Raw genomic sequence first — 138,198 nt, 5'->3', positions numbered from 1 at the left:
CAGGGCCCCACCTGTTAGAGGCGCTGAGGAGGATGCAGAGATTTTTCTGTCCCAGCCATCAGCTGAGCTTTTACTGAGAGCAGCTCTGCACTGGGGAACATCTGAATTCATGGCAACACCATCATGACTAAAATATCTCTTTCCCCCTCCTCCCCATCTCTGAATACGATGTGCCACCAGCCTTTCAAATTATCCCAGAATTTGCTTCCAAGTTCACTTTTCGACAACCAGGCCACTTACAGTTTTGTATTTAGTCAGAATGGAACCACAGCATTAAATGATTTTTATTTAACGCTACATTCTAATTCTGGTTTAATGTCCAGTTCTGTAGGAGAGATCTTACACTCTAATCAACATGTTTAATAGGATTTTATTTTGAATTCACTAATCTTATTTGCTTTTATAAATGATGTCCACTTTTTTCTGCCTACAGCGTCTATATTCTGAGAGTTAAGTATTTGATTTTAATCCCATTAAAACAAACAAATCTATAACCATTAAAAAAAACTGGTTAAAAAAAGAAAGCACTTCACAGTTCTGGACTGTTAAAACTGCTGTACAGCTATACATCTTCTCTCTATCTCTCAAAAAATTGATTTTTAGAGCTTTGCCATGAGCCTTTGCAGTGCTTAAGACAAATGGATTGTATTACTGAATCCAGCCCTCAGGAATCTTACTTCAAAATAAATCAAAACCAGAACCATTCTTTCCTGCAGGCCCACTAAAAACTTGTGTAGAAAAATAATTAACAGCTTCACAAAAACAAAACAAGTTTTATGTGACTAGAGCAATATATAGAACACTAACAACATGTTTATAATGACTAAATAGAAAATGCAGATAACAGAAAAATACTAATAACCCTCATGGACAAGGACAGTCACCTCCAAGCAGGAAAAATTAACTAATAAATTATTGTGCAAAGCTGTCATTTTTATGTAGCTGTCAACTGCTTCAATTTCATTTTTTCCAAGGTCTGGAAAATGAGGTCAAGATCAGTTTCTGCCAATTAATTCAGAGAAAACTGTTGTAAAAATCACAGACTTTTTGAAAAGCAAGCATTTCTTATGGGCTCATTAATATCCTAGTTAGGAAAAAAATTCCATTTCAAAGTTAAAATAAAGGGTCACATCATTCAGCTATAGCAAACCATCAGTATTTATATACTTACGGAGAGCTCACTCTATAGGTACATAGACATACAAGGATGTTATGCAAGAATTACCTATAGGGTTGGTGATTTAAATTTTCCCACTCAAATCTGTATGGCTAATTAACATAGGAATTTTTCACTGTTTTATAGTTGTACAACCCACAAGCTGGTATCAGTGTAGCCAGTTCTTCCCTCCCTTGCATTTCTAATCTACCCTGGTTCTCTGCCCCACCTCCTGAACCCAGGAAAGCTGTTTGCACTAATTTGTTCCAGGTGGCTGTGATCCTCCCACGAGCTCATCAGTGGAGGCTGTAACTCATCATACATAACCACCCTGCTCACCTGCCACAGCCCCATCACCAATACTAGATGTTTATGACCATCTGCAAGAGGCAGCTGCATCAATTTCTGCATGCCAGGAGAATCCTACTAGAGGCTTGAACCTGAACACTTGTGGAGAAAGATATAAACATTAGCATGGGAAGGAGAGATACAAAAGGCTTCAATATTTGGTATTTAAGTAACTGATTTGAGATTTTTGCTTTTATTATCAACAGTACTCCAGGTTGCTCTTAGTGCCTAAATATATTGTTCAGTTTCCTCTGCAAAATGCAGCTGAAAGAATGCAACAGCACTCCCTGAAAACAGTAACTTGAAACCATGATTTCCTCAATTTCCATTGTATAGGAAACTGTACAAATTCCATTGTATATAGTTTACGCTATTCACATTTATCTCCAAATTTAGTTTTAACTTGAATCTCGGAGGCTCCTGATTTTTTTTTTAGCTGTGTTAGATGAGATTTCCTATCTCTGCTGTAAATGACATTCCATTTTCATCCAAGCAGGGGTCCCTGAGGATCTCTTGACCCAATCAATTAGATAACTTATTTTTCTTGTGGCCAAACTACAAGAAAATGCTGTGTTTTTCTTTCATCCATTTAACCAGCTACATTTAGTGTCTGTGAGGTGGAAAGTAGAGCCATAGCTTGGGGCATTTATTTGCTCTATGAATTTTCAAAAGGAACTAAGTTGCTCATATAAAACTATAGTTCCCTAGCATGCATTCAGAAAGCTCCACACAGCTTCTGGGAGTGCAGGAGAAAGCAACTGGACCCAAAGAGTGCCATGTTCCATTGTGCACATGCAAAACCAGGTCAGTGCTACACACCCACCCAACTGGGAGGTCCTGCACCATGGCATTAATGGTGGTAACTTATGTAGAGGTGAGTCAGTGCAGCTGATCTGTCCATTTTGTTCTATGCACAAGATTCACTACTGCAGAAAAATTACACTGATATTTAGAACTAGATTGTTTTTCTACATAAAGCTAAACACATAAAGGAGATAATCATGTCTTTCTATTGAAAATCAACATTAATCCCTGTAACTTTTGACGCACAACCAATTCATTTTGGTATTTCAGTTGAGCTTACAGTAAGTTGTACCTTAAACTAAACTCCCCAGATTCCTGAGATCTACACAAAATCCTCGTTGCCCCACTTCCTTTACTTGCTATCCCTCACACATGTCCCAGAGCATCACCTGTCCCATCATACCAAACACTGCTTCTCAGAGGCTGTCTGAGCCTTCCTCGCTTTATGATCAGGACATTGACTTCACTGTCCCCATAGAGGATGCAGCATCTGTCCCACTACTCTGAAAGTTCAGCAGTGGTCCAAGAGCCAGCTCTGGCCTGGGAAAGACAAGTGTTGTAGTGTGTTTAAGAAACTAGCGTCTTCTTTGCAGAGCCTGATAAATCACAAATGCTGCTACTGCTCTGCATTTCTAGATAAAAAAAGCTAGTAGATATCCTACAATCTGGTCTTTAAAATTTATATGTAGGTGATTTTTCACACTTAAACTGGGTGTTAGAATCTAAGGATATAATCTTCCATTTTATTCAATGATGTCACAGCAGAAAATACCATAGTATGAGCAGAAAAAGCTGAGATAGGAAAAAGCCAAGTCTTGGTTGCACATCTGATGCAGATAAGCATGTACTGACTTGTGCAAATCACAGCTCTTCTTCATTCAGATTTTAAATAATGATGATTGATGATGATAATGACGATAAAGTAAGTCACTGTTCTGGTACTTTATTACAAGATGTTGTTAGTTTCAGCCCATATTTGTGTTCAAAATGAAACAATCTTACATAAATAATTTTATTCCCCCTCAATTATTTTTTTAAAAAATATTTCTGGTAGAGAATGAGTCCAACACTTTAAATTTTGTCACTAGACAAAATCCGCTTTTCTCTTTTGTAAGAAGCAATACCAGATCTCAATTTCTGTAATGAGCTGTAATGAGGTGGTGAAAATACAATAAAGAAACAGGACCAAAATTCAACACTATTCAACACTCCAATTTTCTGTAACATTCCTGAGCACTCAAAGTTTCCTATTTCAGATCAATGCATAAATTATATTTAAATTTTATTGTGACTTTCACTATGTTCCCAGAAGCACTCACAGCTCTAATTTGCCATTTTAGTCTAAATGAAAGGAGAACATTTTGCTCTCATTGAACCACGTAACCTCATTGACTTCAGTGAAACGAGGAGCATGAGAATGTGTCAAGCCTAAGTGCAATTACAGTATGTATATAGAACACTGCATGTGCTATTTACAATGTGATGACATTCTGGAGTTAAATGTAAAGCTGATCCTGCTACATTAGAACAACAAGATAATTTCATCAAAGGAGAAGCAGTAACACATGATGTGTTACTGAGTTCTGCTTTAGTGGTTTTCATTAGTTAGCATTTTAATTTGGTACTGAACAAAACTATCAAGTTCACAAAAAATACTAACACTACCATAGTGCTGTGCTGCAAGGTTAAAAGATGGCTAGAGCACATTAAGAGTCTCCTGTTTAATTTAAATCAGGGAATGAAAAAGGAAATCTTCTTAGATTTTTTGGAAATATTTTCTATATAGAGAGAACAATTAAAGGCATGCTATATAATTAACCTATAAAACAGTATTTCAAGGCAAATGTTAGAATACTAAATAATGAGTACAATTGCTTGTTGCAACTCCAGTGTCTGGAAATAACTGCTCCAAGCTTTTCAGGCAATTTTTAGAGGTTGAATTTTCACATGCCCAAGCCCACGTTCTGAAGAGCAGCCGCTTTACCTCCTCCTCACCCAGCCCTCTGCCCTGTTCTGCCTCAACAGCTTATCAGGGGTCACATGCATATCAAAGCATTCATGATACAATGGCTTCATAAAATCACCCAGAATTCACAAGTTACATCTTTACAAAGTCCCCAACTGCCAGACAATAGTGTAGATGTATAAAAATACCCACACTGGCATTTTACGTTATAGCTCAGCAACAGAAAATAACAGTAATTATAAATAATGAAGTCTGTGTCAGGCTTCAGTGATGAGAAAACTGAAAGACACTTAAAGGGAACATCCCTCTGCCTTCCCCACACAGACATCTTTTTACTGGTGCTTTCCAACATTTCCACAGCCTGAGAGCGAGGAGAAGCAAGGAAGTAGCTGCTCCACCCACGTCTCAGACACTGCAGGGTAAAGATCCCTTTGGGAATCAAACTTTAGGAGGGCCTTAAAGCAAACACAACTGTGAGCCAACAGTAAGTGGTGTAGAGGGTAGCTGCAGACTTGACAGCTCCTGCCCCTCCAGCATGCACAAAGCAAGTTCTGTAACTGGGGATCTACAGCTTTGGGGAATGTGTCTTTTGCCTATCCTACATCACTGATGCAAATCCTCATGGAGATTGGATTACTCTGTTCTCTTCTCTATGCTTTCTATTAAACCACGTTTGCAAAGGATTAAAAACAGCTCCAGTAAGGCTCCAATGATAATATGAAACAAACATTCAAAATGCTTTAACTAGCATATGCAGAATTTAGACCCATTTTCTGTACACAGAATTGAGAGGTATAAAGCAGGTCATGGTAAGGACAAGTCAGCTCACAGACACAACCTCAACCGGCTAAAGCAAAACAATATTTTGCTGGCAAACATTAAGCCTTCCCCTGTCCATCAGCTGTGCTGGAACCACACAGTTCTGGCTGGCCACACAGTAGAAACAGAAGTCTAGATCTGTCTGAGAAACACTAAACAGATGCCACAGATTCCACAAGTCTCCAATTTTGCAGCACAGTTTTAAATCCTGAAAAGCAATGACACTTTTTTGCTGGCAAGTTAGAAAGTAAAAACAAGCAACTCTATAGCCGTATCCTCCATTCTGCAAAATTACCTGGCCATGAAGAAGATGAAGATTTTAAAAATATGAAAACTTTAAAAAACATGAGAAGTTACATCTCAAGCCTGGATTTAAATAATGTTGTATGCTGAAATGTCATAATTTCTTTATCAAATTTTAAAAAGCCAAGTACCCAGTCACTTTGTGACCGGTGATGTTTGGTGAGGACTGCTCCCTGAATTTTGCTCCAGCATAGATCTGATTGGTTTGAGGTGCAAAAACAGGTGGTAATTTGTTAAAGTAGGTCTCAAATTTTGGGAAAATAAATATTGTTCTATCCCCCTTTGACAAAGATAGTAAACATCACCAGCACAATTGTGGGAAGAGTGTAGAATGGCTTAGCATTGCTCTTCCCAAATTCATGACCGAATTTGAAAATTGACCTAAAAAACTGTAGGAAGAGAAAATGTGTGTGAATTCAATCACTACAGCTGACTGCAAATGCATGGTAAGTTACGCTTTCTGATGTTTTCCCAGACTAGCTTTAAAATCCTGAAGTGATTGGACATAATCTATGATTGGAATACCAACATGAGCATCAGCAGAGAAGTGTATGTCACAAAACTGAAAGGTTTAAATAGCACAGCTACTCACAGAATTTGTACTACTTCATTTGGCAATCTATGTGCAGATTTGTCACTAGTTCAGCTGTCCCTAATATGGTCATATTTGTAGCAGGCCTATGGTAGCTTATGCTTCAGGATGATATGAAGTTTGCAGTAGCACTCCAAAAACATTCACATTATCAAATCACTGCGCAGACTGATTCACTTGCTATGTGAGATGATTGGATTGTCTGTTCCGAAAACCTCAATTTCACTTCTGCTGATATGCCTTGGCTTTCTAAGTGCTTAACCTCATTTCTAGGATGGAAAATGTTATCTGGTCAGTCATTTATGTTCTGGAGAGGATAGAACTACTTTTCTCTTAATCACATCAAAGTTTTTATCACCATAAAAACCATTTGTTTCAAGCTAGCTTAAGTTTGAGATTCTAACCCAAAACTTGATGACAGAAATATCAGCGCTCTTAGACATGACAAGGATACCTGAAAGCTAGGGAACATTGAATAAACATCCTATTACATCTGTCCTGTGTGGCAGTTCACCAAATTAATAGCACATAGCAATTAAAACCACTCAGACAGACTTTTAGATGGGGACATCTCCCCTTGACCTCTGGCAGCAGCAGAACTTTCTGTGCTTAACTTCACAGGGCTGGATGAGCAACAGTCTAACACAAAAGGAACTTACAGATCAAAATAGAAAATTTGAAATAAAATGCTCAACAGTAAGTACTGGAGATATATTTGCATTAAAAGCATTTATGAACAATTATTTCAAGTATTTATGTCCTGTACTACCTGCCAGCATCTTATTAAATCAGATCCTATTAAGTTATATCCCCAAACTTAAAAGCTCACAGCATAATGAAAAAAACCGAAGCCCAGCAAAGGAAATTACATAAAACTAGATGCAGAGTGGAAAATATGCAAAGTAGAAGGATAATGGAAACTAATTAGTGTATTTTCTAAGTAAGCCCAAGTTTGTAGAGAGAGGTAGCACTGTTTGTGAGACGATATTATGCAGCAGACAAAAGAACAGAAATGATTTCAGGTAAGCAACACCAGAGAGGCCTGAAAAAGAAGTCACAGACTTCAGCCTAAGGGCAACTTGCAAACAAATTTCTATGTTTAAATTAATTATGGTAATCATTTATGAAATTTGAAAGAAAAAGCACCTTTGGACAAGAAAGTAGTATTAGCAAAAACGAAGATGATTAGGTCCTGTGGGATAAGCTTGACAGATAACCAATTAATTATTATCCTTGGAACATTGAGGGTGTCCTACACAGAAAACTGCAATGTATCATTTAAAAAGTATCTACTTGATATATGATTTGTATCCAGACTACTGAGAAATTTTTTTTCCAAACTCTTCTTACATACAATGATGATATTAGATGAAGCTTTATTCTCACATTCTCTTCTGTAAGAACTTTCTGATTCCAACAGTAGCAAGAACCAGAATGTTGTTAGAAGGCATGGAGAGGGATCTCTGGAAAAATTATTGTACCATATGACCTACTGGAAGGAGAAATTACAGTTTAAATATGCTCATAATCTAGTTAATTTGATTGCTGTTTTATACCAGTGTAAAAGTCAAATACATTACGTCCTTGCTAATGGACCACCACAGTCCAATGAGACTGTATCTCAGGTTTTGTTCTATTTAAGTTTTTCAAGGAACTTTTAAAATTAAGTATTCCCTGAGACACAAATAGTCATTTCCTTTGATACTGAAATTTTCTTTCTCTCTCTATTTTGGGGAATATTGGGGAATCCATTTATATCAAAATTCTGATCATTAATTCTCTCTCTACTTTAAGCAATATCCTCATTAAGGAAAATATTTAGCTAAAAATTTAAAGAAAATATTACAGTTGCACTGATCAACAATTATTGCAACTATCTAATGAGCTGTTATGTTGAACTTTGTATGTTTATTTTACATACATCTCAGAAGCTCCACTACTGACACCATCCATCATAAAGAACCATTTTATCAGAAACAGATCATTTTCTTTCCACTGCAGACTAGATCTACCAGTTGACACACAGGAGCTGCAGACGCAGTGTCTGCTGCATCTCAGATTCTTACAGGAGAATCTGAGACTCACATTATCTTGACTACATAAAGTTTATTATTGTGCTGCTTGTCAAGCATAACAAAGAACACAAACCAGTTGACTTGTATGTGAAAACATCAGAAGTCCACTGGCATTTGAGAATTTTTGTTTGCCTTGTAGTCTGCTTAGTTTTTATCTTGTTTTTCTAATGCAGAGTAAAGACTCTAAAAACTTTATTTAATTTGAAAAGAATTGTGTTTATATTAAAATGCTTGAGAGCATTAGAAACTTGATATGGGCATGGGCCAGTTCCTATCTGCCCTTTTCTCTTAAGTTGTCTTTCTGTGACAACAGAAGAAGGCAGCATCCTGCCCCTAAAAATCGTTTTATAGAAGCAATAAGCAGACATGCTGGACATGGACAAGGCTTAGGCTGGTGAAGGAACAGAGGTGATAATGAGAATTCTAAAAGTAGCAACAGAAATAAATGCTCAGTCATTTGGGAGTTGAAAAGCACAGGTCTTCTTTTTGAGACAGTCACCCCATCTTTCAGTATTTACTAGATAAAATAAAGCATACAGGGAATACAAAACTCCCATCTGGTATTTAAAATTCCAGAAGCCTGACCAGCTCTTTAAATGTTATCACATTACAAAATAAGAAAAGCCAGATGCTACATTTATAAAGTCAATGTGCTGCATCTTCTCAAAATCCAAGAGCTGCCTCTGCTAAATCTAGTCTGTTGGCTTTGGATAATTAATCAGTTAAACAGTTAACCTTTACCAGAGAAATAAAGCAGTGCATGGTGTGAGATACAAATAGCCATGCATTGCTCAGGCCAATTACAGACACCAGAGACAGAAAACTGGGCATCAGCAGGACTTCAAAATGATCCTTGGTAAATTAGCCTTTCCTCAGAACCCATTCTGGATTTCTCATTTTTAGAGTCTACAGCTGTAGCTGCTGATCAGTAGTTAACCAGGCTGCCATGGGGCAAGACCGGGTTCACAGTAAACAACTCTATTTCTTCCAACTGTATCTATCAAACAAATCTAGGCTATATTCAAAATACCTAAAAAAACCCAAAACAACAACAACAAAAAACCCAAACAAAACCACACTAACACACCAGAGGCCTAAAAACATACAAGAAACACGTGGAGCCATTTCAGAAGTATTTAATACTATCTTGGGTGTCCTTCAAGAAGGAGACTAAGCAACAAAAACCTTGCAAAAGTGCAAAAGTCACAAGACCCATCTCATTAGAGATGAAAGAGAGCAACAACAGTAGCACAAGAAGCTTGACACTCATTTATAAATTTAGAAGTCAAAACTGTAACTGGAAGCTGTATCTGTATGTGCGTGTAATCTCAGAGCACAGAGAATGAATGAGCAGCAAAAAGGAAGAATCTCTCCGCAAGTGACAGCTGACAAGAGGGTTTGTGTAAATGCCATTAACACCGGGAGGCCCAGTCAGACTGCAATAACCTCACAAAAGTAAGAGGAAAGACAACCACAGTCTTGGCCAAAGCCCTTCTCTTTAGCCACCAAGAAAGCACTGCAGTCCAAGCTGCATGCAAGTTGTTAGTCCTATGTGACTTCAGCAACAGATGCTGAACCTGGGCTGGGTTTTCTCCCTGCAGGTCTTTTCTTATGCACTGGGTGGGATACAAAACACAACATTGTTCAGGAAAACCCTCAGGCAAAGTCTTTGCTGTAACAGAAAACTCCAGATGACATTTTCAGGTATCTGTTGCAAACCAAACAGTTTTTCTGAAATGCAATGCCTATAATTAAATGCACCGTTTAAAAAGAAAGCAGAGCAGTAAAAAGAGATGCTTGCTCACTTTTAGCTGGCTGAGACTACTTCTGCAATCATCTTGTTCTTACTCAGCAAGTCATTAAATTTCTTATTATCCAGTGGACATCAAGGAAAAGCTTCCATCAAGCACGAGAGCAGAAAGTGTATTAGGCTGCATACAATCACAAATATATAAAAACCTTATGAGACCTCTTCTACCACACATTGCCCTTGAAAGTTCTGGATCCTTTCACAGCATGAAAAAATACTGAAAAATGTGTTTAACTTACACATGTGTGTCCTACACCTGCATGTCCATTTCCATGGACTCTCCTGGGTATTCTGTAGAAAGATACAGAACTAGATTCCCAGGCCTTAACACAGATGTGCTGGGATGCTGCTCCAGAACCACCACAGAGGTAAAACCACGAGACACTGGCTCCAGACCTCTTTTTGAACCCACCCCCACTCAGCTGTGGGGAGGGCAGTCCAGGTGGGCACTCTTGGACCAGCCTCTAAAGCACCCCAGGTCTCCAGCCTCCATCTCTTACAGACTGAATGACAACTGGGGAGGTGAGAACACCACGTGTAAAGCATTGTTTTGGGACTGAAAAATCTTCTACTGTGGCGTTGTAGCACCAAGACTCACCATTGCTCTGATAAAGGAGTCATCCTGGTTTGTAGCTTATCAGATAAGAGGAGATAAGCGAGCAGTGCCAACAGGAAAAAGCCAGGGCCAAGCATGCACAGCTCCTATTAAGTTCAATTGCAGTAACACTGCTGAATTTTGTATAAACCTTGTAACAAAGAGAGAGTAACTACATTAATCAGAAATATTTTCCCTAGGCAAGAAGAAATGATTGAAATAACACACCACAGCAGGCTGTTTCAGTCCTGTGGTCCTGACAATGCTGTATTAAAACAAAAAATCATAGTCCTTAAAAAAAATTCTTTCATACCCAGGCATTTAATCTCAAATGTCAATAGTAAAGCTACAGCAAAATGAGTTTAATGGGCTCTGCGGGCACTCAAGATCAACTGCCAAAGAAAGAAAAAAGGCAGAATTGAAATGGCCCACAACATTTCTTTTCTGCATCTATCACTTGAAGTTATAGCTAAACAAATTCTAAAAAATACTGCAAAAGGAACTTCACACAGCAGGTCTTTTAAAACTTAAAGGAGATCCACCAACAGAGGTGATTTAATTGGTTCAGTACCTATTTTTCATACTGGTTTCTTATGAGCACTGTAAAATGCTTAATCCATCCTGCAGAAGATTGCTCAGTCCCTCTGAAGGGCAGGTTTTAAGCAGCAGATACCTAGGAGCACTGTTATTTGATAGGAGTCTAATTTATGAATGGCATTCAAAGATACAGATGTCAGCTGTGCAAAGACAGCTCCCTGCAATCTCTCTCTCCCTCCAGAACCTGAGATGCTGGAGCATGCTGGAATTTGAGATCTTCTTCAGTGTCTCTAGCGGTATACAGAAAAAGAGGTAGATGCCTCAGAATATGTAATCCTATATACTGACATGGAATACTGTGCTGCAGCCTCTGACTTTGTGATACTGAGCAAATGTTTTTGTCTTCCATTTCATTTTATCTACAGGGGTGGCTGACAAATGACCTACCTCTCAATCTAATATAGCTACTTTTGGAAACTAGTAATGTTATTCTTGCCACTGCTGGTTTCATCATTTCTCAAATTAAAAGATGTTATGCCAAACTTTTTGTTACTAGAGCAAGGCAACCAATTTTTCATGTGATACTATCTGATGGCTTTTCTTCCATATGTGCTAGATATAGATATAATTTACAGGTTATTTCTTGCCAGCCAGGATAATAATCTGTTATTGCTTGAGGAAGAAAATACTTCTGGTGGTCCAAATAGTGTACTGGGCACCTAAAGAGTGATTGTAGATTTTGTCTGTTGTCATATCACTAAGACACTAAAAATTTCATCCATGCTTCTTCTGAACAGCCTAAATTGGAGAGCAAGCTTCCTCGTACTTAGTTTGTCAAGTCACTTTTAAAAACTGATCTTGGTTTTTGGATAACTTTTTTTCCTATGTTTTATAACTCATAGCAAAGCAATCTTCTTACATGTGTTTTTCATACACACTGTCATTCTGAAGTCTTTAAAAAAATTATATTCAACACCAACCCTGCCCTCTACTGCTACAAGGGAGAGACTACTTGTAGTAGTTTATTAAAATGGCAGCATATTAAATTTGCTTTTATTATCATAAGTGTCAGAGCATTTATTTTAAGTCACCATCACTTTGGGTATCTTGGATTGCTGCAAGGTCAAGCAAACACCTAGAACAAGAACGGTTTATGTAAAATAAAATTACACCTGAAAGATGATGAGGTGGATTGACTTCCTCCACTCTTTTGGTCACTAACCCTATCTGTTGGAAGTTTTCTCAAGTGACTAAATAGTGTGTATGTGCTACTCTCAGGGGGTAACTTTGTTCCTAGATATGTTTAATCCCCTCCAAAGACCTGACAGCCAGAAGGTAGATCATTTTGCCACTGTGTTACCCAGTGAAGGTGCAATTATTACCAGGTATCTTTCCAAAATGCATGTCAACAGGAGGAAGACTTATGTATCAATCTGGCAAAAACCTGCACACCCTATAGTAAAAATCCTCACCTTTAGCTCTATTTATTATTATAACTTCATTTAAGTGTAAGAAATTTTTTAAAACTTCAAAAACTCAATCTGTGTTAAACTACAACCATAAAGGTAAATAATTTGTGACACCAAGTAACCTCTTGCTTTTATTTTAGATGTATATAGAGAAAAATCACAGGCAAACCCAAAGCATTAGTATTTTTAGCTGACCTGAGGGATTTAGCAATTTAGGTTTGAGACACAGATTTTTAAAAAGGATTAACTGCATATTGGCATATTACCTTCCTAGCAGTGGACACTTTAATCAACATTTGGAGAGAAAACATACCAAATTTTGTCACTCTCAAAACATTTGGACTAAATGTGTTAATAGCCCTGGCCCAATGACAAAGGTTTCACCCCACATGCAAGAAGAATAGGAACACGATGAGTAAGAGATTGATGGGCTACCTTCAAAACTGCAGCTTGGGATTGCATTTTGCCACAATATTGTATGACCCTTGGCAAGCAACCAGCAGTCTATCCCTCATTACACCATCTGGAGGAAAACAACAACAGCAAAAAAGCCTCGGCACACACTCTGTTTTGGCAAAGCCACGTGTGGGAGAATTGCCTACCGGAGCCAAGCTGTCTTTGGCTTCTAAGAAGAAGCTGGCTGATTCAGAGGCTTGTGACAGCCTCTCACTATGTTTTCATTTTCTGTCAAAATCAGAAAATCATATCAATCTTCAAAATAGCTGCACATTCTCAAATGCTATTCTATTCATGCCCCTTAAAGCTTCTAGATGCACGATCAGATTTCCTGTTAAAATTCAGTTAGCTTTCCAGTTAAAGTCATCTCAGGAGACTTAAAGGATCCAAGGGATCATTTGATATTGTGAAAACAAACAAAAAAAAAATTAAAGGGAGAGTATTTTTCTTAATTATCGACAAGTCCTTGAATTGTTTGCTAAAACTTTCCAGTAATGGCTGAAATTTAAACCTAAATATTTAATAGAAAAGCAAAAGCTTTTTGTTTTTTCACTTTTTTGCAATTGATGCAAGAGGAGGGAAGGAGCTGTGTGCTTGGTCTTACTCTTGTATAAGGAAATCTTGGGACTACTGCTACAGTTCCCAAGGGAATAAGGGGAGCCCTCAGCTCTCTAATACTCATTTAAGACAGGAGTGTGGTCATGAAAACAGGTCTGCCCCAATTTGCCTCATCCTCTTGTTTCAAGCTGACAATGCCCCTTGTCTGTGCTGATCCAGGCTTTTGTGTGACCATGAGGCACATCAGACCATGGAACTGATCAGACTGAAAATCATCATGAAGTATTAATGAATGCATGGATATTTTTGTGGCAGTGCCAGCTTACAGACACACAAGCTCTAGTTTCCCGGATTAATGTTTTCCGTCTTGATCTCGTGTAGTATTTTTCTGAGCTCCTGAAGCACTCATCTCCAAAGACAAGGCATAAGCAGTTGATAAGGAGCAAGATGAGCTCCTTTCTCCTGCTCTCACTCTCCCTGTTAAGGAGGGGACCATTAATCCCCCTTGCCTACTGAGGGGTTCCCAAGTTCTGGGAGGGCCATGTCCCAGCTGGAGGCGAGAGGCTGCCTTGTGACAGCCTGGGGTGACCCAAGGACAGGCAGCCTTGGCCCTGCCACGTGTCCAGCAGCATCCACCACTGCTCCCCTGTCTGCTGCAAGAGGTGTGTGTAGCAAGGGGCCGAGAGGAAAATTATCTGGAATAAGGGTTAGAAAAAGTACAAAATTGACTTAGTCTCAAAAACTTGCTATATGGAGCTTCAATGATCCAGCCTAATGAAGTTTTTCACCCATCATATTTTTCACAGAATAAATTAATGCCTCGCTGAAAAGGTGATCTGCAGTTGGCGTTTCAGTTAGCCTCACTGCCTGGCTCTGGAATTATCTGCATTGTTGTTCACACAAAAGGAAAATAAACTCAACCACTTGACTTCCTCTTCCCTGAAATATATGTCTAAGATCACAGCTCAGAAAGGAAAGTAAATGGCAGATGGCAGCATCTTTGCAAAGTACACACACTCTGAGCTATACAGAAGGGAAATTTGTTTTTTTCAAAGAAAAACACAAAGGAAGAGTGAGAAAGAATAACAAAGCAGTGAAGTTCTCATTAAAAGTACTGAGGTAGCTTTTGGTTACAGTGTTACCACAGACAAGAGACAAACAAGAAATTATTTACACACCTTTGTTTTGTGGCATTACTCTTCATTACATCTAGCAAGAAAGATTTTTAAAGAATAAATTAAATTTTGCACACTTAGATCATTTGTCTTCCTCTCACCTTGAACCATTCCCTATGGGAAGGCTTCACTTTGCAATCCAGGCAGGATTGCCTGTCTTCCTCTGTGTACCCAGGAGGCTTTAGCCAGACACCACCTGCCTCTCCTGCAGGTCTTGCCCCACTTTCCAGGGAGTGCCGGGAAGTCAATCCTTTTCTCCCAAACAGCAGGATGAAGCATTACTGATGTTTGCATCAATTTTCATGTTTCCTGCCTTTTTCCTCATGGGGAGAAAGAATCTGATACACCTTCCTCCTTGATGGACAGAGTGCCAGTGGAGACAGACCCTGGCCGTGCCACAGAATGTTGTCCCACATCAAGCACTTGGTCACACAGCAAAGCAGAGCTCCTTCTGTGGCCTGTGTGATCCCACAACAGTTGGCCCAACAGCTGCTTTACTGCATTTCTTTTCACTTCTGCTTTATGCTGCCTTTGGTATCAGAGCAGCCAGGAAATAAAAGGAAGCAAAGACTGCAGACTGCTTTAAAATCTCTTTTGTTCAAGAGATCTTTTAGATTAAAATAATACTGAAAGGAGACTGCTAAAAGAGAGGAAAGTGTATAGGATATTTAGGGAGCCCTACACAAGAGTTAAAACAAGCTCAGGAGAATCCCTGTTGTTTCCAGCCACCCTATGAGCCAAACACCTTCCTCCAGAGGTCTAGGTTCATGATATTTATATAGCAATCTTTTCTGATCCTGCTCAAAGACTAAGCATCCCCAAAGTCTAGAAAATTATCAAAAGGGGAGTTTGATCTTATGCTGCTTCTATAAGAAAAAGTCTCCCAGAAGAATGTCTCTCTGCTAAAACTACTCTATTTAATTCTTACAACCCTGAGGTATGTATCGAGATTTGGACCTTTAAATTCCTTGGCATATTTTATTACAGTATTAACTGCCTCCTTCAGGTATACAGCTGCTCAGTGAGCTTGTGTTTATAGAGTTCTTGAAGGTCCACAGATGGAGAGTGAAGAGAAGCAATCTATATTTTTACACTGTATATTCATGTACCCTCTTTTTCCTTAAGGCTTGGCCTCAAACACATGGATAACTAAGGTTTGATATTATTCCCCTGGGCATAGTGACAGAACTATTTACTGTTTATTGCTTCACGAAGTTGATTTCTATCAGTAGTGCACTACATTCCTATCCTGGCAAAAGCCAACACATCCCAAAGAAAAGTGGGTGATAAAAAGAGAATTTTGTCTGTTGAGCTGCAGAATCAAGGTACAAGAGACCAAAGCAGAGCAACCTCACTGTGATCTTCAACACCCTCACAAGGGGAACTGGAGGGGCAAACATCAGTCTCTTCACTCTTGGGACCAGTGACAGGACCCAAGGGAATGGCATGAAGCTGACTCAAGGGTGGTTTAGGTATCAGGAAAAGGTTTTTTACCCAGAGGTTGGTTGAGCACTGGAACAGACTCCCCAGGGAAGTGTCCACAGCACTAAGCCCAACCAAGCTGAAGAAACATTTGGACAATGCTGTCAGGGACGTGGTGTGACTCCTGGGGTGTCCTCTGCAGGGCCAGGAGTCAGAACAGAAAACACTGAGCAACATGGCATACAAGTTGCTGTATAATCCTCTCTGGAGCAGTCCTGTAATCACACATTTTACCTGTGTCACAGCAGAGTTTCAGGAAGAGACAATACAGAGGGGCAAGACTGTTTTCTCTGCTTTTCAATCCTGAGTATACCTGAGGTCATCTTTTATATAATAGTTCTTTGTCTTTTTTTTGAGAAATCCCTCAGTGTGGACAAATGAGTCTACATTTATACCTACACCAGCCCACTACAGACAATGCAATTACAGGTGGAGAAGCCAACTGAAGAGTTTCCAATTATTCTGGGAAGTTCTGGTTATGCTTCCTTAGCCACAATAGGATAAAGAGAAAGCACAATGTGCTATCAGCATAATGAGCCCACAGAAATGGCCCGTTGCATTTAGTGACAGACAGACAAACACAAATGCACAACATTAGCTCTTTTCCTAGTTACCAGTCGCTGCAAATACCCCTAACAATGCCCACAAACAAAAGATGTAAGAAATCAGTTAGTATTCCTGCCTGCTCACAGAGATATCTGGGATCTGAAATTTATGTTCCCTAGTGAAAGCTTTTAAAGTACATATGAAGGACATCTTTAATGACGTAAGCGATTAAAGCAAGTTGAAACAGGAATTCAAATTTACTCTTTACCAAAACGCAATTCTTCCTGCTGCTTTATCAGATACCTAAGATTATCAGTCATATTCTGCCCAGCTGGGAAATAGAGTTATTAACAAAAAAAATCTTACAAAATATTCATCAATAATACTTTGCAAGAAAACTTCCTCAATTTTTGATTTTAATTTTAATTTTTTGATTTTTAATTCTTATAGGAGTCAGGTTAAAATCTGATCTGACCACAAACAGATAAGCTGTTAACTTGCTGCTTTCTACAGAGACAACCAAGTTTCTTTCACTGATATTAATACACAGTTTTCATAATTTTTGTAAAGGAAATACAGTGGAAAAATAAAGAAATGGTTTTTCAAGCAAGAGGGTGGACTAGATAGGCATAGCTGATAACCCAGAATAGATTTTCACCTTATCTAAGGAGGCAGCAACCCATTTATGAACCCAAACAGTATTTTTCAAACTTGGTCTCAGCTGAGAACACAATTTGCTGCACTTTTGAAATATCACAGAAGAATGAGGACAGTTTTACTCCTGTGGTTTCATCAGGATATATATTTACCAAATAACTACAGCATGCACTCCTTTATTTGATTCATCCAAAAAGCTCCAGTTATTATGAGCCCATTTTAAAATCATGCTACAAGAGAAATGGCCTCTTGTGTTGAGTGAACGTTTAAATGTACCATTGCCCAACCATATATTCAACTGCAAGCTTCAGAAAACTAAATGCTGACAAATAGTCTGGGGTCATGTCTGTGAAATGCCCCATATGTGCCAGCTGAAAGAGTCTGATGCTAGCTTGCTCTCAAATGTTAACAGCTTGGCAAAAACAATGCCCTCTCTTCCGCAGCAGAAATTTTTCTTGTTCAATCCCAAATAAAAGTAGGTTTTGATTTAGGTCTGAGAAAAACCTCATCTATCATTTAGTTATGACAAAGTGAAAAGAAACCTGTTTCTTTGTTCTAAGGCCATTATACACAGCTAAGAGCTGGAAGTGCTGGCCCTGAGCTGTGCTGAGGTCAGTGGTCCTGTGAGCACCTCCGCTGCCTGGTGGCCACACCAACAGCCCCGCAGAAAAGCGCCGCTCTGGGTACTTAAGGCAAACATCCAAGGCAGTAATTCCACTTCTTTTCAGTCAAAGAGCAAGCCACCTTCCCAACAGGCCTACCCCTTCTTTGCAAGATAACTCTCTTGGGAAGCTGCAGGAGCTCGGTGTGGCAGCTGGAGCAGTGCACAGGGAGCCCCAGGAACACGGAGCAGCGGAGGGCAGGGGGCACAGGCAGCTCCTGTTCAGCTGAAACTGCTCCTCTTTGCCAGACTTGGGGCAATGCTTTCAGAAAGCCCTGACCAGGAGAGCCCCAATAAACCCGAGCATCTCAGTTGAGACTAACCAATGCCCAAAAAGAAAAAAAAAAAGTGTGTGTCTAGGAAATGTTTTTCGCATACCTGAGAATAAGTAATTTGTTTGCTGAAGATAAAAGTCATTTGTTTGGTTGTGAGGTTTTTAAAGTTACGGCTCTGTAAGAGACATGCAATTTTAAAAGCAACAGCCTGTGTTAAATTTATCACAATTTCACAATGGGAATTAGAAACCTGAAGCTTGACTTATAAATAGCTCATGGGGACAAATGCTTCACAACATAGCTTCACATTAATTACTGTAATGTAAACATAAAAAAACCTGTACTGCAATCTGCTAATGTGTGGATAGGTCAAGGCTCTAGGACCTCCTCAACATGAAGGATATTTCCAGGGAAAAGAAAGAAAAAAGCCCATATAAACAGTGTCACAGTATCCAACAATTTTCTTGGACATCTGACAATACCTAGCCTTTTCCTTAAACAGAAAAGTTGAATTTATGCTACTATATATTCAGCTAAATTCACTAATTACAAAAATTTCTAGCCTCACTGCTGTGGAAAAAATGGGAAAATAACGTGTATTCCAGCTACTTTTCAGCCTTAAAAAGAAGTATCTCTCCAACAATCACATGTAAAAATACATAACAATTACAATAAATCATACAGATATGCCTGAGATACTGTGGAATCCTTCCAGTTACTGACTATCAGTAAGAGTTTATAACAAAGTATTTATATACAGCTGTTTCCAGCCTGAAGCATCCCCAGTTTTGATGAAGTTAAAAGCCAAGTTCTTCAAGCATCATGACTGATACCTTAATGGGCAGGCTCAAAACTATTTTAGGACTTTTCCCAGGAAATCCAGAAGCTTTAATTGTATTTTTCTTTTGATGCCCCCAGAGCATGTGAATTATGGAAAGTAAATTCATTATCCAGTTTGATGAGTTATCACCACAGACACTGTGATTTCAGGGGTTCTGGTCTTCATGTAATTGTTATTCCTCCTTTACTGACAAAGATTAATCAAGAAAAGCAATGACACTAGGGTAGGCATTTATATAATCAAGGCCACTGTCATCTATTCTTGGTGTCATAACTCAGACCACAGTTTCATAGGGATCACTGTGAATGCAAAGGAAATCTAATAGTGGCATTTAAGAAGGTTAAGACAAAACCAGCAGTACACTTGATTTCAAATGCCATTACTTAAAGGTAACTTAATATGTGGACTATTCAATTGTGTACAATTGTTTCATGAGTAAGAAAAATTTTATATTAAAGCAGTTCTAAAGTTTTCCTTGTTGTAATTTTTTAAAAACTGAAAGCTTGTTTTCTTTTATTCTTGTCCTAAATTTTCACTAAATGTAAACAATTTGGTGGTTACACGAGCTAAGGAACCTTGCTGTGAGATTTCACACTAGAACAGAGCACAATAGCTAAAAAAAAATTATAACAGTTGTGGCTATGGTAACCCAAAGTGAAATATGTTATTTGCATCAGTTTATAACCATAATGAGATGCAACTGGCACATTACTGATGTAACAGGACATGATTGATTCAATCACAAATCACTTATCACGTGAAGTCACAAAATGTTTTTTAAATTTGTTTCTGAAAAGCATACATGGGGAAAAATGCACAGATCTGGCCCTTGACATCTCAAGGGTGATTTAAAAGAAAATATAAAGAAAATAATGAAATTTCTGCTTTAAAATATTCTGTTCTTTCAATTTTTGTTTCTAATTTCTTTTCTCTCCCTTTTAGTTAGTGCAAACGATATACGCCTAAAACACCTTCTACTAAAGACAGCAGCAAAACTCCCACGCACTGGCTACAGGTAAATCACTTGCAATCAGCATTACAGCAAACAGAACATCTGACGGGCATGTGGAGTTCTAGGATTATTTTGACTTGAGTAAAATCTAGCTCATAACCATTCTAGATTAGTGTCTGACAAAGCACAGCAGATTTGCCAAATCTTTAGGAGCCCATTGTAGAGACGGTCCTCAGGTCAGTCTGGTCTGTCCTTTCATCTCTCTCCACATGGAATCAGCTGTGTGACACCACCAGTGACTAAGTGGTCACAGCCATTGTATGTTTTTGACAGAGAAACTTGGTTTTGAAACATGACTAAAACAGAAAGAGGGCTACTGAAAATGTAATGTTGAGATGTGCCACATGGGATAAAACCCCATTTCAATGTCAAGTGAATATGAGATATTACAAAATCATACTTTCTTTTTTTCCCCCGGTTATCTCAGAGAAAGCAGGGGGAAAAAAATCAGCATAGAAAATACTCCCTGAGCTGCAAAACTTGAAGGGGGAAATATAGTTATAATGCTCCTGATGCACAAACCAAGCCAGAGAGAAAAGCTGCTCAACCAACACTGAGATCCCACCTCTATACAATGTCAGCCAAGGAATGGCCCTTCATGCCATGCTCGTATTTCCTAACAAGTAATGTATCCCATTCCCTTCAGTCATGGTAAATCTGGTGGTTTTGTTAATCCAAATGTTCCTAAATATTTTTCAACAGTTTCATTGGCTGTAATTGAAAATTTTACTTCACAGCTTAGTCATGGTGGACACTGTTTACTTTTTAACTTGCAAATTATTTTGATGAGAAAAAATAGTTGCATGATTTGTTCTTAAACATGAGAAAGAAAGCAATGAAATTGCTGTTTGATTGTTTTATGTGGGCTGTTTCAGTGCTTCTTCAAAATGAAGAGAAAATCCTGTTTTTACAGAAATATATTCATTGAAAAAATCTCAAGTGGAAAATACAGAAAAGTCACTCAGGCAGATTTACCTTGACATAGACAACATTTAACTCGTAAAAGACCACAGTGGCTCTTTAAAGATTAGAGAAGTGTCAGTAGCACAGGCACATTTGCTGAAAATTCTTTACTTTCATTTTCCCTATAGAAGCTTTTGCTAAGATTCCCTAATGGACAGTACATTCTTCCCTTTTGTTCACATTAGGAGCAGGTAGTAAATATTGAAACAAAATTTATAAATACCATATTTATTTCCAGGGATCAATTATTCAATTTAATGATGAACTGCAATAAAAACTATCTGCAAATCAGCATACATTAAAAGAAAACTGTTAGTATGAAGTTTGCATTTGCTTTCACATTCAGGTGCTGTCTAGGGTAAAGCCTATCATCAATATATTTGTGAACAAGGAATGATTCAGAAAATATTTTCCTCATTGTCTTTGAGGAAGAGAAGAGAAGCCAACCTCTTTTAACAAATGACAGCTATGAACCTTCTAAATAGAAGAATTTATTTTTCTAAAAACCATGGACCTAAAATGAATGCTTGTACTTTCCTCCCTTCAGCCCCAGACTGTCTTCTGCATCTGTTACAGCCCCTTTCCACAATGTTATAGAGAAGGTCTTTCTTTGCAGCACTGATTTGGTTTCATATCCATTACACTCAGGCAAAATAAGCATTTAAAATATTTAAGAAACTTAAAATTAAGTTCCCAGAAAGGAGGTTGCAATCTTCTGCTAAATCACCTGTGCCATCTGTCCAAAATTTCCTCCAGAAACTAATATGAAAACATACAGCCTAGAACATAACAGATCCCCAGATTTCCATGTAGATGTGTTCTTAATGTTCAGTATCATTATCTTCTCAACAAGATTGGGTAATATTCACAGACTTTTCCTTAGGTAATTTAAGGATTTCATAAATGGTGAAGACATTTCAGCATCTTGGTCTATATACAGATGAGAGCCATGATCATAGAAAACTTACAAAAATGACTCTTCAGGGAAAATGAGAAGAGTTTGCTACACTTGCTAACTAATTTAGCAACTGCATTCCCTCTTTTTTTCCAGGGAAAGGAAAAGGTACATTTTGGCAGAGGTGCACAGTGTTAATTTGACTCGGTTGTGCTCTGCCTAACAGACTCCTGGGTGTCAGGATGAACAGCTGTGGTCCCCTTTGGCTTCTCATCCAGGGTTCATACCCAGGACTCAGCATCCTGACTGCACTCAGCACCTCCCTCAGCAGTAGTGACACGATATGGATTACAACTGTGACAACCAGCCAGGCTTCAAGAGCTGTGGCTTCTATCACTGGCATCCACTGTGATCTAGACACATTAATGCAACTGCACTTACACAGGACAGGCTTTCTTGAAAGAAAGATCAACAGCCTCTCAGCAGAGACAGCAGCATTCCAAAATATTGGCAAAATATTGCCACTGATGAGTAAGGTTTGCTGAATTCATCTGGCATCTGCCTGAAAATTGCCCGTGAACGGTTAACAAGATTCTCAAAAGTGCTCATTATCTGGAGGATTATTCTTGTTGTGCAGTCAGCTCATAAAAGGTTTGCTGCAAATACAGTCCTCATCAAGACAATTACTTACAGAAGTTACACAGTACAGCTTTCTGTGCTCTGACTGGCTGCCTTCTCTGCCTTACACAGCATGAGCTGTGAACAGTGCAATTAAATGCACAACTTTGTGTCACAGTATAGAAACACGATGCAAAACATTTGCTTTTTGCAGTTGTCTATCCTCAACACTTGAGCCTTTTATTACTTAGAGTGCGACTACCAGGTTAGAAAAAGGGACAGAATAAAACAATTTTAAAAACAAGGATCCAAGAGCTTAAACATTGTCACTGCCCATATCCTCCTGGTTAGAAGGTCATCAAATTTTAACACCAAATCAAATTAGATCATGGCACAACTAAAAAAAGAAGTCATCCTTATAGTGATGATATACTGAATCCATCATTAGGACTAAAATACAATATATAAGTGAATTTGCTACACACTTAAATATTGAAGGCAACTTTTGAAATATTTACTATTGATGAGGTTAAAAATATTCTGAACAATTTCTGGGCAAAGTGCTAAAGGAAGCACAGTAATGTGGGTATTGAATGCCTTTAATCATTATTCTGATCACAGTGAGCTTAGTTCCCATACTTCATTCCTCCACTTTTCCAAACGAGTAATTAACACAAAATTTTTAAATAGCTATAATTTGAATACATTAATTTTACCCTCTGATTTCATTTCTTATAATTCACATCCTTGATATATGAGTCCCACAAGGCTGTAAACTTGTTTCAGGTTCACAAACACATGACAACAAAAAGATTTCCTGTCACGGATTTTGATACTGTGAATAATTTTACAAAATTCCTAGAATTATTCCTGTGTTGCAGCTGAGCCCGAGTTAGGTGCTTGTTTAGGATCTTGATTAATTAGCATCACCTTTAATAACAGAATTTGGCAACCTCTGAAATTCTTGACTGCTAAAACATCACAAAGTAAGTATCCCACTGCTTAGTGCATCCTTCCCTGCCTAATCAAGCTATGTATTTTTTGCTCATGCAAGCTACATGTTGAAATTGAAATTACTGGGCAGGACCAATGTCACCAGAAATAATCTGTAGGGGCATTTGCCCTGTGGCCAAAAAATACACAACATAGCTACTTATCAAACCTCTCTGTGATACTACAAAGAGGCAGCGAGATCAGTCCTGGAGGCAAAAATAATCTCACCTAAATTACAGACCAAGACTTCTCAGCTAATTTGGTATCATATTTACACTATTTGCCAGTTTTGCTTATGATCTTTTCTTTCAAATTTCTTCCCCTTGTATAGCACAAAGCTCAAGTAAAGAAGGAATATGAACTTTAATTTTCACATCTTCACCTCACAAAAGCTGGAATAGGAAGGAACACTCATTTTGGTCTTTCCCTCAATCTTCCTAAAAATAAGTAAATTTAAAATTCACTCCTCAGGAAAACTACAGCCTGCTCACTCTTAAGCACTTCACCTGCACTTTGTTCAAGAATTCTACAGGGTTGGTGTAAAACACTCCAAACCAAAGCACACCATCTCAACTCCTATTTTTCTTTTTAAAAGGCAAAGTAAACAAAATAAAAATCCCACCAAAAACACAACAGAAAAAGATAAATTTGTTTCAAGAGACAGCAGTCCAAGGGCCAATATAAGAAGCATTCATCCCACACAAGTACATACAGATTTTATAACTGAGAAAAAAAAGAATCTTTCTTCAAAATGGAGTAAGGCTTTTATTGCTTCTAATCCTTTCAGAGTACACAAGATTGGATATCACAGCCATGACATTGCTGGACTGTAAAGCTATTTTATGTAATTTTGCAGTTTGTAAGAGCCATTGGTTACAATTTTCCTTTCCCTCAGGTATCTGCACAGTGCTCATGGTAACTAATGCACCTACCCTTATGAAAGAAAAGAAGTAAAACACCATACACTTCTAGATAATGCAATATATAGTTTCCTAAAATAATACATCATATGCAGAATATTACCCTTATTTGTGAGACCTTAATGCTAGAGTCCATTAAACACACTGACCTACGTCTCTCTCGCTCTACAGCTCAAATCCACGACTTCTGTACTTATTTCTTTATTAATGCAATTTTCTAGACTTTACACTCTTGTGTCTTCATTACATTATGGCTTTTTGCACTTGGTGGTTTTCCTCACTGGCATTTTCAGTGGGAGCATTAGCAGAGCTTCACAGTGAAGCCACAAACAAAGCCAACCTACCAGATCCGGGATGGGTTTTGCCCTTCTCAGAAACTGTATCACAGCAGGTTGTTAAAGCAGGATACATTCCCTCTCTGGACATTACAGTAGCATCTGTGTATATATTTATCACAACCATATTCATTTACAAGGATGTACATGAGTCTGCCCTGCCAAGATCGTTGTATTCTGCAGCCCTGTGGAGCAATTAAAGGTCTCACTTAAAGGCACTGCTCCTAAACATTTGCTGGTACTGCTTGGTGGGAAAAGATTGCAAACCCTGAGTCCTGTGACAAGTAATGAAGGAGATCACAGCCCACCTCCACCTCATTAAATTGCCCCAGTTATAGGGCAAAAGGAATTGAAAGTAATAAAGCTCTGAAACAGGTAAAAAATTCTCATTACCCTGTTTTGTGAAAGGGAACAACAGCATGTGAGTTCCGGTCATTAAATAATTAAAAGTGCATGTAATAAGGAGAGTACTAGCTATAAGAATTTATAAGGAGATTACAGTTTGTATAGATTTAGTAAATGTTCAGGTTGTTTCTCTGTTGTTCTTAAATTTCAGTGTGAAATAATCACACAGGGTACCTAACAGTCCTTTCATTCCAATGGCCTGCCTAGAGGGTGGTCTGACTGCAATGTGTCAGTGCTGCGGTATCAGAGGAGACATTTATAAGACAAGGCTTCTATCTTTTTATATGAATATGTATTCATATAATGTTCTATCCAAAATAAATGTCAAATATTTTAGAGCCTTGCAAAAAGCTCCTCTGTTGCAAGCTTCTACTATCCTTTAGCTCTGAAGTAACACAATAGTAAAACTCAGGAAGGTGGAACCTACAGGCACTCTCCAGCTACTGATGTGCCTTGGAGGAGCCAGCACTGAGCTGGCAGGCTCGAGGCAGCTTGTCTCATTTCAACAAAATGATGATAAACAGAACCAGTTCCCAGCAAAATTGCCAAGAGCAATGGAAGGTTCAGGGCTGGCACATTTCCTTGATCCAACAAAGTCTCAAAACTACCTGATGCTGGAGGCAAGACTCCAACAGCCCAGGATAGGACTGCCAGTGCCAGGACCCTGTCCAGGCAGGCAACTCTGCACATCAGCCAGTGAAGTATCACCATCACTAAGCTGCCATCGTGATTTATCTTACATGGTCCACAAATTATGTTTGCTCATGGAAAGTCTGGTTTGGGGGGAGAGGAAAAGGAAGCCAACAAGAATAACTGAACTGTGTTAATTTATTTTTAGACTTTTATGGAGTCTACTCGAGCGCTGATCTTTATATGGGTAAGACAGCATACATATCTCTCTCTCTCTCTCTTCTGTACCTTTCCCAATCAGTTCCATTCTGCCTGATTTCCACCAAAGTGTTCTTGTTAGCAGGACACATATTAACATTTAGACTAAATTAGATTTGATAGTATTTGTGTGCATAGCTGCCATAGATGCTGTCAATCCTAGAATAAAGTACACTATTTCTCATTTTTTAAATAATTTTGAAAGCAAATTTTGAAAGATTGGCCAGAAGAAATGCTAAGAAGCAAGAAAATGCTAGAAACCATAAAACTATTTTCATATACCTTCAAAAATATCTAAATGTTCAACATGCTATGCCTGCTTATCTTCTTTTATAGAAAACCATCCGTGAGAAATTACCAATCACACAGGCATTACTTCAGTTACACTGCTCTATTCCAGGACACTATCTTGCATTTTGGAACCTCATGAGAAAAAAAGGAGTAACTGAGAAATGCATTAAGACACTTAGGTTATTAATGGCCAACCATATATAGGCTCATTTTTCATGCCCTAGGCTTTTATGGTCTTGCAATGGAAAAACTTTCTTCATATTTTTCAGAAATAACAGAAAATTCCAAGAAATGGAAGCTCCTGCTGCTAGTAAAAGAAGAAAAGCTGAGTATCATCAGGGTTAATAGCTCCTATTTGAGATCCATGAATGATTACAGAGTTACATTTCTATATCGAACTTTCAAGTTTCATTAGTAATATGCTGCCTCTCCAGGACACAGGTGCACTCACGGTACAAAGGCTATTGGTTCATCACCTGGAATAGAAGAGCTAGAGGAACAATGGCTTCAAAGGTCTCATGTTTATATATTTTGACAGTAGTTTGTTGGGCAAGCGCTCTTTGGTACTTAAGCATAACTCGTCCTACTTCTTCCTACACAGGCCACAGACAGGTCAGTAGCATATCTATAGCCAGAAAAAATGTTTCCTTTGGCAACATAAGAACTCGACCTATAAATCCACATTCCTTTGAGTTCCTTATCAATGAACCCAACAAATGCGAGAAGAGCGCCCCGTTCTTGGTCATTCTTATCAGTACGACTCACAAAGAGTTTGATGCAAGGCAAGCCATTCGAGAGACGTGGGGAGATGAAAACAACTTTAAAGGAATTAAAATTGCCACACTATTTCTTCTTGGGAAAAATGCAGATCCTGTGTTAAATCAAATGGTAGAGCAAGAAAGCCAAATTTTTCACGACATTATTGTGGAAGATTTTATCGACTCTTACCATAACCTCACTCTGAAAACGCTGATGGGGATGAGGTGGGTAGCAACATTTTGTTCAAAAGCAAAGTACGTTATGAAGACAGACAGTGATATTTTTGTAAATATGGACAATCTTATTTATAAGCTGCTCAAACCTAACACCAAGCCAAGGAGAAGGTATTTCACAGGTTATGTTATAAATGGAGGACCAATAAGAGATGTTCGCAGTAAATGGTACATGCCCAGAGATTTGTATCCCGACAGCAATTACCCACCCTTCTGTTCAGGCACTGGCTACATTTTTTCAGCTGATGTAGCAGAAATGATTTACAAAACCTCCCTTCATACCAGACTTCTTCATCTTGAAGACGTGTACGTTGGACTCTGCCTTCGGAAGCTGGGCATTCACCCCTTCCAAAACAGTGGCTTCAATCACTGGAAAATGGCCTACAGCTTGTGCAGGTACCGCAGGGTGATCACGGTGCACCAGATAACACCAGAAGAAATGCACAGAATTTGGAATGACATGTCCAGCAAGAAACATCTTAGATGCTAAGATTTTTACAGATGTAAATACCTTTTTTAAAATTTTGGTTGAGTTTGGTTATTTTTGACAAAGTGATCTGCTGATTTACAGGTTAAACTGTGGGATATTAACTGTGAGAGGATTTTTAATGACTGATTTTTCATTCTTGCTTTGACTACTGGTTTACAAACTTCAGGCTCTTTTTCATAAGGACATTATGCCAATTGAAAGGATATAAAGTAAAATCTCAGATTTTGTATATTACCATCTATTGCACATATCCATTCCTGCATCTGTGTGTAAAAGGACAGTAATAAACTATTATGAGCTGCTTAACAATCCACACCTCAGCCTCTGAGATAAGATCAGACTCTAAGAAATGAAGAATACAAACATACTTTTATTCTTCTTTTGACACCCTGCAACCATCTCTATTTAGAGCCTTGTTAATAAATTAAGCAGCATACATTTGCACTGAACTTATAAACCTACTTTGACATGTGTATTTTATAGTACGTCTGCAATTCCCAAATAGCTTATTAATGGCATAATAGCAGATTTTAGACAGGTAAGAACATCAAAGTTTCATTGGCCTTAGAAACAAACCCACACACTGAAATGTATTTTCATCCACCAAATGGTATTTCTTTAAATTATTTCAGAATAACCCATTTCTTTACACTTCCTAAAATGCCCATAAAATATGTAACACAATTTAAAAATTAAGTAGAATCTGTAGGTGAAATAAGAGGGGAGATGTATGAAATCTTAAAAATATATATGAAAAGCATGAATATCTTAATTTCAAAGCAAGGCAATGTCTCTCATTAGTATCAATGGATTCACCATTCAACATCTTGAATAGGAATATGTAATTATACTGAATGCTAAAAGTGTCAATAAGCAGCATATTTCTTCCACATCAGTCAGTGCACTATTTACCTAAAAACAACTAACACAAAAACAGCTTTTGAAGGGGAAGCTTTACTTTTTGCTGCAGTACCTATAGGAACAAGATTCTAACAAAATTTTAGTGGTGTAGAAAAAGAGAATATTGACCAATAAAAGAATGCAATCAATTTTCTGTTGACTGGACAACAGCGTACATTTAATTAAGTAAAAATTTCACAGCAAAATAGAGGGCTCTTAAAGAAAAACCTATTAAAACTACCCAAATTCTAGCGTTTTTAAAAACCCTTTAAAGCTCTCAGTTTACTCATCACAGTCAATGTGCACTGAGGTGCCACTCAGGAGATCCCCTGGACACGAAACAGAAATCAAGTACAAAAGATTTATTCAAGTTTCATAATATGCTTACATGTATTTTGAATATGAGTATTTATGAAATGTTGTGAAAACTCTTTGATAAATTCAGGCCATCTCTTATAACAAGGCGGTGAAATATGATATTGTTCAGCAAATAACTTGGAATGAAGAACACACAAGTTACAAAAACCCAAAACCCACCAGATACATTATCAGCTGTAGATTACTCACACCCATCCTCAGCACACACAAAGTCTCATTCATTGCAGCTGGCATTATGTGTAATATTTGCAAACTGCTAACTCTGTATGTTATTCAGAATGTCTATAAAGTTGTCAGAAATCTAATGAAGAAGAATTCAGAGGGAAACTTTGACCTGATTTTGCCATAGACGTACACAGCATTTCACAACAGTACCAGAGGAATGAAGATGCTACCCTAAAAGGTTTGTGGTTTCATGGCAAATTGTTAGTCCTGTTCACAGATGCAGAACTATCATTTCAAAAGAAACTACTTGTAAATAAGGTAGAGTGTACCTGGCTTTTAAGTCACTAGCAGGAGCTATCTCAAGCAAATCCATGTCAGATCTAAAGATGAAAATACACAACAGGCAGCCTAGGGGTTACTGTTAACAGGAGCTTGTGTACCCTTCATAAATAAAAATAACCCAAACCAAAACCCCAGCAATTTTTATAAAAATGCTACACCTCTTGCAGCACAATTAAGATTTATCCTTCCCTTGCTGATCTAGTCCTTGTTAAGGCTGCTATGCCCTATCAAATCCAGAACTTCCAAGGTACAACTAATTGCATAAGTCAATATATAACACGTTGATTTGGGTGAAGTTCAGATTTCCTTACACAAGTCCCATTATATTCTTGTTTATGAATGGAAATGAGGGTGAAATTCATCCCCAGCCCTTGGGTAAATCAGATAGCACAGATGCCATCCTGCCCAGAACATATTTTTGTAATAATTTGAACCCGCTGGCTGCAATCACTTCTGCTATCCCTCTGCACTGTGCAGTAATTTGGGGGTTCTGAATCACAAACAAACGGATTTGGTTGCCTTATTTCTGCTGATGCTTCTGTGGCCTTTGGTTAGTAACCAGGAGGACAGCAGGGCTCCCAATCCAGATACCTCAGGGCTCAAGTAGCATGGTAGCCTTGAACTTCTCCTAGTACAAGTAGACCGCATTAATAATCGCAAGGTACACCTTGAAAATAGTATCTGAAAAAGTGTATTTCCTGCCCTTTATAAATAGATAGACCTTCAACAGAAATGTAAATGTTCATCTTGAGATTGATGTACATATTTCTAAGGCGTTTTCTTCTGTATTCAGCTGTATATATGTGTCAGTCTGCTTGCTATGTAGCATTCTGTTATGCATGGAGCTGAGTGAGGCATTATATTTGTCCAGTGTTTCAAGAGCCTTAAGCATGTGTGCCCTAACTTTTGAATGTACAAGATACTTTTTCTTTTGCTGTCAAGTGAATTTGAAACAACATAACAAAATCCTAATTTTCTACTTCTATTAATTTTCTGGTATTATATTTCATTAGCTCGTTACACTTAGATTTATTGTTTTCACTTTGCTCAGAAATTTCACTATGGGAACCTGGATATGGAAAGGTAGCAATACATCTGCTCATAGGGACAGTTTTTCCTTCCACTTAGTAGTATTTATGCCATGTGGGATACTGTTAAGAAACAAACATTTCCAATAGACTTCCTTTAATCAAAAAAATATTTATATTACTTAAAAGTCATTTTGTTTCATTGGGCATGGGACAAATGACAACTTGGTTAAACATGTTGGCTTTTAGTCACTTCAAACGTGTGACTGTAATCACATTTTGATTCCAAAATGCTCATGAAAAAAGCATATTGAGCAAAGCAGCTGCAGGAGGGAAGTGCATCTCTTTAGGAGGAATTTTTTTCACAAAAGCATTTTTTCTTTTTTATTTTGCTAAAACCATGAGAATATTTAAACAGAAGCCTCAAGGTTCATTTTCCACATTCCCTAATAATAATGTTAAGTATCAATTTGGATTCTTTGAGGGTTTTTTGTCATTTTTAATGTAGATGGCAATGGCAATTTGTAAATGAAGAGTGTAATTAACTAGAAAAGCTTGTCAACAGTAACCGAAATTTAGGTGTATCATTATATATGACTGGCTGTACTCATGTATTTATTTGTCTAAATTGTATATATTGTTTTATCTATAGTGTCTGTAGGAGTGCATTCTTTTAGATTAATGTATTATTTACAGTTTTGTGGGATTGCCAGCAAAGCTGCTAATCAAGATACTATTTTTTTGTATCAATGTCAAATAATAAAAAAAAGTGAAAAGTTGAGGTGTCCTGTAAGTTTTCTTCCTCACTTTTTTCTAGAAATGTAAATTGTATTACCTGAAAACACAGTGTCAGTGAATTGGCTCATTTGTCATGAGGAAGAATATTGTGTTTTAAACGCAGGGGTTTTTAAAAAATTGAAAAAATAAACAAAACACTATTTTTATTCATTACATGTGCAACAATTGCATCAAGGTGTCACCCACCCAGGTCAGATGTACTACTTCATCTGAAGCTTCTGAACTTCAGTGCAGCCATGGCAATATCTGGCAAAGTAGCAGATGGGTTCATCCTCTGCTCCACCCTATTCAGCTGCTTTGGCAGCCCCAGCTAATAAGACCCAAGTTTGGCCATTCTAAGGTGGCAAAGCTTCTTGACACCCTCAGCATGGCTCTTCTGCTACTTGCATGGTGTCTTAACATGTGGGCTTGCAGCCACCAAAAGCTACACACAGGAGAAAAGGAGAAATGTCCCCAAACTCACCTCTCATAAAACCACAATGAAGTTGTTTGAAGCTGCTGTGTGACCACCCAGGTCACCCATACAGAGGGAAGGGGTTCTCCCTGGTCTCTCACAGACATAGTGACCATGACAGAGCTTTTTCCTTCTCCCCTACCCTGCAAAGCACCAGAAAATAAATGAAGAATGACAGTCTGAGCACACTCAGATTACCCAGTAAGTCTCATGCAGCCTTTGGCCCCCAGCACAAGTATCTTAAGATACTGTTTTGTCTCTCAGGGAGGTCTGGGCAACTCCAGGGTCCTCATATCAAAATAAAAGTGAAAAACCAAAATAACACATAAGTAGGAAGAAATCCTTGTCTTGTAAGAACATCAGAAAAATCCACCTCTCCCCATTCTGCCCTTTGCAGTTTCCTATTTAGAACTAAGTATCAAACCTTTTTCCACTGGCTTTAGAGCGCAATATCCAAAACTCATTCATGAAATGGAGGGGAAAATTACCCCACTCCTGAGAAGAAGGGTAGTTTTTGCAAACCAAATTGTATTTCCCTGGGTCACTTGTTCCAGAAGTAGTTGAAGCCTGCAAAAGAGTCCTCAGGCATCCCAGGAGTATCTGTAGCAACACAGCAACCTTACAAACATAATGAGATGCTTTAAACCAACCAAGAGTTTCATATACAGTAAAACCCCTCCAATCGTTTTCATCTCTCTTATTTCCACCAAAGCAGCCTGCCTGAGTCTAATTGCAACACTTACATGGTGTTTAATTAATAGACAGCTTGGAGATATAGAGATATTAGCACTAGTAGGGTAGATCTCATGTAGCTTGATTACCTTAATTACAAGCATTCTATTTTCTCATTTACTTAATTGATTCTCATAGATTTACCAGAGAAATCTGCAGTGCCCTAAGTGAAAACAGAATGTAGAAAACATTCTGAAAAGTGCTGACACTGGCCTATTACAGCAGTAACGCATCAAAAAAAAAGGAGATCTATATGACATGGAACATTGTTAAAAATACGGATTTTGAAGTGGAAGAAGAGGAGTCATCTGAGGAGAAAAAAGAGAAAGAATGCACCTTATTTACTCACCCACACCTGCAATTAAGTTGTGTCAAGTATCTCCTCTGATGGCTTGCCTAACACAGGAAAAGAATCCATTTTTCTGCTAGGTCTGCACATAAGCTGAATCTACATTATATCTCTGCCTCACCTGAAAGAGCCATGAGCAAGAGGCATTTATTTGTCATGCAAGATTTATCCTTGAGCACTTACTCTGCAAAGGCAGCATTACATAACAAGCTGGACAGAATTAAGTGCAGTGGTTTTGTAACGCAGACAACTTACTTGGGTGAAGCAAATAACCCAAACTTGAGGTGTGCTGGCTAACACCTACCATATCCGCATCTATCAAGCATCCCTTTTTTCTTTAAGAATTCCTTTCTCTGGCCTATTTTCTAACATGACATCTTTCTTCAAAGAGAAATGAGACCTCTCTAGGTACCTCAGGATAGCAGTAAAAGCAAGGGGGAAGCAGAGAACACCCTACAGCATCATTTCAAGCTTTTCCTTGATTTAGAAATGTCTCTTAGCCTTGCTCTGTTCTTCTGTACTTTTACTCTGCTTCAATCTGGTATATTTCCCTGGTATTTCCCTCACTCTTTCCATTTTCCTTATGTGCTTTGGCATAGCTCAGCATTCTCCCATCTAAAGGTATCCATTCAAACCAGCCACAAAAACAAGAACATAGCGTTTTTATGAAGAGAGGGCCCATATCTGTAGGACAGTTTTACAGTCCTACACTAATGCCTGGAAAACTGATTTCAGCAAGTTTCAGGGGACAAGCAGCACCTGACGTTGTTCCTTCAAATTTTTTTTCTTTGATATTACCTAGTTCAGGCATATGGTAAAAAAAAGATCTATCATCTTTCATCTTCCCTCTGCCTGCAGAGATCACTATCACAAGTCTAAGGTTGTTTGGGTTTTTTTCCTTATTCTTTTTACCTTTCCTCACAACCTTGGATAGTTCATTGGAATTCAAAACAGCATTTTTTTCATGCTTCATTTTAACTCCCACTTAATCAAGTATACTTTATTCCACAGTTTCAATGTTTTAACCTTTTTATCTCGTTCTGCTCTCTGCATTGCCTCCACTCTCCTCATATCTTCCTAATAGTCAGACATCTGGTATTGAATCTGTTACAAGAGTATTTGCACAAAGGCTGAAGACAGCAGTACTTTTCTCTGTCACTGTCTTGGAGGTATCAAAAACTGCATTATTTAATTCATTTCACCAGACAGGACAGCTTATCTTACTATTATCACATTTAAAGCAGAAAATGAACCTCTCACAGCATCTGGAACAGCCACGAAGGCTACAAGGTCATTGTAACTATGGACATAGTAGGTGTTGGAAAGGAAACTTCCCAGTGTGCCCATTCCCAAGGCTCCAGCAGTGGAACTCCCAAGGCCACAGTTGCACAGCTGGGACTGGGATAACACAGTGCCACGTTCCTCAGCAAAGGAACCCCTGGGCTTTGATCCCCTCACGGCCCCAGAGCGGGGAAGCCTCGGCTCCTGCTGTGTCCCTGTGTCCATTCCCCCACCGCCCTCCTGCCTCAGTCATGCGGAGCCGGCAGCTCCCGGCTCATCTCCCACCGCAGCTCAACCCGCAGCTCCAGCCCCAGCCACCAGGCCAGGGCACCCCGCAACAGCTGCCTACACATCCATACTCTAAAGTATACAGTCAATGAATTTTACAGAGAACACCAGTTCCCCTCTCAAGGGCCACAAAAAGGCCCAGATCATTCGGGACAAATTTCACAAGGTGCACTCAGGCTTTGTATTACGTTTACCCTCATTTTGGCAGGATGGGTGATGGAATGAAGAATTGCTGCCTCTGGAGAGTGGCACCCTGTAAGGATGAGGCTGACTCTACTTCCCAAGTAGAAGTAGAGTCTGCTATTGTATTCTAAGCATAGCTGTACTTTGAATTTGTAACACAGCTGATGTCAAGGTTGATGATAGGATGCTTTAATTGGTCATTAAAAGGCAGTATTATTTATCGCCTTGTTTCTTGGATTCAGCATTTCCACACATGGGGATAAAACTAATGGGCTAAGAATCAAGAATATATACAGCATGTAATTAAAATTACATTGTTTAATATGGGAATAGACATGCACACAGTGCAGGTGCTGTCACAGAAGTACAAGTTATGGAAGTATACTTTTAAAATTGTATTATACTGCAATTTAGCTGTCACTTCAAGCAGATGGGTGAGTTGTGCAACATTTTTAAACTGATTTAATTACTTGCAAAGGTATTGGCTTGTGTTAATTGGTGCAATAAATTACACAATGGTTCACAGATTCCATTAAAAAGGACTTTGAACAGGTAGTGTCTATAGGAAAATAAACCGAGCCTTGCATGCCAGTATTTGACAAAACAATTATTGCCTGTTTGCTTTATCAATTGACATACAAGATCAAAAAAGCCCACCATTCACACAGGACAATGTGCCTAACATGATGGATATTGATGTATAATTGTATCTCAGAGGCAGCTGAATGTTTGAGACAATGTATCCAGCCATATGCCTAGAAGAATGATCAGACTATGTAAATGTGAATGGGTTACCCCTATTTTCTCAAAAAAACCCCACTGCTTGTGTGTGATGTACCTAGTGTGAGATGATTACTGTTGTCCTTTAGGACAAAGCCATTTACTGAAATGTGAGACATGGGGAAGAAGGTTCACAAGCACATGTAACAGCTTCTGAAATACCTAGGCCCCTACTCTAGTCAATTTAAGGTTTAAATTGTTGTTTCTTTTCTTGAAGCCCAGGAATACCCAAAATTCCCTAAAGTCAACAAATAGAAAAATGTCTAGCCTGTTAACTACCACAGCAAAGTACACCTGTATTAGACAGCCAAAAAAAAAAAAAATCTATAGGGCAATAATGGTCATCAAACTTTGTAGCAGTAATATTAGAAAAGCTTTCTAGCATAAGCAGGCAAAAACCTTGCAAGATCTTTGGTCGCACTTTAGCACAAAGTTTACACTGGGGAAGAGCATATTTTAACTCAGAGAAAAGATCATGGTCACCCGAAATGTCACATTTCTATGAACTAAGGAAAGTAAGCAGAGTGAACCCTTAGCAGACAAATTTACCTCATTTGTGACAAATCATCTATTTCCTGAATTTAAATGATTCCTGACTTAAAATTAAATGCTTTAATTTTTTTTTCATGGTTTTGAAATTGCTGTGCATGAAATGTCACTGAAAACAAGCTTGCACTTTTATCTTCTGCTAAAACCAGAGATATACCACTTCAAAGAAATACATTATTTGAATGCTGGGACAGACATATCAGTAAGAAAACTAAAAATCACACAAATTGTCATTGTTAATACTACCACCTGGCCATGTTTCCCCTTTCCAGCAATAATTTCATTATTTTCTTTCCTATGCCTTTCATTTCAATAGCACCTAACAATTTACTATTTTTTTTTCATGCATCACAATTTCTATAAAGCTGCATTTTGTTTAAATGAAAAAATAATGCCTAATATAATATAAAACCAGAAAAAATGCATCTGGAAAATAGTACTTGCATGTACATGGCTGACTGGCAACATGGACATAAAATACAGAAATAAAAAGAGAAACATTTGTTTTTGCCTCAGCAAGTACTGTGAGGATGGATGACAGCTCATGAGGAGAGATTAGGGCAAACAGCACTGCCCTTTCCCAGGTATTACTTTTACTAGTTGTGCAATTGCTGGAGAGCAAGAAAACCTGGTCTAATCGAAGACTGAGTGTTGGACTAGATGACCTTTCAATGGCTCCTTGCAACCCAAACCATTCTGTGACAGCAAGCAAAGAGAACATCACATCATCACTGCCCATAAGCGAAGAACCTCCGGACAGAAGAAGGAACAGAGGGGCCTTAAGCAAAAGGAGCAGATGAAAAACTTGGGAACTGCAGAAATTTTAGTGGAAGTGATACACTACAGATGACAAAAATACTCATTTCTTTGAAGCCTATGTCAGACAACGTAACTTTAGAAAAATAAACATGTTCTGAAATTTCATGTACACCACTGCTTCTAATTTGCATGTTTATTCTCAGTTTGCTGAAATGCCAGGACGTGTATTTGCTTAAAGCAATAATTCACAATGGATGAGACATCATCATCATCTGAGGGATTTTCAGCTGCCTGGAACACATCAGATAATTGGCAACTGATTTATCTTAACAGTTCTGAAAGTACATATTTGTGAAACTGCAGTTTTAATCATATCAGGACCCACACCACCATGAAAAGCAGCATTTTCAAAAGGAGTAGCAGACATTCGGTCTTCTTCCCACAGCTCTAACGTCTTTTCCAACAAATTTAGATCATTGCATTTAGGCCAAAATTACATGTTTGATATACCAAATTTAAATTATAACACAGATCTAATTTAACCATAAACCACATTACATTTCCTCAAAATAGTATGTCACCAATAGGTAAAATTACTAAAGCTTACTTCATTTTTTTTCTTGAAAAATTTCTTCCATGCTAGCTTGAAAAAACATCCACAACAGAAAGAAGTAATAAAAATGTAAATGGCATAAACCAATAACTTACACTCACCTGCCTGTTACAATGGGAATGAATATAGGTACCATTTTGTATCTTGTGAAGCGCATTTATATCCTTGTTCCTAGATTTGCCAGTATCTCCACATTATACACAAATAATCTTAATGTTAACTTACCAAAAATTCAGATAGTAATATGAGTCTGAGTGAGTTCTACAAGAACAAATCAGGTCTGAAATCCTCTCCAGAAGGCAGTAAGTTGACATTTAAATATATACATAAAAAAAATATTTTCAGAGTTAGGAGATTTCTTTTGACTAAGACAAGGATTGTGATCATTGTTAGATAAGCAGTAGAAGCCCTAATTTTCACAGTTTGTTACCTATTTATATTAGCTACTGTTAACATGCAAGCAAACTTGTCTCCAACAGAAGCTTCTGAAAGGATCTCATTGAGATCTGAGCACACACAGGATTAAAATGGTTTTGGTTTGTTTTTTTCAAATGCTTTTAAAAGTAGTAACAAATTGTACATTCTACAGATTTATTTTCTCAAGCATTAACAATGCTCCATTAGCTTAATTCATGTGGACAGACAAACAGAAATCAGGTCTAGTAAGAAAAACACAAATTGAGAGATGACAAAAGAAAAACACAGCACAGAGATACCAAAACCTTAACATTGTAAGAAAGAACCAGTCAGGTTTACAGCTATAGGAATGGGTTTAGGTTTTTCCACCAGGTAACTCTTCAGATATCAAAGCCCTGCTAGATTTTTGTTAACAGTTACAGTGGTAGGTTTAAAACCCACAAATGACTGCTGGGGTAAGTCAGACCTGGGGGAGTTTGTTGTACAGAACATTTAGGAATTGCTCAACAGTTAATGTAGGGTAACTACATGTAAAACTACATGTAAAGCTGTGAGCAAGCTCTGAAATGGTTTTCTAGAAGGGGCAGCTTCCAAGCAGCAGCAGCTACAAGTTCTGAAAAGAGTCTACACATACACCTCTGCATGAACCACAACACAGCATCCGTGGGTCCCGGAGATTTCCTCATTAGACGGTAAGTTGTCCATGGAAAAGCAAAGGCAAGGGAGGACTTGGGAAACAGAGCAAGGGGCCCAATGCCTCACATTTCTCTCATCTCAAGGGCTAGGATGCCTAAACCCAGACAAAATGATAAATCCACTTGTAAAAAAAAATAACATCTCAGAACAGAGGAAAAAGTATTTTGTGAATTGCAAGGTTCGTAACAGTTTTATCTATCTATAAATTGGGACAGAAAAAGAAATACTGAGGAGAGCTGAACAACTACTGCTGCAGTTTTTGGAAAAATCAAAGGCCACTAATTAAATCGGTAGAAGTAGAGTTTTGTTTGGTTAGGAAATTGCTGCCATGTACTTTCTAGATAGGTAGCAAGGAGAGCATATTAACAAGTAAGAGCATCACAAAAAGATGCACACACCTCGAGGATGTAGTAAATACTTTATCAGGATCTTTGTCATCACCCTGAGGTTTTTACAGGCACATACCTCCCTACGAAGCGAGGGCTGAAACCACTGAGTGAAAATAAGAGACTGTACAAGAGAAATGTGCTGGTGCAGGGCGAGAGAATCAAAGCGCAGGTATTTGTTCTCAGGCACTTACAGTCTAAATATAAGCTAGGAGGAATCAACATTCCCCGTATCTACTGGCAACGCTGCACTTGCCACTCTGCTCCACAGAATTTCCTCCTCTCGTCTCTGAATAAATGATGAGCACAGGCTAAGCAGCGAGGCTGGATCCAGGCGATGTCCTGGAGGCCCATCCCCAGCCCCGACACCGCGCTCTGCACACACGAGGCTCCGCGGTGCGCAGCCACCGACACGGCACGGCGAGAGCCCGGCCCTGCCCGCAGCGCAAGAGCTCAGCCACCTCCAGAGAGCAGAGCACAGCCCCAGCTGGAGCAGCTCTGGAGAAGGCTTACACAAGCCACAGAAATACAAAATAAAAGTTACGGTTTCAAAATGTTATGGTATAAATAATTTCTTCTACGCATTGCCTTGGCAGTGACTAACTAAAGAAAGATGTAAGAAAGTATACTTGATAAGTGGTAGCCCCACCAAAGCCTCACAAATGCAATAAAACAAGTTTTTTACAGTTATGAACCAGCCCAAATTTAAATTTACGTTAAAGAACACACTTTGCCTCAAACCATTTTGAGGACATATTATCTGCCTGTCTCAGTATCTCAAACTATATTCCTCACTAAACCAAAATGGTACCAAGCATTTTCAAAATGCCAATTTCATCAAAAGTAAAACACTGTCGCTTTTCTGCAACACTAAAGACACACATCTAACACACCTTAAACTGGAAGGCAAACCCACTTACTCTCCTGAACTGAAACAGAATGTTTGATTCACTTGGCTGTAATTGCTTGTATCCAACAGCTGTCTTCAGTTTAAACTGACACCAATTTGGGATGTCACAAGTACTCTTCCAAAGCGTTTTTTTAGGCCCTCAGCTTATACCAGAAAAGAGAAGGAATATTAAATTTATTTCAGTACCGTTACTTTTAGCATAAACTCTTTAGGTAGCCTAAACATTTTATAGGGCATATATGAATATAACAGCCCCCTCAACAACCCCTATCTGGATTTAAATACATATAGCCTTACTGTTAAGACTTCATCGGCAATTACTTTATTAAGAATTAAAATCTTTGGCTATGAAAAAGCTCAACTAAGCTGACAACAGAATATGAAGATGATAGAAAAGGGGAAAGGGTAACACATATTTGCTTAAACACAGCCCTACTTTGACTTCCACAGATCAATCTAAGCTACATTACCTTCAAACAGGACAGACCTCAGAGATTTGGACCTTTGTTGGCCTTATAAATCCGTACACATAAATACACAGAAATCCATGAAAACAAAGCACTTTTACATAGTAATTAATGTAACATTAAATTGTAGCTCAGTGGCTTTCATCCAAGAGTCTAGATTCATCCTTGCAAAAATCCTTTTGGAGGAAAAAAAAAGTATCAGGCAATACAAAAGTGCAGGAGTTTCCTCATCCTTTTCGTCTTTTGTAAAACATCAGGCTTATGGGTGATTTGGCAGTGCCCCATCTGACAGGCAAATTTACAAGGTTAGCACTGAACCTAATCAGAGATAATCAGAAAACTCTTTCTCTCTGGCGTAATTTTCTGCTTGGATAGCTCTGCTACGCCATTATAAATAGGAAAAGCTTGCAGCACCAGCAGGGGAGAAGATTTCAGAAGATTTTAGTAATCACCTTCCATTCAAATCACACCTACTCTTTAATCACGACTGGATCCTTTTCCATTTTATAGCCCCAGGAGTAAACTGAGGAGCTCATAATCACACAGATTGGGAGTGAAATTTTAGTCCCACTGAAGCTGTTGTGAAGTATTATTAATTCATTGGGCCGAGATTTCAATAATGGTCCTTCCCTCTGGATCCTCTGTTCTAATTCAAGGCGGATTTCTCCACCCTCTTCCTATTTCTCATAATACAGAGTAAATGCTCCAGTTTTAATAAGATTAAATGTTTTGTTTTAATCAGAGGTGATGCAACAAGGAGAGAGAAGAAAGAGAGTCAGTGAGAAACGGATCCTGAATGCAACAGGATTCTTAGCCGATTCTATGAGATGATGGGAATAGTTCCAGGTTTAACAACCTCAACCAGATAACCATTGCACTTTTCCTCAGTGTGAACACTTACTTCAAAAACCTTTCCACAGAGCTGAAAAAAATGGTGTGGAACTTTATTTAATTTCACAAATTGCAGCTTTCAGCTTATGGTGATAAGATCTCTGCAGCAGAAGCAACCTGGGAAACTGTAAAATCAATGTCTTTGTCTAAGTACCAAGTCCTGCAAAAAAGGCATAGCAAATCTACCTCTAGGAGGGTACTTTTTACTTCAGAATGGAGCACTGGTAGCTTCTAGCTCGGGCACATTCAGAGCCGAAGAGCTCAGCTCAGTTCTCCCTGGGGGAGCACTGGCGGCTGCACCAGGGCACAAGAGCCTCCTCCCACCAGCCAGCACAGGAGGGGAGCAGCGGGCAGCAGGACTGCTGAACCCCAGGGAGGCCTGCGAGAAGAGGAAGCACTGACACCCACGCCTCCCTTGTTGTGAAAAACTTGTGATTGCTGACCATTTGATTTGATATTTTGTTCTTTCTTGGTCAATAACAGAGCAGTAGCACAATGCAGGCCATTGGCAAAAGATACTAATTTGACAGAAGGAAACAAAACTTTCAGCAACCTTAATCCAAATACCAGAAGATTAAGGTAACAGTCTTCAAAAGCTTTCCTTGCCCTCTATATTATAAACCATCACAGGTACAGTACTACAGGTGTGGGTTGGGGAATGCGGGAACAGTTTGGTTGGCGACCCCCCACACCAGAATGCTTCTCAAAACCATTTCCAAGATTTCAAAAACAGAGATGCAGGCAGAAATGCAAGCCTCTCCGTTAAAGCAGCCATTTAGTACTACACAGCCTGTCTTCCAGAACAGAGCAGTCTTACTATCATGAGGTTAAAATTTTTTGCCTGTTGATTTTTTTTTATAGGACATAAGTAGGACAACGCCCACCTACTCAAACCCTCTTGACACTCTTTGGTTCTTCTGCTTCATTATTTCTAATTGCCTATTGATGACAGCTACACACAGTGCTCTTTATGTGAAAAGACAATTGTATTACCAAATAACCACATATTCCTAGACATTTTGAGATGTCATAACTCAATTGTCCTCAATGGAAAGAAAGCTACATCGATGGGGTCTACAGAGTGAACATGATACAACTCAAAAAGCCTTTTTGCTCAAAGTAAATGTAAAGAACCCCAGCACTCCTCATGAGCAGCATCTTTCCTTAATGAGTCTGAATGATTACATGGATGAAAAAGAACCAGGTAACAATTCGGTTTCTTTCCATATAAATAAATAAATAAATAAATCTCCCTATTTGAAACATAGCTGTTTTTTTATTAATATTTAGAGGTGTACCTATGGGGAAAAAAATGAATAAAGGCATGTATCTTCCACCTACTCCAATTCTATTTCGTATAGCCATTTCTCTACATAAACACATCCACTTGCGGAAGTGATTTTCTACACCCTACTGAGACAATAAACAAGCACAGCCTTTCAAACTCATGCTTGAAAATTAGATGGCAAAAAATGCACGTGCCAAAAAGGATAAGATTGCCTCCCTGTTGGTTTATGCAGGGAAAATTATATTTCTCCTTCTTACCCCATACTCTTCCTTGTCTCTGTAATTGTTCACTGAGCCACCATTGCCCATATTCTCAATGTTATTAGCACCAGACAAATTCACAACTACTGAGTTTGATTCAACAGCTGAGATCAACACAACTATGAGAGCAGCTCGATGAGCATAAATCTAACAATCATAAAGCAGCTATAAAAACACATTTTTATGTGCATTGCAATGTTACTCTTAGTCATTGAGGGAATATGAGTAACTAAAATGTCGCAATGCTCAACTAATATGCCTGGATTATTTCATCAGCTGGGCCACTGTGCAATAAAATGCAAGGAAACCAGACTTTGTTGAGAATTTTTGTGGCTTTAGTAAACCTAGCTGCTCATTAACAGAGCTCATGCACAGAGAACTCAAAGATTTAGGCTCCTGATGCTTTTCCAGCTTCTCACTTTAATATTAGCATTCTTTGTGCATACACATGCATGAATACATTGCAAAAGAGTGGAAATGCTGCCCACTTGATGCTGCAGAAAAACCCACAACAATTGACTGAATAAAGTTCTATCACAATTGATTCAGAGAAAAAATAGACCAACTGCTATTTGTTATCAACAAGGTCTCCTGGTTTTTTTGCTGCTTTGGTAAAATGTGGGAGGGTAAGGTGGGAACGGGCGGCAACATCCTCTGCTCCCTGCTAAACAGAAATCAGCATTTTCAATGCACTCAATTAGCAATGTTTTAGGTCTGTGTCAGATTCCTCATCAGAGCTAATTGATTTCAGGCACAGGCCAATCTCACCATTCAACATCATTATGCAGAGGTAGGTGGTGAAAAGGAAAACAGATCTCTGATTAAAGAAAAGCATGAGGGGGAGGCACACCATTTACAAGCTGCACACAGTATTCCCTCTCAGAGAAATAACAGTGTTTAAAAACATTCTGAAGAGATGCCTCACAATCAAATTTCATAGGACTGCTCTGGAAGCCCCAAAATTGGAGATGTGACATTGGAGCAAGCTATGTGAAAAGGCACACATCTTTATCTTAGGAGCAAACATGGACGAGAGAAAATTCAGTTACATTTCCTGACTTGTTTCCCTGCTCCTCCTTCCACTCCCACTCACAAAGGGTGTTCTAGGGCAACAGAGGAAATTGTGATAAGTACATAGGATAATATTTTAGAAAACAGGACTACTTTTCACAACTAGCTAGCTGAATTGCAGTTTGAATGCACAACTCCATACATGCTGGTGGGAAGATCTGAGGTCAGCACTTGTCAGAAGGAAGAGATGTGCTCCTGTTCTCTTGGCACAAAAAGCATATGCTGCCAGCATGAGAAACAGCTTTCCTGGCCTAAAGCCCACGCTGGAGTCCCACGAGATAAAAGGCTGGAAATGCCCCATCTCTCCCACTCCTTTACACATGCAGCTAGTCTCCAGACCTGGTTTTGTGCTATGCTAAATGCTATGTTTATTTTCATCCTAACACTTGAAAACTAATAAAGGCAGAACTGTGTTTTGCCTGACTTTCATCTCAGGCCACAGAGCTACTTTCAGCAAGCTAAAGCTCAGCACACTGGCATGGCTGGCTCCATGGACACTGACGTTAACCAGCCCACAGAGCCTACAAGTGCCCAGCTGCAGGCACTGGCATATAATCACCATACAGATGATGATATTTTTAGCACCATCTAATTAAGCCCTATTTTCCTGGCCTTAGAGACAGCTACATGGTGGCTCCCCTGTTCCAGCTTCACCTCATTAATTAGAGACCTTTTCTTTCAAACAAGACAGGTGCTGTAGTCAGGAACACCAGCAATACAACTATTTTGGAACAAGTCATGTCACACATGTAAGAACTTCACCCAGCTTCTAAACACTTTTCATGTAAACATGAACAAATTAATAGCTGCTAGTTTTCTCCTTTATTATTCAAGAGTATGTGTGTAAAATAACAAAGAAGCAAATTTCGATTACATTTGCCAGTTACTTCTATTCCATCATAGCTTGCTTACAGCTTTCTACTGCAACATACCATGTATTTTCTCCTTTATTTTACCTCCATATACTAAAGGTATAAACTACTAATGTCATTTTAACACACTAAAGCTTTAATTACCCTTTCTTTCTCCCTTTTTAAAAATGCATTTTGCTCACATTGTATTTATACAGAGTATCTTAGCAGTAAAAACAAGAAAAAAGTTTTAAAACCCAACACAGCTGTGATAAGAGTGCCACACTAATTTGCTGCCTCACTGAACCACAGAAGCATTGCCATGTTCCTGCATCAGACCACAAGTGAGCAAAAACTGTTACGACTTTATCTTGGTACAATACTTCTGACTGCCTCAATTAAAGCGCTACATTCTTTATTTAGATACCTCCTGCAGCCCCAACCAGCACAGCAGATGAGCACTTTTGACAGTTGCTACTCATATCCCAACACTTTCTCCCAGCTTCTAGGGAAGTGTATAGCCAGTAGAACATAATTTTTATCCAAATATATATTATATATATATATATTCCACTTCTTTTTCTAGAACAGTGAAAACAAGAAGCTTCCCTGAAAACATTCACTTCGTCTGAGAAAGTACTGCAGCAGCTAACTACTTCGCAGGTGGCTTAGTCAATAACGGTGCAATGCTTAGAGAAATATACATAAAAATACACGAAAATAATCCCATAGCAACGCTCAGAATTTAGCCGCTCCCCATCGCAGTGCTGCAGGTTATCACCTGGGTCTCTGATATGTGCACGTTTGAGGTACCTTTTTGACTTACACTCCGGCACAAAGGTGAGCAGCCAGCCGGCGACTCCAGCCCGGCGCTGCGTTCGGAGCCCGCCCAGCCGAGGCTGCCCAGGGAGCGCCCCGAGCCGGCCCGGGCCCAGCGCTGCCCGCTGCCAGCAGCCCCGGCCCCAGTCCCAGAGCTGCCCGCCGCCGGCAGCCCCGGCCCGGCCAGCGCAGGGCCCAGAGACGCGGGGCCCAGAGACACGGGGCCGAGAGACACGGGGCTGAGAGAGAGACACGGGGCCCAGAGACGCGGGGCCCAGAGGCGCGGGGCCCAGAGACACGGGGCTGAGAGAGAGACACGGGGCCCAGAGGCGCGGGGCCCAGAGGCGCGGGGCCCAGAGACACGGGGCTGAGAGAGAGACGTGGGGCCCAGAGGCGCGGGGCCCAGAGGCACAGGGCACGGGCCCCCGGCGAAAAGCTCACTTACCCTGTTGCTCGCCACCGCACGGCTGCCAAGAGCCGGCCCAGGCCCCGGGCTCGCCCGCCAGGAGCCCTGCGGGCACCCGTGCCCCAAGAGGCCTGACCGACCCCACCGCGGGCCCTCCCGCTCTCAGCCCACACAAACCCCCAGCACCCGGGGCCTGCCCCGGGAAAACCATCGATTTCTTCACGGTACCGCCTGGGAGCCTTAAAAATGGCTTCTGCAAAGCCCTGGAGAGCAAGGAGCCAAAGCAACTCTCTACCCCGAGGGCATAGGCAGTATTTCCTCTCCTGCTCCCAAAGTAAGAGCAGCCGCCTTTTTTAATAACAACTCTGTAATCCGCTCAGAGCATGGAAATTCAAAATACAAATCAGTTTGTGCAATACATCTTTATTTTAATTTTATTTTTTTAACCTTTGCAGTCATCTTGGAGTAATCATCATGTAAACAGTAGGATGGGATGGGATTACATTGAGTCGTATGCAAATAGTTCTAGAACACCTCAACAATTATGACATTATAAATAACTTCTCTGAACAATATATATTTGCCGTTTTCAGTACATTAAAGAGCTGCCACTTATCTAGGATTAACTAGGAAGTAGTTTAAAGTGTAACCTCTGAGAAACACGTCTCCAAATGCAGAAGTCTTTCTAAGGTTCCCTAGCTCCATAACATCAATGTCACAGGTTAAGCAGAGGACTACTTGGGTCGAAGTGTTTTCTTTGTAACAGTTTTACTTGATCATTGCACAAAGCCCTATTATTTTCACTCCACCTTGGTATTTTGCAGAACTTCAAATAAAGCTTCAGTTCCATTCTTCAAGTTTTTATTCACCTGTATGAAACTGGTTTCTGTCATTAAGGGTAAGTCAGATCAGAGATGGGCACAGTAAGCATTCTACCTCAGCAACAGCTCACAGTAGCTCTAGCTCATGGACTCCCCAATAAAGCATAGTCAAAATACTCTAACACCTTTGCTACTGTATATCCCCTCCTTGCTCAGATAACGATATATATATTTATATATATTGTACCATATGTATGGTACTTCTAGAAAATGGAGATTATTTATATAAGCAGCCTCAGGCACATTCTTAAAACATTAATATCTGCAAGGCACCTCCCACTCCCTTGATGATCAGTTTGTGGACTGTTTTTTTGACACGCAACCAACAAAAGCTTGCTAATGCTGAATCAAATTATTTCAAAAAACCCCTAGAAATTACCAAATACTTCAAAGACATACCTGAAACTTTTTTAAATAGCGGGAGATTAACTGCAAATAGCACATAATCAAGTCAAGTAATTTTCTTATTACTAGTATGTTTAATGCATAAATATATGAAAAATAAAATTCACAGTCGTTTTTAAATCTAGAATTCAAGTTTGGCTAATATTTCTAAACTTTTATATGTATGTTAATTTCTAAATGTAACAGAACAGAGGCAGTATTATCAACCACAAGTACAGGTAAAATAGTATCACTCAAAGTCTATGAAAGAAGTAAGCTTGATAGAAAGTTCCTTTTGCAATAATCAATAAATACAACCACCTGAGAGCATTTCCACAGGCTTTTCACTTAGGAGGAATCCAAATCAACTGCTAAGAGACATTTAGGAGCATTTTGAACGTTAACAGCAGCAGTGTAGCTGTGGGCTTTGCTTGTTCTGACTTTGTGAATTGCTAGATAATGAAGCAGAACTCAGTGTGTGGTGCATTAATTTTCCTTTGCATCTAAGCTGGCTTTTTCGCAATCTCACAATTCGGCTTGGGGTCAAGGGACAGACATCAGCTGACACTTAACTGAGCAAAACCAATCAGTTTCACTTCATCAGGAATCTCAGTGCCATCACAGCCAGAGGCCTGCAAGTACAAACAGAAATGTTTAGTATATCACGCTACAAAGGAGCATTTGACAGCCAGGTTCCCCATATTGCCCAGTCAGCAAACAGCTTGATTGAAGGAAAGCTTTCAGACTGCTTCATGCAATCTCTAACAGCATCAACCAATTGCATCCTTAATTATAGCAAACTCCTGCAGTCAATATTAAAAATTATGGGGAAAAAATACTGGAAAATGGACACTGAAATACCCAAATTCTTTAAACCAAACTTTCCAGACTGGAGCCAAATTTGCTTTTTCATGGGAGTAAACAGTTTTAAATCATGAAGAGCTTCTAATACACATGAATAGAATCCACTTTTTACCACTTTGCTGTACACAGAAATGTCTCATGAGTCCAGCCAACAAGTTAGTTTGGAATACCAACCAGCTGAATTTTTAAAGAAAAATTGAAGCAGTCTACAAAAAATACTAATATTTGCAAAAGGACAGCTCCCTCCTGACAGTACAATCTAGTACTGAAAACTGTACAGTTTAGATTCTTCAGTAAAGCTTGTTACCTAACAAACTGGCGCAAGTGATCAATTCATTTTTCATATATATAACAGTAAGAATACAAAACCACTTTGCTCAGGACTGAACTATTACTTTAGGTCTGCTTTAGAAAAAAATACACTGGAGGCAAAGCATTTTTATGTTTTGATTTTTAAAAACAAAAGTTGCTTCTGTAAGGCAAAAGAGATATTTTAAATAAAGGGGTTTATGTTTTTATCTGTATGGTAGATAAGTAAAAATATTAATAGAATTGGATAAAAGATGTGCAACACTTACTTATGATAGATGCCTTCAGATTGTTTTGCATATCATAAAAGATCTCCAACAGAAAAACTGGATCACCCTATAAAAATGCTTTTGATCCTTTTTTTTTATTAGTATCAGGTAAACCCTGATACTGAACTGGTTCATGAACATGCACTGTAAGGTAATGAGCTCTCAAACTGTGCATACAAGGTGCACTAAGTGACACAATCCATTGAATTTTCATGACCAGAAATAAAACTGTGTTGACACTTGTGGAAGCATTACATCAGGCTCCTCCTTCAAATTTATTTTGAGCAGACTTGGAGAACAGGAGTTCTCTCTTCAGACAGTATTTCACAGCTCTTATTCCACAGAAGCAGCAAGTTAGAGGTCTGAGCTCATCCCTCTTGGTTACTATTCAGATATCTGAATGGTGCTTGGATTGGGAATTTGCCAAATAATTTGAGTTTGAATTTTGCACTTAAATTTAATGCTAAAAAGTGCTAATACTACTAACATTGTCCTACACTCTAGCTAGCTATCAGTCTCCTCAAAACCATGCTAAGTAACATATCTAGATGCATATCGATTTTTAAATGCCTTCCTTATCAATAAATATTATCTTATGTCTATTTAATGCACCTGGAATCTATTAACTTAGCTTAGCATAAATACAAATACTATACACAAACTGCAACATAAAAGTATTCAGTAGAGACTGAACACACTCTTAAATTAATGGTTTTTTCCCAGCCTTTCTCATAAAAAACAAGTCCTTACACAAAATGTGAATTATGCTGTGCAGTAATTTTGTGTTTCCTTGAGTGTTTCCAAGATTATTTGTGTATTAAAGTAGCCTCCTTCCCAGAGTGTGGACAGCTGGATCCAACAGGGAAGTTTTAATTCTGTGTTAGCCAAGACAACTAGGGGATATTTAATACTATATATGTTCTGTAGAATTACATCATTCTAAGAGCAAAGATACATTGTTTAAAAATATGCAAGAGGGAGAATCCAACTCCTGCCATCCAGGCACCTCACCTTAAAAATTTTCTTTACTATTTTGGTAATAATTAAATACAAAAATAGTTATGACTTAAACTGGCCCCAAAGATGAACATGCTTGCTGTTTGAATATTTTATTGAAATAATACATACCAGCAAAATACCAGCAACCTTTAAGCAGTGAGATACTAACCAGACTCCCTTGTCCAGAAATACTCGCAACTAATCCTAGACTAAGGAATATTTTTCAATTGAATTTTCTGAATGGATATAGGATTAGCTATATTTAGACTTTAATCCTCATTAAATATTTACCAACAAAATGTGTTTTAATCAAGTTGTATACAAGTGCTCTTAAATTCAGTGAGATCTTGCTAAGAGGTAACAAAGACCCAGTAGTGCATACAAAGATATGAGAGAGTTCTCATAGGCAACAATTCATTTAGCAACTTCACTATACAATATAGAAATAGGCAGAAGCAGAACATATATTGACTTAATCCAAGGAGAAAAATAAATTAGGACACTTCTTGTATCAATCTTTCCCCATCACAATAAGAAGTAGTGCAGGAAACCTAGGTCAAAAGTATGAGGAAGAAAATAAAGTTAAAAATTAACCTCTCCAGAATTGCTACCTATCCAGTGGAACTTACCTACAGCAGGGACAAAGACACTGATTGTGGATTGTCTAATTCTGATTATGGTAAGGAGCAGGATGATAGCAGCATTCACTTACTGGAATCTGAAATTCTATGTGATGTTGACTGAACCCCAGCTATAAAACCAACTGAATCACCAAAAAATGAAAAAAAAACCAAATCCCAACCTAAATTTTCAAGCGGATTTGTTTTCAACATATATAAGCTGGATGGCATGGGATATTACAGTTTGGAATGTATCACAAGCCTCTATTTTAAGTGTGGGAACAAGAAACCCAGGCTTCTGCAGAGTCTCTGAAGTATCTGTTATCTAAATGCTCTTGGTGAGATGCTATTTACTACACAATAAAGCCAAGTCAGATGTTTAGACAGTGAGAGCACAGATCAGCTGCAAAAAGAAAAGCATTAGCTTTTAAGCTACATTCATAGCAAAGGCCAGAGAAAGAAAAGAATTTGAGTCGCATGTCTTTATTCCACTACCCCTACCCCTTCTCACAAGGAATGTGGAAGTTCTGGGGATTTTACTGCATTGTAGAGGAAAAATGAGTTCAATGAGTCAGCTAAAACTCCTCAGATCTGTATAAAGAATGACATGGGAAGAAGAGCCCTGAATTAATACATCATCATCAATGAGGTCTAAAAATGGCTCTCTACAGCAGCTGCTTTTATAAACAAAGCTGTGATTCTGGAGACCTGCTTATCTAACAGACATTCAGTCTAGTCTCTCCTGTGACTGAGTCAGCAAGAGATGCTGAAAGCTAATTGGTATTTACATAACTAATAATTCAATAGCTTCAGTATATACATTTTTCAACTTAATTTTAACAAGAAATAGAAACAAGCACAGCACATCAATACTAACTCATGTTTTTGCCATGTAAATTTATTAATATTAAATCTATCATGCTACGATCAAAATTGACCAAAATTAAGGACCATGGTCAAAATACAGCACAGAAAGGAGTCCCAAGCTCCAGCCCAGGGTCTGATGACATACATCCAGAAGATGGTGGAGAAGGAGAGGTGGAGAAGGGAGAAACACCAATGAAATACAGTGGGAGAAAGACCAACTTGCAGGTGTGGACAGTCAACTGAAAAAAGGTTGAAAAGAACTAAGGAGCAGCAAGCAGTGGAGAAGGTGACCTGCATACAAGAAAAATGGCGCAAGTGTTTGGAAAAATGTGGTTGGAGCAGTATGTCCATCACCAGAGGACACTTCAGCCCAGGTAGAGCTAAGAGGGTGGGGGTGAAAGAGTGTTAACCTAGTTATTACAGTTTCCTCTACTGGTTTCTGCAATTCTTCCCAGGGTTTTTTTTACTGCAGCTTCTCACCTAAACCTCAGACTGCTTCAGAACTCATGTGACTGAGCTTCCTTCCCCATGCAGTTATGGAGCTGCCCTGTCAAAACAGGGTTTGTATTAGAGCTTTTGCTCTAATTCATGGCAATTTCAGTCACTTTATCTGTCCATCTGTTTATTCAACAAATTTGCTGGAACTTAGAACCCAGATTCTATGTGAATGTTGTGATAATTTGTTTCTTCCATTGATGCTTTTACTTACCAACTTAAAGGTCAACGTTTTCAAGGCCTTTGGATCATCTACTATCTTCTGTAAGTTAGCAGCAACTGTAAAAGACAAAAAAAATGATTTACAGAAAATTGCACTCAACATCAAGCCTTTGGTTGAATCTTCTACTTAATTCTACACATATACATGTCTTTAAAATACCACTTGAATATTTAATCATTCTCTAGCTGTTGTTGCAGAGGGCAGTGGGCTGCCATAAATCCTACTTCCTTTCTTTCCTGGTCACTGATACTTTGTGACTATGTAAACTGATTCAAGGGGAATAATCTGCCTGAAAACAAAATGACAGGGGGAAAAAAACCCCTTCTAATTTTCAGTTTAGTCTGAAAATTAACAGACATAAACAGTTAACAATCACACAAATGCAAGTGCAAAGGAAGATGGGAGAATCACACAGCCAAGGGTAAGCTGATGAGTGGCATGATTTATATCATGTTTCTGCTACAGCCAGGGTCACTACCAGCATCAGCTTCTAGCAGAACACTGGGCTCACTGTCCCCTCTAACTTTTTATGCATGTGCTTCTCTCCATTTTTTGGGCCAGCACAAACACACACTCTAGGTGATGTGTTACAGTTCACTAGCAGGAAAACCAAAAAATAGTTAAAATATGAGAGTAACACAAAAAGAGCTGATCTTCAAACTACTCTCATAGAAAACATGATCAAGATTTGTGAAGTTAAAGCAAAAACGCTTTAACTGGATGAACAGAGCTTGAGTATCCAGAAAAAGAAGCTCTGTGCTGTAACAGAAAGAGCAGGAAGGAAACTATTTACTCTTTGAAAACAGAGGAGAATGCAGGAAATTAATAAAACCCTTTTCTATCAAAACACCTAAATTACATTTTTAATTGGTCTATTTTAACAATATTGCTACCATTAATCTTGACCAAAAGAAAAAACAACAAACCAATGTCTGCTTTCAGCTTTGTATGTTTACTAAACTGGCTCCCCAACTTTGCACAGTCACAGATCCTGAACTAAATCAGACCAAATCATTCAGGACCTTTGTTCAAGACTGATGTATGAGCACAAGATGTCATCAACAGGATATGAGCTTGAGATAAATACTTCACACCTGGCAGAGCTGTTCAAACAAGATTATAAAAAGGAAATGAACAGGTATTAAGTAACAGACATTTCTTAGTACACTGACTAGGTGAGTACCATAAAGCAGAGAAGCAAGAAAGTAGATGCTGCCCACAAATAACTCTCTCCACAAAATTCATATGGTGGAAGATACACACCAAACATTTGCATGTTCCATGTCCTACTGCTACAAACTTAGGTTTCTGCTTCCTCCATCTTCTAACATTGTAATGACAACATTTTCACTCCCACTGTGCCTGATCATGCATGATCCACTGTGTTATAACAGAAATTCACCTCACAGGGGAAGTACAGTATCTAGCAAGGGAATTTAGAGAAGTAAACAATTAGGCCTGTCTACCACTGTTAAATGCAAATCAATTTTCTGTGGGTCTCATTTTCTTTATACAATTAAAATGGCACCAAGGATTGTTTATACACTTGTAATAAATTTAACTGGAGGTGAAAGTGTGTTTGAAACTAAAAACAGGACTTAAAAGCAAGCATAAGGTACATTTTGTAGAGAACACTTTTTGTAAAGAAAAAAAATTACCCTTCACAGTTAACTGAACTCAGCTACAAACACTACAGTAGGAAGCCTTTCCATTTTTGAAGCTTCATTATTCATATTTTTTTTCCAGCAATTACAATCAGTTTTCAGTCACAGCAATTCACTTCTACAATATTTAAGTCAATTTTATTGCAATACCTCCTACCTGATAAAATACATGCAAATACATGTAATGCTTTTCATTACAATTGATATTTAGAATCTTAGGAGCATTTAGCCTCATATCTCCTGAAGCCGGGATAGTATAGTTTCAAATTTTTGTGTTTGAAAAAAAAAAAAGGAAAAAAGCTAGCTGGCTTCACTGAAATGAAGATAGTGCTACAAAAGCAGATAGGCATTGGGTCCTAAATCCAAAGATTTCTAACTTCACCTAAATAAATTGTTACAAAAATACAAGCTTCACGTGCAAGTGTGTCTTTAGGAGGAGCAGCCTTTCATTTAATGTTGACCAGCTGTGGAACAAGGAAGGCAAGTCAGTGTGCTGCTGGGCTATTCCCCCAGGAGCAAAACCTTCCAGCTGCCCTTAGGCAGTTCTGGCAAAGGTATTATTACTGCTTTTGCAAACAGCAGCCCACAATGAGCAAGTGTTTAAATGAACTAGCATTCAGTAGAGTATGAGGCATCTAGGATGTCACAGGTAGTGTCAAAGTCTTTAAAAACCCAAACCCTTCCTGCTGCTGATTGACTCTTTACCAGGGAAGAGATTAAAAACCTCCAAGTAAAAATAGCAAAATTAGATTTTAAATATATGTAAATAGTTAATGTTAATTTTGTTGTTGTTACTTAAACACTGTATCAAAAATGAGTGGTATTTTAGATGGTTATCATTCCTCAAGAAAGCTGAAAACAGTGCTCAGTAAAAGGCTGCAGGGACACTTTTATTTATTCATTTGTCTTTACTTTTAATATGAACTCAAATCAGAAACTTTTACATATTAAATATACTTTATTTTTGGTTTTCTGATGGACCATAACTAGAGTGGGACATGTGTAATCAAATAGAAGATTAAGAGGATTTAAGGGAGAAATGTCACATCTTTTCCGGCTATGCTTGAAAATGAGAACACAGACCTATAAAGAGTCCATAATATTAGAATACAATGTCTTGTATTCTAAGACATTAAGAATAGTCACATCTGCGGTTTCCTACAGAGAGATCTTTTCAATTTTAATCATACATATTCAGCATTTTCAAGTACAACTAGCATTTCACCTCTGACTTTGGTACTGTGTCTTACATTTTCTGGCCTTTACAGAAAGGCAACAGAAATCATTTAGCCAAAATAATGTCATTAATCACAGTCAATCAAACCACTGTGAATGCAAATCCTCCCAAAAGCCTACTCTTTCTGCAATATCTGAAAGCATATGTAATTATCATCAACTAAGAGCCAAGTATTTGCACATAATTACCTAACAAAACCATACCATTGCCCATATCTTTTTCATTTTTCTAACTCCTTGCTTTTGTTTTGCTAGATCTTGCCCTTATTTAGACCACAAGGGCAAAAATTAGAGGCAACTGTCTGAATTTGGATATCTAGTCAGTATTTCAGGAAACTCTATGGTTCATTAGCTTTAGGGATGAGACAATCATTACTCTTTTCACCTTAATGCAAGCCAAACCTTTTACGACCTCAGTAAGTACATAGCTTTGGATGTGTCCCTCTGCATCTAAAATGTTTAAGATCTGGGTTCAAGTGGTAACTGAAATCCTTTGGAGCCTGATGAAGTCACCTAAGAAAAACATAACCCATAAGCTGCAAGTGTCCATGGCATGCCAGGTTTAGGTAGCTTCCACTGGAAACAGAGCCTGCAGCACAGTCAGTAGAAGCCATCCAAGCAGGTGAAAGTCCTTCCCGAATGCCTGCAGTCCCTTCCAGTTATTTCTCCAGAAGGTTTGGAGATCCCATACAGTACAGACATCCTTGGAATTATAAATACAACAACATACTCTACTCATCCTACTTTAAATGCAGTTAAACTAAGCTATCATTTACTGTAAATATAACTGACTTACCACTCCTATAAATGTATTTCTAAAAATTGAGGACTATTACTAAATCTACACAGTTTGAACCACTAGGTATGCAAATTTCCCCCAAAGACACCAAAAAAAAAATCATGCCAGTCATACACTCATGACAGTAAAGAATGCTTTCACTTACAAGCAGTTGCTGTTACTGTTCAGCCCTATTCAGAAATAACGATTACTTCAGGCAAGTGAAAAAAAACCCAATTCTTTTTAAGTGGAACTATTAGGCTTTATTGATTAAAATCTCCCTCAGCTACTGGATTTAGACTCTTCACAGTCAGGAAAATTATTTACTAGACTGAGACCCACTAACCCTCCTATTACAGTTCACATGCAAAGTTCTAATTTGGCTTAAATACAAAAGATGAGACTAAAGTTTCTATATGAACCAAATCACATCTGCAAACAATAGTGAGGAAAATAACCATCCCATTCTCACCACCTTTCCCCATCCCACAGTCCCAACAATTCTTGTATTGTAAGTTGGTGAACAAAGTCAATTTAATATAGTAACACCCTCCCTAAAGTAAAAAGCACTTTCACACTAGGACTTTCTAAAGAGGCAGGAATTGTTTTCTCCTATGATACTTCAGTTATTTGGAAAAGTGAAGGGCACTGTAAAATATATGTCACTTTATACCTTATCTCTTAGTTAAGTATAACTGCAGTTCCTATTGACAAAGCCATTTTTCTTTCCAATACTCTGAAGTCATGCCTTGGATGTTGTGAAATTTGTGAAATTCATAGATTAGCTTGCCTGCAAGCAGCACTAATTGATAATTAAAATTCTGTTGGGAATTCACTGTTTCTACAAGACTGGATATTCTATACTCAACTTTATTTTGCAGAGTGTTTTCTCAATATGTTATGGCCATGCACCTATAAAAGTCAGAAGAAGTAACATGAACAAGAAAAAATTAAATGGTGATAGAAAAATCTTTGCCAGAAGTAACCTCAGGTAAATAGAGTATACTTCAAATCATGCCTTAGGAAAAAAAGCTCTCTTCAAACACGAGCAGCAGTTAGGACAAGAGGCTTTTTGTTGTTTACAACAATAAATGAGGTGCTGTTCGCCTTCTTCAGAAGGCTTCTGAAGGACATGTAATCAACCTACACACCACAAATCATTCCAGGTTCCTTTGCAGGTTTTGCTCAGTGACAAATGGTTGTGCCACCCTGACAAAATAAGTGTCTGCACTTGCAGAACATGCAATAGGAGAAAAGGTCAAACCCAACATATATAAATATACACAACACAGGCTGCTAATTGCAGATGGAATAAATATAAAAAACCCGCATAACTAGAGGCTTTGGCATGTATATAAAACAAATTACTTACTCTTTGCTATATTTCAATTTTGGCCAATCACATAAATAACAGTTTTTAAATGAGTGAGCAATACGAGGCAACAGAACAAAAAAGGACACCTTCAAGATCTTACAAATGTAAGTAAATAGCCATACTTTGGGCAGCCTCGAATAGCTGTTTGGCTCCTGTGATGTGACAAAGCTCTCTCTCTGGTTACTTGAAATTCTTAACACGGCATGAAACTTAACCCTAATGGCTTCTGAAGAGGGAAAACTTCTGGAAAAGTTAAAATTAATGAGACAGCAAATAAAGCTATATGAAGTACAGTTAAACTATTTCCAGTACAATGCCCACCCAGCCAACTAAGCCAGAGCCATCTGGCATAAACACAGACACAAGCAGAAACTAAAGCTTGAGATGATATTTCTGGGGTGCTCTCAAAAGAATAATGATTCATCTGCTTTTCCATTTTGCAAAGAATGGATGGGCAACCTCAGAAATAGCTCATGAACTCATGCTTAGGTTCAATAGTTTGCAAAGCTATTGCATATTGTAATCCTGGAATTCCAATATAAGGAAAGGGAATTATTATTCAGGCACAAAATTACTGTCACCAAAAAATAGAGAAAAATTATAACCTTGGTGAAAATGAAAAATATTTTTAATAAGTTAAAAGTGAAATATTTTTTATGTAGTCTAAAACTCAGTCTATAAAAAATAGCTACCTTCAACTGCTCCCTACTTCATCAACAGTACGGCTGTTAGAGAAGACAAGCTCAAATCTCCACAGATTTATTTGCTTTCCTGCTGATTGTTTCAAATATTACCTCTTCCCCAACAGTAGGCAGTTATTTTACTATTTTCATCTGATACATGGAGCTCACCATAATTAATTACCTTGGGAGTCTGCTGGTTTGAGGATTAATGCTGTGTTCTCCTGTATGGGTCTTAAGACGCAGGGTGCCTGAGTAGCAGGGAATACTTTTCAGTGGAATTATCACTCCTAAAAATTCAGTACCAGCCCTACTGGTAGGGCTTTCCTCCAAAGGGCTGAATTTATTATATATATTCTTGAGGCTATTTCGCATATTGCAACAGGTTCATTGCAATCTATCCATTCATTTATATTTCATAGTACACGGTGATTTTCATTCATTTGCAAGTTCAGAATAAAGTCAAAACTAAGTTTTAGAACCTAGTACTGTATTATAGTATATTATACAAACAATGAAAACAATCAGTGTTTAGAGATTTTGGTAACAATTCCTCCAGATCTGTATCTCTTGTTATTATCTAACAGCTCACCAACTGTGTGCCTTGAAAGATTAACGAGCTCTTTGAAGAGAGATCAAAAAGGTCACTTAAGTGTAATGTGATTCCATTATTTAACCATTCAGGATGCTCCTGAAAAAATCCCTTCAGTTTTTGTTGCTCAGTAGCAAGGGAAATGTTTAAGTATTTGAAGATCTGTGGCAGCTAACCAGCAAGTGTTTATTGCTAGAGGACTGCAAGGACCTAGACATGACTCTTGTAAGTAAGAAATAAAAGAAAACAGAATGATCAACAAGCAAACCTGGCTTCTCTTCTGAGGAAGCTACCAGACACTGATATGGCAGAAGCATTAAAAACATTTAGAAATGTATTATTTATGAAGAGGCTGTCCTTGGGAATTTATCAAAGGAAGATTAGGGCTCACAAATTTGTCTGAATTCTCGACATGTGTTGCTCAAGCAGTAGATATAGATAAAAGACAGTGAAAATTATCTCCATTGCAACATTTGATACTATAATAATTTCCAACAGCTCAATCTACAGCCTCCGAAAACACAGATTAAGGAGGGAAGGTATGGCACATCAGAAGGCCAAAGTTCCTTTCTGCTTTGAAAGGAACACCGAGATGCAAATGGTCTCCTACAGCATCCCATGAACAGGGAACTTAGTGAACAACTTCCAACTGCACTTTCCACAATTTAAACAAATTATTACTCGAACTCTGTGGTTCATATGAGTTCTGAGCCCCAATACTGTATTAATTCATTATTCTATACAGACATCCTGCGTTTAGTCTGGTTCATGTAATTTCAGACATTAAGGATATTAACAAGCATTTGGCACAAGAGACTTCTTGGTTGGGACCAAAGCTTTAAGAACTAACCAACTGCCCTATGTTATTCAAAGGAATGGCAGAGACAGCAGAGTGGTATATTCCTGACTTACTTCTACCCACAAATAAAAACTTTAAATATTTACCCTTGTTCAAACTGAAAAAAAAAATCTCAACACATTCTCAACATGTTTACAAAATAATAGCAGACCTCAAATGCCTTCCCACTAAGATTAATTAACATGGAGTATTGATATCCAGGGCTCACAGGTAAAAACTGGAAAACTGGGAATTGGTAAAGTAACATACAAGTAATAATTTTTCTTTACGTAACTGGTGGAAAAAAAATCGCACCCAATGGAAGCAGTATATTTTATGAAACAGGAGTACTGTATCCAAATAGAAAGTGTAATCAGTTAGTGCTAGAAATCTACCTATATCAATTCCAATAACACATTATTAAGCTTCTGAATTCTCAATTACTTAATATGGATATCTGATCTCAAGGAAACATTTTGCATTCTACAACCTGTGAGAAGAGGGGAAAATAAAAAAAAAAAGGGGGAAAAGACCACAACTGTGACAATTGGTTTTACTGATAAATTATAATATTAATACAACTGGAAAATTGTACCTTTTCCCAGAAATTTACCAAAAAAAAGGTTGCTGATATCTCAAATTGATTTTCTTCCCCCAGAGGATGCAAAAAATGCTTAGGAAAACCACTGCATGTTTAAAACAAACTAAAAGGATAAGTAAACCAATGAAAAGGATATTCTACTTTCCCTTATAAAATGATAAATAGAATATATTTGGACAATTAAATACTTACCTATTTCAGACCTTGATTCTTCATGTGCCTAATGGAGTAGATTATTTAGGAAGGTGAGAGATGAGTAGATACATATTTCATCACTTCCCCTTCATTTTGATGATCCTGAGCATTCTAAACCTCAGTCTATTCTCAAAAGAACATTTAAAATAAATTTAGACCTGCTGCCCAGCACTGCTAGAAGGGCTATTTAACAAGCTTGAGATATTACAGTAAATTGTTCTCTTAAATTCTCTATACAAAAGAATGAGGGTATTAGGTTGAAAAAATCATTTCCTTGTGACTGAATGCAGAAATCAAGTGCTAGTTTTCAGATGCAGGTTTTGACAACAGTTTGATAACCATCAAGATACTGAAGACAACTCTAACAAGTATCTTCATCACACTGGATTAGATCTGAAATACAGGTCTATGCAGAAATAAGGCAGGTCATATTCTGCTAGGCATACTATTACTTTGCAATCTCCTTTCTCTATCAGATCTTCACGAGTCTTCCTGTCCCAAGTTCAGCTATGAATTATAGATAATGTTCTGACAAAACTATTAAGAAGATGAAATAGCAGCCAGGATACTTCAATACCTTGTATCTGAAACTTGAAACAAGAAGATTATATTTAGAAAAGACTCCCTGATGTGCTGGATAGATTCTGAAATAGAATACATCTAGTTTGAAGAACCTCAATAAATCCTTATTTTGACATGCTAACCCCCTGGCAGATAAGCGAATGCCAAGGAAATAAAGAACAGCAAGTAAATTACTGTTGAAAACAAGCATTACATACATTGCTGCTTTTGCAATTTCTGATTTAAATTCACAATTGTTTTTGTTTTTCTTCTTAATAGAAAGGAAAGTCCTTGAAACTTTAATTCAGACCTATGAGGGGCAGAGAGTTTATCACTTACGGCATCAGGCAAAATTCAAACTAATCCCACTAATAACCATACGGATTTATGCCTCATTTTCACACTTCAGTAGGAACTGGTGTACTTGAAAGCAGTTGCCAATTCTACCTCTTCTTTTTTTTCTTTAAAATAACTAAAAATTATTCCTTACTTTATCATGGCTCTAAGACAAGCACATTCACTATGACACATGAACACACATATGTGTGTGTGAAGAATAATTTGCACACTTAGAGAATTTCTCATATCACATACTTATAGTTCTGCCATAAAACACAGAAACAGTGATTATTCACCTAACACAATTTTTAAACCTCAAACCTTTACATTTTACCACACTGAAAATTCATCACATTGGCAACTTCCATGAAATCTGCCAGCTTCACACAATACTTCCTCCAGTGCACTTTTACGTCCAGCATTGAAAGTCTAAAATAACTTAGGTGCAATTAGACACAAAAATTCATTAGCTCCAGGTGCACCTCAAGCTTCCAGAACTCCCAGCAGTCTCATCATTATGAGTCACCCTTCAGTGCATTAGCTCTAAATGAGCCAGATGTGTTGAAATATTTAAGTCCTTATTTAAGCCCCCAGGGATTTTAGAGATAGTCTTCCATTTGCAATGCATTAGCATATCTTGCTAAAGAGATACTGAGTTACATACATATGTTGAAGCATATAGGTTTCTACAAAATGCCTTAAAACACAGTCAGGTTTTCATTAAATCTATATGTTTTCTTTCTGGATAATATATTAAAAGTAAACACAAAGTACTTAGTCTATCTAATTCAGTTGAAATTAAATAGTAAGAATCTATAAAGGCATTTTCTCATTAGAAAGTTTATGGGTACACTGAGCTTTGGAATAAATAAAACTGTGATACATTTAACTAAAAATTCAGTAATTTCACTTAGTTTGAACCACAAGAAAACAAAACAAACTTCTAAAACTTTTCCTAAATATTACAAAAATCAGTGGACCCCAAACATTACTGATATTAAATGACAAACCTAAGGTGGCTTCAAATGCTAGTGCTATTCCAGTTACCCCAACCCCTATACTGCTCTTTGAGCACAAAAATACATGCAGTATGTTTTCCACTCGTGCAGCTCTATCCCATTTCCTAACTGCAGTAAGATGAGTTGGAATTAGTTGAACAAAAGTCATCGCTTCATTCCATTTCAAAGACTAATCTAACACGACAAAGTAAAACTAGGCATAAGCAAATGCAGAGCAGAACCTAGGAAAGCAAAAGGATATTTACTGTGTAAGTCCATGGCTTTTCTAGGAATGTGGATTATCAATGCCACCATAAGCTAAGTGTACTAACAAACTGGGCTGGTGCTTTTTCATGACTTCATTTTAGTATGATAGTACTTTCAGCATCAGCAGACATCATACTGTAAGACAGCTGTATCAATTTCAAATGCTTTAATACTGTGATTAACTGGTAACTATCTATTATTGCTATACTATGTTATATATATTACTTACTGTTTAACGATCCTTGAAATACTGTTATTCTGGATTTGGTCAGATACATGTTCTGTGAACTCATGGCCAATAACCTATCCACAGCCATGCTGAACTTTCTTTGTAAATCTAGATGGCAATTTAAGTTCTGTTTACTTACCAAACTGTATCAAACTATTATGGCATCTATTTTAAGAAAGCTTCTAAGAAAACATTCAATATGTTGATGAAAAAGCTTGCTACTTTCAAAATACTTCATTACAAAATATAATCTGTTGGGTTTTCAGCTGGTTCTTCTAAACACATTAGGCCTTTCAGCAGGAACTTCTTTTTTTTTTATATTACTGACTAAAAGCTTTTCCTCTGGTTACTAAGTGGATATCTCCAACATCAAAGAATTTCAGCAGTAGTTTATGTCGCATGTATGTAAAAGTGAAGGTCTATCTTCCATGATGATCAACATATGCAGAGATACTTTTTTGATTGAAACATCTTTTAGAAGGTACATTAATATAGTAGAGGGCAACTGCACATTTCTTGATAGCAAGCACATTAAAGCTTTTATTTAAGCATTATTCAGGAAGAGAAGGGGTGGTGAATATATATACACTGCAGTTTAATAGTTGTAAATACACCTACAGGTTCTGAAATTTAAGCAAGGGAGTCCAGAAAATTAACTGTAGTCTAAGGCTTCATTGTAATTATATGCACATTGTATATAGCAGTGGAGCAGGACTGCAACTACGTGACTTTCAACAGAATTGAATGATGATATGATTTGAGTTTTCCTTATGGTATCAAAAATATAATGAAGCATTACCTGATGAACATTTACCAGCTAATATGTACTGCATACAGAGACACATTATCTCAAAAGGAATTTTGAAAATATTCCAGATCTGATTTAACATAGGTATTTCAGTACTGCGTAAAAATAGTTCATCAGCGAGATACCACTGGCTCCAAGGCCCATTCCCCTCTGCAAACTTGAACTCTAGTCTGCTTTTAAACAAATTCTCTGTGCTGAGTTCTGTGATCTAGGGACCTTCTGTGAAACAATGCTAAAGGAAAAGAAACCAGCCAATCTCAGCCAAAACCAAACATGGAAGGTGGGATTTTTCCTTTTCTGCGGAACAGGTAGCTGAACCCAGTGTACGTCAGAAAGGAAATCTTCCTGAGAAGCCTGTGTTAAGTGAAGCAATCCAGAAAGACACAAAAGGTGAAGTGTGTTAATGTTTAGAAGCAAATTCTATAGCACTTAACATGTCAGCTGGTAAATTCTATAGACTAATAACTTCAGCTCACACATGCCCTGGCAATACTTTACACAACAGCTTTTGCTGACTCCTATTTAGATGTCCTTTCAGAAGATCCACCATTATGCCAACAAATTGTCGAGTTCAACATAAAAACAGGTATTTTCACCTTCCTCTTTTGTCCAAGTCTCTACATATTTCAACATCCAGAAAGGGAATCTATGGGAACAACTTTCATGAGACTATCTCAGAACCTTGTTTTCATTCAGGTTACAGAGGCTGAATTTCTGCCTGCTTCAGCTAAAAAATGAAAGGTAATTTATCACCTGCTTTCAATCTGGAAACTAATGGAATCAGTTCTGGTGAAGAAGGTTAACCAAGCTCTTCTATACTATTCCCTTCTTCCTATATAGGAAGATTATAAACCTTTTAATTTTGAGTGAACAAGGTGCTAACATAATTTTACACAGAAAATGAGTTTTGTGAGCAGATTTACATTTTAAGCACCATCTGCTCTCTTATATGACTTCTGGCTTCAAACTGAAACACTTCTTAAGATTGCACTGTTAGAGTGAAATATTCTAATGAAGGGAAAAATTAATTTTTTACTTAATTAAAAGCAAAATCACATTTTGCAGAACTCTTCTTTCAGTAAAATATTAAATCTGAAGTAATTTCCTAAGAAGGTAACAATGTCCAAACATATCTGAAAACTTCATAGGTCAAGCAGACACAAGATAATTACATGAAATCAGTCAAGAATTTGTGCCTGTGGAGGTAAGTTACATCATAAGAACCCCACCATATAAACTAAATAAAGATTAACATAAACTAAATATAAATTACTGAAATTAAATGTAAGTTGATTCATTTCATTATATACCAGAAATTCTATTTCCTTAGATTTTTTAAGGAACACAGTAAAAGATAAAGCATGAAAGCACAGAAAGAACCATCATAATCCTAAAAATCAAAGTCTGATGCAAGTCAAAACAGGGACTAAACAAGGAGGTAAACTTCTATCACTAACTAGACAGTGTCTCTAACCAAGCCTGCTAGGGAAAATCTTCTTTCTATACATGTGCTTATTCAAGGACCAAAGTGCTGTCACTATGGGATGGGAATTTGTCACATGAGGGACATCTATTTTCATTTGCCTTTCCTTCATCATGCCCCTTGCAAGATGGTAACAAATCCCATTCATGCTGCCATTTTCACAGAAGTACTGACACTTTGCATTGAAAGAGAACTCTGCACCAAAGGGAAAATGAAGAAGGGAAAAGGTTTCTCACTGGGTCCCAGCAGGAGTTGCACTGCAGCGTCACCAGCTGTGACTCAGAGCAGCACCTGACTGCCCAGGCAGGTGGGATAGCCAACAAATAACAACTCTTTTGTTAGCCAGAAAAATAATTTCTTTTTTTTCTAAATGACAATCCTACCAAAAATATTATCAGCAGTAAGGTAATGACATTTTTCATACTGGGTGTTTAAATGACAACAAACCAAGGCCAAGCAAGGCCTGAACCTTTAAAATAACCATGCAGTAGAAGTGACTTTTAATAGTGCCTATAGCTTGTACCATCTCCATAAAATACTTATTTCTTTAGAAATAAAGGTAAAATATCAGATAGGAATTCTAGTTCTTAGATCAACTAGACTTAATCTGTATTCCGATCATCCAAAAGCAAAAAGTTCTGGCTTCTCTCAGAAGCAGTTCAACTACAAATGCAGTGAGAATGTATTTTAGATAATATTCCAGGCAGGTAATAAACTTCTGGAGTTGTAAAATACTCTCCATCCCACTGAGGAGTTTGGTAAGGAAATCTTAACCTACTGATAAGAAGATTTTTGACCACAACACAAAAATTGACTAGGTTGTATTCCTCAACTCAGTTCTCCCTCATCTAGCATATACCACCCCCCTCTGATTTTGGTGACTATATATCTACTGGTCTTGAGCATCCAGAAGAAAGGAAGAAGATGCAGAGAAATAAGCACTTGCAAATTACTCATCTTTATAAGGCACTGAATTTCAAGTAAAAGAAAAAAAATTAAAACATTACTAAGCATGGAATAAAAAAATAAAGAAGCATCTTTCACCCACCAGAAAACATTTCTGATTATTTTTTTTTTTTAACCACAGAAATAACACCACTAGATGCAATTTCCATAGTTCCTGGACACTGTCTAGCTGCTCCTTCTGTGAATCCAAACAGAAGACTTACTAACTTCAGAGCTGCCAAAGCACACTCTGCAATATCCTACTGACAAATAATTTTATCGTTATTAAAAAATATGAAGTTATCACAAAAATGCTCAATCATAGAATTGTCAATAATCCTTCTGGAGAGCTATATAATATCACCCCTCTCAAACCACTGAAGAGATCTGACTTCCAAAATCAATCCTTGGACTGTTACCAAAATTGCCTTGTTGATTGAACTATGCATACATGAAAGCAAAATTAGGACAAAAAAGATTTTCTGAAAACCAACATCAGAGAAAACATTTTTTCACATCCATTTAACATAAACTTGTCACAAGAGCATAATTGCAAACAAAAATGTAATTTACCTATAACTACATCATGGCCATCAACCAGGCCTGCAGAGAACAGCTCCTGAGAAACGCCATCTGCTGTGTCTGTCCAAAAGGTGAAAGGAATAAGTGTAAGAGCCCACAAAAACAACAGAAAGTATCAGTCATCTAATGCAATTTAACAAAAAATATATTTTAATTCCAAAACACCCATGGAGGCAGGATTGAATTCAAAATTATCTTTAATTAGGAGGAAAAAAGATAATTATCTTTTCAGCCTCTGCACAGCAAATTGCATAAGGTAATGACTTGATTCACTGCAAACCCCCTACAGACCTCTCCTGGCCACCAGCACCTCTCCCCTGTTATCTAACTACACCCTCATACACATTTTGCAAGTTCAGTATCTTCACAACCAAGAAACTTAACAATGCTTTAGCATGGTTTTCACTGTTTTCTTTATTGAAAAGAAAACAGTGAAATCTTTGTCTTTGTTTTCTTTACTTTCTTTACTTTCTTTATTGCTCCATTGTTCTGCATATCTAGACAGAGGCATGGTGAATAGGCTTTCTTGTTTGTTACAAGTGGGGTAAAGGACTTACATGAACAGTCATTATTTTGAGATCTGTGTTTTAAGAGCTCTTAAGTGTTGTCACTCAGGAAATTCAAGGCTTTGGATGGATTTTCTACAAACCTGAGTGGGTTATTCCTAAGTCCCTGTGACTAGTACCTGCCCTGGGTAAAGACTTTAGAAGGCTTGGATGTAAGTAGGCAGGAACAGCAGGAACAAGCCTAAATTCCAGCCAAGTCTCAACTGTAATGTGGCCTCAACATCAAACACTCCAATGGAGCACATGCTTTGAGGCAGTTACACAAAGTTTTATCATTTCCTCAAGAAACACACACAGGTGAAAAGCAAGGTGGCTGAGCCAGCTGCAGTTTCTGGAAATGAGAAGCACAGCTGCCTTCTGGCTGCCTCAGTGACTGACTCTAGGAACAGTCCTGGTCTATCCTCTTATTTTTCATCAAGCAGTAACTCTCACATGCCTTAGGAAACTGCTTCCCAAATGATTATTTTGGCAAACCGAGATGTTCTGTGCCCAATTAAGTAACAGGCCTCTCTTGTTTTTTTACTCATTGCCAAAATCAATAAGCAAAGCAGGTAAACAACAGAAATATATCCATGCACAGAACTACTGCACATGAAAGATACTATGATTTACTATAAAAGAGACACCTCTTCCAATTGGATTTATTTTTAGGTGAAAGCTCTTTGAAGGCTACTCTAAATAAAGTGAATACTGACTTCTAAGGAATATAAAATAGGTTGATAGTTCAAAGGGTTGCAGTTTAACAAGGATGATATCTTCTTACTCAAAATATTGGCCTTCAGTGCATTTCATATCCCAGTAATACTTGGTTTTCTTCAAAAAAAGGCAACTGTACAAGTTCTTACAGCTCTAGCACTGGAAAGCCTACATTTCTACAAGTATACAGTAGGGTTTAAAGTTTCAGTACCAGAATTTCTTTCTGGTGATAATACCAAAGCTAGAGACATAGCTCAACTTTCAGCTGAAGACAGCATTTGAAAAATGGTGTGCACTTTATACTTGTTAATAGAACTTTTATTATAAAAGGGAAAAAAACTTAAATATTATCACCATCACCACATACATTTTTATGGCTACTATATTCTATTTCCTACCATGTTTTCCAAATGTGAAAATGGAAGTATTGCTAGGCAAGATCTTATATACCATATAGATCATTTCAATAAGACATGAAATTGATAAAAGTATACTGTGAATAAAGTCTTCTAATATATATATTATGCAATCTTTCCACTAGCATTTACATATATTTGCAATTCTTACTCCACTGAGGTTCAATATAAAGCTCTGCACAGTAAGAAACATTCCAGAGAGGCAGTCTGCATTAACCATAAGCAGTAATCCATTTCTGAAATGCCTTTTTAAGCAGTAAGAGAATAATTCAGTTGCAGGAGCCTTACCTCTGCCTGGAGTAAACTCAAACCGTATGTCATTAAGTTCTTTCCTGGAGTTCCTGAAAAACAGTCAGTGCATACATTAAAATGTAATGAAGAACAGAATGACTGTTCAGTTTCTACACCCAAAGAATACCTCTGGCACTGACAACCACATTTTTGTAGAGTAGTTCCTTGAAAATACTGCTTTCCCAAAACACCCAGACTGGAAAGACTCCATTGCATTTTCATGGCAGTAATTTGGGAAAACTAGCAGAAAAAAAATGCTTAAGTTGAAAATGCATTCAGTAACATAAAAGATGAAATAAAGTCCTATGATAAATATTTTCCTTTTCATCTTCAAAAGACACTCTGCCACGTTGATTCTAATAGTTCAACACAGTTTTGAGTTGGATACCTTATCCTCCGGGAACAACAGAAGATTCACTTGGACTTAAAGCTCCCCATTTGAGGTCAGTTTATAAAAAGAAGTTTAAGAGACAAAGCATCCAGCAAATGTTACATGCTGAAAAGTAGCAGTGATGCACACTGTTTATAAAACAGTTTCAAAATGAGTAAATTCTTTCACTGACCATCCTTGTCTCAGCAGTGAGGTTCCACCTACACAGAAAATGAGCAGTAAAATGTTAAATCCCAAGGCTTCCTGTCTTCCTGATTGCCACAAAGAGTGATTTAACCAGCTCAGTGTGTGACACAGTCATAAGGGAATTAATCCCAATGTTAAAGAATTCCTTTACAGCCTTATACTGTGCCCCAAGCCTCCATTCCATGCATGTTTACAGCTTCAGATTTAGTTAATAATTTCTTCCATCCACAAAGCATTAGCCTCTGCAAAACAGATGTCCATCTCATTTTTGGAAATGACAAGTCAAGGGAGCACAGGGAGGAACCTAATTGCTGTAGCCCGCTCTTTTTCTAATGAATAGCTCAATCCACTTGAAATGCTAATAGAAACAGAATGTGTTTTGCAGTTCATTATTCTTCTCCTCAGCAAGGAAACTGTATGCAAGCTCATATTTCAGCATATCAGGCCACGAAGTCTTGCTGTGGGAAAACTAAATCCAATAGGCAGGCATATTCAGCTGTGACTTACAGCTATTATTGCTTGCTAAATACTTCTCAAAATATTACAGAGCCAAAACCAGTAACATGCAGAAACACAAAACCCAGAATGACTGGCAACACACACACCAGCAAGATAGCAAACCCTGAAAAATGAGTATGCCACATGCAGTGCTTGAAATGAAAATTACTCATTTACTGAATCAACTAAATGCTTCAAAGCTGAAGGAGTTTCAGGTTCCCAAAATTTTACTCCAAATAAAGAACTATAGGAGTTTAAGATCACTAACACAAAGCTGCAGTTAATGAAGCTAGCCAGGTACAGATTTACAAGGCTCATTTACTTCTGCTGTAGAAGTCTGCTGCCATTATATGGAATATTGCACTATTTTTATTCAACAGATAATTAGTATGAACCTCAGTTTTTCCCCTTTTTCTCTCTCTTACAGAAAAATGCAGGTGGCTTTCTGCTAAAAAAAGGCAACAACAACAAAATAATATTAAAAAATCATCAACTTAAGACCCACCTCCAAATTCCCTTTTGAAAAAAACTATTTCCAAAAAAACCCAAGGAAAATGCACAGAAATTTAGCATTATTCTTAACTAAGAAATGTTATGACTGAATGTGTGATGTAACTCAACTGCCCATTTCTTGCCCAAACTTCGGAAGAAACAAATCAGGTGAATAAAAACTTTCACACCTTTGCAGAGGTAAACCAGGAGTTAGGAACTAGATAATCTTTAAGGTCCCTTCCAACCCAAACCCCTCTGATTCCACGACCAAGACTCCTGATACATGACATTCTCCGTTTATATCCTTCCACAGACATCCAAGCAGTAGAACATGTGCAATATAAAAGGCACTGAGTAATTAGAACTCTCATGGAAATTACCAGCTTTTCACAGCTGTGTGAAAGATGAGCTGCTCCTGAGACAGACTCCTCCAGCAGGATGCACATGGGGGTGTATGTTGCTTTGTCTCCAAATTCCAAAATATCCCAAATGAAAAGTTAATGAGTCAAATCAGTTTATTTTAGTCAAGGTGAAAATTCACTGAAGGTTGATATGTGTTCAGCAATCCAACTTTGCTACTGAGAATTGTTACACTCTGAACTATTTTGAACTTAGGACACTGCTGCTTTCTCTATAATGGTATACAACTACTGAGGAAAAAAAAAAAAACAACAATGGAAGTTTGGCAAGATTAATTTGCTAGAAGCCTGTAAGTGCTGTAAGTGCTTTTGCTTACTGTTCCATTGCCTTCCAGACATTTATTGATTTTCATAAATTATGTATTCCATTATATAATCCACCAAATAGAAGATGCCTTTGAACTCTCCCCTAAAAGCTCCTCATGCTCTTTTCCAGCCTTTAGACACTTCTCTGGTTCTAGTAAATGTCACTGTAACTACAAATTAGTTTGCTAGTTCCCTTACTGACAGCTGTTTGGATTTGTTGATTTATTTGTAGGCAGAGTTTCCAAGCATCACTTCGTTATTTTTACTTACATCCATTACACCCTTATCAGGCAGCAGCACACAGACTTTATTTCTGCTATATAGAAATAGGATTGGAAAAAAGGTACTTAGTATCTTTGTGATTAATAATTTTATCTTCTTCATCATTTCTTAATGGTTCCTATTTTCTCAAATGCATTTGTGAGAAAGTTATTTCTGCTTTAAAATGCCAGCTCAGACCTTTTTACCATCTCTTGTAATACCTCTTATGTGCTTCTAGCTCTGTGCCATTACAGACTAACATACCTTGATTATCATGGATAGAACCAGCCCATCTCTCATCTCTTTTTAAAAGTAGTAAATTTTAAGTACTGTTGTGAATTTGAATTCACTGCAAGTTGATTTTCATTATGCACTCACCTCCAACAGAAAGAATTCCAAACATTTTGTATAAGTGTGACACCAAAGTTTGCCATGCTAAGATATTCTAGCATAATTTCAGAATCTAAAACTTCCCACTTTGTGAAAGCATGTTCTGCAACCCTTCATTATTTTTTTGTTTTCATCAGAACCGCTTGATGTGCACACCAAGATTGCTAGATCTGATTTTCAAGGGAATAATGCTTCCTCAAGGAAGCATTTTCTTCCTCAAGAAAAAGCACAAGTGCCACCCACTTAGTCCCTCACCTATAGACTTTGGCAATCCTGTGATTAGGATATAAAAGAAAGATACTCTGTTTTAAAGGAAGTTATTTGCAAAACAATGTAAATATTGACCTAAATCGGGATTAGAGAATAAACAAATTATGCAGCTGTTCAGATTGACGTGGTTCTACTGACAAAATGATAAGACGTGAGAGAGATTTCAAGCATTTGCATTTAAAGACAAAGCCTTCAAATAATTACCTGATGATAGCATAATTCCTGCTATAGTCAATTATCTCTGTTCCACATGATTGACAAAAGATGTGCATTGTTGAATTAAAATAGAAAATTGTTTGTGTAATGATACAACTGTAAATTAGAGACATTAAATGTCATTATTCCTTTTGTCCTTAAAAGCAGAATGTCTGTCATGTAAGTGCAATTCAAGAAAATGAGATGTATTGGAATTAAACTTGAGGACTAAATCATGCTGACATACTTTATGTATCAAGCAGTAGATTTTCTTTCATTTCTGTTACCTTTTTTACCCTCACAAATTTATCCATCATTTCTTATGCAGAGTTATCTAAAACATCAGTTTCTATTTCACACAAGCTTCAGCGTCTTCCATACAGCCCTCAGGGAGTCTGTTTTCCTGGATGAGATGCATCCTACCACACCTAAGTCACTGTGTATTCTTCCTTGCCAATGTAAAAAAAAAAAATTCTCAGAGAAGGTAAGCCAGAAGAAATGTGTGTGCATGTGTGTAAGAACATCTACACTTTGTCTCTGCATTGCCTGCCTCATTTTTAGACTTCAGCTACTTAATCATCACACGTGGTTTCCAAAGACTGATGTAGGGAGCTAAGTAAGAATGCAGGCACTGACAGAATGGTAACCACTACAGCTGACTCATGACTGGAAGAGACAACAGGAGAATGCAGAGTATATATTATTTTTTAGAATCAGAAGTAAGCTCATCTTTAACTAAAACTGTAGAAACTTTTTCATGAAAAGCACCATAACAATGGTGCCACATGGCACACTTCACCAGTCAGCTTTTCCCCTCTTCATATTCCTAATGAGCCCTATTCCCACCAGGACAGAAGCTCCCTCACCATCAGGGCCTAATGACACTGGCCAAGTCTTAGTCAGTGTGCCTCAACAAAAGACACACAGTTAAAAAAAAAAAAAAAAAAAAAGAAAAAAGTAACTAACCAAATAAATAAATATCACTATTATCTCACTTGCACAAAATTTCAGCCCCACAGATGTTCCTACCATCTAAAATGTGAACTCCATTGAAACCACCATGGAAGCAAAGTTAGAGTGGAAAAAAACAAGACACCATAGCCTAAGAAGCAAGGGCAAGCAGTCTGGAATTTGCACTACCTCACTGCAGTTGTTGCTGTAATTAAAACCACAGAAGAATTCAAATGACTTGCTCATTTAGACTACAAAGAAAGCAAAAGTTCACATCAAAATGAAGTGGACTAATCAAAGTGATAGGTGGGTTGTACATCCTAGAGCTGTACTCATCCAATTTTCATTCTACATCTCAGGGGCAAGATCTTAGTGCATACAATGCAAGAAATATAATTAAGGGGGGGGCTAAAGCACAGAAAAGTGGGGTTTGCAGGTTTGTTTAAAAGAAATTTTACTTGCCTTTTTTTTTTTCTTGCTGGAAAAAATGCTGGAGAGACAAAAATCTGGCCTCATCAAATGTCACTCAAATTCCAAAAGGTCACCTGCCTTCTCTCAATAATGCGTCACCCATTTTTCTCTTCCACGAGCTTAAGGCAGGAAGCCCAAGATAAACACAGTTCTCATGTAGCCTGTGCAGCCTTGTTTTCATCCTGTTAGCTTATTTCACAAATGGTGTATTTTTATTAACGGCAAAATTTTAAGTATTAAATACCTGTCCTGATGATCTGTAGTACCTGTTTCTTATCTCAGTTTTGATTAAGTAAAACTTTATTCAACTTTATTTACAGAAGATAGCTAATACATACACAACAGTGCAGTACAAACTGGCACTTTACATTCATGAAGAGGATGAGGGAATAAAATCTTGGAATAAACAAGTAAATATAAACACTCATCCATATTCAAGGTTTAGCCACGTCTCAATCTTCTTTTATATATATATATAATCTTCTGTAATCTTTTTCTAATATTTTATATTCCCTGCCTTACAATTTTCTTATGCTTCAGCTTTGGAATTTAGCTATTAATCTAGGGCAGACCAAGTGAGAATCCTCTCCTACCTCAACAGAAATCACAGCTCACTTTTTTCCTGCTCCTGCCCCCGATTTCTTGACTTCTGAAGTCATAATGCTATGCACACAGATGAACCAAAGCAGGAATAAGAGGAATTCTGTTTATTAATGTAATTTTGTGAATCAGAACTCAAAGGCTCCTTTGGGATCATATAAACACAACAGAATAGAGCATTTGTAAAGAAGCATTAGCCTCCTGAGGATTCACCACATGCTTTTGTAAACCCCTTTCTTTCTAACACTTTCATGCTCAGTTGTCATTTACCAATCAATACCCAGGCTTCTCCATTACAAATTACCACACTATCAAGAGCAGATCATGTCTGTTCAGCACAGTGGGGATGGTTCTTCTCAACTTACTTTTAATTACTTCAAGTCAATTCTAAATTAAATGAAAAGGCATTGCTGCTAAAAGCATTGCTTTTGCTCTCTTTTGGTAAGAGCAAAAGAGATCTTTGAATTCCCCTCTGCTTCCAGACTGCCACCAAGAAGAATAGGACTAAAATCTCTCTGTATTCATAAAATGTGGTCCCAAAACAAACAGTTATTTAAAGTTTAAAACGTTAACATTTACTACAATGCTTCTGGAAAAACTCCATGAGCTTACAACTGAGCTTCCTCTCTATATATTGCTGAAAGAAAACAATACCTTTATTATATGATGTTTCACAATCAAGTTATAGGACTGAACACTTTAATACACACAAAAAAATGCCACTATTGTTTAATCATCACATGATCTTGGGTAAAGAGCAGATCCCTCAGATGATGCAAACACTTCCTAATCACTACACATCAAGAGGTAGAAGCAACACTAACAGCAAAGCACAGGAAAATGATGCTTTCAAGAGTGGAAAATGCCAATGCCAAAATGAAACACTCATTTTGAAATGAGACAGCAACAGTTACCTGTTAAAGATGTACTGCCTCTACACCACTTGTCATACACAAAAGGCAAGTGCACATTAAAAACTCAGCCACCAAGGGAATTGTTATGGTCACAAACAGATCAGCTAGGAACACAGTCATAGGCTCCAGGGCAGCTGATAGCTCCTCTCTTAGGAGAGCTCTTTACAACACTTCTATCCATAGCTGTTAGGACCAAATTGCTTAAGACTCAAAAGAAACTAGAGTGCTTTCACTCTAGAAGAAATCGATGCAATATGACACTGAAACTTAGAAAATGTGTGACAGAAGAAACACAAGAAAACTGCTACATTTTAGAAGTGATACATATACATCAAGTCCTTTCTCTCAATCCACTGGTTTACAGCCCCAAGTCTACACATTATGACAAAGAAGTGTTAGAACTAGAGACATTTTAAATATATCTATATCCAGATATGCTGCTTCTCTCTTTCTGCAGTTGCTGATGCCAGAAGCTAAATCAGAAGAACATTAAAAGCCCTTCAATTTTTTGAGTTGCTATGTTCATTTCCAGCTAAGTCAAGCAGCAAATTCTGAAACAATATTTTTTTGCCTCAGTTATCAGTGACTCATTTCAGTGCACAGGCAGTGAAAAGCAGTATTCACTTGCATCATCTTTTTTGAAGTTCACACTTCCTACCTGCTCTCATACATCAGCAGTGGGACTAACTTTGGCAAAGAGCTATCAGTTTTTCTGCAGCAGAGATGGTAATATTGATCATAATTTTTTTCCTCTGAAATTACTCTGAAGTAGCAGGGAAGTTTTTCAAGAGCAGTGGTAAAGATTTAACTTCTGAAAAACACTGGTTTTTAACAAGGACTAGAAATAGAAGGAAGGGTGTACACAATTATACTTAGAATTTATTAATGTGGTAAAATCTTAATGCTTGCTAGAAACCAGAAGTGATCTAAACCATACTTTTTCCTAGAAATAACTGGAATTAAGTACAGAGAACATCAGTAATGTTAAAAAACAATCACCTGGAAGTATTCAGAGAGCATTTCAATAACAGAGAGGACAACATGCACATAATTTGATCACTTTGTTAAACATTACAGCACACTGTGGTTATAGTTCCTTTCTGGATTTGCCTATAATTTAACTTATCCACTCTGTATCTCTGAAACATCTCTGTATGTCTTGATACCAAATATTATTGATCAGTGCACACTTTCAGGAAGTCAAACCTGTATTAGCTGCATGACTGAAGTGATACTCCATCTGCCTGACTGATAAGAAATACCAGAGCAACTTAGAGATCAAGCATGCAAAGCCTTGCTTTGTGTGCTTCTGCATGCCTGGTGCACAAGAAGAGGGATTATAACCTGTTATTCCAGTGACAAATTCTTCAACTACAGCATTGAAAAATAGCCACAATGCTTGAAGCAAAAATTCAGTTCCTTAAATCAGAAAGCGTGAAAGGCCAATCATTGCCAGGAGGCTAGGGGTGTTTCAGAACAGAGTTCTAGAAAAGTGATTTTATTTATGAAATCAAGACAAAAGACTTACAGCAAGTTTTACAGGAATATGGAGTTTTTTAATAGAACCTTGTAATTCCCCAGTGCACAAAACAGGCTTTGAGGGGAAGGCACAGAAAAACTTTTTACTTTATCCAAATCAAAGGAAGTTTTAAACATGTTGAATCAAAAACTCCCTGGAAGTGAGCATCCTTTTAATGCCACTGGCTCAGAGTTTTAGAGTCCTGATCACCTGTCAGTATATTATTGTCAAACAAAAGGAGACTTTTAGGTAAACCAGAGAGACATCTGAGCCACCACAAAAATTACAACTGCAATCTGTATGTCATCCATCTAAAAGTCATGGATCTGGACTAGCTAACAAAAAAAAGTGGGAAGCATGGAAAAAATTCTAAGCTTTGTTTTAAAATCTTCAAAGGTTTCATCTGCTTATCCTGACAAACTTTTTCTTTACTAGTAAATCAGCTTCACCAGCAAAGTCTGCTTCTATGTTAAATTCTTTTCACACCTGTACCCCAGTACACCTCTTGTGGCCATTCACTGTGGCCATTCATCCACTAGAGCAATGACAAATGTGGGGCAAAACAAAATAAATAAAATGAGTTAAAATTCTGCCTTCTCCTCAAAAGTATCAGGGGTCACAAACCAACCAGCTGAAACCTGGCTGCTTTACAGGGACCCAATACATCCCTACCCAGAGCATCCCTACCAGTGGAAAAGAGAGAACCACACCACTAAGTGGGAACAGATAACATTATTTCAAATGGTTTCAGCCCTGCCCAATGTACTACACCACCACAACATTCACAGGCAACTCCAGAGCAGATGGATGAAGATGGAAGAGTGTGGTCTCTCAAGACAAAATAAATGTTTTTTAAAGTATTAGAAAAAATATCTGATTAGAATTGAATTTTGAACTATTGGAATGCAATACCTCATCATCTGTGTTCTGATACGCACAGAAAATCAAATTTGACTCAAGTCCTAACAACTCTGCTGCTGCAGTGCCCAACAGGCAACCACCTGCTACCAGCTACTCCTTGGACTTGTGTCTGGCCAGATCCCCAGAAGGTACATTTCTCAGAACTCATCAAATGCCACAGTTTCCAACTACATTAGCAGAAGAAATGTTTTTCTATTAAATATACATACAAACATTTATATTTAAATAATAGAGTAAAAAAAAATTACAGCAATTCTGCCTTAACATTTTCTCTACACTTTATTTAAAATAAGACATGCAATAACTGAGATGTCCCATTTGCCTGTAGAATATTTCCGTTTTCCCCTTTTATTCTTCCATAGGCTTAATTCATCTAGTGTGAAGGAACTGTATTAAATTAGGTTCTGGGACATTCCAAATCACTGTCAATAAATTATCTTCCTGTCATAGGATCTAATTTAACCATCTTAGATTGCTTCAGATAATTTGCAATTCTTAATTATTAACCATTAACAAGTCTCCTAATTTAACATGAAATATCTCTGTTATTAATCCAAGTAGTCACCCTCTAACAGTGACCTGCCTAAATCTGTAACTGCAACACTTGGTGGTTAGACTGGAAATTTCAAATCCAGCGTGGTAATTCCTCCCCATTTCCTTTTCCTGGTGCTGTGAACAGTCCTGGTGGAGGACTAAATAACAGACAATTGCCTTCGGCTCCTCTGCAGAATTCCTGCCAGGGTCTGCTGCTGGGACACGCTGTGTTCACAACCTTACTGGAAAAAATTTGGATCACAGATTCCATTCCTTCCTACCCTCAAATGCCACTTCCTCTTGAGGGTGAGCATACAGAAGCATCAGCATTTCAATGTGACAATTGCTCAGGCTCGGTCAGAGTTACACACTGTGGCAACAGAGCCAGCCAGTGAGAACCAGTATTTTCAGCTCACTGCAAAATTCAAGCACGGTCTCTTAACTACACTTGAGCTTTAAAACACTAATGGCCCATATTAAGCATTTAATACCAGAGCCTTTCAAGAGCTTTATATGGAATTACCTAAAACAGACTACTGATAATTTCCCTTTTGGGACAATGTACTCCAAGACACAATACTGCAAAAGAAAGAAAATAAATTGGAAATTGCTGTCTTCAGCCAATGAAGCAACCCTGAAAGTAGAGAATTTTTTGACAAGGTAGTTCACACTGAAAAAACTATGAAAACAGAAAGAAGTTAAATACAAGTTAAGGACAGATAGATCAGTTAGTCTGGATGGTTTTCAATTTGAGTAAGGGAGTTAAATACAATCACTTGTATAAAGAGTACCATGGGATTCTTCAGATTCTTTCAGTCTGTGGGCTGCGCTTCTAATGCACAATAAGGCATTTGCAATAAATTACTGAATGAGTCTGACCCTGCTCTGACTGGGAAAAAATAATAGAACCAGACCATCCAGGTAAAGAATTACTTAAATGCATTGATTCTTCTGCCAGAATTCCTCCTTTGTGAAAGTAATTTTTAATTTTTATGGGTACTACTAACCTTGTTCTGGAACATACTGCTAGGGAAAAAAAATGCAAGCTATCATCTAAAATGTGATGGGCTGTCATAGTATAGCCACACTGTAGAAGAGGAAAAAAGAACAAAGCAGGGGAGCACTTTCTTCCTGCCCACCCCTCACCCATCTCTTGCTCCTTTTTAAGGTTGCCATCTCCTTACCCTTTTTCCTGTCCCAAATCCCCAGGCACTACCCTTCAAACGTTATGGTCCCCACTCCCGAGCCTCATACTAAGTTGTTTCTGCTCAAAAAGCTCTAAATATTTGCATCAAATTCTATGACAAAAATCTCAGCAGTGAACAGGAAGCACAACTCAAGTACTACCCAAGGTACCTTGATAAAGACAATATCTATAGTCAGCCAGTGGCTGCCTGAGCTTTGGTGAATGTTCCATTTGCTAATATAAAGAAATTCTAAATATTACCTCTGAATCTACACTGCTGGGCAGAGATATAGGCAGTTTGTAGCCCTGATGGTCAAATCGGGCCTTCACGAAGTGCCAACCAAAAGAAAAGTGTGTTACTTAGTCCAGCCTGCACCCCTAACTCCTCCAAACATGCACACACACACTCTGCTGTTTGCTAGCTCTGACCCTACTCACACGCTCAGGCTTCTGGCAGAAGCAAAACCCGTGCAAAGATTTTGCACTCTGCCCACCTCCTACCACTGAGGCAGGACACAGCCAGAGCTCACAAGGGACAGAGGTCTGCACCATAGGGCATTCTTCCCTCAAAAGCAGGACAGATAAATTAACAAAACTCCACACAATTTTACATCAGATTTTTGTCTTCTTCAAGACACTGCCAACAGTGTTTCCAGGCTCTAGACCGTATCTGCTTTTCAAGACTGTTTTTTTCTGTTTAAGGGAAACTTTCTGATTCCTAAAACAGAAATTCTTGTTTCTTCCCTCTCTACCAATAACCACCTATATGTTCATAAATAGGAGAAATTAACCTTGTTATTACAGACTTGCTTTTAGGGAAGGTAGGGAGAGGGAATTTTTTCCCAGCCATGAACTAAAGAGGATCCTTAAAAAGAACAGAAGTTCATTGTGCAAGTAAGAGCTTGGAAACTCAAGTTTCCCAGGCTCAGTCCTCCTTTACTTCTGGCTTAAAGGCTGCAGAAAACTGAAAGCATAATCCATGATGTTTAACTATACTTGTAGGTCTAAAATGTTTGCCCTCTGAATATGCCAACACTACAAATAACTGGGTAGGAAGCTAATCACTCTCTAGGTTTCATGATAATTTATAGATACCCAAAGCACCTCACTAGTACATCCACATAGCAGTACAAATTGGTCTGTTTGAAAATGGTTTCATCTACCTGCCAGCAGAGAGATGAAAAAGAATATTGATAGCATAACTTGGCAGTTATGCAAATTGGACAACTAAAATGATTCCAAATAATCTTTAAGTCTTTCCTATCCCCACAATAAAATTCATTAATCCCCTCTTTTGTACACAACCTTTGGCAGCCACGCAACATTTTTGCAGCTCTCCTAGAGTAGTAAAAGAAAAGGGAAGAAAATAGATTTTGGAAGCTGGCACTCATTCTTTGTAATTGTTTTTTTTTCTGATTACAAACAGCTGGAACCAGGACACTAACAATCCTTGATGTTACTGCTTTAAAGCTATTCATTACGCATAAATCTGCTATTTGTTTCTAACATGCTGGTTGTAATTTTCTAATTATTTCTGACTTCTTATCTTTTTGTTAGCATGAAAAAACTGTAACATTTAACTTTTCTCCATAGCAATAATTAGGAATTTACAACCTCACATGGATATCCTGTCAACACAAACTGGATGTAAGCAAGTTTTAAAGTGAGTGGTAATAAGTTTTTTAAGAAAAGACATTAAAAAGCTATCATAACATAAAAAGCTATCAAAGTTTCCTATGAAAAAATAGTTTTATCCAAGAACTAGATTGCATCATTAAGCAATTCAAATCTTCGTTAAAGGTAATCTGACACATTTCAACTAAATAAAAATTTAATTCAGACAACATATTTGTATCCACTTTCTAAAATCTCTTCTCCACAGAGGCTGATCGAAACTGCCAGTGAAAAACATTTTGAGTAGGCAACTTGTAATACAGCTATGGTTTATTTCTGTCAGAGGCTGACTGCTGAAGTGTGAAAGAAACTCATTAAAAACTTTGCACTGTGATTCTGCATTATAAGGAAAAAAAGAAAGAAAATACTTAATGAAGGGTACACTTAGCCTGAAGACACATTCATATTCTGCTTTTCATTTTACACTAATTCAGTAAGCAATTAAAAGACAGCAATTAGTCACAGAAACACTATTCATACTGGTCATACTGGGAGATTATACATGTCAGCACTGATTTTATGTTAATACTATGAAAGTAATGAGGGAGATCAAGATAATACAGCTAAATAAATATTACAATCTCTTACCTTAATCTTAAGACAAGATTCACTGCACATGGAACTTCACTGTATTCTTCACTAACAGCAGGCTGAGACTATTACAGAAAAAAGCAAAGAGTCTTGTAAAGGATGCCAAAGGGAAAAAAAAAATCACAAAAAAATTTCCATGCTAACAGTTTGAAGTTAGCACAGAACATTTAACACATTCTCTAACTCTTAGAAACCCTTCAAATGTTTTCAGTACACAGCCTGTAATATAGCTGATAGCATAAAACTCCCATATTTCAATTACAGAGAAACAAGCAATAAATAAGGCCTGCATTAAAGCACTGACTGTAGGAGCTTATAATCCACCTTGCATCAAAGCAACAATTACCTATTAAATAATATGCATAAAGTGAGAATTCCAAACTGCTACTCACATTATTTTTGTGTAACAGTTTTGGTTGTTGACGAAGTCTTACATCTACCCATATGCAAGGAACTAGCAGCATATCAAAGCAGGTATCACAGCTCAGAGGATGTCTTCCACAGAGAAAAATCAGGAATGCTGATATCTTTTACATTATCACTCCTCCCTCACACTGTGATATCCTCCCAGCTCTCAACTCAAATCTGTATGAAGTCTCAAGCAAAAGTGTATCCTACATACAGAATGCACCAGGCTCCTCTACCCTACTTTCGCACCCAACTTGGCATATTGTCAGCAGTCACAGAAAACCCTGTTCAAAGGTTACAAAGGGTTCAGAAGCCCTCCCAAAATAAAGACTTGCATCACAAATTTCATTTCACAGTTTTTTAAACATTTCTACACATCAAAGCTACTTTAAAAATGTTACACTAGATCCATATTTTAATATCTGATTTATTTACTTATTTATTTTATTATTAAGCAGACGTTATTGAATTTTTGGAAAATTATTTTTCACTACCACTAAAATGAAAGCAGGTTTTTTTCTGCTTCAATTAAATTCCTTCCATTCATATAAGCTACTATTATTTCTGCATCTTCAACAGACATGTTACATAGGAATGTGGATCCCAACGACCCAAGAGGCGCACACCAACAGTGAAAAGATGCACTGCTCTTAGTTCTGAGTCATCTTCTAGAGCATTTCAGAAAACAAAAATCAACAGAAGACTTCAAGCAAAAGATGCTTCTGTTTCATAAACTAAGCAACTTTTTTTATTATGAGTTACCTATATAAACCAGGTCACAAGCAGTAGAACTCTAAACATTTAAGACAGAAAGACTGTGCAGTGAAAGTCCTTTTCTTTGTACCCAGCTTACATAAAGTACCTCAGATGCTGAAGAGCTGTGTAAATTAGGTCTGCAATGGAAACACTGAGGTCATCACAGGAGCTAAACCTGCCAGGAAGCTGCTAGGCTTTTAGAAGATTTCTCTGACACCAACGAAAATCAGAGAATCTAAAACTGCAGGTGAAGTGGCAAGGGTCACCCACCCAAGGAACACATATTTTTAAAGACCATTTAGTCTGTAAGCCATAATCCTATTAAACAATTGATTATAGCAGCAATGCTTCCCACACTTAGCACAGGGCCGTGAAATTCTATATAGTATTTTATTCTCCTGAATTAATCTAATATGCTTCAGTACAGAACTATTTTACTGTGTATTGAAGGAAGTATTTTAGTTATAAGCTACACATGATGATACAGATCCTAAGAAGAAAAAATTATTTGGAGATGTTCTGGCTACTCCAACGCAGCTTTCATTAACCTTACAGACAGCAATTAGTGTGATCTAGTTACAAAGATTCATTAAAAACAGCCAAATTACCTGTCTTCATGAATTCTCCTGGGCACAAACATAATGTGACTTTTAAATTCCTATCCATCTTATCCACTGTGGGCTGAAGTTCATTGTTACAGGCACAATGGCATACAGCTCTATCCTCACAAGCAATTGCCATACAAGGCTGCAGAACAATACCTACACCTCAATTCACATTTTTTAACAGCAGACATGAAAAAAGAAATCCCTTCACTCAAATTCTTGGAAGAAAAAAAATTAATAAAGGCATTTTTACCTCTGCGTTCTCTTCCTCTTTCAGTCTTCGTGACTGGAAAACAAATGCAGTGAGATATGAGCTATGCAGGTTTATGCAACAAAGATCCAGAAATACTAACAATTAACATAAGGACACAATGTCTTTCAGAGTGTAAATGTCTTGGCACAAACAGAAGATACCTTTTCCTGAGAAATAGCAGCTTTGCCTTCCTCACTCTTCTCATCCATTTCATCATCACTCCATTCCCAGTCCCCATCTTCTGTTTTATGGAGGTGACCACTGGAACCTGGCACTCGTCTGACCTACCAAAATAATTGTTTGCCATTACACAGACATCTTTAGTCTTCGTTGGTGTTCTGATTAATCAGCAATTATTTGCAATTTTTATTCTATATGCTCTCATTAATTTACTGCAGGAGCCACTAACATATTCTAATAATATCTGACCTCCTTAAGCCAGTGGTATTTCAATGTCTTGCACCGTATGAGCACTGATCAACCTGGTTCTACATTCTGTTGGTTGGTGGCAGTGATGGAAGACACAAAATGGGGAAAAATGAAATATAAAAATCTGACTAGAAAAACTGCAGTGTTTTTCAACATAATGAAACTTAAAAGAAAAACTAAATTTGGATTAGCCCTGCTCTAAACCCCTGTGGTTTGCTGCAGAGAGATGCAATGTGTGACAAATTCCAACCACTTTTAAATCCCATCAGGAACCATATCAGCAAGATGCATGACATGAAAATAGTATAGACCACTTCAAGTCTGAGACCATGAGCTTCCAAGGAAACTGTGATGCAGGCAGTAATATAAATTTTCCAAAGCAGATTTTCATAGAGAACTGGGCACTTATGCTATTTCTGTACTGGGTTTAGGCCAAGCACAATTTGGAGCTGGCTGGCCTGACACCACAAGAGCATGAGTGATAGGAACCTTCTTCCAAAGCATTGTCCACGCACAAACACATATCTTGATGTCCATCTGGACTCTTTTCCACTCTTCTTTCTTTCATTCACAAACAGCCGCCTGCTCCTCACCCCTCCCTTTTGCACACATAAGACCAAACCACAGAAGAGAGTGACAGTTTCAGACCTCACCATGCTTCTGCATTTCCTTCAGTCCTTATGATGTTCCTCCTTTACTTTCCTTCCCTGTACAACTGAATTAAAATGCCCTACTCAGTTTCTCCATATTTTGTTCTCATTTGTAATTGAGAAGAAGGGAAACCTATGCAGGATACTGAGGAACACCCTACTCCATCTCTTGATGGACAAATTCTGCACCATTTTCCCTGTTACCCATACTAAGCTCCTGCTGGACCAATTTTAGCCTAGCTACCTCCAAGCCTGGTAGAAGCAGCTTGTGTGTGTTTGGGAGGGAGGACGAGGCAGACATCAAACAAGCAGTAGCACAGCAATTCTTTACTCAGCTGCAATCAGCCCCAGCACAATCAGTGGGCTTTTACTGTCTACATCATCAGGGATCAGCACAGACACAAGGTAATCTAGCGGGCAATTTGCCTGCTGCTTGTGGATGTAATTTATTATCCTTCAAGGAGACTGAGATAGGCTTTTGTTTAACAGCACAGGCATCTTCCAAATGGCTCTACACAAACCCAGCAGAGGACATAATCCACAACTGAAACCATGATTTTCCAGCACAATAGGATATATTGGTTTACAGAGACATTCAAACACTGCATCATGCACTAATCAGTATCTCTTCTGCTTCCATTTTCAGTTGTTTTGAAGACTTATTTCAAACAGAATGATTTTAATGGGGCTTAATGATGCTTGCATCATTTGCAGAGAGGAGTGCATTTCAAGTTTTTAAATAGACTGCCTTTTAATAAAAAATAAACAAATGCCTCAAGGAAAAAAAAACTTAGTACAAAGCAAAATACCATGTTAAATTAAATTATTTTCTTGAGAGGTTTCTGAAAGCAGAAAAACAAGTTTACTTGTTCTCTGTTTCAATCAGACTGATTCCCACCACATGTTCACAGGAAAGAAATTATAATTTCAGCTAGAGCAAAGAACCCAACCTATTCGACTTCCAAAAATGTGAAGCTGTTGTCTAGAATATTTTTTTTAAATTGGTGTTTGTGGTTAACACTTGCAATGCTTGGTGAACTAATTTGCACAATTTTTAGACTAACAAGCCAGGCTTTGATCACTCAAAAGTTCTGGTTAAAGCCACAAAGAATCAGTCACATATGTAGGGCATGTACCCAACCTAGGTGAAGGAAAGAGCACGAGTAGCACACCACATCTGCAAATAAATTGCCTCTTTGTTCATTGTAAACATCTCACTCTAGTATCAGATATTGCATGGAAAGATACATAATTTATATAATATATTCAATTTCTCTTCTGACTATCATTTGAGATACTACTAGCAGACTGATACCACAGGCAGCATGCTGGCGTTTCACTCCAGTAATAACAGCATTAAGGCAATTGAGAATATTCTGCGTATTTCTCCTAATACCCTGCTACAGGTCTTCCATTTTACAGAGAGAAAACACAAATGAAGCTATTTACATACAAGGGCACAAAGCAAATCCAGGACAGAGCATAGAACCTAAACAAATTTACTGTGCATCTACAAAAATAAGAAGTAAGTTGGTTTACATTTTACACTGCATGCAGTAGCCATACAAATGTAATTTCTCCATTAGCTTCAGTCAAAATACACAACATTGATAATTCCTTATGCTAGAATTGTGTATCTCTCAGGAAGTATTTCAGATAGAAATGAAAACAAATTAAAACATGATCAATTCTAATTTGGGTTTTACTGATTAAGAATCTAAATGATCCTTCCAAAATAGGAACTAAACTGAATCATAACTTTAGCTAATAAAGCAAACAATGAAAGTTCAGTTTTACAAGACAAATTAACACATATTAGAAAACATATTTCACGTAAGTCAGAAGACACCAGACAATAAAAATTACTTCAAATAACTGGCAGTCAAACTACAACCAACACAAAAGCAGCTCAGAACATTGTAATGTACAACCAAAAGCTGTATCAAGGAGGAAAACCTTAGTAAGCCAGTGCCAACATTACCACAGCTGTGGAAGAAAGACATTATGAACATCAGTTAAAACAGAGAATGGACAAATCAGCAAGTGAAAAACACCACAGAATAATAAGCATTATATTAGTAGCAGTATTGTTGTATATATTGTTCCTGGTTAAAGCTTATTGCAGAATACAATACAGTCACAAAGATTTAAGTATTAATTAAGCTGCTGACAGAACTATTTGTCCCCCCCCTCCCCGCCTTTTAAAGTAGTTTAACATTCCCTGCCAATAACATCATGCACTAGCTTTCCAGGAGAATGTGTGTTAACAGAGGAACAGGGCAAGTGTAAATCCCACCCACTGAAGGTCAGGCCAAATCAGCCCGACAGAGAGGGAACTCCATCCGCACAATGCAGAAGCTGCCACATTTCCCAAGGCTTGATGAGACAAAAGCTACAATGTAGAGAAGCAAAACATAAATTGCTGTCTTCTAGGCACTGAGGTGCTCACTATATGTAGATGTTAGAGACTGGGAAAAGAAGAATCTATTATTCATTACTAATTCTTTAGCTGCTGCAATCTCTTTACAAGTTTATTTTTGTAAAGTGACAGCAAAGGGAATGGATGCTTTCTGAACACTAAGAATTTTCTTATTCACAACTGTTCAAAACAGCAAAGAACTGAACCCACTTACAGATTAATTATTTTATTTCAGTGCCTAAATTTATCAAATAAATAAATAAAAAGCATACACTGTGGGATACCAGTGCATACACATAAAACATTATTGCACATGACTGGACCGTGACTACATTACAGATCCATTCTGTCACTAAGAGCAATATTATGCATCTACTGATTTTTTCCTCCTTCTTCAGGAAGATGACTGAATTAGTAACGTTGACTTTCCCACTATCTGAAATATTTAAGGTATTCCTATTGAAGCTGTAGCAACTGAATATTTGCAATGGATCCTGTATAGATTTAAACCAGCATTTTCAAACTTCGTTCCACAGAAAGAGTATGGTGACCTGAAAGCATGGGAAGATGCATTTGTGTAAGTAAAACTGATGGCACTAAGAACGATTAATACTGAGTATCATGGAAGGTGCCCTGCCATCCTCCATATACAGGTAAATTATAATTTAATATGTTCCTGAATTCCTGGAGAGTAGCAAATGTGTAGATTCCACATATTTAAAGCAAAAGTCCTTGTAGAACCCTGACACTGCTTCCTATTAATTTTTAACTAGAGAATAGTCAGTGCTGTTGTCCATTTTTTGCATTTGTGTATCTCTACAGAGGGCAGGGATTTGGGTTTGTGTTTTTTTTTTGTTTTTTTTTTTTTTTTAACACATAACCTTCTAGAAATACTGCAGCTGGAGATTAAATTTTCTTTTATTTTACCACTGATGCCCTTCAGCTACATAAGCTAGTACAGTAGTGAAGAGACACCAAATCCCACATGCCTCAGAGAGCAGTAATGACAAGGCAGCTATTTTAAAATCTCACCTTTTTAATTTTCTGCAGTCTGTCCTCATAAAAGCCTAAATTTGACTTTCAGGCAGAAAAAAAGAAAGACCAGTCAACTGATGCTCTATACCTTCACCTCACACTGGTTTTTGCAGGAGACTGGACTCCCACTCTTACACAGATCCCAGAAGATCTTAGAGAAAAAATACAGTCATTAAAGTATGAATATTTACTTGGCAATTGATACGGAGAGGGTTTTTGCACAGCCAGTGTTCCCCTCCTTTTTTTTAAAAAAAGTTTCAAGAGCTTTATTTCTCATATAACTTCATGAGAAGTATTTATAAAATCAGTTCCCATGCCAGTTCCATGCTAGTTATTTCATGGAAAGAACAATGATGTTCAGTAGGACATTACTAAATACGTTTAGTAGGATAGTACTAAACAGTTTTGTTTTAGCACCACACTTTGCCCAGTGTATTTCTCTCTCTCTCTCTCTAAAAAAAAAAAAAATAAATCCCTAGATCAGTTCCTTCCATACAGAGTTTAGGCTTATAAACAGATTTTATAATTTTTACCTTTCACCATCTTGCAAATCTTTCCTGAATGTTTCCTAAGACAAAAAGCAAATTTTAATCTCCACCCCTATGCATTAATTTTTTATTTCAATGCAACAAAGAAAATCATTGTGTATTCAGTTATGGCACAAGTGTTTTTCTGGAAACAGTTACAGCTTTAATCACAGCTTAACTCCTGAGGTTAATGGCATGAAGTCACTTTCTACAATATATACTAAAGCAAAAGAACACTGTTCTTTTTGCATAAGAACACCTACACTGTAATCACATTCTTGGAAAAAAAAAAAAACAAACAAAAACCCCAAACCACAAAAACCCTGAGGTCCAGACAACACATCAATTCCCACATGTTCACATCATCCTTTGTTGAAGAGCTGAAGTTAACTAACTCAGGAAAAGGCTGGTCCCCATCCAACCCAGCCTCACAGATTACATGAACATCCTAACCCCTTCACTACTTACTATTCTTAAATTCCTCTGAATTCATTATATTGTGAAGTCTTATTTTTATTCTGATGGAAGCCACAAAACTTCTGCAAACCTGAATGTGTTTTATGCAATTAAAACCCTTGGTTTTTCTCACCGCAATTTATGCAGGCTATTGTTATCAATGGCATGTACCACTACCTTTGTAAAAAAATCTGCTTTGTAGAACTCAATAGGTGTTAAGATATCCCAGTAATTTGCTGTTAGCATCTCCTCCTCTTAAACCATTCCAAATGCTGCAAATATCATCATGGAAAAAACCCTTAGTCTTCCTTTGTTTTTCTCCTACTTGGAAAAAAAGTTAGAATTTGCAGTGTTTCATACTAGTACACAAAAGCTACTGGAATACTCCCTATAGGAATCAATGACACTGGAAGCTTAAAGTCAAGAAATACAAGATGATTACATCTTTCTTCAAGAAAGAATATTGAATACAGGAGACTGATAATTCAGTCAGGACTTCTTCAGCTTTCTATTGGTTCTGGAAGAGCACCCTTTTTAAGAGATAACACAGCAGAAGTCAACAAAAACCAGATATCTGTTAAAAAAAAAAGAAAAAAAAGACCATTTGCTTAAATATTTATGGTACTGGTTCGTTTTTATAAGCCAAATGGTATCACGGTTACATGATGACAAGTGTGACACGCAAGGGCATGGCCATCAGTCGAGAAGACTGCCACAGAATCTTACCTTACCTACACTCCCAATTTAGAAATGGAATGCAGTGCAGCTATCAGTGCGAGGTAAACAAAGCCATTATCAGCTGAAGAGAGACAGGGTGAGGGAACACATTCCTGCACTTCTAGAAAAATGATGAGAAAAATACCAGTGAATCAGTGCACCAAGTCCTCATCCACTCTAGGAGGTTCCTTGTCCAACATCCTCCCCCTTTCCACTCTTCACCAATTCTTCTACTGCTGGGATAATGCTGCTTAGAGACAGCCAAATGCAGTGGCTCAAAGTAAGACACTACTTTGTTACCAAAACATCTTCTTTACAAGTACAGGTATTCCCTGAACTCCTAATTCTACTTTCCTTAAACATGAGGTTTTACCTAAACACTGCAACATACTTATCTCTGCTTTCAGCCTGAGCCCAAAATTGGAATCTGATTTTCCTTTGAGAAATTGCAGTTTTGCTGAAATTCCAGTCACATGGGAAACGTGCAGATTTAGTAACTCAGTATGATTTTTGGTTTTCAGACATTATTTCTCCATTTATTAGTTCCACTACGTAAACTTCATTAGTGAATGTTATTAGCTGCAAATAATTCTTTCACTCACATTTTAACAATAGTCCTTTCAGGCATGAACGTGTACCTGTGCTCAGGACGATGTTTTCAATTAATTGTGCAGAGGAGACACATTGCTCCACAAAAGCGTCATTTTGCCTCAAACACAAGGAATCCCAAATGGCTTTCAGGCATGACCTGATTAACACATGCAGAATGAGGCTCTTTTCTACCCTCTTTCTTTTCCCTGCCTGCTTCCCATCACCCTTCCAATCAAATTAAGGTGCGAAGGCCAAGGGCACCTGGCAAGAGTCAAAGAAAGCAAATCAAAGACAGCAAATTGGTGAAGTAACTTAGTACTCTGAAAGATCATGAAGACAGATCCAGATCTTTAGAAGTTTCTTTCCTGGCTGCTCAGATGAATGCACATCATGATGGTGAATCACCACTAGAAGACTTTCCACTAGAGGGATCACTAGATCGACCTTGATAACCATAATTTTCAATTCTACCATGCTTTTCTATCATCCAAGCTGTTTACTTTCTTAAAATAACTAGAGGTGAAAAGAAAGAAAACAAATACAGCCTCATTTAGAGCTTTCATTATTCAGTAGTAGAAAACTCATTATAAGGTGGGTTTCACTGTCAGCATTAGAGACACAGTAAAGAATATTCAGGAAAACAGTCTATTACTGTAGAATTCAAAGAAGAAATTACTTTGACTTTCACTTACTTTCAAACTCAGAGACTTGAAAGTACCATTTCAAGGTGAAATTCTAATTTCTACCTTTTCCTATTTTCTCCAAGGTTTCCAATTGCTTATGTACATAAGAGAAATTACTGTAATACACATTCTGCATTCCACACAGATTCCACAGAGACCTGAATTTATTCAAGGTCTCTCTCAAATATTAAGGTGATCAAATTAAAACTTGAGTGTAGTTCTCAAAAAAAGTCACAAATTAACATGAAAATAATTAACAGAGATCTGCAATTTTTATAAAATCCAATTTTCTAAAACCCCCAGTGTTTCTGTTTTAGTCAGATATGAAGAAGCAGCATGCATTCAACCAGCCTACAGCGTTTAAAATCCCAGAGCCAGAGCGAGACTCCCAGCCTGTGACTGCAGACACAGCTCAGGCAGGATGGATCCTGCTGCCTGCACAGCACTGGATGTGGCTGCCCTCTGCTGCCAGTAAATCCCACACAGCCCTGCTGGGATGTGCACCCCTGACACTCCTTTCTCTTTGCTTACTGTCTGACTTTACCTTCAGCTGCAGATGCACTGCTGGAGTAACTTTCTCGTGGAGCTGTTTTTCAGAGATAAACAGAAACAAACTAATACTGTTCCAGCCCTTCTTTCTGCTCTGCTGGCCTTAATCTACTTGTTCTGGTTAAAACCTTGAAGTTTTCAGCTCCAGACATAATGTTAAGTCCTTGAGACAAGAGCATTTTTCAGCTAAATTAAATCCTCTATGGTATCACTGGGTAACACCATCTCAAGGATGTCCTGTTTCACCTGTACTTCTCTTGCAGCTCTCCCCAGGAATTTCCAAGAATTTCATCAGTATCAAGCACAAGTAAAAGGAATGTCAAAACAAACGACATGCAATTTTTTTGGTATTGCACTTGTAAAAGTGGACTTACAGGGTCTAACCAGGAAAACTTTACACTTTCTTCAGATTCTTGAGCCTGGGATCTTTTGTTTTTTAATTTCCACTATAACTATAAGGGCTAAATATTAATTTCTTCATATAAAAGCAAAACTTCTCACATAGCTATTCTATCAGTCTTAAGCATATGGTAAGAGGTGGGAATGCTCCTCCTGAGCCACTTGGCTTTTAGACAATCCTCTTTGTAATTCATCTGCCTGCATGACTTTCCTGACAAACTTCCCAAAAATACACAAAATCACAAGTAACACACAGTTCCATATCCTCCCAAAACTCCTTGCTACCTTTATAAACAATGACAGGCAGAAGGCAGTCTTTTCCAGACAGGAAACCCCATGACACTAAGGTGACCCAAGCTAGCCAGCTGTTGCTGCCAGCATTGACACAATATTGATTTGGCCTATAAACTGGGAAAATTACCAAATAAAAACTAATTCCATTGAGACATTTTCATTTAGGGAGCCGTTCCAAATCCAAGAGAAGCAATCTGGTATTGGATGTCATGTGAGTGAAATGTTTGAAGTTGGATTTCTCAGAAGGTAAACAGGTAAAACCAACACCTTTCTGCACAGTTTCAGTGACAGAAAACCAAATCCTTACAAAACAGGGCAATAAAATAGGATTATCTTCTGCTTATTTACAAGGCTTACTCCCTGATCAAAGACTACTACTAGCACCATACACACTCGGACTTCCTTTATCCTGTCTTGATTCCTTAATCACGACAGCACTTTTAAGAAAATCCTCCTCTAGTTCTGCAAGTTTCAACAGCTTTGATAAATGCCAAATACTTAAAGTGACTGGTCTAATCAGAAAAGTTTTCATTACACACCAACCCCCTGGCAGTCCATGTTCAAAACATTTTTGAAGAAGTCAACAGGTAACGAACGCAACCTTAGCTAAGGAGCAGATCACTGCAGTTACACAAGAGTCAGGGACTCACTGCAAAAATGAATCCTGAGGTGGAACCATGAGGCCCATGGACTGGGACACACCTTCCAATAGGGAACAGAGATACTTTTCAACAACTTAGATGAATCAGGTACAAGCTTTTAAGCTCTGCCATAAGTAATCCAAGTTATTTTAGATATGCATATGGCTATTTGAAGTACAAAGGCACTCAACTAAGCCATGGTTTGTTTCAAAGCTCACTTATTCTGTAACAATTAGATCCATTTGAGAAGGCACAAAATCCTACCTCACAAACAACCACACAGATGGTAAAAGCATCCTATGAAAGAAAAGATAGACAAACTCATATGCTGCATGAAGTTTCTTGCATCTAATGGCACAGCTACATGGTGGCAAAAAGACTAAGCAGTCTTCTTCCTTCATATGAAATGTTAAAACAAAGCTGGTGCAACTGCATTTGTCTGCCCCTTAAAACACTCTCCAATTCTACTACCCACTAATGCAGGCACTGCTTTCTCATTATTTGAATTGCTGTCAAATATACATTTTTGAAAAAGGTGGTTTTTATTAAATTCCACTTCCAACAACTTCTTGAAAATAAAAAAAATTACCTGACATAGCGTGAGTGGCAATTCCTCTTTTTTTTTTTTTTTTTTTTTTTTTTAACCATATAAACACAGTTCCACTCTTTATTTTTTTAAATTTATAGCGGTGTTCTAGCAATTAATCCTCTGCCATGGAGGGCTCTCCCTCACACAAAGCCTTGCCAAACACATATTTATAGTTCAGCTACTGTCTTCCAGAAAAAGTGTTCCAGTATAGCACATGTCAAGTCACTGTATATGTCATTATTATGTAAATAAGCTCTTCTTGAACTGTAAAGAAAAGTTAATACACAATTATACAAACAATCCGAGCTCAGGTTCATGTTGCTCCCTGCTTTTCAACTCAGCTGGAGTTCAGCTGTTCTAACATACATCACTGGTGAGATATATCCATCAGATTAAATCCATTACTGAAGCAAGGAAGGGCTGCACATGTATGTCTTGCTGAGGTGCAATCATGCTGTCATAGCTGTCCAGGAAATCTGAGATATAATGATATTTTTGTTATTAAATGCAGGGGATTGATGATATCTTATCTAATGAAACATGACCATTACTTTAAAATAGCTGTACTGAGCAGGTAGAATTCCAATCCATCCATAAAGGCCTTTTTAGCAAAGTATAATAAAAACTGGTATCGCTCACACTAATCATCTCTTCATGCTGTCACAGGTTTTTCCCACTAACATGCAACTCTCAGCTCTAAAAAAAGCTTCTATTAAGATCACAATGCAATACCACCATTCCAAAAATAGAATTCAAGCCCAATTATTGCTCAGATGTTTTTTTACTAGCAGCACTTCAGACAGCAGTAAAATGAAATGCAGATACATGTTTTTCCCTGTTCACTTTGTAGAAGTGGCAGTCATGCAGGAGATTTTAAAAATTTAAAAAATAGGATTATAAAACCATAAAATTGACCCAGGCCCTTTGGGCATACAGAGTACTTACAGTAACAATTAATTTTTTAGTGTGACAAGATTTGAAAACTGACTGTGGAACTCTAAAAGCTGTTTCAAATTTCAAATTGCTCTATTCCAGTATAGCAATCCTAATCAAAAATGAAACAAAGTGTTCAGTTCAAAATGAAAACTAACTCAGCATGTGTTAATAAATAGTATATGTAAACTCCTGGTGGGCTGTTTTATGCCAGCACTGCACACAGCCCTCATTCAAGCAGGACAGGGCAGGCTGCTCTACCATCACATCATCCAGCCAGGCAGAGGCACGAGGTGTCAGGCCTCCTACATTTATATCACTGACAAAAGTGTGGCTCCAGAGTATGTCCCTGGTTACCACACTGAGCTTGGACCATTCCTCACAGCCTTTCTCCAGCTCTTCTTGATACCAGCAGTGCTCTACAGATGAGCAGTCCCATCAGTGAAACCCAGAACTGCCAGTAAGAAGTTGCATGGGGTAACACTCATTCCCGTGGATCAGTACCAATATATATCTAACCAGGTCCTGCAGAGGAAGAGGCAGGACATGGTCCTCCTGAGTATGTGGTTCAGCATTGTCCTTAATTACTAGGCTAGGGCAAGGAAGAAAGACAGGATTTAAAATTTAGCAGAATTAAAAGCAAATGAAACAGTGGAACGGGGGAACATATGCACAAACACGTAGCTTACAACTCTAATGTTAAACAGTATTTTAAACACACAGGGAAGACATTGCTCAATTATCAAATTGGGATTTAAAGCAGGATATGTCTCTACAGCACTAGATGTTTTCCTCACACACACAAGACCTGCGTACCTGCTTTCAGGATTTCACAAACAGTCCCGAACTCATATTTAGAAAAAAACAGATACCAAGTATAACCTATAAAGGCAGAAGCAAAATATGGGAACACTATGTCAAGAGAGAAGAATTTAAAGTTAAAGCTAAACTGAGGCTGGAGTTCTGGGAAACAAGGCAAAGCAATTATACATGTGGTAAATGGAAGAAAAATTAGATTACCACAGGGCAGATCCGACATCTGTACTAGCAGTGGTGCTACAGATCATTAGTCATAGGCATTTTACACCAAGCGCCACAGAAGATAATTTAAGCAGTGATGACACCAGCTCCTTCCTATCTATTGCCCTAGTGATATTAGCTTTTCAATTACAGGGGCTACTTCTTCTCAGAGCAACCTCTTAGACATTTTACATGTTAATGTTTAAGTAACCAAACTCGACTTACACAAGCTTTTTAAACAAAACCCCAGTTTTATTATTAAAGTACATTTATATTTTATGGTGTCTTAAAACAGCACCTACATGCACAGTTCTAACAAGTGAATTAAACTTTAAATCCCCAATGAATTTTAATATTGTGTTCTTTTAAAATATAAATAATTTAGCATTTTCAGTAGCTAAAACTCAAATATTTTTCCATTTGTGATGTAATTAAAGACGTATTCATTTCTCTGCACCACTGTATAGCTTTAATTTCTTAAGATTTATACCTCTTTCAAATTAGAAAGAATTTTCAAAAAGGTAATTCAAAAAATTATTTCTGGTGGTGTAAGGGAGGCTATTCCGCATTCCTTCTGCAACTCCAAGTTCTATGTTATCTAAAGAAACATAAAGTCTACCTGCACGCATGAGTGACCAGGCAGCGCCTAGAGCTGACCGGGGATCCAGCTGGGGGAGTCTGTCACACGCTGTCCGGAGCCCGGCTGGTACCAGCACAGGTCTGAATGCCTCCTGCGCGGAAAGCGAAAACCCGGGGCCGGGTCTGCTGCGCTGGATCGTGCTTTATTCGGGCATTGCTGCCACCACACGGCCAAACCCTGAACTCCTCCTCTCCCCTCGCGAACCGGCTCAGCACAGCATCCTGCCACAAACCCTCCTCAGCAGCCCTTCCTACTCCGGCCTCCCAGAGCCCACCGTCAACGAGGTCCCAAAGTTATTTCCATATGAAGAAGATTCGAAGGAACTTGAACACTCAGATCTTGCTGACTGTCTCTTCCAAGTGTGAGCCACCAGCTGTCAGAATAGTTCAGTGCAGAACTGAATAGAATTACACCAAACCAATACTCCCAAAGACAACAGAAAATTGCACAAGTGCCGGTCAGGGTAGCTGCAGCTGAACTGATGTGCCAACAAAGGCTGAAACAGCCCCTTTTCTGAAATGCCCTCCTCAAAATATGCCCCCAGCAAGCCTGCTTTTAGAAGGCTGGACTCAGCACACTCCTGTGTCACCTGCAGAAGCCCAGCAGCCTCTGAGGTGGCACCTCTGAAGACACAGTGAATTAAGTCACAACAGAAAGGGAAAAGGGAGTTCAATAATTTTTCACACCCAACAAACAGGAGTCTATTTCTTAGCTCTTATGAACATTCATTCCTGTTTCTTAGCTCTTATGAACAGCAGTTTGCTGCATATTTAAAGATTTTACAATACTTACCTGTTAGGAGTTACTATTTTTTTTTTTCCTGCTGCACATGACTTGGTAAGTTCATTTATGCAAGTGCCAAAGGCACCACAGAAATACCAGCATGTGCCACAGCCGTGGGTTTAACTCTGTCACCCGTGGAATAAGGCTCCACTGGTCTGAAAAACTCAGCAGCACTCTCGCAGAGTTTCAACCTGACTTTTTGGGAATAATATTTGAAATAATCCAAAGAACCAGGCAGTTGTCAATAAATACCATTTAAAGTATCTTCATCCTTTCCCTAGGTGATTAATGAAGATATGAATTGTGCATTTGATGAACATATATGTTTGCAGGTCACCTTTTTCCCCACAACTACTTCACCTGTAGCTTTCCAAGAGGAAGTGAGAAAAAGTCTTATCAAGTATGACAAACATGATGTATCATTTTGACAAGGCAAGAAAGGAAGTAAAATGCCTTAGGGCTTCCTAGAGAAAGCATGGCTGCAAAAAACATTCATTCAACACTCACTATCTTTGAAGGACTACATTAAAAGTATGGCTCAGTCATTCAACTAAAAATGTAAAGCAACTGTGGAGTCCCTGCTTTATACTCCACACCAGTAAAGAAAAGTAGGTGAATACACTCACCTTTTTTGCCCTTTGTGCTATATTAGGTGTTCTAGTGAGAAGCTTTTCAATCAGGTATTCTCTATTCTGCAAAACCAACATTTGTTAAGTTAAAAATAAATACAAGGAAAGAAGAAATTTCACATAGATTTTAAGGCAGAGCAAAATTTACTCATAGGGTTAAACGTTTTACCTTGGCTTTCTGGAAAAATTTGCATTTTAAAAGTTCTGCTGCTGTGGGCCTGAAAGATCAATAATAAATTAGAACAGAAAACAAAGACCCCTCTCAGTGAATACAGTACAAGACGTTAGTTAAATGGTACGTCTCTAATACTTTTGAATTAGTACTGTATGAATGGGGAATGAATGATAAAAGCTACTGAATTAATTCACACAAACTCACTTACCACACATGAAAAAAAATTAAGCCTCTCTATTGCAAAAATACCAAAAAAGAGAGAAAAAAAAATCAGTCTCTTAAGCTGTGAATTTTACCCGTTTTTTATTCAACACAAATGCATTTAACCTTTAAAAAACCAAAAAAAAAGACTAAAAAAGAAAGGCAGGTATTGCTTTCTTCCCCAAATGCCTCTACAAATACAACTAAAACTTTGATCCACAGCAATAAAAGCATAATTACATTTTCCATACAGCAGCATCAGTACCTCCTATTGGTATTCTTTTACCTCTTTGATGTCAGCAGATATTCTCAAGAAACTAAACTGACACTATTAACATGATGCAGAAACCAAAGAGAGCCATCAGGATCATCTTCCAAACAGACAAATACAAATCAAAACAAGAGTTGTAAGGTACAAAGTGACACACTTCATTTTCACTTGCAGCTTTGTTTAAGTCTGTTGCAGCATTTCCAAGAGATAACCACAATCTCACAGCAGTGATTCCAACAGCAGGCTTTGTCCCCCTAGTGTCAGGGACCCAAAAAGCTACTTATCCAGCCAAAGCCACTAGCACCACACTGGTACTGAGGCAGACTCTGGAGAGAAAGCAAAGCATCTCTTGGGATGAGACACAATCCTCCATCATTTCCATCTGGAGCCCACACCACCATCCAGGACTAATTTTGACACAGCTAAATTGAGGGAAGTCAAAATCTTCAAGACTCATAATTTCTAAATAAACAGAAGCAACTCTTGCTCTAGTTTGCCATTTGAATTCCAGCAAGAGACTGAATATAGAACAAACCAGGTAAAACAGCGAGAAGGTTTCTATTTGGAAAATCTCACCCTCAAAAAAACCCCAAAAATCTGACCTAGTTTATTTCTTTGAGGACAGATCTGTAAACTAAGTGAGCTAAAGAGGAGTAGTAAATAGTCTGTATGTATGTATCAGTTCACACCTGCAAGAAATAATGAAACAATTCTTGACATTAACAAAAAGAATTCCATTTAGATACAGGCAGTAGGCTCCATGGAGCATGTCTTTTTCTTCACTCCCAAAGCACCAAGCTCTACAATAAAGGAGTTCTGATTAGGGGCCCTGTGGAGACCACCAGACTCAGTAGTACTCCATACATATATCTTGGATGAGCAAAAAGGGAAAACTATTTAAAAGAAAAATCAGCTTCTGTGCCAAAATTTTAAAGTTCTCAAAGTACAGTACCATCACATCTCATTACAGGACTATACACATTTAAAAGCAATATTTTAGTAAAATTTTATCTAAACAAGTGTTCTCTATTCCTCTACCATTAATTATGCCAGACACTTCTGAGCTGCTCTGGGCATGCTTTCTGGCCCTGTCTTTCCACACAAGCTGTGGCAATGAGTTGCAGCTGAGGATTGTGAGCAGCATCCTTGGCACTGGGGAGAAATACCCACAGAGATCCCCGAAATAAGAACATCATAGTCTGAGACAACAGCAGTGCAATGTCAGTCCTAGAATTTGCCACAAAGAGCAAGGGTTTCTCCCACAACTGACATGACAGCTACTTGAGGGATCTCTGTGCAAAATTACACCCTGGATTGTAAGAAATATGGAAAATAGTGATGACCTCCCAGTATAAAAATAATTGCTCTATATCTGTTTCTATTTGAACATCTATTTGCTGGTCTAATTGTTCCATTCAAGGCAATCCTGAGTATGAAGGTATTGCATGTGTTTTAATAAATGTATAAATCTAAATAAGTACCTTAAACACCAATGTTTCAACACGGATGCCTTTACCACACATCAGGTAACTCAGCATTATGTATCCAAGGAGACAAGGAAAACTCATTTTATTTAGTACTCATTACTTCATACCACTGTACTGTTGCCCTGAAAATTGTTAGATATTGGAAACTAAAAGAAGCTTGATTATCAAGAGCTTGATTATCCATTACTATTATTATTATTATTATTATCTGTAAGCAGCCAAACTGCAGCACTAAGCTTAAAGCATCTGAACTTGCTACTAAGACCAAAAAGGGTAACAGGTTCAAGAACCTGACAGCAGTACAGAAATGATCTTTGAGTGAAACAAAATTTTTGAAGTATTTCAAGAATGAAGATGTGGCCACAGTATTTTTTCTTAATTATACTTGTTCTCTAGTATTCCTGGTGTCAACTTTTCAATTTGACGCCTAACAATCATATCCTGGACTTAGGCTAACATTACAGCAGGAAGTACACACCATAACTGACACACACAATCAGGATTGCTCTCTCAGAACAACCTTTCCTCAAAAATAGTAGCTCTGAAACTCTAGAAAACAGTGATATACTAAATACGTTAGGAAATAGTGCTAATTAGAATGTGCTTCCTACAATTCTTCAGCAAAAAAAGCCTGCAAAAATGGGTCTCTATATTCATAAAAATGAATAAATAAACTAATCATTCAGGGAACTTGGGACCTCAACAGTGGTTTTGGAATAGATATTTAATACTTTCATCACCTTGGCAATTTAAAAAAACATAGCAATAAGGAACAAACAGCAAAGACCATGGCATGCAATTCCCTACATAAACATGAGGAAAATTCAACAAACTTGGAGCCCCTAACTTTACATTAAAAAAAATAAATACATCTCAGTAAGTAATTTTCTCTGGAAATATCCCAGTTAAAAACAAATGAGAAAAATCCACACAAAATTATTTCTTTTTGATTTCTTTTAAAGGCCAAGAGAATGACATATTTGGTTACCAACTATTCTGCTGCTCAATCTGAGCAATCTTGTTCAACTTGTGCACAGTATCAAGATTTATATCTTGCTTCAGATAAGAAATTAAGATGTAGAGCAAGGACTTTTGTTTAATCAGTGTTTAATTCAATACTGTGTTTAAGTATAAATGCATTAGGTAAACAATCAGGAAAAATAAAGTTAAGGACAGTAAAGAGGCAATTTCTTCTCCCCAGATGAAGGTGACTGAAGGCTGCTATTTACAAAGTTCAAACCATACACTTAAAGATTATGTAACTTAAAGTAGTGGACATATTTTCAAAAATAATCCAATTTACATGGCAATAGTGACCTACCTTTTGGAAGGATCTTTTTGAAGGCATAATGAGATTAGTTTTCTAAAGGATTTGCCATACTTTTTCATCATCTCCTTGTCCTCTACACCTGTCTCTAAAGTGGGAGGGTCATTTTGAAGCGTTAGCATTAACACCTAAAATAAACCCAAAAATGAGGTGTCGTCAGCAAAACCAATTTGAAATGTAGAAAGTAAAAGAGAAAAAATACTCTACAGAATACATCTATTTAGATACCCTGAGTTGCTATTAAAAATGAAGTAGTACTAACTATCTAGCAGCATTAATAATACAGCTAACAGCATTAACAATTACAAAGTGATTGTTACTTTCATAGGAGGGTATTTGTGATAAGGTGCTGCTCCTGTTGCTAACTCAATGGCTGTTATCCCAAAACTCCACATATCGGCCTTGAAGTCATAACCTCGCACCTGAAACAGAACCAGAAGGAAAAACCAAGGTGGTAATGTCTCAAGTTCCAAAATTAAAAGACAAAACACTTTAAATTTTTGATTAGCATTAGAAATACCTGCTCCATTACTTCAGGGGCCATCCAACAGGGAGTACCAACAAATGTTTTCCTTACTTTGTTACGAGTAACATCACCTCCAGTTGCTAAAAATGCACTAACACCAAAATCTGGGAAAGAAAAGAAAAGTTGAAATCTGTTAAACTACCAATAACAAAGCAAAAGTTTCACATTTCAGAAATAAAGTCAGTTCCCAAAGGCATGTTTATAGAAACTCTCCATTGCAGAGGTGACCTTCTCTCCACAACATATTGTTCATGAAATGCTATGGAATAGAAATTATAGCTTTATCAGGGAAATCCACACTAAAACATCCTCAAGGTTAACCTCTCAATATGTGTTTTCCTGAATAAAGTTGCAAAGGACTCCAGTAGATTCGTCACTTAAGGTATTCAAATATGCACTTTGTGCCAAGGTTTGCATCTGTTATTGTTCAAAGATGAGGAGCTTCTTCTGCATAGCAACTAAATATGAATGTGATTTGAACAAGAGAGAACACTATATGTCATTTCAATTTTTATGGGAATTCAACAAACCAAAAACAATCAGAAAAGTTATCACTAATATGTACTTAATAGTAGACCAGGACATGAATAGCTTTTTCCAAATTCTTAAATAGAAGAAGAAGAAAAGAAGGCAGGCTCAGTATTTTGTTAACCCGTAACTATATGAGTGACAGCTGTATGAGAGAGGTAGGCATGTAAGTGGAAGAAAGAGCAGGTTTCCACTGGATGCGGAAATACTGTCATTTTTGAATGCAGATATATGAAGAGTATTTTCAGCTGTACTATTTACAATCCAGTTATACTGAAACAGAGTAGTTCACTACAGACTTCAATTTATTCCCTCTTGCTTTCCTATTGTTACCTGATTTTCAGGTTGAAAAGAAAACACCTCCAGTAATTACACAAAAATGTCGTTTTGTCATTATTTGACACTGGCATATTAAACCCCTTAAAATACATGTTTACACAGTATTTTGAAAGCATCATTTATATAAAAATTACAACTTCTGTCTATAGCCATTTTTATAACCAAGGGTTCCCAGTGCTCAGTCACCCACTATAGACCATGGAAGGACTGGCAGTGTGTTGGAACCCTAGAGGCTGAGCCATAAGTGACATACAGCTCTGTTTGTGTAGTTTGAATACTATTGTGTGAGCTCACAAAGTAAAAACATTAGTTTAAATTTTTAATATATAGTGATGTGTGTAAGCCAAAATAGAAAATTCAAAGCGCTGTCTGAGTTCTTCTTCAACTTTTTCCGTCTTCTTCACAGATTTAAGTAGCTTTCTCTAATTAAGTAAAAAAACCCTACATTGCAAACCTCAAATAGTCACTATTGTGTCAAAAACATAAATAATAAAGGTGTCACTTTGGTATTAGGTAATTATCTCTTAAATAGCCTTAGTACAAGTTAAATGCTCTCCATTTTGCCCCTTTTCTCTAGCTAGCACGTTCATGTTGTAAATACTGTAAATAAACAAAATATCATAAACAACCAAGACCAAACTCAATTCTATGTTTCCTGTGTCTTTCATCCTAACCTCAGCCAAAATAAAACAAGCAAAACTGTAACAGCTGTGTGCTGGGGGAAGGGGCAGGTATCACTGCCTGCTCCCACTGTTTTCCTGATAATCTGATACCAGCCTGAGAGATGGGATATGAGCCTTGTTCTGATGAGACCAAATAATTTAATTCTTACAGACTAAGAGCACATCAATGCTCTCAGAAGACCTTTAAGATGCTAAACTGCATCCAACAGACACCACTGCCAGACAAATGGCAGATATGCCAAAAATAATTCTCAGTGAAATATATCTCATGCATTCCAGTGAGTAGTAAACTTAAAGTCCTTATGAAGGACCATACACAAATATTGTTGGATCCCCAAGAACTATTGCAATTACTTGCAGATAAAAATGAAATTAACAGTTTCTACCATTTGCAAGCTGTTTAAGGTGCATGGGTGAATCAAATGGAAACATTAAGAGGACATTAGAAAGCTTCCTTATATATTTGACAGGACACAGAGAAATACTGAATAATTTCTGAGTCAAGTATCATTAATCATGAATCCCGAAATCTGAAACTGGGCAACTTGTGGGTACCCAAAAGAAATATTTAAAAGCCAACAGAAAAACTTTTCCCCTTGATATAGTTGTCCTTGATCCACCAGCAATTACCTTTTTATTTTATTTAGCCATTACTCTACCACCACCATTACCTGCTATTTGTACAGAGCCATCCTCACCCAGAAGAATGTTGCCAGCTTTCAAATCTCTAGAACATACAAACAGGGGTTAGCATGAAAGCACATACTGCATATTTTATGCAAACATAAATATTGCATGCTGAATAGTTTCACAAGATAGCATTTTCAAATTTAAGCCAGAAAAAAGAAAGCTGATGTGCAAAATGTAACTGAACAACATTAAAACAGAATGCAGACCTCAGACTCTAACAAATTTTCACGTTTAAAATGACCAGAATTCAGCTCTAGCACAAATAAGCAGAATTCAGGGATAGCTTTTAAGAAGATAAATATTTAGGTTCAAAGCCTGATTTACCACCTTTTTAAAATATAGTCGCACAAACTGAAAGTTTTCAGAGCTGTAAACCAAGAATTCTCCTCTTCCATCTCTTCAGAGAAGAGACACATCTTCAAAAGAGGTAAATGTACTGTACATTTCTATTCAATTAAGCTATTAAAGCTCAGGAACAGCAGACATATTTTGCTATAGGGTACAGTGGTAAAAAGTTACTTGACATTGAACATGTTCAAAACTTGGCATGTGCTTAAGAGTTAACAATATCCATTTAACACACAATTTACCTGTAATGTTCAGAAGAATACTTTGTGGTTGTTTTGGTTTGGATTTTTTTTAATAGAAACATGCACCTCATTCTTAATTCACAGTTTAAAACTGTCATACAGAATCTATCATAACAATTACAACTTGAGAAAATTACCCTTTCCAAGTTTTATTGAATTTATATTACCACTGAAAGGTAACATAACCTGTTTCCTCATATATATGTGTATATAAATGAAAGCATATTAAAAAGAACACATTGAAACAACAGAACGAGACCCCTGAATAATTTTGAAAACATCTCCTTCTAAAAAATGACGCCTGACACTCCCTGAACTATACCACGGCATTCACCTATAATGTACATGGGAAATTGAAGGCACAGTGTTTCAACTTCAACAAGACTTCTGCAGAGTTTAGAGAAGGAGAAACCTCAGATATATCATATAGATCTCTCTTTTTATCTTAAGGTACTTTAAGAATAGACAAGGGGAATTCAGAAATCCAACTACAAAGGGTCCTGTTATCCTTAAAAGTTCATGAATGTGCCCTTCACAACAATATCAGCTTAACAGAATACTGTGAATTAAGGTCTAAGGCAGATCTTTGGCATTCCAGACCAGAAGTCAAGATAACTATTCTTTATTTCTCTATTTATCTCAATTTTCTCTCTGCAAAAGGAAGAAATAGCTCTGGATTTACATCAGTGACAATTCATTTATAAGATGAGGCATATGACGTAGACATAAAGAACAATTACTGTCCACATCAGTACCACCTCCATTCTCAGATTCCTGTCTGCAGCAAACCTGGTTTTTGGAAAAAAGATTCTCTCATCATAGGCTAACGCTTGAAACAGAGAACCTACTGCAGATACCTTCTTTAAAAGAAAAAATCACCTCCATAACATTAACAGGAAGGTCAGAACACACTTCCAACAATCGAAGAGTGGGGACAACCTCTGGGTTCCTACAGCAGATTGGTATGTATATACCATCCCAGTGGATCTGCACAATTTACAGGGAGGAAATCAGTGGAGAGAGAATGTACAGAATACAGCAATCATTAGATGCATATACACTAAGCTGCAGTTCCACAATACCAATCCCACCTTCACATGTGGTCATAAAAGAAGATCTGTAGAGCTGTAACAGATATTTACTGATTACCAGGAAAAAAATCATTTCACAATTTTACACAAGTAAACCAAATCACAAAACACACAGCATAAACTAGAATCAGATTAGGTATCTGGAGCACCAGCAGGCACAGGACTATGGACCACAGTTCTTATCACAGCACAAACCTATTCAAACTGGAAGACAGAGACAGGATAAAGACCCAGGCAAATACCAAATATTAGTGACAAACTGCAACCAAGATTACAGCATCTGCCCAAGCACTATCACTTGATAATTACTGATCACATTTATGGAAGTGAAAGAGGCAATACAACTTGCTTAGCCAAGCCACTGCACCTGACCAGAATCAACAAGCTATAGTCAATTTTGAAAATGCTTTTTCACTGTGTATATGCTCCTACCTGTGAATTTGCCCGTTCCTGTGGAGATAGTCTAAGCCCTCCAAAACTTCTTTAAGAATTGTTGCTATTATGGGTTCTTCAAGCACACCATTTTTGTGCTCTCCTCTGTTGACAATATACTTTATTATATCAAGCATTGAACCTGTATTATAGATGAGGGAGAGGAAAAAAGCATATACAAAGCATTATACCAGATTCTTTAGGAAGCTGTATTTCTTTATTATTTCTATGCTACTGCAATTTAAATCTTTGCATTTATGTGTAAATTCTTCATGTAACTAGCTCTTAGAATAAAGCACTCCACTAACCCACTCAAACAAGACACGGAGCACTGCTTTTTGTCAAAAATACCATAACACTTAATGATCCATTAGAAAGATCTGCTAACAGCTTGCAAAGCAACCGCAAATTAAAAATTCAGGAGTACCCCATATTTAAATAGATATGTACTGCAAAGGTCTTGGTTTATTATTCAGGTTAGATTACGGTTCATGTGTTCATGATGATAAAAATGCAGCTGCAAGATTGGAAGGAGACAAATGCAAACAAATGGTAACATTCCCAGTGACACATAGTTTGACATTGAACTTCAGTTATTATACACTTCAAGGCATTTAATGGAAACATTTTGTTTTTATCCAAGCACTATTTGACAGCTCACAGTAAATTCCTGTCATGAATCACTGGTTTCTCTCATGCTCTATGCCTGCTTTTGCTTGAACTGATCAATTCAACCAAATGCAACACAACAACTGTTATGAGCATTTCCCATTCTTGTTTTCCATCATCATGGTGAAGAAGCCTGCTGCCATCAAGACTAATCTCAAACAACATCATGTAAAAACCAGGACCACCATGTCCTATTCTGGGGCTTCTCTTTTCTAAACTACAAGCACATTAAGTTCAGCCTCCTTTTTCCTCTTCCAGAACTAAATAAGAATTTTATACCAGTAACTATCATAACTAAAAAATGCAATGAGTGTTTGGTTAGCTTAAGCAATAAAAAGGATGCAATACACGTAATACTTGGCCTAGGATGGATCTTACTTGATTAAGGAATGAATAATACTCATTATGAAATCAGAAATTTATGCATTTTTATAAAAATACAGAGGATTCCAGAAAAACTCCATAAAAGATCACACTGAATTAAGAATTGACTTAACTCTAATCAGTTTTCCCTACACAGCCTTAATAGAGAACTTTGATAAATGGGTTCAGAATGAAAATTAAATTCTGTTTATATAACTACTGTATTTCAGTAATTCTTAGCCTGTCCTATCAATACAGATATATAAACTCTGTAAGCTTGCACATTCCTCCTTGATGTGCCTGCATCTCAAGGTTCATCCTATGCAGTGTCTACCTCTTTCTCATTAGTTAGTTTAGATCAATGAACTAAAAGGTGGTACACTAGGAAAAAGATCCTACAATTGCCTTGCAGCTAAACAAGTAAAACCAGTAACTTACCCCCACTTAATAGCTTCATAACCAGCCAAAGTTCATCCTTCACCACAAAAGATGTGTAATAGGTCACCACATTAGGGTGATTGCACTGACTCATTGCTTGAATTTCTTTCTGTAAGAAATACAAAGCCCAACACAACAGAGCCAGCTATCAGTTTTGCTAATATAAAGTTTAGTTTCCAAAGTGAAATACTATAACAGAACTAAAGTATGTACAGAGTATGGATCAAGGCATTAAAACATTCCAATTTACCTAAAGATCTGCATGCAAGAAAAAACATTATTGCTAAGAACATGAGGGAAGTTTGGCCATGAGATACAGGCATAGCTACATCTCTTCTGAGAAGAGCAAAGAAATTATTCAAATTCACAAGTAAGCAATGAAGGGTGAGTAGTCTCCAAGAGCTGAAGGTGTGGGTACAAGTTGAACAACAAAATGCAAGGAAAGGTCAAAATCTACTGCATTTTCTGTTCAAAAGGGATAAGAAGAGTAGAATGGGAACAGGTAGGAAAGGAGGAAGGAATCTATCAAACAAAGGGCACAACAGTACTGGCTCACAGCTACTGTGGAATGGACAGGTAGACACCAGAGCCACACAATCAAACAGAAATGGAGAAAAAGCAGTATTACAGGCCAAAAGTCACAGAAAACCATTGACTAGAGGAACACACAGTCACCAGCAGATGCACAACGTGGCACTACCAAGTAACAGCATCTATGACACGCCACAGCTGTACACATTAAGAATGACTGTCTTGTATCTGCTAATTCAAGCAGAGCTCTTTTTCTATTCCCTCTTTCACATTATTGTTCTGTAACACCTTTCCAGTCACTCTCATTCTTCCGCCAGTCCTTTACATAGGAGCATGAGGCCTCTTCTGTACCAGAGCGTTTGGCCTCACCCCAATTTAAGCTTCTTTTCCCCCTCTATCTCCAGCCACAGAGCCCCAACCCATGCTCCTGGAGGGGGAGCCAGTCCAGAAGCCAATCCAGCTAACAAAATTTTTCCTCCTCTCCGCCCGCCCTGAAAAGCAACTGCTTTGCGGTAGACTGTGTTTCTCTCTGACTCAAGAGCACTTGTGCAAGTTAGGCACAATGCAGGTCCCACTTAGGTTGATTAAAGCTGTCACAAATGCCATTTTCAACTTTAAACTTCATTTTAGCAATCGTTTGAAAGTGGGGTTTTTTTATTGCAATGCACTCAAAATCACAGCTGGTTTCTAATAAAAAAGTTAATTATATGTATTAAAGACTGGGACTTAATCTCGTGATGTTTGTAGGTGACTATTAAATGAGATTTTTAAACAGAGTTTTTTTTTCTTTTCTCCTTTTTTTTTTTTTCCTTAATCACATTTTAGCTTATTCTGTTGTCAAAAGTCCTCCTCCATAGACAACTTCTGAACCCTGAACCACAGAAGGAAGAACGCCTGGAAAATGAATCAGTGAGACTAAAAAATAAGAGCAATTTGCAAGATAGCTCCCTGTCATCCCCTAGAAGACAGTAGGTGGAAGACAGAAGACAGACATGTGGAGCACATTTCCCTCTCCCAGAAGACATGTTATCTTAAACACAAGTCAAACTACTGCCACAGGTTCTTAATTCAGCTACCCATTCCAAACCTTAACTGTAACTCTCCTGGTTACTATTCCATTTCTTACACTGTTTCATTATTTTCCTATAGTGGTAATATAACAGTGACTCAAAAAGTCCAGCTGACACCACTGGGCAAAAATGCACCTCATTTATTTTTCTCAGACATTAATAATTTAGTAATGTAACTAATTGACTGAGATAAGCTTCACTATCTTTAACTTAAAAGCGCTTTGAATATTTTACCTCCCTGCACCAACTCATTTCCAACAATTGAGCTACCACAGTAACCATTGCCAAAGGCACCTTGTGTCTCAGCTTTCATGACTTTTCTTTCAAAGGGTCTTTGCAAAACAAAAATAAACAAACAGAAAGCGCCTCAGGAGAGATAAGGGATGAAATTTTAGTCAGGAAAGAATTGTTTTCAGACTTGCAGTTGTAGAAAACTCCTGTCACAAACAGGATAGTAAGCCTCCACAGACTTCATGTATTTGGCTGTGTGACCCATGATACGCACAGGAGAGAAAAGCATTCACATAAAATACACTGCCAGGGAAACAGCTCACAGCAGAACATCCAGGAGAACACACTGGGGCCTTCTTCATATCTGTGTCACTTTAGACATTCAACAGCAGCAAAGAAGAAACAGCAATTTAAATCTCTCCCTCACAGCTCTCCTGTCTTCTCCCTGCCTTGCACTAGAGCACAGGCACTTGTGTGCTGCACCAGGTAACATGCCCAGGTTAAAAGCTAACCTCTCTCAGCCAGGTTATTCCTGATCCAGTTTCACGGAGCAGCTGCATATCAATGTCTTTCAGCCTAAGGGCAGGTGGGTGACCCAGTTAATAAACAACTGTGTGCCGGCGGATTTGTGCACGGGGCCCGCTGCCGGGCAGGAGGTGCCGCGGACATCCCGGCCGGGGCCAGCCCGGAAAACCTGTCCCGTCAGACAGCATTCCACAGAATACTCTGCAGCTTGGGTACGTTTGGGCTGTCTAAAAACGCTGGAGGTAAGGAACGGCGAAGATAGCCAGTCAGGGCAGGACTAAGGACAGGACTTTTTCCCTTGGCTTAGGGGTGAAGTTACACTTGGGTTACAATAGTGAGAACACAGGACACTGCAGGAAACAGAGTATCAAATTTCAGGAGTTTGGCACTTTGCGTAACCTCAGTAATATTTAAACTCCCTCCCACATGGCCTTTCTATTTTAATTGACACTGGCCCAAATCCTAAGTCGCTTACATGGGCACCGGGCTCGATGCATTTCCACTTCTCTGAAGGCCACACAGCTGAGAATTTGTGAAGGTGCCTGTACACAGCATTCATAAGCACTCTGCACCAGCATTTTAAAAAACAGCGTGTTCAGAGGGTAGGCAGTTTTAGAACATCCCTGTGCCAATAAAAATTGTTTCATCAGAAAAAAAAGTGATTAAAAACTGATTAGACTCAAAATTTTTAGACTCAAATTCTGCCAAAAGCACAAGAACATTCTAAGTACTATCAACTGAAATGAAAATGTTAGTACAGTTGTAACAAGAGCTTTGAAGGTCAATTATGCCTTTTTCCAGAAAAAGTCTCTATTTCTCAAACAAAATTTTAAAGTTTCTCTAATAGAACTGAGTCATAAGTATATTGAATCTCACAAAAAAAGAGTTAATTATGTATGTGTATGCATGCACATATGTGTATGCACTTCTTTAACTCTCCTAACCAGGAACTAGGAAAACACAATTCATGTTCAGATCAAAACAGATCAACAAAAAAAATAAAAAATCTGAGCACAGAAAAGCAGAAATTGACTTACATTATAAAATAAAAAAGATGGTATGGACAGTTGTCTTTGTACCAAAAGAAAGCAATATGGGACCGAAAATTCAAGACCTACTGCCTCGTATGACAGACAGTGGAGACATGTCAACAGTAAAGACACTCAAGCATTTGGCAAGGTAACTTTTTACAAGCTTGTAACTAACTGTAACAGTTTCTCCAGACCACAAGAATTTCTCTTGCAGATTTCTGGCAGTTTTGTCCGGTTTTCTTGTTTGCTTGTAACATTTTAATTCTTCATTTCCAGTATTAGTTCAGATTCTAATCAAAAAGATCCAATTCTGACCATTTTATCTTACAATTATTAGTATTTATCTTTCCATAGAAATTTTCTTTGGGGACTGCAGCTGTTGATACATCATGCACAGCATCTCACCTTGGGCTTAAAGACAGTTCAGAGTTTATCTTTTGAGTTTTCAGTTGACAGAATGCTCACTACCTCAGAAGTAACTTCCACTACCACAATCCTCGTAAAAAGCACAACAATGTCGCATACAAGCTGTCACATAAACTGAAGGCGAATGCCATCAATCACCAGGGGGAAGAGCATTTTGGGTCCTCCACTGTAAAAAAGCCATTTTATCTGAAGAAACTGGATGGACCATACCCTCTGTATCAAATTCAAGATATCTTTTGCACTGGCAATTCCCTGCTGAGGAGATCATTTCCTTCAGAGGCAGGAATTTCTGCATTAGAAAAAGCCCACAGTCTCTAGGCTGTAGTATAACCTGTGGAACAGAAGAGAGTGTTCTCACTTTTAGAATGGTTTTGTGTCCTTCAAATCTTGTTATGCTGCCTATATATAAACACACATTAGTCTTATAAGCAACTATCTAGGAGCATTAGAAAGCAATAGGTTTTGGGTTTCAATAGTTCTTTGTGACTTTTTCTGGATTGCCATAACCAGTGCAGAGGAAAAACTCTTGCAGTTCCTTTACAGATGGCTTCTTCCCTTTCTTCTCTGACCAGTGGCCCAAACAAATTATACGCTTCAAACATTCTTGTTATGGCCTCTCCAATAAATGTGCATTACTAGCTTTAGCAACAGCTTTCTTGTGTAGATGGCACCATAGCCATTCCTCCTTTTCTCCTTAAAAGTTATCATTACAAAACGATCCAACATGTTTTGATGCTTTAGACAATTTAAGAAGACCTACTGAATTTTTTCTTCATATTTTTAATTAGTTTTTAACCAAAGGAAAACGTATCTTTCCTCAGAATTAAAAAAAGACAGACAACCAGACAGTAATCTCTTAAAAATTGAGCTTCCAGAAAACAAGAGTTTAGGGTCTTCCCACAGTTATCCCAAGTTGATTATCCCTAGATTCAAGTTTGCATATCTCGTTTTTGTGACATGAGAAAATATACATTTAAAAATTTTATCTTTAGGAAATGGTGTATGTCTTTCAGATTATTTTCAAGTCCTTCTCTCATATCCTGCATAAAATTCTACCCTCACTCTTCGACCAAGTAAAAAGCTTGGTAACAGCAAAACAGAAGGTAAGTCTCCACGTTACATATTGCCCCCTTATTTACTTACAAGTAATTCATCCATACTGGTTTGGCATTTTTCTAAGTTGATCCTCTTTATTGCTACACGTTCTTGCCTGGGTTTGCAGAGCGCTGCCTGGACAACTGCTGTAGCACCACTACCTGAAAAAGGGCAGAGGAGGAACAGTCTTAAGATAAGTTAAACCAGTGACCAGCATGAGAAGCCCATACTGACAAAGAATTTCAAATCTGCTGTTTATCCTGTTGCAGCACTTTCCCCACATGCACACCTTTCCACTAGCGAGACACCTTTCACACTTCTCAGACAGAAAAGAAAATCTTGAAAGTTCCTTCTCCATATGCCACAAAAAAATCCAAAGTCAACGACTTAAAATGATGTGCTGATTTATAAAGACATAACCACCACCTCAACCCATTTCACAGTTTGGGAACCATTACAGTTCTGTCTTTGGACACATGTTTTAATCAAGAACATGACCTGCACAGTTGATACATGGAGGGATGGGTACTGTGCTTTATCAAATGTTATTTCTTTCTGTTCTTTTAGGTCAGTCCCTGTTTAACCAAGCTTTTTGTTCCCCTATCCAATGAACAGAAAATAATCAGTAAACTGTACATGCCAAATCTTCTACAGTTCCGTCAATGCTCTTGCTCATTCATCATGACTGGAGTAACAATCTATAAAGAGCATGCTGATCCTTGTGAAGAGCACAGAGGCACAAGTATCACCAACAGTGAGAAGATGCAGGATACTGAATGGCCCAACAGAGAAAGTCACTCATGTTTATTTGGCATGCAAATCACGTATGGTCACACAACTACGATGACAACAAAGCCCAAGGGAATTGAACAAATATGGGGGAAAGGAATAGAATAACTTTCTCTAGAATGCTTTATTTGTGAACCACAGATATAAAGGTATTGTTATTTCTTTTATCAGGCACCCATTGGCATTGCTCCAGTCAGTTTTGCCTCACTAAATTAAAGAAATTATTGCAAGTAATATTCAGGAGTTTTGCTCAAGTTGCACATCTAGCTGCCACATCAAATACACCAAAGTGTGCTTCCTCAAATTATTACACTGTGTTCATCCATGCAGAAATCTAAAAGCTCCCAACAAGCTTCTACATGAAATTCTAAATATTTCAATATAAATTACGGATTTCTGGTAAGTCATTTGAGCAACATGCTATATCAGCCTGCTTATAAACTATGTTCTATTTATTTGGCACGTCCTAGATGAATACAAATTGCAAACAAAAAGCCTTTTGTTGTCAAGCTCTACAAACGTGGATTCAGTTACCAGCCGACTTAAGAACAATTGAAAGCTTTTCCCTCTGCACATCTGAAAACAGCACCAACAATACTTCATGACTGAAAGTTATTGTACATGTTTTAATTGCTATTTGCTTAGCTATTTTCCTGTATTGTTGGTTCACATGATGTTTTCACTCAAATCACGAAGCTTTTTAACTGTGTATGAATTTTGTGTCAAAATTCTGAGCTCATCTTTTAAAAAAAACTCTCAACAGGACTAACTAGTCATGTTTCTGCAGGATGTGGTCACAGACAAATATTGACATGTCCTGTTCTGTCTGCTTACAGAACAAAGCCTTTAAAAATTCCAATAACGTAGGTAATAAAAGAATTAAGAGATTTTAAAAATTAAATAAGACATCCCTAGGAAGAAACCACCAAGTCAGCCCAATTTAGCTAAGGTAAGACTCATCTACATCACTTTAATGAATTTGTGATTTAGCAGACATCAAGACACAAATGCTCTCATTACTTTGATGACACAAACATACATTGAAACAGGAGAAAGAGTATTTTTAGCTATTAAGTATACAAGGGAAAAAACCCAAGATTTTCCTTATGTATCTTTTTCATCTATGCCAGTAGTTTTATCTACTTGTAGGAAAAAACCCAAGATCTTTGCTTTTAAAATAAATTTGTATACAAAGGTCTCAAAAAAGACAACCAGAATAAGCACACGGAGAATTTATTTACCCAGTGCCAGGATAAAATCTTGACTACATCCTGAAGTTAAATGACAGCAAGTAACACTTCAAAACATTTTGGAAAACTTAAACTACCAAAAAAAAAAAAAAAAAAGTATATTTTTCTGTGATTTTTTTCTCAGACAGAGATGACTTGCAATGGGATGTTCTTCACCACATTACTAAAATGTGCTGACAATGCAAAAAGCTTTTTAGGTTTAGAATAAAGCCAATATACCCAGTTTCTTCTTTCTCCTGCTTTTCTAATTCTCTACACAACACACTACCTTGAGAGTCAAGTCAATTTGTGCAGTTTTTATTCTCAGTTGGACCTAGGTACATATAAAACCTGTTTGAAAAAGCAGTTTCACATACTGAAGTAGAGCCAGACACAGAGTAGCGATATGCCTCCTTCCTCTTAAAGATGTTCTCTCCTTCTCTGGCTCACAAAGAACAACCAGGGATAGAGAGCAGGAAAACCTGCAGCTCTCACATCTGATCAGAAGACTCCTTTTGTCTCATCTACTCAACAAGTAGAAGCATGAAGTGTTCCAGAGGAACAGCTATTAGAGACCAGACTACCCAGATAAACACTTCATTCGAGAGGTAACAGACAACAGAAGTAATGCACTATCATACAGTGAAACTAAATTGTCACAGGCAATCATTTAGCATAACAAATTAGGACCACAGAAAATGATTGCATAGAATAGATTACAGTCAACCATTCGTTGTCAGAAGGTAGGGCTTCTTCAGATACATTGAGCCTTGTGAGTCTTCCAAAACCCTCAAAGCAGAGAATACTAACTACACCGTAGCCAAAACATAGATTGGTTTAACACTCAGTCTCTGTTTAGGAAACTGATACACTATAATGAAAGCTCAGTTTGCATAAACCATGAAGCTTTTACATCCAGTTGTGTCCTACAGAACAAAGCTAAAGGATTACCCATGGTCACTCAAAAAAACCCCAGCTCTAAGACAATGAGATTTTTCCACTACTGGAAAAGTCGTTCTGCTACAGACAAGTTCTCTTTGCCAATTCCAAAAGTTAGCAGTGAAATAATATAATTTCAGACCACATCAAGATGCCTACTACTCCCATTTCACAACAGACAATAGGTCAGAGTTTCATCTTGTCCTGGTGTTTTTGCTGCCTCTCTAATGTAAGCATGCCCTTACAGCCAACCTGCCCCTTCATGCTACAGACAATGCACTCCCTGCCATCCCGTCCTCAGAGCAACAGAGCCATTAGAATTGCTTTTAACCATCAGGGTTCACACAATGGAAACCTTCTCAAGAACTACTACATACAGCCACACTTCACCTCTTCTGAAGGGAGGCAACCTAAAAGCAATTTTCTGCATTCCACTTTGCACATACTTCATGGAGAGCATATAAAAACTCCACAAATATTCACCTGGGATTTAAGCTCATCTGAACAAGTTCCCTCAAGTTGTTCTAAATCTGACATAAAGGTATTTTTTCCTCTCTCTTCTTTTTGCAGACATGAATTTAACCCTTGCAGAACCTGACTTGGCAAAGAGAAGAAGGATATTTGAACAACTGTGATCAACAAATGACACTAACATTTTAGTTTTAACTACTCTCCACTGGTTAAATCTCAAAAAGACAGACAGTGAGGTGAGATGGTTGGACCATGTCATTGGCGTATTGTACATGCCCACATCCTTCATACAAGGATGTGACACTTCACTTATTCCATTATTAATAAAGGTCTGATACTTTCCACTAGTGGCACAGTAACTGTATTTGAAATAGATCACAAACATTTCTTTTAAATTTTCTTCTTCTCCTTAAAATCAAAAGTCAGTAGCCTCATTTGCCCATAATGATTCATCAAGTCTCTCTTTCAGTGGCTCAGTGTTAGTTTCTACATTATTTCAGCACAAAACATTTTACAGATTTCTGCAGTTTAGATCAGTCTAAGAAAAGAGACCTTCCCCAATACTAAGGTGGTTCTAATTTTTGAAGGGGAGGATGAAGCTTGTTGATAATGGTAAGTTTTCTTGTTGACTAGTTATCCGAAGGGTTAGAGAGCAGTTGCAATTGGAGAAGACAAAATATCTTATCTCAGAATCTTTAAAGTCTTATATACCAAACTATACCGCCTGCATTTTTATACACTTCTTGCTCCCCCAGACAGAGCCTCAGCTGAGCAGTGGACACAAATTTTAAACCAGTCTCCAATCCAAGACTAAATTGTAACTATCTGTAAAAAGCCAGTAGTAAACATAATAAAATCTATGAAAATAGATGAAGCAGCAAAACAAGTATTTCTATTTCATCTCTCACAACATCCTAGCTCTGAAGAGGAGTCCCCTAGGTAATTCTTAAAAATAACTCCTATATATACAGTGTTTTACATGGAGCAGAATGCATTTGTGCACAAAAACTGTGCACAAATCTAGATTAGGATTCTGCTATAAATACATGTGGAGGTTTTTATGTAACATACATAAAGCACCTATATTTATTATATACAAGCTTGGAAAGCTATGTGGTTTGTGCTGTATGTTGTATGCAATATTGTGTAGCATATTTCCAGCATTACTAAATGTGTTATGAACCAATCAGCCGTCCAAAATACCCCACAGCAGCACTGGAACCAGTCTCTTCAGTTTCCAATGAACGAATTCTGCTGGTGGCAACGCAATACTTTTGGTTAACAAACAGAGAACAAAGAATGTTTCATTCCTTTTGGTTTCTAGATTTTACCCCACAGTATTCTTGACAACTTTCAGTATTACTCACTTTGTTTCGTATTACTTCCGCTGATTAAAATAAGTTATAAATCAGCTAAGTAAAGCTCACTTACACCTCCATACTGAACTCTAAATCTTTCTGAACATAGCTTCTTGACAGAAAATGAGCCATTATTTCCCTTCACCTCTTCACATGACAAACACTTGAGTTCTTAAGAACCTCACAAGAATCATGTAAATACAATTTACTAACAATTCCTGCCCACTTCGTGTTCTGAATTCATGCTGGGATCAACTCTCTCTCCTCATAGCTCACTTGGATATTACTTTGCTTATCCTAGCAATTACGACATAATTCACTTAAATACACTAAGTGTTAAATGAAATCAATGCCCAGACATAGAATTGCTACTTCTGCATTTTCAACATTCAACAATTAATCTCTTTAGTTCCTCAATGAATTTATTTTGCTGTTGGACATTCAAAAACATCGCTATTATGGCTACAGAACCACTGGGTTACTCAATTGTTGTATTTACCTTTTGGTGGGGAATTAGCTTACACAAAATCTGAGATCCAGCTTATAGCATGCTACTTTTTAAAAGCCCACTGCATAAACAATCCAGAAAAACTTCTCTGAATATGCTGTACAGATATTTCTGTGATTGAAGTGAAGTCATAAAAAGTCTAAATATTGATGTCAAAATTATTATGTATTATAGAAAAGTTCTATGCAAGTGTTAAGACAACCTATGCTAAGGCTAAGATAAAGCAAGCTTCAGCATTAACAGATAACATATTCTCCATACAGAAGGAGAAAGGCAGGGGGATTCACAATCAGCAATAAATTCCCACATGCATAAAAATCAGCCACAGGAGGGAACGACCTAGCTTTCTGAGCTATTCTCTTTATTATCTCACTAAAATAGTAAAAGAACTGGTTATAACAGATGTTTTGCCTAGATAAATTACAGAAAGTATTTTGAGGTTTGCTATGATATAGCTCCCTGTCAAATTGTAGAGCAGAATAAAATTTTCTGCCAAAAGTATGTTAAAATAGAACTACTTTTCTGAACACAGAGGGTTCTAGCATCAGAGTGTAGCAAATAAGTGTCAATCACAAACAAATTATTCAGGAAATAAGACAAATTGGAACTGTACAAGAACGTAGAGAAGCTCTACCAATGATCTGGAAAATACAAGTTTTCCTTCCCTCCATCAGAGAGTTCAGGCACACTACATTGCAGGATCTCTTCTGAAGCATCTTTCTTATCTGAAGAATAATCAGCAATCACCACCAGTCATGGCTAAAAGAATTTAAAGAGTTCTACTCCCATGGATAAAGGTACTTAAGAAATCTGCGGCTAGAAAGTGAAACCAGATATATTTAGATCTGACATAGGTTTATTTAATAGTGACTGTGTTCAGCTTTAAAATGAAATATCAGCCTAAGTGATAGCTTTTTGGTTTCAGACACTTTCTTCTTAAGGAGACTTCTGCCTAGAGCCATACAGAGTTCAGCACCTGTCAGCTTGATACAATGCCATCAATACACTAAGATTAGACTGAAAAGTCCAAGGATGACCACTAACTATGTTTGGGACAATCAAGTAAACCTATCATGGAAATGTCAGCATCACAGCTGACATAAGGAAAATGAAACAAAAGCAGTCAATTTCAATAGGTGTTATTTTCTCCCTGACTTATCCTTTAAAATAGGTGAGTCATCTAAATAAAGTTGAAAGGGAACTGTCTAGGGAAGCCCCTATTATAAATATTACTTAAGATTAAATTCCTTTTGCTCTGCTCCACATCTCAAATATCTTCATAAGAAGTGTTATTTATAGGTGAGAAATGTCTATATAAAAAAATCCACAATCACCACTATTTGAGATTTTAGAGCTACCAGAACTGGAATTTGCCTTGTGGAAATATCAGGATAAAACTGGTGCACCCCGCAGTCCCTGCTCCTGACCCCTTGTAATGTGGTTGGCATAACTAACACCACTTTATAAGGCAAGCAGGTATATACTCTGTGACTGAATGGGTCACATGCATTCCTTTGCCCCTTATTCTCAGGCACTGAAGGTCCTGTGAACCAAGTGGACAAACCAAACAGTTTTCTCCTTCCTTTCCCTACCAGCTTCAAGACTCCTGGGAATCACTGGTTACTCCCTTCTGTACCAGCACTGAACATGCCAGGTCCCAGTGCTGGTGATGAACCAGTCACTGGGAAGCACAACAGCACAGGGAATACTAGAACCACCCATTACATCAAGCAGTTGCAAGCCCTGAGTGAGGACCTTGGACCCGGGCTGCTGGTGGACAGTGAAACCCATGACCCTTGTGGCCAGAGATGCTTCCATCACCTTTGTTATCTCTGAGGACTGACTCATATATTCCATATCATCTTCCAGTTTAGATTATGATTGTCATATTGATACATCAAGAAATGTATTGGCTTTTGACTCGATCTGCAGAGGTTCCACTGATTGGAAATAGTGAGTAAAGTTGTATTATAAATTCTGTATTACTTAGTTGATAAGAATTTATAAATTAGGATGTAGTCAATAAGAAAATTTTAGCTGTCATATTATAAGTTCTCTATTATGTTACTTACAAATTGTTCTAAACAGATTCTGTTTGTAGAAATCCTGTGCCACTCTAATAACAATTTCTGTGTTATAGCAAACATAGTATCTTGTTAAGAAAATAAAGCTTAAATCTTAATTACATTTTAGTGCCATCATCATTCTGCCAATGACCTCTGAAAGAACCTCTCTGTTGCCTCAGTGGTAAGCTTGATTATCAGATTCTCTGGAGAAAACAGATCTTATTCTCTGGTGCAGAGTTTGCATTTCATGCACAGCAAAATTATTCTGCTGACATATGCTAAAAAAGAAGGGTATGGGGGGAACAACCAACACACAGAAAAAACTTAATAAATTCAGCTGAACCTAAACCAAACAAGTAAATTAGCTAAAAAAAATTTTAGTTCTGACCCCAAAAAGTGTTGAATCTCTCATAAAATACACTACTTAAAACATACAATACATTATTGGGCATCAAATGTGAAATGCAAATAAAGTATCTCTGCTCAAGTTTGCAGAACTTATGCTTTCCTCAGAAATTCCATGGCTTTTGGGTCTGCTTGAGGTCTCTTCGAACCACTTTGTACATCCAGTCTGCTTGCACTCCCTTTACTATCATGTTTCCAAAGTTGTGATTATAAAGTAACATAAAGTATAGCATTTTAAGAGCTTAATGAACTAAAGGGTATTAAACTGAACTGAGCAATGAAAAGTCAAGTTCTATACCTGGAATGATCTCTACTCTCAATTACATTATTTTCCATATGAGCTGCCATATTAGGAAGAAAAAAGTGAAACATGTTTTGTGCAAGGGCAAAATAAACTATGCTCTGTATCAATATTAATTTTACTACAATTTGCAGAAGTTGCAGAGCAGGAATTGGGAATTCAATACCACCAACAAACAACATGTATCACATCAGACAGCAAACAGGGTGTTTAGCTGTATTCACCTAGTGAATACCTAAAATGCCTTCACTTTCATATCAGCATATAAAGGTAACTTGTGAATTCACCAATCTTAAGGACTAGAAAATCCACATGCCATTGAACAATGAGTAACATTACATGGAACAGTTCATTATGTGAAGATATTTGAAGGAACACTTTTCTTTGGGCATGATGAAAAATAACTAGCTGTTAAACTAGCCCAAGGACAGAGGAGGGGAAGAAGAGCAATGAGGCACAAGGCCTTCTACAGTTGTGGATAAACTGGAGAAATTGATGTAAACTGCTTTTTTACAAAAATGTTGTTTTGTCATCAGATCTACTCTGTCTTCCTTCAAAATGATAAAGAACCCAACTTCACTCACACTTCAAACATTTTTAGGGAAGACGAAACAGAAAGTCTCAGGCAAACACTGCAGCGGGCTCTTTGGCCAGGCTGCCGCTGCTCCTGTGGCTCTTTGGCCATGCTGCACGTGCACACCACGCTGGGGCTGCCACGGACAAATGTGGATGTACACCCCTCCACATGAACGTATCCAACAAAACCACACTCATTCCACATTTTCCCAACAAAAAGCATGAAAAAGAGTCAAGGATACAACTTGATAAAGAATTATGGATTTTATTTGCCATGTTATTATCCATTCATCCTCACATGAAAAGAAACATGGATCTGATCACTTCACTCTCCCTGTTGTTTCATCATCAACATAGAAACCATTATTCAATACGCATACAACTCAAAATCCGGAAGGCAAAACCCACGCTGAAAATGCCTCTGTATAAGTATGGGAGAACTCAATATCTGGTATTCACTGTGGAACCAAAAGTTGCCTTACCCCAGGGTACCACCAGAACTCCACAGAACTCCCTTGTAAAAATAAGGAAAATTGAAAATGTGCTATGCTGAGTCAGATCTCCTGCCTAGAATAAAGCTGTTAAAAAAGAATTACTATTCATTTTTGAAGTAGCACTATGAACAAATTCTGGTGTTGATTTAGTCAGCATATTTTATTGTTTCTCATTTAGTCTGAAAGTAAACACTTGGAACAATTCTAATACCATGAACGCAGTATTTTCCGGATGTTACCACATAGTGCATCATTCTTTCTCTTCCGAGAATGAAAAACAGCAATCTAGCAAAACAAAGGCATTATTGCTACTCTAGTGTCATAAAGATCTCTAATTAATACAGCTGTGTTGAGCTACAAATCATCTTCAGCTAGTTCACCCCAACAAAATATGCCTCCTAGAATCTGAGTCTACTGTGACCACACACTACAAGCTGAAAACTTACCTATTTCTCACATGTTGTTTCTCATGAAACAATGGAAGAGTTGGACCAATATAAATACTACCATATCATTAAATTTTCATCAGATGATTCTAATCTAATTCTAATGAAGTTCCTGTTATTAGTCTGAAGTGGCTTAGAGTCTGGAAGCACAAGACACTAAGAGGAATAAGATATAAACTTAAATTCAGTCCCTATAATAAAACATCTTCAAAGCAAAAAAGTGAGAATGAAAAAGCAACTTTATAATTAAATGGCTACACTTCTGAATCCAAGTATGTTGCTCCTTAGAAGCCTAAAGCAATAGCCCTATTTTATGGTCTTGTTTGTATTACTCCTAAAAGACAGAAACCACGATTAACAAATACATAGTATTTTTCTGGTCAGTTAAATTAACTATTTTTGTACCACTACCCTGAAGCAGGTATACTCAGCACAGACATTCAACATGGATCTTGACCTTCAAGACCTTTAAGTACACGATTCTTCTGAAAGCATGATTAGAAACACAGAAAAGCTTCAAATTTTCAGTCTGCTTCTAATTCTAATTTCTTTAAGTGCAGAAACATAGCTCAAAAGCTATATAACATAATCATTACATCAGCCAATAGGACATTCTCAAGTTTCATCTATATTTAACTTAAAATCAAAATACTTCAGAGGCATTTAGATGTCCACAGGAATAATGAGGCTAATGAATGATTCCGAAATTGTTACTTGCAAAGGATTAATGGAGACAGTTAATTTATCATACTGAAGTTTCACTGAACTACTGAGTAAAGTTATATACGTAGTCAAACATCATGGGAAAAGGACTGAAAATATTAACTCCACTAATGCCACAAACTTATTATTTCAGCAAACAAATTGAGAATACTGTTCAAACTTTTCACTGAGCTTCTCTAGCAAGCAGACCACAGGACTGTCACAAACAGCAACCCTGGAAAAATGTACCTGGGAATTGTTGAGAGGGACTCTTTAAAACCCACCGTCTTCATCAGCATTCTCAGCATCTCATCACTGCCATATAAATTTTCTACAGAACAGTCACCAGTCAGCTGAAGACTGCATAAATGCCAGGAAGCACACACATTTCTCCATGAAGATTATTAAGCTACTTCATCTTTGCTACTGTTTCCCAAGTATCTATCTCCTGAATTTAATCAGTTCTCAAAGTAACTCTGACTCGACAGCAGTTTCAGGAAAAATTAGATTCCTCCAGCACTGTTAGGGTGCTGTTCACCTCAGTATACTCCCCTTGTTTTTTTCTCATTAATACATTTTCTGCTTCAGGGCAAGGTTGGGTTTTTTACCCACATCTTTTCAGTCTAGCACTACTACCAAAGCATGGTCTCCAGCCAGAACCACTGTGCAGGAGGAAGCTGCACCACCACCACCACAGAACCCCAGGGTCAGCAAGGAAGGACAGCAGCCAAACCCCATCGAAGAACACAAGAGACAAGCATTCAACAATTGTTTCATTTACAGAGGTGATCCCACAGCTACACAGAATCTAGAACAGTGCATATGAAGACTGATAGAGAGAAAAAAAGAAAGGTTTTAGAGAGAATTCTTTCCTCAAGACTTTTATACCATACCAGCCTCACCTCATTCTGCCACTGCTGCATGATAATGTTCTTACACACACAAGCTTCAACCATGCAACCCTTGTTGCATGGTTTTGGAATCCAAAGACCTTCAAACATAGCAAGAAACAGTGAAATCTAGTAGAGCTCCACTGGAAAGGTTGTGCTGTAAAAGGCAGAAATAAGGAAAATTCCACTCATTCAGTACAGCTCATTCTTTATTTACATAAGGTAAGAAGTATCAATATATATTAAGTATGATTTTTGGGGGGTGGGAAGAGACTCACTTTTAATTCTGGGCACCAGAAAATATCCTAGTGACATATTTGTTTTCCAAATGCTACAAGCAGAGTGCTTCTTTGCAATCTCTGTTCACCAGTAACCCAGTAACTTCAGCAAACCCAAGAAGTTAACTAGAATAGCTAACATAATTTTTTAGGGCCCATTGTTTAAACATCAAGAATTACTATTATTGCTGGTAGAATAAACCAGCAATATCAACTATCAAATATGAAATATCAACTATCAACTGCTGCCTTACAGTTCCAAATTATTTTGGGAGGTCAAATGGGGGAAGAGAAAGAGATAACCAAGGCAGTGCACACTAAAATTAAATACGACCTAGACAAGTAGCCACTACACAAGCCACCCACATCTCCCTTGCTGGAGAGCTAACTGTTTTTTCCCCTCAAGCCAATCAGAACAGACATGGTTTTGTTTCCAATTAACAAAGAGAAGCTCCATTTGACAGACAGATTCTATGGGAAAAAAATTGGTCTGGGACCTATGAGAAAGTGATTCTTCACTGGTAGAAAAAAGTAAAGCAGTTCTTAAGTTGTTTCAGAACAACATTTGACTGGATCTAAAATAGCTCTGCCAGTTCTGAACTTGGCCCCTGCCATCAAAGCACAGTGCTGGTTACAAGAATTAGCTCTACTCTGAAGATGAAAAGCCTTGCAGGTGTAGCACTTAGCAAGAGGCAAGATCATGCAATCCCTTCAGATTTCTACACGCTCACCAGCAGAGTGGCTCCTCTTCCAACACTCAAGCAACTCCTGTGGAGCCAGGACTTCGCAGGTTCCAGAGGTATTCGGCCTTAAATGTGAGAAACGTGGATGGAAGGAAAGAGAAAGCACAGGGAGAAGAGAGCCAACCAGTGGGGAAGTAAGCAGATGGGAAGAGCAGGAAAGCACATTTTCTATAAACTATCATTACACAGCACCAGCCAGCTGCCTGATGTGTTGATGATATATGTTCCTTCCAGTTAACACAGTAACTTTAAAACAAGGTTAATATCCTGGTTACTCACAATCAGGAGAAATCCAAAGTGAGCTTTTTTTTTTTTTTTTTTACAATTTACAGTTAATTTTCTAATCTTTTTCCTGACAAGTCTAAATTCCAATTTTCCAATTTTGTTTTAAAACTCACTAGATTACATAACAAAGCTATAGCTATGTACAGCCATGTCTCCAATCTGGGTATTTCTAACGCATTTCCATCTAAAAAGGAAAAAAAGAAAAAAAAGAAAAAAAAGCCAAGATAGAGGTCCCTTCTCCAACACTACCATTTGGAGACAAAGCAAATAATTAACTTGAAGCTCTGCACAGCCTCATTAGCAGCACAGCACTGTGAATGTTCCACAAGGTGTTTTAAAATTGCACCATGACCACCTTTACCCTGACTGAATTAAAAATCACTCCTTATTAAAATACTAAATGGGGAATTAATATTTCCATAGTTTCTATGGATGGTTATTGGCAGACAGAAAATCTCAACCAATTATTTCCCAAATCATAAAATTTAATTTACAAAATTAAACTCTTCCTGTCAAGCTGCAGTTGTATTAAGTTACAATTAATATTATAAAGGCTGCATTTAATATGTGCATGTAAAATACGCTTAGGCCGCCGTAGTAACTTTTAAGACTTATTGGTAAGGAATAGAATTTACTTTGGAGCAGAATTAAGGCAGGCACATTTTTCCTTTTACAAAAAGTTTTGTAAACTTTGTTTTTTAAGGTCTTTTACAAAGACCTTAGGCAGCATTAAGTATTCCTTATCAAATTATGCAGCTTCTCATGCAAGAATTATGGAGGTTTTGCAAGGGCAAATATGAAATTTTGCCATAGCTTTAGTTGCTAGCGTGGTATTTCGTTCAGCACAGTGTGATTTAATTTACAGCACAGACACAAAAACTACTTCAAAACAAAGACCTTCAAATGTTAAAAAAAATCCTGCTTCAGCACCGGGACAAGAAACTTTGGAAAATGTGAATGAGATATGAGCATCTGATTAACAAAATAGCAACACAGGACTGCAATTTTACCTCTAACTATGGAGAGGCTTTCCAAAACAGCATACAGCACTACCAACGTGAACATGGCTTCCTGAGGATCATAAACAGAGACTGCTCTGACGGTCAAAGATCTCTGATAACAACAAATACAGGAGAGTCTATTCTCTGTCAGACAAAGGGCCATTAGCAATACATGCAGCAGGGGAGGAAAAAAAAAAAGTAAATACCATACCCTGGAAACACCACCAAAGACCCCAGAGCCTTTTACCAAGAGCGGTTCACAGGCTGCTTACAATAAGAACCGTAAAATCAGCAGAACAGTCTCACACGGTAACTCGTTCTACTCAAAATACCAACACATTTGACTTAGCAACACTGCACCTTATGAGGCAACAAACCACAAGATATTTTTGAGCTCAAAGTTAGGAAAAAAACTAGACAAACATACAAGTTCAACTAAGGTAACTTTTTAATTCTTTGCAGCCAATATAGATAATCAATCTCATAAAAGTAACCCTTTATTTCAATCTAATTCTGGTTGTTTCCCAGCCAAAATAATTTTCCAAGTCAGCTGCAGCAGGAGAGAAAAATATAATTTTATAATGGAAATACTAGTTTCCAACCTAATCACAAGATAATCCACTGCTTCTCCATAACAGAATCCACCTTCTGTCAATGCAGGATGACAATAAGTGACATCTGGCACAGAAGCATCAACTCCAAAACAGTTTTCCAAAATAAAGCTATTTGATCATATCTAAGCAAAAAATTAAAATAAAAAAACACCACCAAAAATAAAACAAACAAACAAACAAACCCAAAAAAACCCCAATATTTAATAGTGCTTTGTCTCATCCAGATGATGTAGGGCTCATCACAATTTGAAAAGTAGAAAGATGATTTTAAAAAAACTGAAAACTGAATAAAGTGCTAAGGTTGGTTACCATTTAAATGCCCGTTCTGAGATTTATACTGCTTCTGAGGGAAAAAAAACCCCTCATATATGTACATGACAAATTCAAAGAAATCTATTTCAGCTATTTTATTCTGAATACTTGGTTATAAACCCAAACTGCATAAGAACACCTCTCATGGTATTGCTTTTATTAGCTTTTTTTTTAATCTAAGTCATATTGATCTTACTAAAAACAAAACAAAACAAAACAAGAAAAAAAAAAAAACCACACAACAAAAACTAAAAACACCACAACAAAACACCCAACCAACAAAAAACAACAAAATCCTCTACACACATAATAAAATCCACTGACCATCTTAATGCATTAAAATCTTAGAAAGAGATCTCCCAGGTCTTCACTAAATTAAATCTGGCTCTACTTTAACAGGAATTACAGTTCTTATCTCCGTAACTACTGCCAGAAGGCTGGTTGGATCCTCCTTTCCTAATAATTAGGAATCCCCTTCTAAGGCCTAAATGCTTTTCTATATGGACAGCCTGTATGAATCTGAATTAATGTAAAAATTTGCTCTTTACACCATACATTTAAAGAGAGCAATCAGAATGTTTTTCTCTCACTCCAGAAAATATAAGCAGCTAGGCATTAATCGGATGAGCCTCTTCTTGCATCAAACCTATCAATCACAAAGCCATACAGCAAGTCAAACCGGGAACCTGATCCAGCAGAAAACTGACCCGGCAGAAGAACTAGTTCACTGTCAGATCAATGAGATCCTTTCAGCAGCTGCCTGTTAGAGCAGATTAAATGTATCATGAAACTGCACACAAAGAGTTTACAGAGAACTGGCCAGCCACCTAAAAAATGAAGCAGACTTGGAATAACATCTCATAAGGAGCACTCCTTAAAGCCAGTATTTTCTCCCCAGCACACACCTGAATCTCCCAGCCATCATGAACGATACAACAGACAGAAAATGAAAAAAAGCTTTTTCATTGGAAATCCATATCATGTGGCCTTGGTTTTCAACACAGTGTGTGGCTTGATACAGATGAGCAATAAGAAAACTTGATGTTCTCACAGAGAGGAAGTATAGAACTTCTCCAAACTGCTAAATCCAAGGGATGGAGATGGCCCACAAGACTAAAAATTACTTTCATTTCATGAAATGAAAAATTCCCATCAAAACTTTTGAACATTCCTAAAATAGCCATTCCTGCATCCCTGCTTCAGTCACCAAGGAAGCTAAAGTCTATTCTGTCAGGAAGCACTGTGATACACCATTATGGTGTACCTTTCCTCCTGCAAAGCCCACAATGGTGCTTCACTGCACTGTTATTTTTTCCATTTCACTGGGAAAGGGCTGTTGTAACTGAACTCCACTGACACTACCCAGCTCCTCAGGGAGAAGTATGCAGTGCTTTCCAGAGGTGATCAGCTCTGTTTCAGCAAGTGGTAACTACTCCTCTTCACGATGCAATTAACCCTGGCACAGCGCATGCAAAGGGCTGCTGCGGAACCAAGTTCAGACTGTGTCATTCTCTCCTCCCTCAGATAGAAAAAAGATTCTTTAAGAGTCCCTTACCATGTTCATTAAAACCAAAAATATTCATCCTACAGCTCCAAAATTATGCTAGCATGTGGTCAAACCCATGGAATTTACAGGGGCCTTGGTTTGGTTTGGTTATTTTTAGAAAGTGGGGTGGGGCATGTTCAGTTGGGGTTTTTTTACTACTTTTAATAGCATCCAGACTCAATTTAATCTCACAGTGAGTCTCCTGTAAATAAGAGAACAAATAAAAGGTCTTAATGAAAAAAGACATCTTTGACTAAGAACAAGATTTCTTAGTCAAGTGGTACAAAATAAATCTCAGCAACTTTCAAAGAAAGTCATGGGAGAAACCTAAGTGAAATTGTGGCAGGCAAGTTCAGAGTGTCCAAGAATCTGATTCAATATACCCTGACCTCAATTTACTCCTTAGGCATTCAGTTAAATAACATCAATATTTAGGAGCACCCATTGGTAACTAGCAAAAAAGTTTCTCTACAGATCAGTATCTGCTGTCCAATTTAGCATCCACTTGTTCAAAGGATGTCTATAAATATATGTTCGCAGTTAGGATTACAGTTTACATATCAAAAGATACATGCTTTTAAGTGGAAAAATAAAGCGGAAAGGAGTTTCTAAAAGGAGTTTCTCACACTGGCATTCTACAGGTACTGTAACAGAAAATAACTATTATTTAAGTAACTCATATGATTAATATTACACCCTAGACAAGGAATAATCCAACACCTTTGAGGCCTTTTTCACCTTAGAAGAGGGATCTACTCCTCAGCAAAGATACACCTTTATGCTAGTAGAATCACTTCCACTTGGCTAACTTTGATCCATTCCCCAGACTGAGGAAGGCAAAGTCCTCTGTCCAGTAAACCCATACTTTTGGGGAGCCTCCACAGGCAACACCTGCTCAATACCGAACCAAATCAGCCACCTCCAGGGACCTGCACTCTCATCCCTCCTTAGACCCTGTTCACTGGGGCTGGAAGTACAAACAGAAACACAAAGGTACCACCTGGGCCAGCACTAAGCCATAAGGAAGAAGTACTTTTCTCAACTATTTTGTTTCTGCCTGTGGAAAATAAAAAAGCTTAATGACAAAGCTGAGTACACACAACTTCCAGATCGATACCATGCAGTTCTGGTTGTCATCAGCCCAACAATTAGCAATTAGTATAAGACTGAAGATAATCAACAGCATCAACAGGAAAGTCACCCGGACTTTTCTCACTTAAGTGGCCTTATTTGTAAGAAACAGCAATCAGAGTTGGTCTTTGCCATCTGCAGTATTTGCTAGAAGTTTAAAATGTTACATAGAAATAAAAGTAAGTTTTCCCAAAGCACATCATTAGCAACAAGCAGCATCTAGGCCAAGAGATGAAGAACTTTCCATCGCACATACTTTCAACAACGGTTAGCACTTCACAAAGTAAAATTCAAAATAATCTTATCCAAATAAAGGGAATGGAGACTGAACACATCTGATCTGCATTAGCTGGACACGTGAACAAAGTGCTGAAGCACACACAGGGACACAGGAGGGGGCCAGCAGACGGGTTAAACTTCACACGGCAAAGCGAGTCAAAAGCAGGTGGGCTGGGGTGACAACGAAGCTGTAATGCCCCACCGACCTTAGGTGCCACCGACGGGCATAGGGCCGAGGGGCACAAGGAGATGCAAACAAGACGAAACAGTGAGGAAGGAGAGGAAATAGTTTAAAGATGTATATACGTATATATGTATATACACTGATTAAGAGAGAGTTGTCACGTGAGCAGCAGATCTACGGGTGAGATTTACCTCCCCCATGAAAGCACCGGAAAAAATGCAGAGTAATCTAAGCGGATGCACGCACATGTGCGCATCCACGGGCACAGAGCGCAGACACACAAAGCACACAGAGCGCATCCGCGGAGTTGCCGGGGTCCCGGTGCAAACCGGCAGGTCAAGGCTGGAGTGACGATGCACCGCAGGACAGCGCTACCTCCAGCGAGCCGCACCGGGCGGGGCGCGGCGGGCTCCGGCAGGAGCCGCCGCCCCCCGGGGCCGCCCGCCGCCGGGCGGATAAAGTTTGCAGCAGCCGCCGCTGCAGTGCCGGGTGCGATCGCCGCAGTGAGCGAGCCCTGCCTGAAGGAGAGCGAGCGCCGGTAGGCCCGGAGCCGGCCGCGGCATCCCTGCCTTCCTTCCCCGCCCCGCCGCGCCCCCGCTCCACTGACCGATCACCTCCTGCAGCTCGTAGGCGTCCCTGCAGATGGGCCAGCCGGCGGCCGGGGCGGCGGGCGCGGGCGCGGGCTGGGGCTGCTGGACGTGGACCGGGGACTCGCCCTGCTCCGCCATGATGCTGCCGGAGCGCCCAGGCACCCGGCGACCTTCTCCAAACTTCCCCTCCAGCAACACCTTTCGGCCGCGCTCTGCCTCCCGCCCGCCCTGTCCGCGCAGCCGGCCGCCCGCCCGGCGGAGGGAGGAGGCAGGGCACCGAGGGGGAGGAGGCAGAGGCGGGCGTCGCCGCCGGCCGCGGCCGCTCGCTGCGGAGAGCCGGAGCCCGAGCGCGGTGCCTGGGCCCGGCGGCCCCGGGCGCTGTCGGTGCGGCGGCGGCAGAGCGAGGCGCTGCTCCTGACGCGCCCCCGCCCGAGGGAGCGGCCCCGCGCACCCCGGCGCTCGCCGCCTTCCCCAGCGCCTCGTAACCTACCTGCCGGCGCGGCTCCGGCCGCCGCCCTGCCCCGCTCATCCCGCGGCTCGCTGGGATGCTCCGCGCGGCTGGAAGCACCGCCAGGTCCCGCACGGGGCGGCGCGCTGAGCTGCAGCCCACGGCCCTGGACGCGCACTGCCGGACCCCGCCGCGGCCGGGCGGGACTGCGGGCACGGAAGGCACATCGCGTGGCCCTTGGCAAGGCACCTGTTAGGCCGGCAGCATGAGCACACAGGCTGCTCTGGAGCACGGCTCGCACAGAAGTGTCACTGGTGAGAGCGCTGCTGCTGCAAGATGACTTGTATTCGAATTTGAGGACGTGAAGAAAGCATTTGCTTTCTTCGGTGATCGTGCTGCAGTCCTGCCAAGTGTTTGTATCAGCATGTGACGAGTAGCCCTCTCCAGGATGAGTAGAGCAGCTGCACCGTGTCACTTCAGTGCAGACACTGCCTCGGCTCATGCCACTGAGCAAGACTGAGGACAGTTGAAAATGTTCCCCTTCCTTAGCTAACCAGAATCAAGTGATTTAAACAAATAAGAATCATGATTAAACGTCTCTAGTGCTTCCCATTATACAGTGCAAGGTTAAAAAAAAAACCAAACTGGGGTTAAATGAAACTCTGCTGTTAATAGCAGTATGGATTTTTTTCTTCTACACTCTTAGTAGCGTCAACTGTTCAATGATATCATCAGGATTTTATTTTCTATGAAGTGATTTAGAAAATAGTTACTTGTGTAGTCTACAGACTCACTCCGACTTTGAATGCTTTGCATTTTAAGATTTATGCAGCTCTGAGAAGAAGAGTGGTAGCATAAGATTTCCATATAGTTCAAAATCTTACTTCCTGCTACAGAATGAATTTAAGGTAATTAGAGCTAATACAGTATGCAAGCAGGAGAGCTATAGATAGCACTGTCTAAAAGGACAGAACCTCACAAATTGTTAAGAAGTATGATGAAGCGTGATTTAAAGTCAAGAAAAGAGACATGTAACAATTAACACCTGTTAGCTACTTTGTTCAGTTCGGGATAATGCCCTTTTACTAACCAAATTTTTTTTTATGTGGTTAATTCAGTGAGAACTCAGTTAATTGAAGGTTATTCCAAAAAGGAAAGACACTTATTTCTATTTTGTTGTGTTGCTGAGAAAGCTGAAGGAAGTCCTAACCACTGCTTAATGATTCATCAGGTGTATCAGCAACTTGCAAATATTTGTGCACTGCACTTCTATTTTCTCACAAGCAACAGCTTAGCTTAGTATAGAGATTTTAGCAGTAGAATAAAAACATTGCACATTTTTGTGCTAAACTAATGATTCCTCTCAATCTCATTTTTAAAAGCTAGATGATTGAAGTATTTTCCTATATACAAATTAGACATTATTTGCCAGAAAACTAAAGGTCAGCAAGACTTGGAAGAGGAAGTATTAAATTGTCATTCAGCATTAAGTTTAATGCCAAGACCTTTCTGCCAGGAATAGCAAAAAAAAAAAAAAAAAAACAACACCAGTAAAAGAGCAACAGCGCAGGCCAAATCAATCAGCAGAGAAAATGGGTTACTCACTATTGATGGAAAACAGCCAACTTCTCCATCTGTACTCAGTTGTTGTTGCGGGGGGAGGAGGTTGGAGGTTAGCTTCTGAGCCATGAATTTCTGTCATGCTACTGCCATATATATCACTCTTTCAACTGCTGGTAAACATCTGATACCATTAGAGTTATTTTTGTCCTGATTATTGCACCAATTTGCCCGACTAATCCCTACAATTTGGGGGGTTTCTAGAGTGCACTTGCAGTGTGTAATTCGTTGAAATGAGCAGGTTCTCTCGGAGGACCCTTCCCGGATAGCATTTTGCTGAGCAGTCGGAGGCGTGGGAAGTGCTCAGGGCACAGCTCGGGGCCGGGGCCGCTCTCTGCTGCTGCCGGCGGGGCTGGGCCCTTCTCCGCCTGCCGGGCACTGTTCCGGAAAGAATAGCAACCTGCCGGGATAGGAGGGTCCAGAGAAACTGATAGGACTCGTGTAAAATAAATCACTGTTCTCCGAACTGATGACAGTTCCGAATGGTCCCGTCCAAATGTGATTTGGTCTTTCTGAGTGCCTGAAGATGTCGGATTCCATGAGATTGTCTGGGTCACTGACTCCAGTCACCAAATGGTTGATTCCAAAGAGAACAAAGGCTTTACCCAGCCAGGTTACAATCAAAACTGGCAATATTTAAAACCACGTTGGCCACCATGACAGAAGAGTTAAGCCACATTCAGACCTTTTGAAAGTTCCCCACAATAGTCTCTGCATATGGGACAAAAAGTGTTCAGAGCTAAATAATTCAGACTCCTTTTCTAGGTTTTCAGAATTGAGGCAAGATAACATTGGTGCTTACAATGACATTGCAGACCAACTAATTAATTTCAAATGTAAGCATACCTATATAAAATCACAAACAAGCATAAGCAATGGTATGTATGCTAATAACATAGGCAAGGGACAGCATCCACCCAAACTACATTTTTTCTGAATAGAAAGGCATCAGATGCAACAGAAACAGCAGTATAAGCTACCACAGACTAACCCAGAGTGAGAAGGAACTCTTCTCACTACTGTCACTTAGTCTACCTCAGAGAAATGAGTGAAGTAAAACCACCCTGTCTTCCAAAAATGGCCTAAAAATGCAGTTATGACTATCACATACAGCAGCACAGCTCTCTGCAATTATGTAGGTAAGATTTGAAAGCCTGTAATTTGGTAGTACTGAGGGATGGCTGTGCTTTAAACAATGTCATGAGATATGAAGGCTGACACAACAGCAGCTGGTGCTGATGGGAGCAGACTAAATGCTTTCAACCTCCCTTTCTCTTCTAGTGAATGCAGTTAAACAGGGAACATGCCCATTATTGTTTCTAGGATGCTTCCTTTCATCAAAGCTTACAGCTTAGGTTAGTTTCGTCTCACAGAGAACACATAAATATCTTCTTGGCAATTCACATTACAAAACACATTGTACTTAATACAGAATCATTTGGGTCAGAAGAGACCTCTCAAGATCATCCAGTCCAACCCTGCCCCAACCAAGACAGGGTCACCTAGTGCAAGTTGCACAGGAATGTGTCCAGGTGTGTTTCAAATGTCTTCAGAGAAGAAGACTTCACAACCTCCCTGCGCAGTGTGTTCCAGTGTTCTGCAATACTTAAAGAAATTTGTCCTCATGTTGAGATGGAAAGACTGGAACATGTACACTGAAAATCTTCAATTCCAGTGGCACTGTCACACTGTCAGCTGAGTTCTTTCTAAGTTTCACTGAAGTTAATGTCCATCAAAGCATAGTGATTTTACAAAATAAGCCATTTCTATTTTTTCCTAGGTTGAAGCTCTTGATGCCTTCTCTTTTCTCTTTTCTTCTTCTCCTCCTCCCCACCCTTGTAAACCTTTGCAAGCTGTTCCGCTCAGTAGATTAGTCCTTTAAAGATCCTAGGAAAAAACTGTGTTCTGGATATTAATGATTATTGGGCCAATAACCATTAGACTAAAGTTTGTTGCTGTATAATCAAATGGGCCGTTTAATTATTTACCTATGTGTCACACCCCAAGCTTCTACTGGTCCTTGTAACAAGCTTTTTTAGGTATTTTTTGTTAACCTTGTTTTCAGGCCACAGGTAGAGGAAATGCTCACAATCCTTGTCTCAAAGTGAAGAGCCCTGATAGACATACTGAGGACATAACCTAAAAAGAATAAGAGAGCCTGGGTGAGCTTCTCTGCAGAGGTGGAGAGCAGATACAGCCTCAGCGTTATCAGAGCTTGTTCCTCAATGCCACTGCTGGCTTTGAATGCTGGGAACCCCTGTTACAGCAGCTAAGCCTTTACATCCCCACATCCAGCTTTTCAAACAAGGCCATGGGAACACACTGTGCTGTTAACTTGCTCTTGCTGCCAAACCATCCAAAACATTAAATTCACCAGCTAAATATTACTAGCTTGTTCCACCACCATGAGCCCCAGTGGCTAATACCTAAATCATGATGGCACATCAATCATTATACATTTCAAACATTCAAAATTCAGAATTTTGCATACCTTTAGAATATTTACATGCTAGACATTCATATAGTGGCAACAATAGCCTTTTTGGAACCTGCAGGAATCACAATCTCCACTATGATTATTTGAATGTATTTAGGATACAGTCACTGTGAAAATTACAGTGAACTAAATATTGTTGCTTTTGAACTACAGTTTAATGTAATTAAGATGGTGTGGAGTTGTCTGGCTTACTGAAGCTTTTATCAGGAATAAACTCTCCACAGCTATGAATGAATAAAATTCAAATATATAAAAGATTCGATCTAGGAACTTCTATGGCTTTCATCACTGTAGGATATAAATATCTCATGCATGTTAATATATTAATCTTCACATTAAAAAAAAAGACTAGGGAATATAATTACCTCAATTTCACAAGTAGAAACAGAAAAAGCTTAAGAGATTTGCTAAAGGTCATAAAAGAACTGCAGCAAAACTGGGAGTGTAATATGTATTTTCTAAGGATGAGATTTCAAACAGCCCCACAAGATCAGGGATCTAATCTGGTTGACAGCTAGTTCCTGGTTTGGTTAATCTGAAAACATTGGCTAGTCACTGGTTATCCAAACAAGCAATAGATGGGAGAAACAAGGGAGACCTGAGAAAAAATGTGGCCAATAGTGGGGAATTGGAAATTCCATCATTTAAGCAGGATCACAGTTTTAGCTTTGTTAGATGGTCATGGAATGACCAAAACAATACCTTAATTGCAAAAGGCTATTCCTCATTGGAGTAAATGACCCTAGCCTTTGTTAATTTTCTTTTTATAGTATGAGGGAAGAAACAGTTCATATTTTACTTGAAAGATACAAGCTTCAATGCAGCAGTGTTTATAATGTGCTCGAGTTCTTAGGATTTAAATATTTCTAAAGGTTTTCCTTTTTGTTTTGGAGATGTAAGTGGAAATAATTTTGTAATCCAAATGTTGTAAGTGTGCCTGTATATGAAACTCAACCATTAAACAAAAAACTGTGATTACCTTTTTTTTTTTTTTTTTTTTGGTCCTGGGAAAATTTGGGGTCTGATGAGCAGTGCTTACTGAGAAATCAAAATGACACATAAAACCAAAATAAACTTTGTTCATATTTTATAATTTCTCTCTAACATTATGATTTACAAATGAGAAATTAAATTGTCCAATACAGCTGGATAAATTTCCCCTTAAGTCAACAAGATTCCCAGTCAAGCTTGATCATTATTAAAAGCCCCAGCTCCTATCTCTCAGGGCAGCTTGCTCAGCTTTTACAGGACTGGCAGAGCTGCTCTGTCTAGGTCATCCTTGAGGAAGAAAGGATGAATGAAGAGCTTCTGCTTGAGTAGGTCATGTCAAGGAGCAACAAGGGCTGGCCTCCCCAGGAGGGCAGATGAGCCAGGAGCCACAAGTACCAGTGAGGCAGCAGGGCCAGTGGCCACAGCAAGCAGGAGACATCCTGTCAGGAGCCTGGAGAGGCCCAGGGGCGGCAGCCAGAGTCAGCTAACAACAGTCCAGTGACTGCCAGGTGAGTAGGGACAGGGCAGGTCCAAGCTGCAGCTAGAGAGCTCAGTCAGCCAGGCAAGGTCAGGATCACCAAGGTGCAAGACTGAGCTCTACTACAGGGTAAGTAGGCTGAGGCAAGGACCAAGCATAGCCACAGCATTGCTCAGGCAAGAACCACAGGCAAAGGCCTGAGCTTGAACACAGCTGAGGAGCCAAGCACGGCTTCTCATACCTCTGTCTTAGAACTTGGTTTTTGTTTGCAGCACCTTGATCTGAGGTTACAGAGCAGCACCATGTCTGAGCTGGCCTTGAGTACAGACAGTAAAACTCAAGGTGCAAGGAAAGAGGTTGCAAATCCAATTGGTGTGCTCAGAGCCCTGGCAACATGGGCTCAGCATAAAGAACCCTTGAGTGTTTCTCTTGTTAGTGTTTGCCATACCCACCATTAATTTCCAGAGTCACGTGAGAGATCAAAAGTACTGTCAGTGTAGCTTCAGATTTTAATTCAGGAAATTGCCTATTGCTCTAATTCCCTCTATTCCAATGAAGTACTGAAACACTGCAAGAAACCACCCAAAGGTGAAAGTACAGAACTTAGCATCTTTTCCTGTGTATCAGCTAAATCTCATAAATCTTCCTGGATTAAGGCAAGCTATGGAATAGTGTCTGAAACAAAATCCCAGCAACATGGAGTAAATCCAGCAAATGAGTAGCGTCTACTCTAGGAAGATTAAAATACAGTTAAGGCATTAAAAATAGAACTCAAACTAAAGAAAAATCTCTCTTCCTCAAAACAGTGAGATGCTTTAAAATTCCTAAACACTTCTTTCTCTTCCCTCTGTATCTCTTAGAATGCTCACAATATTAAAAACCCTAAACATTTGTTGACTCAAAAATATAGATGTTAGTCTTCTTTTAAAGACCTTTAACAATTGCTTTGGATCTTGCATAATTTGTGTCATTCAGAAAAGGAATTTAAATGTAGTATTATAAATAACTATTTTGTTTTCTAACCCATCCCTTATTGTTTTTATTATTTCTTTTAAAATCTAATTTATCCAAGAATAAAAGAAACCTAAACTAATCAACATTGTGTTTTTAATAGATGAGAAACAGAAATTAGGCAGTTTAGGCACAACAAATTTTTAAGTTTAATTGACGTGTCATTATAATATACAAAGTACACTCAACAGACATCATTTTTCACAGATGATGTACCCATAAAAGCCTTACTTTCAATATATACCGCCAGGTGTAACACGTCAAGACAGAACTCATAATTTTGTTTCCTGCTTTGCCAGTAGTAGAATCAACTGTGCACAGAGAGCAGCTATTCTAGTTTAAGCAGACTTTGCTGTTAGATCCTGTAACACATCCCCTGCAAATACAGCAAAGTCCTCACTCTGACCTGGCATTCTGGCCAGCATAATTGCACCTACAGAACTAGGTATAGCTGCAGAAGCCACACTTTGACTAGTTCTGTTTGTTGTGCTTACATAAGGGTGCTTGTTGTATTGATATAAAAGCCTGATTTTGCCGATAGACAGAAAAACGTACTAGGAAATGGTGCCAGTAAAATGCAAAATATCTCTGTTGGTAAACACATTCAACACATATTTTTTCCAGTGATTACACCACCAACACATGGCTTAGTGCTGGTATGAAAGTACTCACTGATGTTGGTCATACCACTTAGAGCATCAGCTGGAGTGGTGTAGTTCTAGGATGTGATCTTTGAGTGGCACCAGAGAGAGCTGGATGGGAAGAGGATGCTACCAGCCAGAGCAGCAGGCACAGCTCACTCTGGGATGTGTAAGGTCCGGGGAGAATATTCAGGGGTAACAACCAAAAGGCAAGACTGGTATTTGATGGGAAGAATAGGATATCTAGAAGCCCTGGTACAACTGTATATCTAGATAATGATCTTCAGATGTCCCTTCCAACCCTAACAACTCTGTGGTTCTCTAATTCTGTGATCCACCAGTACAAATGACAACAGGAAGATACTTAAACAAAGCCTTCATCTGAATCTGTACCGTTAGTGTGAAAAAAAACCCCACAACAAACCAAAAAACTCTTGGGGTATCAGCTCATTTCCTACAGTAGCTAAAGTTCTTCAACTCATCATGAACCTCAGACACTGTTTATTTAGAACAAGTTTACTATGAATTTTTATTACAAAGACTTGAGCAGTGTATTACATATATATTTGAAATGTACATTTGCTATATCTCTTAACCAAAGGAAAGAGAAACTCTAAGAAAATATGCAACCTGAGTAAGCTGTGTGCCTTTATGAACTTATCCTGGTTTTTTACAGTTGACTGGTTTGTGGCCGGGAGTATGAACAAAAACATCATTCCCAATCTTTCAATAGTCAGAAGCTTGGTTAGCCTGCTGATATGCTGAGACAACTGAAGTTATCCACTCTAGGACAGAATCTGCAAAGGGTAGAAAATGTGGCACTGAGAACCAGCACAGTCCTGA

The 138,198-nt window shown here is 38.2% G+C and overlaps 2 protein-coding genes across 2 annotated transcripts; one reads left to right on the top strand and one right to left on the bottom strand.

The window, feature by feature from the left end:
• Nucleotides 1-25,852: 25,852 nt before the first annotated feature.
• Nucleotides 25,853-29,353, top strand: B3GALT1 (beta-1,3-galactosyltransferase 1). The gene is made up of 2 exons (XM_066322865.1): nt 25,853-26,143; nt 26,715-29,353. The coding sequence occupies exon 2, from the start codon at nt 26,947-26,949 to the stop codon at nt 27,925-27,927; it is 981 nt and encodes a 326-aa protein (XP_066178962.1). The 5' UTR covers nt 25,853-26,143; nt 26,715-26,946; the 3' UTR covers nt 27,928-29,353.
• A 17,042-nt stretch (nt 29,354-46,395) lies between these two features.
• Nucleotides 46,396-129,923, bottom strand: STK39 (serine/threonine kinase 39). The gene is made up of 17 exons (XM_066322864.1): nt 129,688-129,923; nt 111,582-111,694; nt 106,625-106,733; nt 105,155-105,296; nt 103,023-103,078; nt 100,796-100,905; nt 100,596-100,697; nt 100,270-100,403; nt 96,984-97,032; nt 96,812-96,877; nt 82,992-83,114; nt 82,831-82,863; nt 80,806-80,873; nt 68,037-68,089; nt 66,062-66,130; nt 51,891-51,955; nt 46,396-47,885 (listed from the first exon to the last, which is right to left on the bottom strand). Exons 1-17 carry the CDS (start codon nt 129,806-129,808, stop codon nt 47,811-47,813), a joined length of 1,488 nt encoding a protein of 495 aa, XP_066178961.1. The 5' UTR covers nt 129,809-129,923; the 3' UTR covers nt 46,396-47,810.
• Nucleotides 129,924-138,198: the final 8,275 nt, after the last annotated feature.

The sequence above is a fragment of the Sylvia atricapilla genome, chromosome 7 (genome assembly GCF_009819655.1).
Source record: "Sylvia atricapilla isolate bSylAtr1 chromosome 7, bSylAtr1.pri, whole genome shotgun sequence".
Lineage (NCBI taxonomy): Eukaryota > Metazoa > Chordata > Aves > Passeriformes > Sylviidae > Sylvia > Sylvia atricapilla.
Note: the sequence above shows the minus strand (reverse complement) of the source record. Positions and strands in the feature narration are given on the sequence as shown.

Coding starts and splice junctions, on each gene's coding strand:
- STK39 (XM_066322864.1), bottom strand. CDS start 129,808: ATGGCGGAGCAGGGCGAGTCCCCGGTCCACGTCCAGCAGCCCCAGCCC. Junction 100,404..100,595: donor ACAAATACCCTCCTATGAAA/GTAACAATCACT, acceptor GGTTTATTTTAG/GTGTTAATGCTAACGCTTCA. Junction 66,131..68,036: donor TGAGTTTACTCCAGGCAGAG/GTAAGGCTCCTG, acceptor CCTTTTGGACAG/ACACAGCAGATGGCGTTTCT.
- B3GALT1 (XM_066322865.1), top strand. CDS start 26,947: ATGGCTTCAAAGGTCTCATGTTTATATATTTTGACAGTAGTTTGTTGG.